The sequence below is a fragment of the Pteronotus mesoamericanus genome, unplaced genomic scaffold (genome assembly GCF_021234165.1).
Source record: "Pteronotus mesoamericanus isolate MK-2021 breed Mesoamerican mustached bat unplaced genomic scaffold, CSHL_Meso_final scaffold_167, whole genome shotgun sequence".
Taxonomy (NCBI): Eukaryota; Metazoa; Chordata; class Mammalia; order Chiroptera; family Mormoopidae; genus Pteronotus; species Pteronotus mesoamericanus.
The window spans coordinates 30821272-30965450 of record NW_026555308.1 but is presented as its reverse complement, the minus strand read 5'-3'; the positions used below and the strand labels follow the sequence as shown (position 1 = coordinate 30965450).

The following is a 144179-nucleotide window of genomic DNA, read 5'->3' as shown; positions in this document are numbered from 1 at the left end:
AGGTTAAGAATAGCGTAGGAAATGGAGAAGCCAAAGAATGTATATGTGCAATTCATGGACATGAACTAAGGAGGGAGGAGATGCTGGGGGGCGGGGCATGCAGAGCGGAGGGGAATAAAGGGGAGGGAAAACATGGGACACCTGTAATAGCATAATCACTAGTTATATTTTTTTAAAAAGAATTTATTGTATACCTGTTATGTCTTTATAAATTTCAATCTCAGGTCAAGTACAATGTGTATTTTTCCTCCCTACCACCATGTACAGTGGGCTCTAGCCAGAAAGCCTTGACAATAAACCCTTGCCAAGGATAAAGAAATAAAGTGCTTTTCAAGCTAAATTCTGGTTTGCTGCAATAGAAAATAAGGTTTCAAAATAGTTTGTATTTTAATTCCTTTTTGACCACTTCTGGTTAGTTGATGAAAATTATGGATCACCTTTACTAATGTTCACTGGTGCATCTACCCTACTCTCCAAGGAAGTAGTAAGAAACCACCCGAATAACTCGTTGTGTGACCTTGGGCAAGTTATCCATCCTTTCTATAACCCATTTCCTCATTTGCACAATAGAGATAATGACAATAATAGCTTTTCGATAGCTAAACGAGGTAATATGGAGAGAGCTTTGAATAAATACCTGGTACTTGAAAAGCTCTTCGCAAGTGTTTGCTATCATTATTTCTTTATTTGAGCTGCCATAATGAGGAATAATTAAATGATTATAAGAACTGCAGATAAAGGTTAAGACCCCATTTTTTAAAACACAGCTGAATATTTGAAATGAGGGGCATTATTCTGCTAAAGGTGAACCATTTCCTTATTTCCCTGGGCAATAGTTCGACGGAAATGTGCCCATTTACTGTTTTGGGATCCAATTATTTTTTTCATGAATTCAAACACATAAACATTGACTGAACACCTTCAATGTTGCAGAGAAGATTGAGTGTGGTGGGAAGGTTCAGAGATGAATAAGGCAGAGGTTCTGCCCTCAAACGGTTAATGGTCTAAAAGGAAATTGATATTTGCTCAGTACCAAATTACACAAAAAATTGCTTTAACCCACTACCTTATTCTTAGACCTACTCTAAAATGTGTTAGTGAACAGCCCATAGTCAATAATCTTGCAGAGAAAAAAAAAGAACTAGAGGATTGTATTCTCCATGTTTTTGTGTTAAGAACTCTCTTTGTGAGGAGAAATGTTGCTGTAGATATGGGGAAATTATTCCAAGCTTCTTACGTGGGTTCGCAACACACACACACACACACACACACACTACACAGAAGGCGTTCAATGTTTCAATATTAATCTCACAAAATGTTCAACAAAATACTCAGCAGTGTATTACTGCAATCTGGCCTCCGGTGTAATAGGTAATGAAAATCAGTCCCAGTAGAGAAAAGACCAAACAAAGAACTGAAACTGTGAGCAGTACATTTCGAACACTCTTGCCATTGGCTTGTTTTCCCACAGGAGTGTGATGGAGGCTTGGCCTGCAAACACTCTGTGCATTTACAGTCCTAACTAGCTTCTGTGATGCTCCTAGGCTTTGTCTGCTATGAAATGTCCAAAGGAATAGCATTGTGCAGAGGTGAAAATGACAAAGTAGAGCTCTGTGCAGAAGGTTAGGAACTTGAAAGTTAACTAAAAGAACAAACAAAAACGTCAACGTGCAATTGCCCTCTTATACTATTGCTTGGGGAAATATTTCTACCTGAAGCATTCAAAGCATTGTCCTTACATGTGTCATATCCATGATAATAATAGCAATAAAGCTGTATGGCTTGTGAAGAAAAGATAGAAACAATGTGGTATGTCACTGATGAATAGTTATGGAGTGCCCACATTTTGATGTCATTTGGTTCTATAATAGGGAATCAGTTATAACCTCTCGTATGTGTCAGTAACTATGCAGGGTTTGATTCTTCCCCTCCTTACGAGCCTACAAGTTAGCCTGGCACAGTTTCACGGGCATAGTTTCAAGACAGTATACACCTGAGTCAGAAACAGGGTCTAATTCTTTCCCCACAGGACGAGCAGTAGCCAGGGTACCATCATTTTTGCTGTACTTCTCTAAGTCCCAGTTCCCATGGGTCGCTGCAAAGAGAACTACGTGACACCTGGGCATATTACAAGAAAGGAACTCTTGACTTTAGGAAGCCCGAATCTTTTGCAACGGGCAGTAAGCCCGCTTGAACTTTGCCCCAGGCAGATGTAATCTTTATTACAGTAAAGCTACCTGCCCTTTGCTCTGGAGCTAGACATTGTCCTTCTCTTCCAACGCTGTTTGCTATGCCATCATCCTTAAACGGATAGTTTAAGACGGGCCATGTCTTGTTCCTAAAAAATGTAGAAGTGCAAGAGACACATGGAAAATTGTTGAATTGAGAAATCAAAACCCAAAATGAGTAAAGTTATGAATATAACTTCTGTTCTTTGGGGTCAATTCAACCGCTGGACTAAGTTCACATAAGACTATCATCTGATTTCTCAAAAGAAACCTTGCAGGCAAGCAAGGGCTGGAAAGAAGAATTCTTAGTCATGAAAGACAAGAACCAACATCCAAGATTATTCTATCCAGCAAAGCTCTCATTTAGAATGGAAGGGCAGATAAAGTGCTCCCCAGGTTAAGTAAATTTAATGGAGCTCATCATCACTAAACCCTTACTATATGAAATGTTTAAGGGATTTATCTAAGAAAAACGACTTAAACTATGAACAGTAAAATGACAACAAACTCAACTATCAACAACTGAAACTAAAACAAAGACAAACTAAGCGAACAAGAACAGGAACAGAATCGTAGAAATGGAGATCACATGGAGGGATATCAGTGGCGAGGGGAGAGGAGAGAACGGGGGAAAAGTTACAAGGAATAAGAAGCATAGTTGGTAGGTACAAAATAGACAGGGGGAGGTTAAGAATAGTATAGGAAATGGAGAAAGCCAAGAACTTATATGTGTGACCCTTGGACATGAACTAAGGAGGGAAGTGCTGGAAGGAATGGGGGTACTGGGCAGAGGGGGATAAAGGGGAGAGAAAAGAATGGGACAACTGTGATAGCATAATCATTAAAATATACTTAAAATATTTGAATTTTATTAAAATACATTCTTGTAGAAAATATCTTTTTATTATTTCTTTCATGGGCATTAATTTGTATATTAAAATATACAAAAGCATAAATAATATTTATTCTGTTAAAATATGCATGAATTTATAATAAATATCTGCTTTGAATAATGCTATTTTAAATACTGAATAAGTGTTCAAAATGTAGCAAAACAGAATTGTGTTGTAAATTATTTAGGTATATGAAAAGAACTATAAAATGAGCATTATGAAATCCTTTCACTGCTGAAGTCTTTGAAACATTGTCTGAGATATGCTTATATTTGCCAATGCGGTGTTCACAGAAAAGAGTCAGATACTTTAGCCAATAATTGAAATTAGCATTGTTTGATTTTACTTGGTGGTTGCCCACTAAAAGAATGTATCAGATGTAATTTAAATAAATCTATAAGATATTTAATGATGAAATAAATATATATTCAATAAACCAATGAAATAATTTAATAGAAAGGAATAAAAATCAGTTCTCACTTTATTTTTAATCTTCCATAGACTCATTATATATTCAGCATCTTTTCAAAATATACAAAAGGAAAAATTTCTGAGGATATCATAAAAATTTAATCAGATCACCTGCAGGGACATTTAGAGATAATTGTGTGCTGTAATCACTTCAGTCCTGATCCTGTAGGTGTGTATGAGGTAACATTATTAATGTTTTTATCTTTCTGGAGGTATGTGTAATTACTCTGTACCTCACTCGTCTATGACTATATGCTCAACACTTCAATGAGAATTGCCCTTGCCTGTCTGCACAATGCACTAAAAGAAAACCAAATCCCTTTTCTGAACTTCAGAGACCCTATCCTTGCCATGTATTATTCATTTTAAGTAAGTTAATGTCATTGGGAGACAAGAGTTGCTAACTTGCATGATAAAAGATTTTAAGTGTGGTGCAGTTAATTACCTATTGCTCATGCCCTCGTGTGCTTTTCCATATGGTTTTCTTTTTCTTTAACCATATGAGTGACAAGAATTCATCAGGGCAAAGTCATAAGCAAAACTTTTTAATATTAAAACTTTCATATATCAGTGCCTGGGGCACTAGCTAATTCCAGTTCTTTAGTCAGAACCTGAGCGAATAGTTTAGCATCTGGTGTTTCTCAACATGCTTATTTTAGTTCTTTTGTTTCTTAAACCAAATGCAGAATTATGTATTCTCAAGTGCTTCAATTGCATGTGTCAGTGACCTTGAAATGAAGGCTTTATTAGCAGGAACACCTGTGTTCTCATGGGACACATACTAAAACTTTTAAACCATCACTGCCAGTCTAGTTTTAAAGTGATGAAAATCCAAAATGTATCTAATGGAAAGGACATTATAACATTTCTTTTAATTGTCTTGAATTATACAAAAGAAGACAAAATGCTTCCTTTACGTTTTTCTAATATTGAAGGTAGGCTTTAAAATGGTCCTGAATGGACAAGTACTTGTTCTGATACAAGCTGTGTAAATCAACACAAGTAATGATTATTGGAACTGAAGAATAAAAAGTTGAGCAGCTCAGCTCTAGAATGTCTACATCAGGGAAGGCTGGGGCCAGCAGTCTCGATGGGCGGGTTGCCTATGACTTCGCAAGCCTCACTTGAATCGTAGCCCACTGTTTATACATCATTGGTCTGTGGTGTTGAGTGCTTTTGGAAACTTGATCTAAATCTTCTCTATATTAGGCATCAGTATGGCCACTGCATGTTAAAATAATAGAAATAGAACAGACTGCAAAATTATTTTAGAATATCTTATTCTATAGTTGAGAGAACTGAGTGCTAGAAGTTAGAATGATTCACTTAGGGTTAGTTTAATTCTTTATGCTTCAATGCCATTAAATATCTCTTAATATTAAAATAAATGGTAAACATGTACCTATCATTTGCTATTCTTAAATAGGTTTCAAAAACAATCATAACACAATTTTTTAAAATTTATTTTTATTGTTGGCATTTTTATTTTTCCTTATTAAACTGTTGGAAATAGTTTCCTCTACACTGCACGTAAGAATATGATTATCAAGGAAGTTGGCAACAACATAATGTGTTTGTAGAGCACAAATGTGTTATAATTTAAACACAAATGTAAGAAATATTTTAGTTTTATAATTTATGAATTATGTATTAGTGAGGTGGATTTGCCATGCAAAAGGGAATTTGTACTTGGAAAAATATTTTCACCAATATTATACTTGTCTTATGATTTTATGATGCTTAATGATACCATTATTTTTCTTAAATAAAAAAGGATACTTATCTATAATCTTATTTTCCCTATACTGCAGTTATAATTTTATTAAAAAAACAACACTTCACATGCTGTTATTTTAGAAAGAGAAATTTGGAAGAAGGTAGAAAAAAGAGAAATTCAGTACCTTATTAATGAAATAAAACTGATCAAGACATTAAGGCCAAGTCCAATTTAGTAATGATTAAATAGCCATTATAACTTTAGAACATTAAGACAGCAGTGTGAACTGATTTGGTTTCAATTCAGTCCCATGGAGGAGTAGGTGCACGTTGTGTTGACAGATGCAGTCACTCCACTAAATTAGGCTCTTGAGTGGAAATCAGGAAAGTGAGTCTGTTCAGCTTTACAAGTAATTTTGCAAAACCCCTTTTTTTGTATCACCAATTTTTATCGATGGCTGTTGCAGTTCTTGCCCTTTTCTTGTAGAGTTACTTTGATGGTCAATGAATTCTGTAAGAGGGTGCTTGGTAAATTAGACAATGCTTTGTGTGGTTTTTAAATTTAAGTATAGCTGGCATACATTATTAGCTATATCAGTTTCAGGTCTACAATATAGTGATTTAACGTTTTTATATCTTACAATGTGATCACCCCACTAATTCTAGTAATCATTTGTCACTGTGGAAATTTATCAGCCTTCTTCAGCATATTCCCTTTCCTTCCCAGATCTCTGGTAACTCCTTTGGCTTCTGTTTCTGAATCTTTTGTTTGTTCATTTTTTTTTCTAGATTCCACATTAAAGTAAAACCATATGGTACTTGTCTGTCTCTGACTTATTTCAGTTAGCAAAATACCCTCTAGGTTCATCCATATTGTCACAGTCATAAATGGCAAGATTACATTCTTTTTAATGTTTGATAATATTCATGTATATACATATATTCATATGCCTAAGTATATATAGAGCATTATGACCAAGGATACAAAAATACATAATGAAACACACACAGTCTATATATTTGTATATATACATAGTATCCTATATACATATGGATATACAATATTCTTATATTATGTGTGTATATATATCCATAAATTAGGTATATACATATATACATAATATCCATATATATGGATATACATAAAATGGATATTATATATACATGTGTGTATATGTATGTATATAGACACGCATATATGTATGTGTATATATGTATATGTGTGTATATACATGCATATATACATATAACACGTCATTATCCATTCATCTATTGATGAACAGCTAGGTTACTTCCATCTTTGATATTGTAAATAATGTTGCAATGAATTTGGAACTGCAAGCTGGTGAGAAATGCCATTGGTATTTTGATAGGGATTGCATTGAGTCTATAGATTTCTTTGGATAGTATGGACATTTAACCATGTAGTTTCTTTCTGTCCACGAGCATGGTGTGTGCATTCATTTATTTGTATCTTCTTCAATTGCTTTCCTCAGTGTCTTATAATTTTCTGAGTAGAGATCGTTTCCCTCCTTCGTTGAATTTATTCCTAGGTATTTTTTGATGTAATTGTAATGGCAGTATTTTCTTAGTTTCTCTTTCTGATAACTTATTATTGGTGTATAAAAATGCAACCAAATTCTGAATATTAATTTTGTGTCCTGATATTTTGGTGAGTTCATTTATCTGTTCTAGTACTTTTTTTGGTGGAATCTTTAGGATTTTCTGTACAACTATCATGTCATTTACAAATAATGACTGTTTTACTTTATCCTTTATAATTTAAATAACTTTTATTTCTTTTTCTTATTTGATTGCTGTGGCTAGGACTTCCAATTCAATGTTGAATAAAAGTGGTGAAAGTGGACAGCTCTGTCTTTTTACTGTTCTTAAGGAAAATGCTTTTAACTTTTCCCCATGAAGTATAACGTTGGCTGTGGGATTGGCATGTATGTTTTTCCTTCAATTTTAAATAATAGAATTGCTGGGTAAAGTAGTCTTGGTAGTGGGTTGTTGCTTTTCATCAGTTTGAATTTTTTTGCCAATCTTTCTGGCCTGAAAGTATCTATTTAGAAACACTTTATGGGAGCTCTCTTGTAGGTAACTGTCTTTCTCTTTCTGCTTTTAAGATTTTTTTCTTTAATGGAAAAATTAGAATAAAAATTTAAAAATAAAGAAAAATTATTTTAAAAAGAAAGATTTTTTTCTTTGTCTTTAACCTTTACCATTTTAATTATGTTCCTTGATGTGAGCCTCCTCGGGTTCATCTTGTTTAAGACTCTCTGAGCTTCCTGGACTGGTAGGTCTTTTTCCTTCTCCAGTTTAGGGAAGTTTTCAGTCATTTATTTCTTCAAATAGTTTCTCCATTCTTTGCTTGCTTTCTTCTCCACCTGAGGCCCTGCGATACAAATGTTGTTATCCTTGATGTTGTCTCAGAAGTCCCTTAATGTATGATCATTTTTTAAAATTCTTCTTTCTTTTTGCTGTTCAATTTGGTGTTTTCTGTTATCTTGTCTCCCAAATTGCTGATTTGACCCCCTGCTTTATCTAATTTGATGTTGATTACCTTCTAATGTATTCTTCATTTCAGTTATTGTATCCTTTATTTCTGACTGTTTTTATGGTTTCTATGTCCTTATTTGTGCTTACTATCTCTTTTTTGAAGTTCTCACTGAATCCATCCATTCTTTCCCTAAGTTTCTTGAGCATCCTTATGAGCATTGCTTGGAACTCTGTATCTGGTAGGTAGATTGCTTGCCTTCAGTATCTTTAACAAAAGCATTCTTTTATTCCTTCATATGTCCCTCTATGCAAATTTCTCTTTCCTTATTCTCAACTCTACCTCTATGCTTGAAATCTTATAAGTCTTTTTGCAGACTAACCTCTCTGCTAAGTTCAAGCTCTATTTCTATTTCTCAATTGGATCTTTCCAAATGGATGTGCCCCAGGTATTTCAAACCCACCAAATCTTCAAACCTACCTTGTTATCCTTCTCATCAAACACCCAGAAGCTCATTACTCTTGCTAAGAAATTTAGATTGCTTTTGTCATTTTTCATTTTTCACATACATAGTCCATGGTCAAGACCTGTGTAAGTCTCAAATATCAAATGTTTTCAGAATTAACCATATACTTTTCATTTACATTGCTGACACCCTTGTTTAGGTCTTTATTGTTGTGACTGTTAAATTAATGCCATAAAAGAGATTGAGGAAGTTGTGGGAAAAAAGGAGGGCTTTGGCACCCAAGAGACAGGGATGTTTGAGTTCCGTATCTGGTAGATGAATTGCATGCCTTCAATATCTTTCACAAAAGCTATTCTTTTTTTCCCTCTTATTTCTTTACATGTTCCTCTATGCAAACCTCTCTTTCCTTATTCTCAACTATACCTCAGTGCTTGATATCCCATATGTCTTTTTGTAGGCAAACCTCTCTGCTAAGTGTTTGAATACTCAGCTATGACTCTTACCAGCTATTTTCTTTTGGGAAGATTATTTAAACGTGGCAATTCTTTGGTGTATTCAGTGTATAATGGCAAATCATTATTTTGCAAGGTTACTTTAAAGGTACAGTTTCTGGCACAGTAGCTGCTATAGCATTGGATTTAAATAACTTGTTCTGGTAGCGTTAGGTTGTACAGTCACAGACTTTAAGTGAATCTGGCTGCAACAGTTATCTCACCTTTAGCCTTTGAGTAGCATTTATAATGCTGCCCAAGTTTTCTAGCACTTATGTCTATCTGAGCCCCTTTAAAGCTTAAGAACCTTCAAAATCTCTGATTGCCTAAAGTTTTGTGGAATCTGAGATCCTTACTAATCTGCATTTCAACCTCCAAGGTTCTGTGTTCACTTCCCACCACTTTTGGAAGACAAGTTTACTCCCCGCCTTTAGGTAACACCAGTACCTCATTGTCCCTCAGTCTTGCTTGTTTTGTTTTTCCCTGGCAGAATTGCCCTTTCTTCGTTTCCCTTCATAACAAAACTTCAGGCCCACCCATAGTCCCTGCTTTGAAGGCTCCCTGGACTCCCATCCCTTCTCATACACAGACGTAATTGGAAAGCCTTTATCATTTGTCCTTAGAGCTAATTATAATAGTTAACTTTAGTTGAATTGTATTATATTCTTGACACTCTTACAGGCGTCTTACATGTATGAATTTATATTTTGGAGGAAGGCACCATTATTATCCACATTTTACAGATAAGAAACTCAGGCACAGAGTGCTTAAGGAACTTTGCCTAAGATCAGTTGGTGGTGAAGTCAGGCTTTGACCCAGGCAGGCTGGCTCCTGTGTCTATGCAATTACCCACATACTCCTTACTGTCTCCTGATACTATTTAACACTGGATGGACTGTCATATGCCCCAGTCATATCCTTGAATTAGTGAAGACCCAGACCCATGTTGTACATAGATTAGTTTGCCAGTAACAAGTGCAATTACAGGCAATTAGGATGTAAGCCCTCTAGGACTATGTAAATGACAGAAGTTTGCAAATGAGCTTCACTGTTAAAGTGCTTTTGAAAGGGTAACTATCCATAATGCTGCACAGTCAACTTATATTACCTACAGAGTGATTATTCATTTTTGTGACTTGCTTTTTTGTCATTTACTGACTTCACCTCTGGCCTATCATTCCTGATTTTTGCTATTTCTCTGCTCATTACCGTGTCCAATAGAAGAAGAGAGAGGAGATGAATTCTAATCATTCAATTTTTCCTCCTTGTTGGCTGCTAGAGTAAGGAAAGTTTAAACTGTTGGAAAATATAATGTTTAGGGTTATAGTGTGAAATCGTATGCACACATACTTATTTTTCATTTTTATCAATAACCAAAACTTACAATTTAAGAACCATGTGTTATGTACTATGTGCTAAGCTTTGTAAACTGAATTAATTACGCTTTGAAGAAGTATAAGCTTTATCTTATATTTTCAACCTTTTAATATAAGTCCAATCTGAGAAAGCTCATAAAATAATTTTGACAGTGTGCATTAACTTAGCAGTATACATAAATGCAACCACTATACAAATTCTAGCTTTAGGAAACATTGTTCATTTCTCATGGGCTGAATATGAGCCTCCTCCTATCTTATTTCTACATTGTGCTTCAACTGCAAGTCCCAGGATCTTCCCCAAGAGCATCCTTTTGGACACACTGAGGTGGTTCCCAAATGCACCATATGCACATACCCTATGACCTTTGTCACCTAGTGTACTCTCTATATCTCAATTCTATTGTGTACTTTCTTCTGCCTTTGAAGCCCAACCAAGAAGCAAAATCTCAAGGAAAGCATCTCTGGGAAATGACTTGTTCCTGGTTTGTCCTCTTGCTATAAACTCCGCAATGCCTGTTACCTCTATTGGTGACACTTATTCTCGATATTTATTCATCTCCTTTTCGGCCTGTCCTGTCTCACTTACTGGTTTCACATAATAATGATAATACAAACTGCCATTTATTAAACATTTTCATAAAATCAGGATGTTTGAAGACTCAGCTCTGTCTCTTGCTAGTTATTTTTGTAGTATAGGCATCGTACTAAGGTTGAACAAACTTTCTCTCATTGACTGTTCACAACAACCCTAGGAGGTAAGCATTGTAAAGGAAGTAACAGAGGTTCAGAGAGGTTAACACACTTGCCCTAAATTACACAGCTTGTGAATGGTGGAGACACTGCTTTTTTATCATGATTCTCTTTGAGACCAGAGATAATGTATCATGTCTTTCTCTGAGGATTATTGTGAAGCATTGTAGCACCTAAATGCACAAAAGGGACGTTAATTATCTGTGGATAAACATACTATTTCTTAAGGTACAAATAAAAAGTATATAAATAAATAAAAATAACACCAAGTCACTATTTCTTTATTTGCATAAATTAAAATATCTTTTTATTTATATAGCTCAGTAAATAGTAATTTATTGATGAAGAAATGATATGAGAATACGATAACTTTGTAACTTATTGATAATCATGTATTGGTATCATTAACAATAAATTTTCCAACATTAGATGGTCACTTAGATTATTACATATTACAGAAAGAATAGTTTTAGAAAATTTTAAATGATCAAATTAATTTTATTATTTCTCAGTTTCTTATGTCATCAATGAATCATTTTGTAATGCACTATTATCCCTGTTGTATTCCAGGTCTTGAGAATGTCCAACTTGAAAGATGTTATTTTCCAGTTTTTATTAATATCTTCAGTAATCTACAGCGTCTCAACTAATAGCGAGTAACTTTTAAAATATTGGCTATTAATAGAACTGTCCCTGAATTTAAATATACACTCTAAATATATATTTGCATATGTATTTAGATTTTCTTTGCCTGTCATGCTTCCAGATTTTTCAATTGATTAGTCACTTTTTAAGGTAAAGATAAGCAACAGTAATAGTAAAATCTAGTTATCATGTATGGGCTTTCCAGCTGATTTTAAAGTGATAGCCATTTTTAAAGTGTCTACTGAAATAACATATTTCACTCTTGTAACATAATGATTTATGACACCTTTCCTTTCTTTGACAACCTAGAATATTTTCAGTTTATCTAATATATGTCTAATAAAAATCGATTTATGTCTCTGTGGGTGTGCACAGTCAAAACATGAAATAGTGCTGAGTGTTGGCAATTCTTCTGTTAATAAGGATCCTGGAGAAAAATTTGACTCAAACAGCAGGGGCTGGAGTTCTCTTTCTAGCCTCTTTTGAAATCTATCAAGCCATTTTTATTGCTACATTTTAAAATCTTGCCAAGGTAGTTATCTTAACATGGATTATGAATAATCTTTTCACTGTATGAAGTTCTCTATGGTTGTTATTAAATTTAAAGCCTTTCAACTTCATGCATTTGATCCAGGAGATGTCTTTTTCTTGTGTTTGCTTAAAAAAGTGTATCTTTCATTATTTAATCGACTATAAAAATACAAGTAAACTTTATTGGCATTTTGAGGGAAGTTGTTTTTAAATAGTAATTATCTTAAACTATATTTTATTTAGAGGAATTAAATTATTTTTCAGTTTGGTTTTAGGTTGTGCGGTGCTGCGGCCCATGTCACCCAGTCACATGATGCTTACGCCCCTCTGTGCCATCCTCTCCCCCTCCTCTAGGAGGCTCCTCCACCTTCAGGAAAAATTCAGGCAGTGAAAACAAGACTTTCCTCTTCATTCCATCCACTGCCTTCATTTGGCTTCATCAGCATGACCTTTGCAAAACCCTAGCATTGTGGTCCTTTGACATTCTCCAACCCAAAAATCTTATTGAAAATATCTGTTCAATTTCAGCAATCCCCATTCAACATTTAAAACTTGACATTACCTGGAGCTGCTCAGTTTCATAGATCTCATGTCTTTGATTTCAAACTTTTTGGGGTTTTTTTAATTTCTGTCATGAAACCTATTCTTTTCCTTCACTTAACCATCAGTTGCTTCATGGCTTTACTGTTTTCCCAGCTGTCCAGCCACTTCTAAATCTCACTTGTCTCTCTAGGCAACTTAGATTTTTCTAGTCACTACATCATGTTCTCTCACCCTTAAACTTTTGATGTTCTTTCTTCGTTATCACTCAACCCTAGAGCCATCCACATGTCTAATTTGCTTGTACTTGCTTTTTAGTTTCATTTTGAGACACAGAGTCGGGTAACTTGTTAAATGATCTCTAGTATAAGCCCCATGGCTTCCAAATAGAAAGAGGTGTTGGAAATTGAAGAGAGAATTTAAAGTGTTTGTTTGTTTGTTTGTTTGTTTGTTTGTTTCGGGGAAGGATGAGTAGTTCAGCTTGATGGATGTGGTGAGGGATGAAGAAGAATGCAGCTGGAAAGGTGTATTAGGCTTAGGTCATACTAAGTGTGACATATCATGCTAAGGAGTTTAAATTCATCATATAGGTAGAAGGGAAGAGTTGAGAAAAATTGAAGTGAATAAATACTCTTATAGCTCCATTTTTAAAAATAAAATTTTGACAACATTTGTGGAAATGTGGAAGGTAACTGGCATATGAAAAATAATTGAAGGCCATCAGACTGATTTACAGGTTATTGAGGTTGTGCAGTTATGAAGCATGATGGACTAACTGGGGCAGCTGGGTAGGAGTAAAAAGCTGATTCTCCTTCCCTGTGTTCTCCAGTGAATTGGTATCTTCCATAGCATTCATGGTGGTCTGTGGTGCTAGAGGAGACTTTCAGAAAAATCTCTGTGGCCTTTACCTGGATGACATGTCAATTCGTCTTTCTCATAGCAAACAAATTAAATTACCCAGCTGACTGTTTTTTGTAGGTAAAGCTTGTTGTATATCTTTATACAGATGGAATTATTATACATGCTGCAACTAGGGGCTGTAATATGCAATGTTTGCAATGTTTCTTTGAGAAATATTTCTTTATGTAGAAATTATACAAGCATGTTGTTTAATTTCCATCAAAGAACAGAGATGGTTTTTCTCCTCAGTGCTCTAAATGAAGACCACTGACCCTGCCTAAAATGATTTAAGAAGGCTATAATTGAATTGTCACCAAGGTGATACAGTCTCTGCCAGGGAAATAATAAAAATGTCTGGAAATACTTTCTAATTTTAAAGCAGCCACTAAGCTTGGCCACAGACCCTGGCTAAGAGTTGGCAGACCTCTCTGGGTTGGCCTTATGACCCCAGTGAACTATGCGAGTGGAAGGTCCTCGATAACTCTGGCTGACAACTTGGATCTTTGGAAGAAGGATGGAGGCAGCAAGAATAAAATCTAAATATCCCTTGGCATTGCCTTGGATAAGAAACAAAAGCATAGTACAAATTTCTTTTGACTCTTCTCTTTATCTTTTGTTACCCTGAAATTTCCAGCTTATTTTAAAAATAGATTTTAAGGTCTGGACTGAAAAAAAGAGAAGTTTTGCCAGCTACTGCAGCATTTCTTACAGTTAAATGTCCCCCCACCCCCCACACCCAATTTAAGATGACTTGTGGTCTGGGTTGGTACAAGTAGCAACAACCTTTCAAATGGCAGCTTCTCTTGAAAAGATTAACAGGAAATCAAAACTACATTCTGACTACTGTGACTCAAGTTGCCTGCTACATAACCTTAATGTCATATTTCTCTGTTGCTTTGAAGATTGTAGGAGGATGTGTAAGTAAGGTCTCCTTTTGTTCTGTTAGTCATTATGGAGTAGAAATTCAATTATCAGTCTTTAACAAAGTCTATTAAGCAGACATTTACTAATTTAGCCAGCCTTAATTAGAATGAAATTAGTGTTTTACCTAAAACCTTATCATTTAGAGTTCTCCTTTTCTGCTTTGTATTCAGGTTGGTGTACACTTGCTTTATTCTTCTCAGCTTCCCACTATGTAAACTTTTGGAAGTCAAGGAATGACTATTGCCCTATTGGTCTCACTTAACAGGATCAAAATAAGTTTGTGTGAAATTTAGCAACTGTTAGCTCAGTTGATACCTTAAGTCACTTGAACTTATGTCAACGTGGTCATGTAAATATCAATAGGGCATTTTTCAAGTTTTGTATTATTCAACAAAACTGCATTAAGTGCTTATACTTCAAAAAAAATTAGGTGCTTTAAAGTACAGAGAGAGAGAGAAAATGAAGTCCTGGTTGTCTACTGGGAGCAGTATTTAATTAGGATTTAGAAATACATTTAATTTTTCTAAAAAAGAATCTTCAATTATTCACTTGAGTAGCTCCATATTATGTGACACTAGGTGTTTACTATATAGGAGACTTCAGCATGATAGAAATATAATATTTAATTCTTGCCTTGTGAGTTGTGTAGAGAGAAAAGTGGTTCAACTGAGCAAGGAAGAGAAATGAATTCTGATAGTTTTTGATATTCCAGAGCTTTCACTTCCTCTCTCACAGACACACACAAAAACACCAAAATGGCTCGCTTGCGTGCACGTTCTCTCTCTCTCTCTCCATACACACACACAGACACAGGGATGGGCAAAAGTAGGTTTACATTTGTGAGCATGGGAAACACAGAGATCATTATTGTATTATTATTTATTATTGTATTATTTTCCATTCCACCAACTGTAAGCCTGCTGTACTTCTTAATTTTTATTTTAGATTTTATTTATTTGTTTATAGCGAGAGAGAAAGGGAGGGAGAAAGAGAGGGAGAGAAACATCAATATGTGGTTGCCTCTTGCATGCCCCCTACCGTTCACCTGGCCTGCAACCCAGGCATGTGCCCTGAGGGGAATCTAACAGGTGATCCTTTGGTTCACAGGCCGGCGTTCAATCCACTGAGCTACACCAGCCAGGGCTGTAAGCCCACCTTATTTCCAACATAAACACACACACAAACATACAAATATACACATGCTTTTACATATATATGCATACATATATGCACATATTTATGTATATATACACATACATGTGTGTGTACATATATGTGTGTATATATGCACACTTTTGGACAAAGCTATTTCCATTCTAACATTATCATTAGGAGAGGAAGGGATATTAGAAGAATATCTGTTTCCATTACCAACAATAAATCCAGAGCTATATAAAATCCTTGGTACTGAAGAGGTCAAGGTAAGAAGTCCTGAGGGAAAAAAGAAAATATCTGTTGAAATTTTTCTATATTTCAGTTAATAAAAGAGTGGGAGTCAACTTTGTCCAGCGGTTGAATTGACCCCAAAGAACAGAAGTTATATTCATAACTTTACTCATTTTGGGTTTTGATTTCTCAATTCAACAATTTTCCATGTGTCTCTTGCACTTCTACATTTTTTAGGAACAAGACATGGCCCGTCTTAAACTATCCGTTTAAGGATGATGGCATAGCAAACAGCGTTGGAAGAGAAGGACAATGTCTAGCTCCAGAGCAAAGGGCAGGTAGCTTTACTGTAATAAAGATTACATCTGCCTGGGGCAAAGTTCAAGCGGGCTTACTGCCCGTTGCAAAAGATTCGGGCTTCCTAAAGTCAAGAGTTCCTTTCTTGTAATATGCCCAGGTGTCACGTAGTTCTCTTTGCAGCGACCCATGGGAACTGGGACTTAGAGAAGTACAGCAAAAATGATGGTACCCTGGCTACTGCTCGTCCTGTGGGGAAAGAATTAGACCCTGTTTCTGACTCAGGTGTATACTGTCTTGAAACTATGCCCGTGAAACTGTGCCAGGCTAACTTGTAGGCTCGTAAGGAGGGGAAGAATCAAACCCTGCATAGTTACTGACACATACGAGAGGTTATAACTGATTCCCTATTATAGAACCAAATGACATCAAAATGTGGGCACTCCATAACTATTCATCAGTGACATACCACATTGTTTCTATCTTTTCTTCACAAGCCATACAGCTTTATTGCTATTATTATCATGGATATGACACATGTAAGGACAATGCTTTGAATGCTTCAGGTAGAAATATTTCCCCAAGCAATAGTATAAGAGGGCAATTGCACGTTGACGTTTTTGTTTGTTCTTTTAGTTAACTTTCAAGTTCCTAACCTTCTGCACAGAGCTCTACTTTGTCATTTTCACCTCTGCACAATGCTATTCCTTTGGACATTTCATAGCAGACAAAGCCTAGGAGCATCACAGAAGCTAGTTAGGACTGTAAATGCACAGAGTGTTTGCAGGCCAAGCCTCCATCACACTCCTGTGGGAAAACAAGCCAATGGCAAGAGTGTTCGAAATGTACTGCTCACAGTTTCAGTTCTTTGTTTGGTCTTTTCTCTACTGGGACTGATTTTCATTACCTATTACACCGGAGGCCAGATTGCAGTAATACACTGCTGAGTATTTTGTTGAACATTTTGTGAGATTAATATTGAAACATTGAACGCCTTCTGTGTAGTGTGTGTGTGTGTGTGTGTGTGTGTGTGTGTGTGTGTGTTGCGAACCCACATAAGAAGCTTGGAATAATTTCCCCATATCTACAGCAACATTTCTCCTCACAAAGAGAGTTCTTAACACAAAAACATGGAGAATACAATCCTCTAGTTCTTTTTTTTTCTCTGCAAGATTATTGACTATGGGGTGTTCACTAACACATTTTAGAGTAGGTCTAAGAATAAGGTAGTGGGTTAAAGCAATTTTTTGTGTAATTTGGTACTGAGCAAATATCAATTTCCTTTTAGACCATTAACCGTTTGAGGGCAGAACCTCTGCCTTATTCATCTCTGAACCTTCCCACCACACTCAATCTTCTCTGCAACATTGAAGGTGTTCAGTCAATGTTTATGTGTTTGAATTCATGAAAAAAATAATTGGATCCCAAAACAGTAAATGGGCACATTTCCGTCGAACTATTGCCCAGGGAAATAAGGAAATGGTTCACCTTTAGCAGAATAATGCCCCTCATTTCAAATATTCAGCTGTGTTTTAAAAAATGGGGTCTTAACCTTTATCTGCAGTTCTTATAATCATTTAATTATTCCTCATTATGGCAGCTCAAATAAAGAACTAATGATAGCAAACACTTGCGAAGAGCTTTTCAAGTACCAGGTATTTATTCAAAGCTCTCTCCATATTACCTCGTTTAGCTATCGAAAAGCTATTATTGTCATTATCTCTATTGTGCAAATGAGGAAATGGGTTATAGAAAGGATGGATAACTTGCCCAAGGTCACACAACGAGTTATTCGGGTGGTTTCTTACTACTTCCTTGGAGAGTAGGGTAGATGCACCAGTGAACATTAGTAAAGGTGATCCATAATTTTCATCAACTAACCAGAAGTGGTCAAAAAGGAATTAAAATACAAACTATTTTGAAACCTTATTTTCTATTGCAGCAAACCAGAATTTAGCTTGAAAAGCACTTTATTTCTTTATCCTTGGCAAGGGTTTATTGTCAAGGCTTTCTGGCTAGAGCCCACTGTACATGGTGGTAGGGAGGAAAAATACACATTGTACTTGACCTGAGATTGAAATTTATAAAGACATAACAGGTATACAATAAATTCTTTTTAAAAAAATATAACTAGTGATTATGCTATTACAGTTGTCCCATGTTTTCCCTCCCCTTTATTCCCCTCTGCTCTGCATGCCCCCCCCCAGCATCCCCTCCCTCCTTAGTTCATGTCCATGAATTGCACATATACATTCTTTGGCTTCTCCATTTCCTATGCTATTCTTAACCTCCTCCTGTCTATTTTGTACCTACCATTTATCCCCTTCTTATCCCCTGTACCTTTTCCCTCATTTACCCCTCACCCCCTCCCCGCTGATAACCCTCCATGTGATCTGCATTTCCGTGATTCTGTTCCTGTTTTGGTTGTTTGCTTAGTTTGTTTTTGTTTTAGTTTCAGTTGTTGATAGTTGTGAGTTTGTTGTCATTTTACTCTTCATAGTTTTGATCTTCTTTTTCTTAGATAAGTCCTTTTAACGTTTCATGTAATAAAGCCTTAGTGATGATGATCTCCTTTAAGTGGACCTCATCTGGGAAGCGCTTTATCTGTCCTTCCGCTCTAAATGAGAGCTTTGCTGGATAGACTAATCTTGGATGTAGGTCCTTGTTTTTCATGACTTTGAATACTTCTTTCCAGCCCCTGCTTGCCTGCAAGGCTTTTTTTGAGAAACCAGCTGGTAGTCTTATGGGAACTGCTTTGTAGGTAACTCTTTTCTCTTGCTGCTTTTAAGACTTTTTCGTTATCTTTAATGTTTGGCAGTGCAATCATTATATGTCTTGGTGTGTTCCTCTTTGGGTGCAACCTCTTTGGGGTTCTCTGAGTTTCCTGGACTTGTATGTCTATTTCCTTCATTAGATTATGGAAACTTTCATTATTATTTCAAATAAGTTTTCAACTTCTTGTTCTTTCTTTTTCTTCTTCTGGCCCCCCTATGATTCAGATGTTGGAACATTTAAAGTTGTCCCAGAGGTTCCTAAGCCTCTCCTCATTTTTTTTGAACTCTTGTTTCTTTATTATGTTCTGTTGAATGTTTATTTATTCTTTTTGTTTCATATCATTGATTTGAGTCCTAGTTTCCTTCCCTTCACTGTTGGTCCTGTATATTTTTCTTTATTTCACTTTTTATAGCCTTCACTTCCTCCTTTATTTTGTGGCTGTACCCAATCATTTCTGTGAGCTTCCTGATGACCAGTGTTTTCAATCTGACAGGTTGGCTATCTCCTCGTCACTTAGTTGTTTTAATGGAGTTTTGATATGTTCTTCATTTGGGCCATATTTCTTTTTCTAGGTGCACCTGTAATGTTGTAAGGGGTGGAGCCTTAGGTATTTTTCAGGGCAGGGCAACCACTTTGCTATGTTGTGGCACTGTATATGGGGGAGGGGTGAGAGAGGGAACAGAGAGCACTGTTCCCTCTCTCACCCTGCTCTTAAGAGACTGACAGTTTCTGTCCTGGCTGGTGTGGCTCAGTGGATTGAGTACTGGACTGGGAAGCAAAATGTCACCAGTCCAATTTTCAGTTCGGGCACATGCCTTCGTTGTAGGCTAGGTCCCCCATAGGGAGCGCACTAGAGGCAACCACACATTCATGTTTCTCTCCTTCTCTTTCTCCCTCTCTTCCCCTCTCTCTAAAAATAAATAAATAACATCTTTTTAAAAAAAGAGAGACAGTCAGTTCTCCTGCCACCACAACCCCCACAGGTTTTTACAGCCAGAGGTTCTAAGGCTCTATTTTCCTTGCACTGGAACCCTGGATTTCAGGGTCTGTCTCACTTCCCAATTGCTCCTCCAGGTTTATCCACACACAAATATGGGACTATCAGTCACCATCTTGCCTGCCGGTTACACCAGCTGCTGCCTTTCCACATGTCTTCTCTGCCCCAGGTGCCTGTCTCTGACCCTCCCAGCAGTCTGGATGAATGTTTCTTCTTTAATCCTTGGTTGTCAGACTTTCATACAGTTCCATTTTCTGGCAGTTCTGGTTGTATTTTGTTTTTTAAATGATTGTTTCCCTCTTTTGTTTGTGTGGCAAGTTGAAGCATATCTACCCACACTTTCATCTTGTCCAGCAATAAAATTCAAATATTATTTTAATAAAATGGTTCTTAAGTATTCTTTGTTGTTTACTCTCTTTATTTTTTAAAGCAGATCATCTGAAATTTATAATAACAGTAATATATTTTTTATTCAATGATCTTAATGAGATATCTAAATCTTCAAAATATAACTTCATTATTTTCCTATGAAAGCAATGAAGGCATGAATTTCTCATGCAATTTCTTCAGGGCAAAGATTCTGATACACTGTTTTGTCCCAGAGAATGGTTATCTTAGCATAAGACATGAGACAGCCAAGAGTGAACCCAGATATGTGTTCATAAATAGAATTTTACTGATAATAGCTATTAGTTCCTCCTTATCAACGCCTATCATACTATCATCAGGCATTCTAATATTTACTTAGAAAACTGTTTTTTTAATTTCAAAAGCAAAACAGAAGGAATGGTTGTGCTCTTATATTATCAGGTAAATTACTGTTTGAATGTAAAAATATGAAATATTTGTAGACAACTCCTTAAGCACCTGTGATATGAAAGGAATCCTTGGTTAGTTATTAGAAAGAGATATACAAAACATGTATGTGTAATCATATTCACCCATTTCAAGTTGGCATCGTTTTAGTGGAAACTGGGAAATGACAAATGATCACTGTTTCCTTTTGAACATCTGGACACCTATTGCATCCAGCTTTGATTCACAATAGCTGAGTTTATTACAACTAGCTAGTTCATTTTCTCCTTTATCTGAAAATAAAAGGTACAAAATGAAACTTTAGTCAACCAAATGAACAGTTTTGGGGGTGGAAAAAATAATTTAAATTTTAAATTAGATCAGTGAAATGCCTAAATATCATTCTTATAACCTCAATTGTACCGATATCTATATTAGTGCTGAAATACTTATTTTTCTCTAGGGATATCTAGCCTACATCTAAAGTGAGATACTCTCTTTTCTCAATACAGGAAGCATCTCAAGTGAATGCCACAGCTTTGAACATTAGTTAAAGTCAGTCTTCTCAATTACCAACAAGAAGTTTACCTAAAGAAGTAGTTCTCCAGTGTTAACAGCTAGACAGCTGGTTATAAGGCTAGTTTTCTGGATTTTATCCTGAAAGATTTTTGATTCAGTAGAGGAGGGGTTGGTTCCAGGAAACTGCTTTGAGTAAGTCCTCAAGTTGCTGGTGGTTTGAGTGGCATACTTGAGAAGTACACCTGGGTGACTTTTACGATATTAATCTCTTTATGTTGTTCACACAATTGCTTAGATTGAGTTGTTGAAGTATAGTAAAATTTTGAAAAACTTTTGTAGAAATCATGATAACCTGTCCAGTGTTTATTCTTACATGGATTAGTCTGTCAGAACCTTCATGCTTGCTTTCTTTTTTTTTCCTCTTTCCTCTTATATGCACATGCACACAATTTAAAATCATAAATCACAGTGTTCAAAATTATTGATATGAGGCTTTGTAGTGTAAGAGGTATTTGAGTAACTAACTTCCCTTCTATTAATCCTAACTGAAATTACCCATAAAATCTAAAATGTAAAAATATGCATTGGAAACTTGGAAACAGTACTCACCAAATCTGAAAACTTCAAGAAGCGATTATTAGATAAAGGTAAGATGAATAAAATATTTTATGTAAAAATATGACAACTTAAATGAAATGAATAAATTCATGGAAACAGAATTTACAAAAACTGGCTTAATAAAAAGTAGAAAATCTGAATAGTCCTAATAATTAAAGGTATAATTAAATACTTTTTAACAAAGAAAATTTCAGGCACAAAAGTCATTGCCAATTAATTCTAAAATATATGTAAGAAAATGTTAGGTATATCTTATACAATCACTTTCAGAAGAGAAAATGAAACCACTTGGATTTACAAGTTGCATCAAGTAAGGAAATTTACAGGCAAATCCCTCCAAAGAACAGAGATACAAACACCTTAAACAGTGTATTAGCAAACTGAATCCAGCAAAATATAAAATGGAAAGAAATAATGACAATTTTGCATTTATTTCCGAAATGCAAGGTTATTTTAACATTTGAAAATTAATATATCTTATAATATTAATATACTAAAAGAAAAAAGTCATGGTTATCTCAATTCAATAATTAATAAAATTAAGAAAAGAACGACAATCATTAAAATAGTAAGGATAATCTTTTAAAATCTACATTGCACTGAAAGGAATATTAAAGACTTTACCACAGGAAACTGGGAATGAGTGTTGTTATAGCTCTTTCTAAATTGTAGTGAAGATTCTAGACAATGCAATAAGATAAGAAAAGTGAATGATTAAAAATGAGTAATAAATCTGTATTTATTCATAAATAAATCCGATAGATGATTTTGCACATAGAAAATCTAAAAGAATGCACAGAACAACTATTATAAGTAATATATAAATTTATTCATGGCTTGGGTTAAAAAGGTCAATGTTCAAAACTTTGCATTTCTGAAAACAGCAACAAACAATGAAAAAAATTTTTTAAATATTACTTTTACAATAGCATCAAAAATAATAAGTACATAGGAAAATATATATATATATACATAAGAACAAATCTAATAAAAATGTGCCAGATAACTACAATACACCAGTGAGAGAAATTAAAGAAGACCTATGTAAATAGAGCAATATATCATATTTGTGTATTTGAACTTAATATCACAAATTTTGATTTTATACAAATCGAGGTAGAGATTAAGTGCTGTCCCCACAAAACTTCTGTTAAAATAATTGTGGCAATTGACAAGCTTATTTTAAATTTTTTATCAATATACAGGGAAACATAAGTAGCTCCACAATTTCTCAGAGTTCCATGAAAGGCTTATTGGAACTCTTCTAATTCTAGTGCTAATGCTCTAGAACTTAATTAGAACTTAATTCCTAATTAAGTTCTAGTGCTCTAATGCTCTAATTCTCTAAATTCTAATGCTCTAATGCTCTAAACTCAATTTCATGAGTTAACTTCTCTCCTATGCATCTAAAATGGTATCATACTTGATAGAATTGAGAAAAGTACCACTCAAGTAATTTTTTATGTTCTCTGTTAAAATAAAAAAATCATCAGTTGAAAAAGGCTAGTATAAAATTTTGAAGAAACAAAACAAACAATGGATATCACCAGTCAATAAGATTAGCTCTGAAACTGTGATAATTAAGTCAGAGGGGCATTGCAGCAAGAGATGAACAGACTAATGGAATAGAAAAGAATATTCTGAAATAAGCCTACATATTTATAGACCCTTAATGTAATGCAAAGACACCACTGCAGAACAATAGAGAAGGATAATCTTTCAATAGATGTTTCTGGATTAATTAGATATCTGCCTATGTTTATGTCTATGTCTGTATTACTTTTTATAGATATAAACAGATAGATGATAGGTAAATAAATAGATATACAATTCCACCCCTACTTTTTTTCTAATGACCAAAATTAATTCCATATAGTGTGTAGATATAAACATAAAATATAAAACAGTAACACTTCTAATAAGTACCATTAAGAAAATATCTTCATTAACTTAGGATGGACAAAATGTTTTTAACAGAACTCAGAAGTAATATGGATGAAAAATTTAATAAAGTAAGCAATATTAAAATTAGGAATATATGCTCATCAAAAATGTCATTAAAAGTTTGAAAATATAAATCACTCAGTGGGAAAGGTAGTGAGCAATACATATAATTGCAGAAGGATTCTGTAATGTGCAGAGATGTGTATCCCTTTCAAGAAAGTATTCACCCAGTTACTAAGAGTATGGTCAGCTGGGAGCCTCGAGCAATGAACATTTTCAGAGCCTCCTTCAGCTTTTGAGCCAAGGTCACACTATTTTCAGGGTAATACCAATCAAAAAGTAGCCCAAGTTGCATTCTTCTTGGCAAGGCCCATGTCTAGTGACTTTACAAAATGTTACTCTTGAATAAGCCTTTTGCACTTTTTAACTCTTTCTCAGCATCTGCTTCCCTAGGACACAAACAGATTTGTGTAAAAACTACACAAAAATCTTATAAAAATCAAAAAGAAAAGGACAACTACTTTTAATGGGAAAAATATGAATAGGCACTTCACAAAATATAATATCCAATAAAGATACTCAGTCTCACTACTCTTCAGGTGAATGCAAGTTAAAACCACAATGATTAGTCATTGCAATAGCCACCAGAATGGTTAAAATTTAAAACACTGACATACCAAGTGTCAATGGTAATCACTTTGGAAAATCCTTTGGCAACACAGAATAAAACAGAAAATAGACACATACTACGACTTTACAACTCTACTCTTAGACATGTGTACAAAAGATGTGAAGTGTGTATATATATGTATGTGTGCATGTATTAAAAGATGTATAAAATTGCACATATAGAAGTGTTCTTAATAAGAATAAAAGCCTATAAATGAACCATAAAACAATCAAGATTTGAATAAATAAAAATGTGTAGTACACTCACCTAATACAGCAATTTTCAACCCTTTTCATCTCATGGCATACAAAAACTAATTACTAAAATCCTACAGCACACCAAAAATATATATATTTTCTGATATGACAAAAATAGTCATAATTTTGATTCATTCACACTAGACAGTTACTGTTATGTTGGCTGTTGTAATTTTTTAATTTGTGAATCTAAAAGAGGTCAGTTCCCCTGTCTAAATAGTCAGGTATTGCATGTTTTAAAAACTTTTGTGGCACACGAGTTGAAAATTGTTGATCTAATGAAATACTTAAAAACAATGAAAATAAACAAACTACTTTCACTTACAACAATATGGGTGAATCTCACAATGTTAAACAAAAGGAGTCAGACATAAAATAATTGTTCTTTGTGATCTCTATGTAAAGTATTAAATTAGGAAAAAATAATCAATGTGTTATAGGTCAAGGCAGTGACTACCTTTAGAAAAGTATAGGAATGAGGATGAAAACTTCTAGGGTGTTAGCTTTCTTTTGCTTAATATGGCTGTTAGCTAAATAGGTATATTTACTTTTAAACATCCTTACTATACACTAATAAATTGTATACTTTTTGAATAAATTATATACTTCAATTTATGTTTATTGTAAAAGATTATAAAGTTTTTACATTTTTTAAAATTTTGAATCTAGTTTAAATTTGTATCCAATTAATTCAGTCTTCTTTTGTGTGAATTTTGCAGCCAATATGAATAAGCATTATCATGACTGTGAAGTAATTATACTCATAAGTATTGACCATGGAAATCAGTTTAATTGCTTTAACGTCATATACCATACAACGGGGAGGATAAATAATATAGTAGTGTAAGCAAGTGGTCAAAGAAACCCCACAATAATGGAGATATGTCAGAGACATAGAAGCAATCTGAAAGAGCTCCTAATGAACAAAGTCAAAGCACTTTGACTTGAACAATAAAAGAAACAAAGTAATATTGCATTATATCCCAAAGTATAAAATAAATATCCTTGAATCCATACTGATATAAATGCATGATTTTTAAAAATAAATAAATGGGAAAGAGTAAACATTTATACAAAAAATTCTAAATAATTTGTATAAATACTCTGACCTCAAGGAGATGGAAGACAACTTTCCACTCCTTAAATGTTTGCTATACATAGTAACTTGCTCTCGTCGTGTACTCCAAGGAATACAGTATGTAAAAGGGTAGGAGGAGGGGAGTAACTTTACAGTGGAGATACTTAAAAATCACTATGTCAGCCAGGTGTTCACAAATGATGTCAAAAGTGATAAATCATGTTGATAGTATGTATCCTTGATATGATTTAATGAGAATGACACTTTACCTTTGTGGTTTTCTACCCAAAAAACCATAACCCCAGTCTAATGAGAAGAAGAAAAAAACAAATATCAAACAAATCTAAATTGGGGGATATTGTATTAAAAATCTGGCCAGTAATTCTCAAAACTGTCAAGGTCATGAAAGAAAGAAAGAAAGACAGGGAGGGAGGGAGGCAGGGAGAGAGAGTGGGGAAGGAAGAAAGAAAGGAAGGAAGGAAGAAAAGAGGGAACAAGGAAGGAAGGAAGGAAGGAAGGAAGGAAGGAAGGAAGGAAGGAAGGAAGGAAGGAAGGAAGGGACTGTCCTTGTCAAGAGGAGCCTAAGAATACATGATGACAATGGAATATGGTATCCTGGAAGGTAACCTGAATCTGCAAAAGGATAGTAGGTAAAATTTTAAAAACCTGAATAAAATATGGAATTTAGTTAATAATGTATAAATACTAGTTCATGAATTATGACAAGTGTACCACATTAATGTAAAATTCTAGTAGGGGAAACTTGGTGTTGGACCTATGGAAACTCTCTGTACTGTCTGCAGTTTTTCTCTAAATAAAAAATACTCTACAATAAAAGTTTATTTAAAAAGAGAAAATGTGATTGAAAACTATTTTGACTATGTAAAACTATTTTAAAGCAAAAAAATGGAAACTTATACATGTAATTTTTTTCATATTTTCAGTAGTTTTAACCAATTCTCCATGCTTCCAGATATTGCTTATTCACTCTTGTTCACCCTCCTCATACTCACCCACAGAGTTATTTTCTTTTCTTTTAAAGAATTTTGATCAGCATAAGTAGTAGAAAAAAGCCTTATTATTATAAAAAATCAAAAAGATCAAAATTTCAGTGCCATCATTGACACTAACAAAAAAAAAATGTGGCCTCAGGCAAGTCAGTAGCCTCCTGTGTATTCATATTTCTCATCTTTAAAATGTGACGTAAAAAATAAAAATGAATAAAACATGATGTAAACTACATTTTATTAAAGGCTTAAATGTCTAGGTGTTAAAATACTCTGTTATAGGCCCTGGCCACGTAGCTCAGTTGGTTAGAGCATCGTACCTATATGCCAAAGTTATGTGTTTGATCCTTGGTCAGGACACAAACAAGAATCAACCAATGAATGCTTAAATAAGTGAAACAACAGAAAGTGATGTTTCTCTCTCTCTCTCTCTCCCCCCCTCTCCCTCTACCTTCGTCCATTCCATTCTCTTTCTAAAATCAATAAATTAAAAGAAAACAAAGAAACAACAGAATAAAATACTATATTGTAATCATTAGTAATGACTAATGAAATCACATTTTATCTAGGGAATTTTATACTGTCTGTAGGAGGCATAACAAGCTAGTAACAATCTCTGATAGTGGAGAACCAGAAGGGAAATAAATGGAATAGATATTATGATAAAATGAGTCTACTGCTTAATAGATTTGTTTGAACCTCTCAGAAGTTTAATTGTTGCCAAATTATTTAAACATTCTATAAATAACTAAAAAACTCCAGGTACAATTTCCTTATTTATACCATTTGTTGATACACTACTTATTCTGATATATCCTATATAGCAAAGCTGTAGAGATTTTTAACATGGCTTGCAAACACTGTGTGCCCCAATCTCGTTTTACAGCTTTTTAAACCAGAGTTTTATAAATATTGGGTAATAAATATTTTTTATGAGACTTTTGTCTTCATTAATACTATGCTGTACATTTTCATATTGCACAAAATTAAGTTAAAGGACTTTTTTTCCTTCCAACTAGTTAGTAATAATTTGACATTAACAATAAAATTGAAAGAAAGTATGAACGTATGCATTTCTAAAGCTGGCAGTCATATTTCGCTAGGCCATTTGAAACGTTTCAATTCCTTAGAGATGAAGGAGAAAGAATTCTGACAAGATATAAATGCAAACATTGAACATTGTATTTGAAGGATTCTTCAACATTCTCCAACTACAGCAACCCTCCTCCCAAAAATTCTGTAATGGATAGATGATATAGACAGACAGACTGACTGACAGATAAATAGACATATAGATAGAGATACTGTTTATAGCTACATATCTCTTCCATTAGCATCAATTAAACTCCCAGGCTTTTTAGCTAACAACCTAGAAATGTCAGACTGGTTCAAAATATGAAACCCAGGAAAAATAAATTGTGAATATCAGTAAGCCTCACTATATAAATATCTAGGTGTCCTAGGCCAGGAGAAAGGGGTATTAAATTATGGAATTTTCCTGGTTCTGAGCCTGGGTTAACATGTCATTATTCAATAAAGATATAATCAGAAATATGATGTTTAAGAGACCAGGATTTTCCAAAGAGACAAGGAGAGGCTGGCATTCTAGACCAAGGAAAAATATGTGCATATATATGGTATACTCCGGAAAATCTATGCAGTCCCAGATGGCTGGGTTAAGTCTGGGATGGTGTTCTTTAAATCTTTTAGGAGTAGTAAAGATAGCTCTGGTGAAACTGTTCATATTGTTAATGTGTATGCCAGGTCGACTAGAAAAAGAATGAACATCAGAATATAGTTGTTGAAGTGTGAGATAACTGAATTTGAGAGTTAACATATGAGGTTTAGTTTTGGCTGAATTTGAGGGAATAATACTGGCTAAAACAAAATAGGGCCTTTTTTCTTTCTGTCATGTAAAATAAGTCTAGAAGTTGATAGTCCAGGGCTGTTAGAGCACTTCTCAGAATCAGCAAACCAGTCTCCTTTTATCCTGTCTTTCAATCATATTGAACTCTTGCTTTCCTCCTCCTGCTCCAAAACAGCTGCCAAAGTGCAAACCATCACATATGCTGTCAAAATAGAATATAGGAAGCAATGCAATCTCTTTCCCCAACTCCCATTAACGACAATTTTACACAAACTTTTTCTTATATCTTTTTGACAAGAACTTAGTCATTTGGATAAGACCAATTATAAGAGAAGCTGGAAAACATTATTTTTTCCGAGTCATGCTTACTACAAATCCTGAGTTCTATCCTTATGGCGAAGAGGTAAAGAATGTTTGAGATAGGTAACTAGAATTCCTCTGCCATGGTTCTGTTAGTATTTAACATTTCAGAGATAGAGCAGTTCTGGATGATAATGATGTCTAACAGTGTTAGTTTGCTACAGTGTAGGAAACAAAAAATATTGATGTCGAGGAGCTTGGAAATACTTGAGGAAGGAAGTTGGATGGACCCGAAATCACTCAGGTTAATAGTAGGATTTTCAAAGAATAGATGCTGAACCCAATCCAAAATTGTGGGAGAAAATTAAAAGTCAATAACTGGATAATCAAAGGGTGTGAGTTTTCATAGGTAAGTATTCTGTAATAGGATAAGAGAATCATGGTATAGAGTTAGTAGACTTTTAGCTCCATTCTTCCAGGCCAGGAAAGCAGAAGGTAAGGGTAAATGACGAACTTCGAGGAATACTGATGATAAAAGCACGGTTCCACATATTTGGGGTTTAATCACAACGTGGCCATTCACTAGTTTTGGCAAAGTACAAATCCATCTTATTTCCTTGTTTATGAATTGGGAATAATTCCTATGTCAAAGTATATGGTAAAGATTAAATGAAATAATATTAAAATATTGCTAAAATTACAGTAGATTCTCCAAAAAATCAGTCACATGCGCTGCTCCATCCTGCAGTCCTCAGCCCTTCCATAACAGTTTATTTTTTTATTTTTGAGATTATAGTACTTTCTAGAAAAATTTAGGACAGACAGAGGACACCAATACCATGAATTAAAATGCATCATATAAACTTCACTTACAAAGGTTCATATTAGACACAATTTATGATGAATGTATAAATCTTTGTTAGGTCATAAATTCAGCTACTTGTTTTTCTTAGTACCCTCTATTACATACACATTACGAGAGAAAGGGTGTTGTGAGTCTTAATGCCATGTACAAGGAATAAGCAGATATCCTCCTAGGGTGGCACTTTGCTAAAAGCCTGCCATATGTCCACAATGCACTGAAGCATTAACAGCACATCTTATTTTATATCCCCAGTTGACAAGCTCAACTTAAGCCAAGGATGAACTGCATGGCATGTGCTTGTCTAATTCCCATCCCTGCTAATTATATGGACACAGCAGGAAGACCACATCTCTCCAGAATAAACTCCTTTTCAAGACAGAGATTATAAAAGTCAACTAACTTTCAAAGTAGCAGTGATCTCTTACATTTATTAGCATGTTATATACCTGTGGATATTTTACTTTATAACCTCAACTGTTATTCAGTTGTGGCCACATACCCCATATAAGCTTTTAAAAATAGCATCATCTTAAATCTATTGCCCAGCAGGACCTAACGGCAATTTGTCTTCGTAAAGAGCCCCGGCCATGTCATTTTCTGAATGGCAGAGTAGAAAAGTTGCTTCAAGGCTAAGACGCACCAGGGAAAGAAATGAAATACCTAAAAATATTTTTATTTGAATTCCACTAACCTAGATCATGCCATTTTTACAGAGATAAGAAAATGTAAACCAGTTTTATAGGTGACATTCTATTTTGATCTTTCTGAATATTCAAGGGAGCATTTATGAAATGTTTGGACAATAACAACAAAATACATGATATTATAGGACACACTACAAACACATTTCTCTATGAAGTTTCCCCAGGGATAATTATAATGAAAACAAAAGTTAAAATCTAATAATATTTTCACTCTTTCATTCTGGATTACTTATTTTCAAACTGTTTAAGACTGTACAACATCAGAGAGAAAGTATATTTTGATAAGATATGAAAACATATTGTCAAAGCTGCAGAGCTTCACCTTGTTGCTATGGTAAACCAAATAGAGCACATTTTTTCACCAGGAACTGCCTACATTTTAGAGAAACTCATTTGGTTATGGAATATCTAGTAGTAAAATGAAATTCCTACCCACACCACAATGCAGAGAGCAAAAGAAGTCAAAACCTGATGCTGGGAGACAGATAGAGTTTACATTTATCTTCTTTATCACTAGTTCACTGACGACATCATTTTATTTCTATCCAAGTCCCAATTCAACCCTCAATCTCTGAAAATTCCTTAAAGCTACTGTGCTTTTTGCCAAATGATCTTTGAGCAGATCCAGTCTATGAAAATTCTGAGGTTTTACATTTTGAGCCTTTCCTTTTTAAATTTTATCATCAGGAGTGTTTAAACACCTTTTTTAGGGAGGAAAACTCTATGTCTGCCACGTGTTGATTTTAAAGTAAATTTTCATAAAAGTCTGTCCTCTGTCAAGTGAAACATGTTTATTACTCTAAGTTCACGGAGAAGGTAAGTGCCACAGGGGGAAGAGGACAGATAGTTCAAGTTCATGCACAGAAAGGATTAAACAAATTTTATTTTTAACCTGGTCCTATTTGTTTCAAATCATACCCAATTTTTCTGTGTTATCTTCAAAATGGAAAAATAGCAAAGAAAAAACACATGGTTTGTATTATTTAGCTGGTTAAGACTTTCTACTACATGATAGTATGGAAATCTCAATTCAAAAGCAGGGTTTTTTATCAGTATAAAACTGACTCAAAAACTTCAATCAATTATAGCGGTTGTACCTTTTCTTTGAAAGGTTCAAAAGATGCACTCCTTAGTAATGAGAGGGCATCTCTGATTATTTGGTCCCTCATGTACTCCCCAAGTGTGTTCCAGAAGCTGCTAGATCTAGGGTTATTTATTCTTCTAGGGATAGAAAACATAGCTGTATAATGGAAATGAGAAAAAAAAAATCTACCTTTCCTCTACTTTAAACTATTCATTCTTCCCAACCCCAAAAGACCAGAATCAAGTCTATATTCTGGACAAGCTTTAGGACTAGGCTTAGAGCTCTGGCAAAGCACACTCCCATCCAATAACTGAGAGTCAGTTCACTAAGCAGCATTCACAGTTGAAGATAAAATGTGGATGCAGTTTGAGAGCAAATAAAAAGCAATTGTGGACTAGCAAGACATTCTTCTTAAACTATGTAAGTGCAATTTAATGGTTTAAAGAGACCTAAAATTGGTTCAACCTGGTTATTCTAGGCAGAAGTGGGATTAGTTGATCCTTTCTTCTTTTTAAATAAATTACATATACACTCAGAAATTGATTGGACTTACAAATCAAGCTTCTGGAAAGAAAATAAACAAGTCACTACGAAGGTGTCTCATTAGAGGGACAGTTACCTGGCTCCAGTCTGGCCCTTCAGCTCACACCGTAGACCAGCTGCAAAACTCCTCCCTAGAGGGAAGCCATTAGGCTGCTGGCTAAATGGCAGGAATTACAATGTAAACAGCCTTCCCTATATGTTTCTTCCTTATATCTTTAGCAACTTTAAAGTGCTAACATTACTGAGAAACAAAAAGATAAAAGTAAAAAAGAAAAAGTTTAAAAATTAATGTGATTTCTAGTAAAATATAATTGAAATTTCATTCAAATAAGCACATTTGCATGAAAAAAACCTAGATATTTTTCTACATTATATTAAATAAAATTTGTCACACAAATTTCTACTGTTATTGTTTTCTTTAAAAACAAATATTTACTAGCTGCAGTTCATAAACCATATTCCTATCTAGGCAAAAATTTATTCTTTTGTGTGTGTCCCATAATTCTGACAGTGGCACCAAACAACCATTTAAATTCAAAGCTTTGAAGTTACTTTTTTTTGTTGTTGGGTATTTTTTTATTATCATTTATTTGTAATCATAGTTGACTTATAATATTATGTTACTTTCAGATATACAACATAGTGATTAGATATTTACATACCAAACATGTTTTGCTTTTTTCTTTTAAATTAAATTTCTTAAGGTGACATTGGTTGGTAAGATTACATACGTTTTAGGCGCACCATCCTGTAATACTGTTGCCACACCACCCACCTTTCCATGCAACCCCAGCCCTCCTTCCATTACCACAGGAGTCATTCTCATTCAAACTGCTCTCAGGTCTAGTAACAGCCTGCACTGCAACTTTGCTGACTCTGATACCTCCCTGTGGAAATGCGTTGCACTCCTTCCTGAGAGCAATCCTTCCATGTCCTGCTTCTGGTTATAGCCTCTCCTCAAATGGCTTCAACAGTTCCTTAAAGCCTGTAAAATAAAGTCCAAGCATCTTGGTAAGTATTCAAGGAAGGCATTTAAGTTCACGCTCTGATCTTAAGTCAATATCTCCCATAGGTTTTCCCACTGCTCCCTTTCAAATCATGCTATGATTCAAAGGATTAGAGAGCTCTCTTGGATCTGTGCTGCAAACCCGTCTTTCCCCTGCCACATCTACTGTATCCACTGCCTGAGAAGCTTCTCTTCATATGGTCAGCTTCCTCAACAACGCCATGAACAAATTCCTTTGCCGCTTGGCCTCCCTCAGGTCTCTGCTCAGATTCCATCTCCTCAGGAAAGTCTTTGCTGAAAACCAGAATAGGTTAGCTACAGTGTGTCATACTCTCCTGACATCCACATTTCTACTCTGTAGCGTTGGCAGCATGTATAATTACTTAAATACTTGCATAATTACTTGTCTCATTCTATTTATGCTACAAGATAGCAAGCACCATGAAGGCAAAATCTGATCTATTTATTCTCTGTATTCCCAGTTCTTGGGGTTACAGCAATCATTTCTGCTTCTTATCTCAATGTGCAATTTTTCTGTTCATATACTAGAGTAGCGCTCAAACAAAACACGCACTGCAGTAACGTGTCATTATGATGTGTGTATGCACCTTATTTGCATCTGTCTTCCTTCATTCACCTTTGTCTCCCTGACAGCACCTTGCATAAATCTATGCAACTCATGTTCAGTAAATGTTTGCTTAATCTAGTGGAAAAATCAATGAAATGAATGCTGGTTTGTTTTTTTTCACACTGTAAAATCCAAGCATTGAATCTGACCTTTCGCAGATTGGGATTATTATCTCTGACCTCAGATAATCAGTACAAATTCTTGTCTAAGTGAGAAGAAATGAAGTTTATATTTTATGCCATTTCACTAAAGTGAAGGTCTTAAACCCTGAATCTTCCTAGTCACTTCAGAATAAACTGATTTTTATGTTTATTGTGTTCACCCTGTAAATTGAGTTTATTTTCCATTTGTATAATTCAAATTCCTCTCAAAGCCTATTAAACTCCCTTTTCCCCATTTATGTGTACTAGACTTCTTCACATAGAAATATTTTACTCTGCTAAAAGACCAAATTTTTTCAGTAACATGAAATATTTGCTAGATCTGTGGGTTTCTCCATGTCAAGTCCATTGAATCAGTTTTTTCTTGAGGGTCAACAATGTGTCAGAAGCTCATAATTTTCATAGAAGCTCCAGAATTTCTAAATAGAAATAGACCAAAATGGTCGAATATAGCTAGGGACCTGTCTTGAAGGTACAATTTCATATTTATCTAAACTCTATGTACATTTGGAGTGGCACCACAGGCAAGATCAAGAAAAACCTAACATTATTGTAGAGACAATTTTTTCGTGTTGCTTTAAAAGCAAAAATTAGGAAACCATTTTTCTTCCCTCCCAACTTTGTTGAGGAATAATTGACAAGTACAATTGTGTATATTTAAAGTGGGCAAAGTGATAATTCTATATATATTGAAATGATTACCAAGGTCAAGATAATTAATACATCCATTACCTCACATATTTCACCTTTTTTGTGGTAAAAATGCTTAAGATCTACTCTCACCAACTTTCTTTTTTTTTATTTTTATTCATTGAATTTAGAGAGAGACAAGAGGGGAAAGAAAGAGAGACATGGATTTTTGTTGTTCCACTTACTACGCACTCATTGCTTGATTCTCGTATGTGCTCTGACCAGGGATTAAACTCACAACCTTGGCATATCAGGGATGCTCCACCCAACTGAGCTACCCAACCAGGACCACAGCAACTTTCATATATACAATACTGTATAATGAATTATAGTCAACATGAGATCCTCAGAATTTATTCTTCTTATAACTGAAAGTTTGTACCCTTTGACCTACATCTTTTCCCTTCTTTCCCACCCTCTGGCATCCACCATTCTATTCTCCATTTCTATGGAACAAACTTTTTTTTTAGATGACACATATAAGTAATAACATACAGTATTCATCTTTGTCTTATTTCATTTAGAATAATGCCTTCCATGTGTCACAAATGATGGAAGGATTTTCTCCATTTTATAGCCTAATAATATTCATACACACACACACACACACACACACACAGTTCCCTTTTATCCACAAGGGATATGTTTGCAGATCACCCCCAGTGGATGCCTGAAACCAAGCATAGTACCAAATCCTATATACAACATTTTTCCCCCTATATATATGTACCTATAGTAAAGTCTAATTTATAAATTAGGCACCAAAAGAGATTAACACCAATTATAAAATAGAACAATTATAACAATGCACTAATAAAAATGATGTGAACGTGGTCTTTCTCTCTCTCTGATAACCGTTATGATAACCAGCAGGTAATGGATACAGCTGCGGATACACTGGACAAAGGAAGTGGGATGGCTGAAGATTTCATCCTGCTCCTCAGAACCATGTACAATTTAAAATGCATGAATTGTTTAGTTCTTGAACTTTTCATTTAATATTTTCAGACTGTGGTTGACTGCAGGTAACTGGAACCACAGAAAGTGAAACCACAGATAAGGATGACCACTGTCCTACAGTTTCTTTATCCATTCATTCATTGAAGGACATTTAGGCTGTATTCATATTTTGACTATTGTAAACACAGCCAAAGAGCTATATTAAACTATGTTAAATGACTATATAGTCAATGAGCTATTGTGAATCCTACAATAAACATGGGTATTCGGTATCTTTGTCAAGATATAAATTCATTTCCTTGAGACACAACTCATTCATTTTTCCCCAATCAACAACCCTGTGAAGGCATAGTATATTTACTATTAAGGAACTGGATACTATATTACCATGGTGAAAATACTGATTTATACGAAGTTCAAATTTAAAATAATTTTCATTAATAATGTTGTAGTACCATCCAAGTGTGAAACAATCTACTGAAGGTAAAATATCATAACTTTCTTCTCTGACAAATGAATGAAAGCCGAGTTCATTAATTGGGAGAAGCAGCGCTGTCCTGATCTGCATCAGTAAGTGTTATATAGTAAATCATCTTGTAAAATATACAATTTTTTCTCTTTCCTGGACACCTAACTAAAACCTTTGTAAGAGAAAAAGAATTTTTTTGTTTGCATTCACTATGATTGCTGAACCAAATTAAGTGAGGGCGATGGGGGAGAGCAGCGCAGAGATGTAACTCATGTCCTGCCCTCAGTGATTATCTTTTTCCTCCTTCCATCCTCCACCTTCTTCTACAACCAGACGCCTGAATAATGTTTCTCAAGTAGGGTATGTGAGTTTTATTCAAGATAATTTTTAAGTGATGTTTTTATTTTGATAATAATCTAAAGTTTTATATGTAAGCATATTCTGTATATCTGCCTTATACTTGGAGTGCAGTTTCATCATTTCAGCACCTGTTGCATTTGTCTTTACTATCACATTGAAACCAAATGGTTCACTTTATTTGTTGAGGCTGATACAAAGCACAGATGTGGACTTAATATACAAATAATAGTTTCATGCCAAACGAAGATTAGATGGATATCACTGAACACTCTCAAAGCAATGCTTATGAATCTGTTTAAACAAAGAAAAGTGAAGGGAATTTTCAGTTGTCCCTGAGCATATGGTGGTACAGGCATGCCAAATTTAAAAGAACCTGCTTTGCAGCAGCTGGTTTTGTATTTATATTTTGAGCAATGATTCAATTTCAGCAAGCAACATCATCTGTCACGGTAAAACAATGTTTTAAAATAAAATTTTATGTTCTCTTTTAGTTTTGTTTGCATTTAATTGGTAAAATTATTTTGGAGATTATGGCAGGGGAGGGTTGTACGATGATTAGTGTGTTTCTGTTGTTCTCCCCAGTGGTGCTACCAGTTGACAGCACCACTGAGCAAATCACACTATTACAGAAACGCACTATTACTTTACTAGTATGGGTAACTTTTCATGTTTTAAACCAAGAAACAAAAGTTAGTCATCATTTTTTCATTCTTCCCCATTCAACAACCTTAGAAGAGGAGGTAGTATATTTATAAATTAAGCACAAAATGCTTGAACTTCAAAAACATTGAAAATGATAAACAAAAACCATTTTAAACTACATTGACGAGGGGTGTGATTATTCTTTTTCATTTGAAAGAAGGCCATGCACTTCTCAACTTTGAGAAGCACTGGCCTTAGCTGCCTAGCATCCCTTATCCTAACAGCATCCCAGTCTTCCTTTGGAAAACCACTCCTCTATTCCATATGGTTCTAACAGAACTATACATCATGCTGCTCCTTCTTCCTTTCTCCAAGTTATCAGTACCTGACTCACATTAGAAAAATCAGATTGTCTGTCCCAGGAATTTGAATATTGGGTGGAGACACATAACGATAGAAAATAGACAGAATTGAGATATTTCCCAGGAAAATGCCTGAGTCTTCACTGCTGAGATCCCTGAAGCTAGAGTGGATTTCTTTTCTTTCCTGAATCCTTGCTGAACCTTCAGGAGTAATGCATTATCCTTTCTATAAATTCTTTTTTCTTTTTTCTTAAGTTAATCAAAGTCAGTTTCTGTTGGTCATCATCAAGAATCCTAACTGATGCATTAATCTAAACAAAACTAATCCAAAGTCACACGAATATCAAAAAAGACCAAAAAAAGCACTCAAGAGTTCAGAAGAGGTCCGAGAATAGGAAAAGAAAACTGTAAATAACTTTTTTTCCTTTCTCTGGCTGACATTGGATTCACTTATTAATACATTTTAAAACTGTCATTTATTCCGTCCTATAATGTAGTACTAGAACACATGACTAAACATTTCTTGAAAGCAAATATTCAGTCTTATTCATGTGGTACCTCTAGCACCTCACAAAATGCTTGGCATACATAGTAGGTAGTCAATAAATATATTTTCAACTAACAAAAGGTTCACAAACATAACAATATGTCAATAAAGTTTTTTAAAATTCATGAAGTTTCTTGTACAGTGAGACAGATGAGTTTTCCACTTATTGGAGAATGATCTTTAGAAAGGTCATTATTATTGTTATGAACATCCTTTACTCTACAGTAAGCTCTTTTAAATCAGAAAACAGTTTTTACCTTTGTATCTCCAGAGCTTTAAGTATGTGGTATTGATTGGTAGCATGACACTCTCAGGAGCACTGCCATTATTAACATCTTTATTAAGATATTCTAGGTCCTCTTTGCTGAAGCATCTAATACAGAAATCACTTGAAGACATGCATTGTATATTGTCCATATTGGTGGTTATTTATTTCCATCTTTTCACATTTATTTCTTAAAATGCATCTGAAAAATGAGTTGTGTGAAAAGTGAGGGATGAAATATATTTTTCTCTAAAATTTGAAATAACTCAGGACAACTGTAAATTTGAAATGTTTTAAAGCAGTAAGTCTGTTTGCACATGTTATGCAAAAAGTAAAGGTCAAGAATGAATAAGTGAGGGTACTGTGAGTCATCACTTTATAGCACAATTTAATTGACCATTGCAGCTCAAACTCTGTCACTGGGTTGTCACCTAAAGAAACTCATGGCCATCAGTTTGGGAACATGCATAAAGGACCCATGGACAAAGACAAAGGGGTGGGGGGGGGGTCAGGGAGGATTAAATGTGGGAGGTGGTGGAAGGGCAGGGGAGAGTAACAGTGTTGGGGGGGAATGGGGACAAGTGTAATTGAATGACAATTTTTAAAAAAGAAAAGAAAAAGCTCATTTTTACCTCTTCTCCACAATCATCAAAGGATGTTGATGGCTTACAAAAATTCTGAGAGCTATCCTCTTGGCTCCCAGAGGGAGAGCTTGTTTACATGATAATTGAATGTTTTAGACCCACTGCTAATGAATTATTTTCAACTGGTAATAATAATATTAACAAGAAATACTGCTTCAATTACTTATATACAAATTTTATATCACTTAAAATCATGTCATCAGTTTTAGTTTATTTCATTTTCACTATTTATTATCATATTACTATTTAAAATAATAGCTTTTTGTGGCATGCTTACTATGTCCCCAGCACTATACTGAGAACTTTGTGGAAATTATCTCATTTAATCCCCACAACAATCAAATCAAAAAGGTGCTTTTTTATCTTCATTTTAAAGATAAAACTGAGGCTTAAAAAGAAATCCTTAGTGACTGAACCTGAGCTGTCTGATCCATGAACTCACACTGTTGGCCACAAATTGCATTGCTATAATAAAGAATGTGACCATACCATTCACAACATCATTTTAATGACTATTATTGTTCATAAAAATTTTCATTTTATCTTATTGTAAGTTAGGCTATAACAGGGAAATGAAATTCCTGAAATGCAGGAAGACAACAGCTTTATTGAGCAAAACTGCTGTAAAAATTTTGATCTTTTTTTAGACTATTATCATTAGCAATTTACATAATAAAATCTCGTACCAAATATCAAATTACATCGCAAAATACTACCAAAGATCAGAGCAAGTTTTCCTATTCAACTGAGCTTGTTCTATAGGAATAAATGCCTTATTAAAACATACATGTAAATAATTACTGAACATTAATTTCTAATATATTATTTATAGCAGAAGAGAAAATCTCATACCTATCAGATCAAATCTCAGCAAAAACTTTAACTAGTTTCAAACATTACATGGTTCAGCACAGTACTAATTTTGATGATGTCTAGTATATCCTAAATCTCTTAAATCAAAATCAGTATTTCCAACGGGCATCCCTCAAGTCTCCAATTTACAGATTTTTTTTAGACTACTTTACATCAAAAGCATTTTCAATTATCTTCCCTAGCACTTTTGAATTCTATCTGGCTACATATTTAGAACTCAAGAAAATACAGCCTCTACTATTGTACAGTATCTACACTTACTCTTCTCACATCTACAGAAATGGAAAATGAGGAAGCACCATGAAAATCTAGCTTTCATAAAAATTCCATGATGGTCTATTGTTTATTTATCCATATCCTAAATGGTCATTTTTCCTATTTTGAGAAGCTTTATCTACTTTTTTTCTGACTATTATATCTGCCCACAAATAGTTAAGTATGCCAACACTGTTGGCAGGCAAGATTTTGCAGTCAGAATTTCCACAAAGGGAGTGACCAGCGAGGGTTGGCGAGCGTCTGTGTGACCGGCGCGGGCTGGCAAACGCTTGCACCGGCCGGCAAGGCCTCGCACAGATTAGCACCGATATGGCCTGTGAGGGAGTGCACAGAGCGGCAAGGGCAGGCGTAAATTGACCTGCCTGCCCGCGATTGCAGAGCGGCCCACAAAATTAGTAGATCCCCGGCCGAAGGGGTCACAGAGCTGCCCAGAGTCCCTGGAGGAGAGACCAGAGACAGGATTAACTGGAGAGTCCTGGAGCTGACTTCCTCCCATTTCCGTAGTCCCCAATTGGCAAGGGCAAGCAACGCACCCAAAGAGCCAAAAGCGGGGAAAACACACAATAGAAGACCCTAAACTGACCAGTGCATGGGAACTCGCAGGCCAGGGGGGCCAGATGAGTATGTGAAGTCGCGGATAAGCCCCCTGGTCTGGGGCAAGCACATGCGAGCCCAGGCAGGCAGGGGATCCCGCCCCGCTGGGGAGCGCGCTCAAGGAGCCAGCGTGAGAGTGCAGAGTGATTCCAAAAAATAGCCCAGCCCTGACTGAAGGGGTCACAGAGCTGCCCCAAGCAGGAGTCAGACACAGACAGTAGACTCCTGGAAGGCTCAAACGAACAACCCAAGGTCATATAGGGTCAACAACTGACATCATCAGAGGCAGGCGCAGAAAGAAAAGTAAAGGACAAAAATAAATAAATAAAAAGACCCACCTACTACCATAGAAGTTTAATCCACAAAGTCAGGAAATCTAGACAGCCCAATTGAAGCAGAAGCAAAAATAAATAAAAAAAAATAAGTAAATTACTTAACAGACTCTCACAAAAATGGGAAGAAAAAGAAGTTCCCCCCAAATGAGTGGAAAAGGGGACTCCCCACAGACAGAGCTAAATGAAATAGAGGCAAGGGAACTATCAGATATGGAATTCAAAACAATGGTTCTAAGGAAGCTCAATGAGCTCAGCCAGCTCAAAGAGAACTATGAGAAACTGCAGAGAAACTATTAGGATCTTACAACAAACTATATCAGCCTGGAAAAGGACATAGAAACTATCAAGAAGACACAAGAGGATATGAAGAATACCATTTCTGAATTGAAGAACACAGTAGAAGGAATCCAAAGCAGGCCGGATGAAGCCGAGGATCGAATCAGTGAGATGGAGGATAAGGTAGAAAAAAGCTCCCAGAAAGAACAAGAAATGGAAAAAAGACTCAAAAAGAATGAAGAAGCATTTAGGGAAATGCAGGACAACCTGAAACACAATAATATCCATATAATAGGGATACCAGAAGGAGAAGAAGAGGAGCAAGGGATAGAGAACCTCCTCAAAAAAGTAATGATGGAAAATGTCCCTAATTTGAGGAGAGAAAGGCTCTCAAGGATCCAGGAGGCACAGAGAACCCCACTCAAGAGGGACTCAAAGAGGTCCACTCCAAGACACATCATCATTAAAATGGCAACTATCAAAGACAAAGAGAGAATCCTCAAGGCAGCAAGGGAGAAGGAGAAAGTAACATACAAGGGGGCCCTGATACGCCTAGGAGCTGACTTCTCAACGGAAAAACTACAAGCCAGAAGGGAATGGCAACAAATATTCCAAGTCATGAAGAGCAAGGGCCTACAGCCAAGGCTGCTCTACCCAGCAAGGCTCTCAATTAAAATAGAAGGGAAAATATGGAGTTTCCCAAACAAGAGAAAGCTAAAAGAATACATCTCTACCAAACCAGCACTCCAAGATATGCTAAGGGGACTGGTTTAAGCAGATGAAGGAAAAGAATGAGAGAGAGAGGAACACAGGTACAAAGAGAAAAGATGAGTAAGTTTCTATCAGTAATATCTCTCAATGAAAATGGACTAAATGCCCCAATAAAAAGACACAGGGTAGCTGAATGGATAAGAAAACATGACCCACACATGTGCTGCCTACAAGAGACCCACCTCAGAGCAAGAGACCTACACAGATTGAAAGTAAAGGGATGGAAAAAAATATTCCAAGCGAATGGGCATGAGAAAAAGGCCGGAGTTGCGATACTTGTATCAGACAAAGTAGATTTCAAAACAAAGGTCATAAAAAGAGACCCAGAGGGGCACTTTATCATACTTAAAGGAACAATCTATCAAGAAGATATCAACACTGTAAACTTATATGCTCCCAATATAGGAGCCCCCAAGTTTATAAGGAAATTGTTGGATGATTTCAAAAAAGATATAGACAGCAACACACTGATAGTAGGGGATTTCAACACCCCACTATAAAAAATGGACAGATCTTCCAAACAAAACATTAATAAACATATTGTGGCACTGAATGACACACTGAATCAAAGAGACTTAACTGATATATATAGATCCTTACATCCCAAAGAAGAAAAATATACATTCTTTTCAAAAGCTCATGGCAGTTTTTCAAAGATAGACCACATGATAGGACACAAAGCAAATTCAGGAAAATTGAAATAATACCAAACTTTTTCTCGGACCACAAGGCATTGAAACTGGAAATCAACCTCAGTGAGAAACTTCAAAAACTTGCAAACTCATGGAGACTGAACAGTAGACTATTAAACAATGAATGGGTCAATAATGAGATAAGAGAAGACATCAAAAAATTTCTGGAAACAAATGAAAATGAGCACACAATAGTCCAAAACCTATGGGACACAGCAAAGGCGGTCCTGAGAGGGAAGTTCAGAGCAATACAGGGTTACCTAGAAAAGACAGAAACATTTCAAATCAAAGACCTAACACTACAACTTCAAGAACTGGAGAAACAACAACAAATAAATCCCAGAGCAAGTAGAAGGAAGGAAATAGTCAAGATTAGAGCAGAACTGAATGACATAGAGACGAAAAGAACAATTCAGAGGATCAACCAATCCAGAAGCTGGTTTTTTGAAAAGATAAATAAAATTGACAAGCCTTTAAGCAGACTCATCAAGAATGAAAGGGAGAGGACCCAAATTAATAATATCAGAAACCGAAGAGGAGAAATAACAACTGATACTATAGAAATACAAAGGATCGTCAGAAACTACTATGAACAATTATATGCCAAGAAATTTGAAAATCTTGATGAAATGGACAAATTTTTAGAAAAGTATAATCTTCCAACACTGAAGGAGGAAGAAACAGAAAGCTTGAACAGACCGATAACAGTTGGGGAAATTGAAGCAGTAATCAAGAAATGCTCGGCACACAAAAGCCCAGGGTCGGACGGTTTCACAGGAGAATTTTACAAAACATTTAAGGAAGAGCTAACCCCTGTCCTTCTCAGACTATTCCAAAAAATCCAAGAGGAGGGAAGACTCCCAGACTCCTTCTATGAGGCCAGCATCACCCTGATCCCAAAACCAGATAAAGACCCTACCAAGAAAGAAAACTACAAGCCAATATCGCTGATGAACATAGATGCCAAAATCCTCAACAAAATATTGGCAAACCGCATCCAGCAATACATTCAAAAGATTATCCACCACGATCAAGTGGGATTCATCCCAGGGATGCAGGGATGGTTCAATATACGCAATTCAGTAAACGTGATACATCACATAAATAAAAGAAAAGACAAAAACCACATGATCATCTCGATAGATGCAGAAGAAGCATTTGACAAGGTACAGCACCCATTTATGATCAAAACACTCAGCAAAATGGGAATAAATGGGGCATTCCTCAACGTAATAAAGGCCCTATATGAAAAACCTACAGACAACATCATACTCAACGGGCAAAAACTGAAAGCTTTCCTGCTAAGATCGGGGACACGACAAAGATGTCTGTTCTCACCGCTTCTTTTCAACATCGTATTGGAAGTCCTAGCCACAGCGGTCAGACAAGAGAAAGAGATAAAAGGCATCCAATTAGGAAAGGAGGAAGTAAAGCTATCATTGTTTGCAGATGACATGATAGTGTACATAGAGAACCCTGTAAACTCTACCAAAAAACTCCTCAACCTAATAAGTGAATTTGGCAAAACAGCAGGACACAAAGTCAATATTCAGAAATCAAAGGCATTTTTGTACACCAGCAATGCAATAGAAGAAGAAGAAATCAGAAAAAAATACCATTCAATATAGCAAGAAGAAAAATAAAGTACCTAGGAATAAATTTAACCTGTACCAGAAAACTATACAACATTGAAGAAAGAAATTAAGGAAGACACAAATAAATGGAAGCATATACCGTGCTCATGGATTGGAAGAATTAATATCATCAAAATGTCCATACTACCCAAAGCAATTTATAGATTCAACGCAATCTCTATTAAGATACCAATGACATATTTCACAGAAATAGAACAGACATTTCAAAAATTTATATGGAACCATAAACGACCCCGAATGGCCGCAGCAATTTTGAGAAAGAAAAACAAAGTAGGAGGGATCACAATACCGGACATCAAACTATACTACAAAGCCACTATACTCAAACAATCTGGTACTGGCACAAGAACAGATCCATAGACCAGTGGAACAGAATAGAAAGCCCAGAAATAAGCCCAGGTCTATATGGGCATCTAATATTTGACAAAGGGGGCAGAACCATAAAATGGAGCAATAATAGCCTCTTCAACAAATGGTGTTGGGAGAGCTGGATGGCTACATGCAAAAATTGAAATTGGATCATCAGCTGACATCATACACAAAAATAAACTCAAGATGGATAAAAGACTTAAATGTAAGTCGCAACACCATCAAAGTCCTAGAGGAGAACATTGGCAGGAAACTCTCGGATGTCCCACGCAGCAATTTTTTCACTGATATGTCTCCTAAAGCAAGGGACATAAAGGAAAGAATAAACAAGTGGGACCTAATCAAAATAAGCTTCTGCACGGCGAAAGAAAACATCAGCAAAATGAAAAGGGAGCCAACCATATGGGAAAATATATTTGCTAATGATACATCAGATAGAGGTTTGATCTCCAAGATATATAAAGAACTCACTCGACTCCACTCCAAGAAGACAAATGATCCAATCAAAAAATGGGCAAAGGACCTGGGCAGATGCTTTTCCTAGGAAGAGATACAGAGGGCCCAGAGGCATTTGAAAGAATGCTCAGCATCACTAGCCATCAGAGAAATGCAGATCAAAACCACCATGAGGTACTACCTCACACCGGTCAGAATGGCCATCATAAACAGATCAACAAACAACAGGTGCTGACGAGGCTGTGGAGAAAAAGGAACCCTAGTACAGTGTTGGTGGGAATGCAAACTGGTGCAGCCACTGTGGAAAGCAGTGTGGAATTTCCTCAAAAAGCTGAAAATGGAACTGCCTTTTGATCCAGCGATTCCCCTGCTGGGACTATACCCTGAGAACACCAAAACGCCAATAGAAAAGAACCTATGCACCCCAATGTTCATAGCAGCACAATTTACAATAGCCAAGTGTTGGAAGCAACCTAAATGTCCATCAGTAGGTGATTGGATCAGAAAGTTATGGTACATATACACAATGGAATACTATGCAGCAGAAAGAAAAAAAGAACTACTAAACTTCGCAACAGAATGGATGGAACTGGAGAGCATTATGCTAAGCACAATAAGCCAGGGGCAAAAGACAAATACCATATGATCTCACCTACAAGTGGAACCTAACCAACAATACAAAGATGCAAGGAAAAAGGACCAGCAACACTGAAAGGAAAAGAAATCAACAGAGACAAGAGGGAAGGAGGGAGGTGGGGCAGGGAAAAGGAAGGGAAGGAGAAAGTCAAGGAACATATAGCAAGGACTCATGGACAAAACCAAAGGGGAAGAGCTGAGGGAGGGAAGGAGGGAGGGTGCAAGGGAAAGTGGTGGGAGGTAGGCAGAGACAAATGTACTTGAAAAAATAAATTAAAATAAATAAAAAGAAAATCACCAAGAAGAATGTAAATTGGTATACCAGCAGTAAATTGAATGAATCCATGGAATTCCATCTCTAAATCTCAATTAAGCACAGCAAATAGGAGGATCAGAATTCTGCTAACAGTAATTCAGAAGAGGGAGGATAATGTCACACAAATGGTGAAATATGAAAGAAAAAGGTCTTTTATTTCATTTCCCTTAACCACTAAGTACCTCTCCTATCAGTATCATTTTCTTTCCTTCTTTAGGCAAACTGACCACCTACAATGCCAAAATGAATACTGCAATCTTTATTCCAACAATTACAATAGAGATCTGAATCAACTCTAGCTTAAAATTTAATTTTCTCCATGATTTATATATGAATAAATAATATGAATAAAAGTATGTATTATTTAAAGTACCTCTAAGTAAAATCACACTTACTGTTGATCTTAAACCGTTTTCAATAAGTGATTTATTCAAAAATAAATTCTTTAAAAATGCAAAAAAAAAGAATTTCCACAAAGATAACATACATTTTTGGGGGACCATTTATCTATACTATAGTATTTTAACTTATATTTTAATCTAATATACCATTTTTAAACAGAAATTAAAAGTTTATCTATATTTGTTTAAGACTTCTATACACTGAAACCTATGATTCTGCCTGGTTGATTCTTTTACCAGGTTTTAGTAGCCCCTTGATTACCAGACATTGAAGCTATAGACCTGGATGGCACTTCACTTGGTGGCTAGAGATGTGCCCACACAACCTCATTTCCTCATAACATAACTCATAACTTAACAGTCATTCCCAAAATGTGGTACATTTAACAACAAACAATTGATACAGTTTAGTTACTACACAGATAAACACTTTAAATTTAAAGATACTGTTATTAAATAAACATATTACTAATACATAAAAACTGATATTATTATAAAGGCTAAAACAGTATTTGTTTTGTTGTCTTTTTAAGAATCATCTCAACAGAAAATATCATGTAAATAATAGGAGGGGTGGTGCACAAACATCAGAATTCTACAAGAATGGCTTAAATTTGCAAAACAGAGATATACATTTTTTTGTTTTAAAGTTAAAGTAGGTTTAACATGAATTTTCTTTTTTTAATTGTATGTATGTATGTGTGTGTGTATGTATGTATATATGTATGTATTGTTCGATTGCAGTTGTCCCACATTTTTCACCATTGCTCACCCCTCCCCCCTGCCCCCACCCCCGCAATCAATCCCCCTCATTGTCTGTGCCCATGAGTCCTCTATTCGTGTTCCTTTGCTTGCCCCTTCCCCTTCTTTCCCCAATTATTTCCCTCCTCTCTCTCCTTTGTTTGCTGTCAGTTTGTTCTTTATTTCTTAATCTCTGATTCTATTTTACTCATTTCTTCATTTTGTCAATTAGATCTCACTTATAGGTGAGATCATATGGTATTTATCTTTCACCACCTGGTTTATTTCACTTAGCTTAATGCTTTCCAGTTCAATCCATGCTGTCACAAAAGAAAGGAGTTCCTTCTTTCTTTCTGCTCTGTAGTATTCCATTGTGTAAAGGCACCAGTTTTTTGATCCACTCATTTACTGATGGGCACTTGGGCTGTTTCCAGTACTTGGCGATTGTAAATAATGCTGCTATGAACACAGGGGTGCATAGGTTCTTTTGAATTGGTGATTCAGGACTTTTAGGGTATAGTCCCAGCAGTGGGATTACTGGATTTAAAGGCAGTTCTATTTTTAGTTTTTTGAGGAAATGCCATACTGTTTTCCACAGTGGCTGCATCAGTCTGTATTCCCACGAACAGTGCGCTAGGGTTCCCTTTTCTTCACAACCTCTCCAGCATTTGTTGTTTATTGTTTTATTAAAGATGGCTATTCTGACCAGTGTGAAGTTGTATCTCATTGTGGTTTTAATTTGTGTCTTTCTAATGGCTAGTGATGTTGAGCATTTTTTCATTTGTCTATGGGCCCTCTGTATGTCCTCCTTGGAGACGTGTCTGCTCAGGTCCTTTGCCTGTTTTTTAATTGGATTGCTTGTCTTCCTGGTGTGGAGTCATGTGAGTTCTTTATATATTTTGAACATCAAACCCTTGTCTGAAATATTGGCAAATATGTTTTACCATATGGTCCTTTCACTTTACATTTTGTTCATGTTTTTTTTTAGCCATGCAGAAGTTTTTAGTTTGATGTAGTCCCATTTGTTTATTCTTTCCTTTATATCCCTTGCCCTAAAGGGTGTATTGGTGAAAATATTGCTGCGTGGGATATCTGAAATTTTCCTGCCTATGTTTTCCCTCTAGGATTTTTATAGTGTCATGACTTAGAGTAATATAATTTTAAAATAATTTAAAGTTGACTATAGTCTCAAAATAAGCATCTAAATTAGGCCTACCTAAATTACTATAACTAATTCATAGTTGTTACTGAACTTTAAAAAAGAATAATTATGTTCCATATTAGAGGATAATATCTTCAGGCATTATCTCAATGCTAATGTTTTATACAATGTGACATTAGAAGCATTAACTTTTACAAATGAAGCCAAGAAATAAATTATGCTACATTTTAAATAATGTATAATATGTATAGATTTTTTTCCCACTCAAGTATGTGCTTTCCTCTGTAATGATAATAAATACCAAGGACCTGAAAGAATTTGTAAGTGCTTCTTAAAAGGTTTTCTGGAAATTTATTTAAGCCAGAAATATTAGGAACCATGTAAAATAAAGCAAAACTGAAAGTAAAGTAGATTTCACCCCTAATGTTGTATAGTAATAATGTGAGAGAAAGTAGGTTCCATTAACAGATGCAAAATTAAACATGATTGGATATCTGTAGTCAGAGTAGGTAAAGTTCTGAATTTTGTCCATCCTTAGCTTTCTCAAACTGTGTGAATTTGTGGCTTTTTTATTTACTAATGGGACATTAAATTAATTCTTCAAAATGTGAATTATTTATTTTGATTTTATTTCAGACATAAGCTTTCAGTTTAAGCTATTATTTTTTAAAAAATTATAAATACTATAAATATAAATTAAACACAGACTACAACAGAGTATTTTAGATGTAAGTGCTTCTATACCAAAGGTCAATAATATAGTAAGTGAGAAGCAAATAACATACATGATTCTACACGTAAAATTTGTATAATTTATTGTATAAAATGATGCTTCAATAAGCACAACTCAGAAAAAGTACGAGAAGACGTAGTTAAACTGGTGGAAGAATGACAGGAGTAGCCAACTCCTGGTAATGGTGAGTGCTGACTAAGAATTATTTCATGGAAGTAATCCAAAAATAACAAATTATACTTTAAAAGGTTTTGTCATAAAAATTGTGACAGACAGTAACTGGGAGGCAATTAGAGCTGAGCCTCAGGCACCTTAGTCAGCTTGCAAGATTAATCAGGTGTATGTCTGGTAAAACTAAAATATACAGTTGCAGTACAGGAAAGGGACTGGCAAAGTAAAAGAGGCTGATTGTTAAAGATACACAACATGTACACACAACAATAGTCATCATCAGAAATCTATCATCTTGATCTCCCTCTCCACTATAAGCGGGAGGGACTGAAGACAAAATTTGTGTTAAGCCTTCCATTTATGAAAGTAGGGTTTGGATTGACTCATTATTAACACTATGATATTTTATTGATAAATATTTATTCCTCTTTCTCACATGTTTTAGTTGGCCTTTTCCATCCTTCCCTCCCTCCCTTTCTTCCTTCCTCCTTTCCTTGTCTCCCCCGCTCCTTTCCTCCTCTTTCTCTCCCTTCCTCCGTTTTATCTCCCCTACTCTTTCTTTTTTCTTCCCTTTTCTTTTTTCCCTCCTTCCTTCCTTCCTTCCTTTCTTCCATCTTTTCTTCTCTTTTTCTGTTTCTTTCTGACTAAATTCAGTTGTTATAGGATACTGCTCATAACTATCATCATCACCAGTCCTTATAAGGCCTCTTTGGTGTTATACTTCTTGTTATACCATATCTGCTCCATCAGTTATTCCAAGCCCCATTCATTTATTCCCTTCAGTCAAACATCCAGATGTCAGTTCATACAGGTTTTTTCCATAAAAATTAATAATATTACATGTGACCATAGCCTATCATTTAAAATGATGGTGGTTCAATGAATCTTCCATTTCTTACTCTGTCTGTTCAAATTATTGTATTATCTTGATTTCTATGTGGCTATACAATCTAAGTTCATTCCTTCTGTTCTCTACATAGTAATCTAAAATATGCGCATTGCACATTTGTGGTATTCAGTACCCCTAGCAGCAATCAGTCTTCTCGGGAGATTAAAAATATGAGGTCGTTGCTGTGGTATGACCATATAACCTGCTTATTCTGAAATAATTTATTCTTTCTAACTCTTCTAACCCTTAAACCCATATCAAATTAAAGTACTTTGGTTTTTAAAAGTGAGAAAGATATGCATAATGGATAAAGCATGTAGTTAATCTTTCCCAACTAACCTTTACCAGAAAAAAAGACTGTCAACTATCTTCTTCCCATACACTTTTGCACTTGTCCTTTATCTTCTCAAAAAGTGGAGAGATATCTTTGATACAGACAGCTTCACAGGATATATTTCATGAGCTCTTAAGGATATATATGAGATGCCAAACAAATATTGCTACTGGACACTTAAGTACCTTAATGAGGTACTTTTATTTTCCTTTTTCCTGCTCTTTTATCTTTCTCTTATGGTCTCCAATGGCTTATTACTTTGTCAATGATAGAAGATATTGATGTGACTATCAAATTTCTAGACTAAAATTGAAGTTCTTTAGCTTGATGATAAAAGTATCAAAAACTGATTTTAACAAAGATGTTTAGTCTTTTCTCCCATTTCTTTGTGCTACAGATTCTCTATTACAGTCCAATCATACCATCACCAAGCCCTAATCAGGAATTTGATTTTACAAGAAAAAGAAAACAGTATGTACTCAGAAAACATATGCACTGAGCTGACCTGCCTTATCAACTGTTGTGAGGGTTAAATACGATATGTGTGGATAGTGACTAGCATAGTGTTTGGTAAAAAGAACTCACTATTGCCCTGGCTGCTGTGGCTCAGTTGGTTGGAGCATCATTCTGTAATCCAACTGCTGGCAGGTTTGATTCCCAGTTGGGATACCACACCCAGGTTGCGGGGTCAGTCCCAGTCAGGGCATGTACCATAAGGCAACCAATTGATGTTTCTCTCTCATATCGATGTTTCTCTCACTCTCTCTCTCTCTCTCTCTAAAGGCAATAAAATAAAATGTCCTCAGGTGGGGATAAAGAAATGCTTTTTAAAAGTACTCAATATTAATTTGTTTCATGTTTCATCTTGTTTGAAATCCACTTTTGCGTCTTTTTATGTTCTCTACATTACGGATCTCCTTGAAAACTTAAAGTGTCAAAAATATTAGCCAACTGACATTTCATTTAATGAAACCTCCTTAAATCACTATTCATTTTTTTTGAGCTTCAAAAGGGTCCCTTCACTGTGAAGTTTATTAATAAATAATAAAATCTGTCTTTGTGGGTATCACAGGCTTTTTTTTTAAATTGAATTCATTGGGGTAACATTGGTTCACATAACCATACAGGTTTCAAATGCACAACTCGACAAAATGTCGCCTGTGCATTACATCGTGAGCCCATTGCCTAAAGCAAAGTCTGTTTCCCTCCCCATTTATTCCCTCCTTTGCCCATCTCCACCTAAAAACAGATATATGGCTTAACCCCCCTCACCTTCTTTCATCCAGCCCCCCAACTCCCCTTTCCCCTGAGAGCTGTCAGACTGTTCCATGTGTCAAATCACTATTCCTAAAGAATTTTAGTTCTTCGGTTCTTTGAGAGTAGTGACATTAACTCCTGTCAAAATTTCTAAAAGAGTGAATGACTTAAATACAGTGGAAACTCAAATATTTTTTGAATGAACAATTTAAAAATGTTGAGTGTGGACATGAGGTCAGAAATAAAGATCCCCAATTGATTTGTAGAGATCCAATTTATGCTGGATATGATTCAAACAGGCTGTAGAAAAGCAAACCAAGGTTCTAAAGTCAGAGGGGGCAAGTGCATAATAAACACAAAATTTTCTGACTACTTGCTGGGACTTCTCAATTTGGCCTTTTAAAGTTTGAAAGAAAAACAAATACAGGGAGTTAGTCTTCAAAATTAAGAGCACAAGGCCCCCGTATTGTGATTCTGCTCTTTCTCCAAAGCCTTTCTGTTGTTCTACAGCTTGAAGCTATTTATTGAGACTGGGAAATATCATTGATATTTACTGACCTCCAGCCTGAATGGCCTGCTAGCATTCGGAACTCCATAGTCACATGATTGTGGTAGCCTTTCATCTCATTTTGCCTAAGACAGTCTTGATTTACAACACTTTGCTACAGACAAACTGCAACGCAGGACTAAGAATTTCATCATATTCTATTAATAAAATATCCTCACAACAGAGTGTTACTAATTTTTACTATATTTTTCTTTTAGTGTTTATTTTTAACTTAATATTTAATTGTGAAAGCAAACAAGAAAGACAACCTACGGTAATTTTTTAAAATTACAGGTAAGACCTCTGCTTTTGTCTTACTGATTGAACTACCTATAGACTTACCTGCAGTGTTTAAAATTTGAGCACCAATCACAATCCTAGTTCCTTTCCTATTCCAGAATAACCACTATTTTTAGTTTAGCATGAAAACATCAGATAATTTTTTAGTATCATATTTACCTGCATATATATATATACACACACATAGCAGTATAAAAAGAACATTATCTTTTAGAGAGAATGTTTACATAGATAGCATTATACTGTTGAACTAATATCTCAACTTCATTTTTCCACTCAACATTGTCTCAGTGGTTATTGTTGAGTAAAGAAGAGTAATTAATTTTTGTGTGTTGTCCTCACATTTTTCCAATTTGATGAACTCCCCAATACACTAACATTTCATTTGTCTACTCATTTTAACTTTTTCTAGGGTAATTTAGTTCATATATATGGCCTCAGATATTTGACATTTCACCCCTTGGTTGGTATAGCTCAGTGGATTAAGCCCCAGCCTGGAAACCAAAGGGCTGTTGGTTCAATTTCCAATCTAGGGCACATGCCTGGGTTGCAAGCCAGGTCCCCAGTAAGGGGTGTGTGAGAGGCAACCACACATTGATATTTCTCTCCTTCTCTTTCTCCATCCCTTCCTCTCTTTAAAAATAAATAAATAAAATCTTAAAATAAAAAGAAATTTGACATTTCCTTTAGTTCTAATTTATTTCTATAAAGTTTGTCATTACCTTTGTACTGCTACCTGATAGCAATAACGATGATAACGACTTGAAGTTATTTCTGCTTTCATCTTGATAGTATTTACCAAATGTTCTTTTTATTGTTATTTTCAAAAATATAATATTACAGTGACTGATAAAAATCTTTTGAAATTTTATATTAAATTGTATTAAGGTATATTTGGTTTTTATTTTTAATCTCTTAAAGTTTATTTGTTTTCAATATTTAACTAGTTTTTATAATGAATTAAGCCATACATATTTTAGTCTACTGCTTTAACCATAACCAAAAGTTTTGATATATGATGCACTTATTCTTGTTCAGTTATGAGCAGCTCATAATGACCATTTGAATTTCCTCTTGAACACAAATATTATTTAGAGGTGTCTTTTAATTTTCTAGTTGTGTACTTTTCTGACTGTTGACATTTAATTATACTGTACTGAGATCGGGAAATATGACCTCCAGTAAAACAAGTTTTGTTGTTGGTTAAGATTCATCCAAGATCTAAACATAAATAATTTTGGAAAAGACATTGGTTGTTTGAAAGAAATGAGTATTCTATATTTTGGTAAAAGAAAATTCATACAATTCTATTGAACCAACCGTAGTATTTAAGGTTGTAATTTTCAGTAATCTTACCTATTTTAATCTTTTGTTATTTCTGATGTATGAATATTAAAATGTCCCACTATGATTGTAGATTTTGTATTTCTCAGATCAAATAATAAATTTTAAGCAAATTTGTTTGGTGTGTAAACTTTCCACCTACTACATCTTCTTGCTGTTTATGATGAATTGTTCATCTTGCCAAGAAACACTCCTCCATTTTCCTTTGCATATTCAGTGCTGTAATGAACATATATGCAATGTCTCTTATAATAAGCATTTATCTGGATTTAGGGGCTTTTTTAGTTAATTTGAGCACCTATTTCTTTAATAGCTACACTTAACATTCACATTTACTGTGGTTATTGAAATGTCTGTATTTCTTACTGCTATTTCATTTTGTTTTTTTCACTATGCTTTCTGTTTCTTCTTGTTTTGTATCTATTTTCCATTTGTCTTTTGGTTCTTATATACTTACTGGCTTTAAAGTAGATGTCCTATTTTTTTCTTCTAGTCATTAGTAAATTTTTAACATTTGTGCTTTTTAAAAATAACATCTAGAGTTCTTCACTATTGATACAAACTCCTCTCTAATAGGACAACATTAATATGCTATTTCTATCTATTTCTTTCTGCTTGCTCCTGTCCCTCAACATTCCATGTTGATATCATTGAAATTTTCAGTTCAGACTTTTAAGCATTTTAAAGATTCTATACTTAGAATTTGCAATAAGTTTCTTAATTTATTTTCCCTCTGCTGACTTTTTAAGTTTAACTATTACCTCATTAATTTTTATTTTCCTGGAGTAATTCTTTAGTATTTGTCTCTGAGATTGCTTTATTTTTGGAAGCAGGTGATTTTATGTGTTTTTCATAATTTAGAATATATAAAAAGTGAATATCTTTTTATGCTAATAATTCAGAAGTTTCTCCTCTATTTTAGTTACATATTTATAAATAGAACTTTATAAAATACATTCAATCCCATACCTTAGAAAGTAGCCATTTGCTACCACTTGCACTCAACTAAGAACAAATAGGAAATTTTAATACTTTCGATTTTTCCTTTCTTCATTTTCTTCTCGGTCATCCCCTATGGGTTGGTTATATAGATATTCTTAGTTTTTTCTAGTGTTTATCTTAAATGGTTTTGAAATAATAATTTATTACTTTATCTATGAATATAGACATTACTGAAAATTAAAAGTAGAAGTCATTATCTTCATATCACCAAACTCCATTCTGACTTTTAAAAGCTCTAATGCTAATTGTGTTTACTCCATATTTGTCCTTCCATAACTATAGAATGCTTGTGTGTGGAGTTACAGATGTCAAGGCCTCTGCTGTCTGCTGAGTAAATGTGAAAGAGGTGGTGACTTCAATCAGAATTTCCTTATGGATAAGAAGTATACATGTTGCTTAAATCCTGCACTATTTTATTATTTCAAAATATTTCAGGTCTATTAGCCTTTTTAAAAAATGGATGGTCCTCCAATATTGGCTGTATTATTAAGCTAATGACATTTAAGGACTAATTCTACATTTTTTCCCAGCAAAGACTTCTAGGACAAAAGAAGGGTGGGTGGGAAGCCTAGGTTGTACTGGATTAGCTACATGGCAGAAATGACAAAAATAAGCCCACCAAAACCATGTCTGTTGATTCTATGCAGGAAACAAATTGTCCTGGATCCAAAATAAATTTTCCAAAAACATGTACAATGTAAACTACAGGAAAAATGATAACCTTAAAGAAGTTCAATTACATAGAATATCACACTGGCATCGAAAAGGTAACAGCTACGTAATGGGAAGGATTGGATTTTAAAATAACAAAAGATGGTAAAGATTTCAAGAGTAGTATGATATGCTAAGATGAACAGTTTTTGTATGTAAGGAAAAGGGATAAGGGAATTAAAAATTACTCCAAGTATCTACTACAACCATTGAAATGGTTCATTATCTTTATTAATTGTCAGTTTACTAGAGTAATGCTTGCTGGTTGTAAAATATTTAAGTATAGCAGAACTATATAATAACATAAAAAGAAGTCTTTCAGGATCCAAACCAAAAATAAGAAAACAAATTAGATTTTAAAAAGCATAAGACACACTTTAACAGTGCTTTATATTTGTTTTTAGTCATTTATTGTGTTTATAGTTGGGTTCCTTTTAACAGAAAGATGAGCTTAGATAGGAAATAATATATTTAATTTGTCCCTTATTGGGCAACAATTTTCTTGGTTTCAATATTTTACAATTTGTAAATGAGAGTATAATTAATACTTTCAATGAATTTGAATATATTGTAAATATCTGTGTACATTTGCAAAGTGTACCTGTTTCTCAAAATAGATTTCTGAGAGAGAGTATAAACATTTTACATTTTAATATATATTACCAAATTTCTCTAAAAATTATTAAAGTATTACACACCTACCAAAATAATTGGCCTTTTACCCATGTTGTTGTCAACATTGGTTAAGAAATTAAATATTTTTAAATATTGATTTTAAGAGGTGTTAAAAATGAAAACATCCTAATGGAAACATTTGTTCCTCTTCGCCAGAATAGCAAAAGGAACAGGATTATACTGAAAAAAGCAGCATTGACAGGAGAAAAAAAAATGCAAATGTAAATCCTAAAATCCTAAGAGTTCAAACTCTCAGAGGAGAAGGGTTGTGATAAAAAAGAGTAGTTTAGTTTGATATAGCCCCATTAATTTAATTTTGCCTTTACTTCCCTTGACTTTTGTGTCAAATTCATAAAATTCTCTCTAAGACCAAGGTCCATAAGTTTAGTAGCTATGTTTTCTTCTATGTAATTTATTGTTTCAGGTCTTATATTTAGTTGTTTAATCCATTTTGAGTTGATTTTTATATATGGGGACAAATGATAGGTTAGTTTCATTCTTTTGCATGTGGCTTTGAAATTTTCCAGCGCTATTTACTGAAGATGCTTTGTTTTCCCCACTGTATGTTTTTGGCTCCTTTGTCAAAATTACTTGCCCATATATATATAGGTTTATTTCTGGGCTTTCGATTCTGTTTCTTTGGGTTGTATATCTGTTTTTCTGCCAATAGCACGCTGTTTTGATTATTGTCACTTTGTAGTATAATTTGAAGTCAGGGAGTGTTATACCTCTGGCTTTATTCTTTTTTCTCCCAGAATTGTCTGGGTTCTTTGGGCTCCTTTGCAGTTTCATACAAATTTGGGGAATTTTTGTTCTATTTATTTAAAAAATGTGATTGGGATTTTGATAGGGATTGCATGAAATCTGTATATTATTGCTTTGGGTAATACAGACATTTTAACTATGTTGATTCTTCTAATCTATGAACATGAATATCTTTCCATTTATTGAGTCCTTTTAAATCTCTTTTAATAATGCTTTGTTGTTTTTAGTAGATAAGTCTTTGGCATCCTTTGGTAAGTTTATGCCTAGGTATTGTATTCTTTTTGTTGCAATTGCAAAATAAATTTTTTAAATTTATTTTTCTGAAATTTCATTGTTAGTATATAGAAATGCAGTGAATTTCTGTACATTGATTTTACTTCCTGCAATTTTACTGTATTTATTGTTTCTAATGGTTCTTTGGTGGAGTTTGTAGGGTTTTCCATATAAAGAGTCATGCCATCTGCAAAAAGTGACAATTTTACTCCTTTATTCTCAATTCAGATGCCTTTTATTTATTTCTTTCTCTTGCCTAATTGCTAAAAACCTTCTTCAGGGCAAAAGAAACTACCAACAAAACAAAAAGGCAGCCAACTGGATGGGAGAACATATTTGCAAAAGGGGTTAATATCCAAAATAAAAAAATAATTCATACAACTTACCACCAAACAAACGAACAATCCAAAGAGGACCTAAACAGACACTTCTCCCAAGAAGACATACTAATGGCCAACAAGTATATGAAAAGATGCTCAACTTCACTAGCTATTAGGGTGATGCAAGTCAAAACTACAATGAGGTACCATTGACTGTTATCAACAAGACAAGTGAGCAAGTGTTGGAGAGGTTGTGGAGAAAAAGGAACCCTCATTCACTGCCGGTGGGGATGTAAACTGGTACAGCCACTATGGAAAACAGTATGAAGGCTCTGCCAAAAAATTAAGAATACCATTAAGTTACCATATGACCCAGCAATCCTCCTTCTGGGGATCTACCCCAAAATTTTGAAAACATTTATTTGCAAAGATACATGCACCACTATGTTCACTGTGAACCTTATTCACAGTGACCAAGACATAGAGACAACCAAAGTGTCCTTCAATAGATGATTGGATAAGGAGAATGTGGTACATATATACAATGGAATACCACTCAGCCCTAAGAAAAGATAAAATACTTCCATTTGCAACAACATGGACGGATCTTGAAAATATCATGCTAAGCAAAATAAGTCAGACAAAGTTGACAACAATATGATTCACTCATATGTGGGATATAATACTGAAAGCAATGAATGAATAAACAAGAAAAACAGATAAAAATTCATAGGCATAGACAACAGTATGATGGTTATGAGAGGGAAGGGGGTTGGGGAGGGCAGGAAAGAATAAAGGGGGTCAATTATTTGGTGATGGAAAAAGATTTGACATTGGATGGTGGGCACACAATGCAATATACTGATGAGGTATCATGGAATTGTATGCTTGAAACCTATGTAATCTAATTAACCTATGTCATCCCAATAAATTTAAGAAAAGACCTAAAAAAAGAGTAGTTCACATGATAATTAAAATAATCTAATGCCCATAAATTCTTTGCAGTTTTTTGTCAACTAGTATAAAGAAAACTTTCCTGTGAAATATTGATCAACTTGATAATAATTATTTTTAAATCAAATGTTACTCTTCTAAAGATAGAATTACAAATTCTCTGAGGTCAATGATAATAAAAGGTTAAGGGTGTCTTCTGAGTTTAGACAAAGAAATTAACTGTCTTTTTAAATCTGTTTCAAGTCAGAACCCATTGTCTGCTCTATGTTAATTTACCACTTTAAGCTTTGCCATTTCTTCTAACAATATAGTCATATTGTACTTTATAGTACAATTGAAAGACTCTAGTGATGTTGTATTTTCTGTTATTTTAATAGGAAGGAATAATTAAATAGAAATGAAGTTATACTCAGCTTACACAACTAACTTGAAGCAACCAGTTACCTGACTGTCCTTCAAACACTCATTTAATCAGTATGTGTTTTTAATAGTAACAGTTACATGCTTACAGAGAGAGCATAATTAAGAAATACGATGAAATTAGTGAAGGTACTAAAGGAAGCCATATGGACATTTATTCTCTCAGCCCATAGACTATCTATATTCACTTTGTGTTTTAATGTGCATTTAGGAAATACTTCGTGAGCCAATATAGCAATACCAGATGTACATCGCAAGCTGACTATGAAACAGATGGTTTTATGATCACGCTTGTGTTTAAAAAAATAAATAAATAAAAGGTGTTGTTCTATCATTTAAGGTTCGCATTTATGTCACATGCCTCTTGTTGAGTATTATTAGTGGTGTTATCCTGTTAGAGCATATCATATCTTTTTTTTTCTTTGCATCTGTTCAGTAAGTATGCTGACTGATTCTCTTTGCAGGAAGGATAAATTATCCAATTACATTGTTGTGAATATGATATATTACATAGTCTTAATTTTCTTATTAACATGATGACATTAGCGTAACATATACTATAGGCAACCATGAAAAATCAACACATATATCTAAAAGCCATGTCGGGTTGCATTCAGTTTATTAAATGTCTTATCCATGTAACCTAACAGATTTGATATAAACATTTTATTACTTATTGGTGTATTTATGCTGTATATGATATAGTTTTGTTTAAGTTCAAAGGTAAAATGCACTCTGGAAGTAATTCTTTATTGAGAGGCTATAATTATTTTAGACATAGTAAACTAATAAAAACATTAGTGTACACTTAGCCATAATAGAAAATAAAAGTGACTACAGCAATAAATGCACATTTCTGAAGAAAGCACTTAAGCATCATACCTTTTGCTCATGCAATACATTTCAATTTCACTTCTTTAGAACGTAATGAAAGGAAATGGTTTCAAGAAAAAGCCTGACCTGTCTATAAACCCAGTCTGTGTCCTGACATCCTGGTACTGTTCACTGCCTGATCTGTCAAGGTAACCTAAATCTGATTTTCAGTTATCCAGTGGGATTTATCCTATCATCTTAACTGACTAGTTAACTGACTAGATTGTAAGGAGAGGTCTTCATTTATTGAACTATCATTTTTACCAATTACTAAATGACTAAATGCTCTTATGCTAGCCACAAGGGATACTAATATAAATGGATCATTGTGCATGCCCTCAAGATCACCATCCAGTAGTAAAGCAGGATGCAAATAAATGCATGGGTGTGTGGGTGTGTGGGGGTGTGGGGGTGTGTATGTGTGTGTGAGAGAGAGAGAGAGGAGAGAGGTAGAAGGGGGGAGAGAGAGAATTACTATTATTGTAAACAAATAATTAAACCGTAGTTAATTATATTCATTCTAAAGCATTAAAGGGGAAGTTTATTGATGCCTGCCATTTACTTTGGCATGCACTTAAAATAAAATGGATTAAGGATGGAGAGAGGGTGGGATGGATGGATGGATAGGTAGGTAGGTAGATAATACAGTAAGATATTAATGACAGAATCTAAGTGCTATATATACAAGTTTTTACTGTAAATTTCTTTTAAATTTTTCCTATGTTTGAAAACTTTTTATAATAAAATGCTGGGAAGGAAAAGAAAACTGGATGTTTACAATTGAAATTATGGAGGAAAGAGGGCTGTTGTTGATTATGGCTAGTTTAGAGTAAGAACATGCAAGCAGTTGGCCATTTTAGGATGAAAATAGAGTTAATAAAGGAAAGTCAAAAAAATTGAGAAGCCAGAGCAGGGAACTGGAAGGTTCGTCTATTTGAATCTATATGAATACTGCAATCATCAGAGTTCTGTATTTGTTGTTCCAGAGAAAGTGATACTGAACCAATACTCAAATATTCAAGGAATAAGAGAGACTGACCTGTGTATAACAGTAGAAACAATAATAGCAAGTGACATAGTCTGATGGCAGAAGCTTCAATGATGGAAGCTTTTTATAAGAAGGAATGAACAGTGCTCTTGATACAATAGAGAGAAATGAAATGGGCATTTATTCCAGTTTCAGGCTCAGAGACACAGGGCCATAGGAGAAAAAATAGCCACTGCCTGAGAAAGCTGTATGAAAAATGGCATGGGAGCCCTAAATGACTTGCTCAGTTGGTTAGGACGTTGTACTGACACACTATGGTTGTGGATTTGATCCCCAGTCAGGGCGCATACAAGAATAAACCAATGAATGCGTAAATAAGTGGAACAACAAATCCTTCTCTCTCTCCCCTTGCCCTCCCTCTCTCCCTCCCCCTCTCTCAAATCTGTTTTAAAAAAATAGCGCGGTAATGATGCAATCAAGTCGTGATTAGAACATGAAGGTAAAGGAAATGTTTAACAAAGATGTTAAAGATACAGATTTTCATAAGGAAGAATCACAAGATGCAGGTAGTACACCAACAGAGTTTAGGGAATGAAATTAGGAATAGGGGTAGGACTTGGAGTCAGATAAGATTAAACACAAGCCAAATGGGGATGAGAGTCTGGGACTTCTGGTGGGAAACAAAATACACAGAATTCACAGGTATGATGAGAATAGTCCTGGTGGTCTCAGAGACCAATAGAGTGATAAAGTTCTGAATGATAGAAGGGGAGAAGGATGTGGGTATCTTTCCACAAGTATGCAGAAAGAACAGATATTTATCAAGCAGACAGGTGGGGAAGGTATTTCCAAGCACTGGAAACAGCCTGAGCAAAGGCTCAGAGGTTCGTAACAATAGAACGTTCCAGGGGTCACAAGTATAGCAGTTGAGTATTTGTGGTATATAAAGTGCAAGGATGTGAGTTCTAATTGTTGAAGCTTCAGGGTATTACATGACAAATGGAGAGGGTTTAAAATTATCCTAAAAGCAGTGGGGAGCCAATGAAGAATTGTACAGAGAGAAGTAAATTAATCACATATCTCAGTTACAAAGAATACTCTGGATGCAGTATAAGGCTTGGACTGGATGTTATCTTGCTAGAAGCAAAGAGGCCATTTAAGAGGATTGATCCAAGGGCAGATGACAAATAGCTAATGCCTGAACTAGAAATATGGCAGTGGAGATGAACAAGTATGGAGAGATACAAGCTGCAGCAATTGATGCAAAAAGCAAGACAAAGGGGGAAATTCATGACAACCTCACAATTCTGGGATGATTATGAAGCCAGTAACTATACAGGAAGTAATAGGAGCCGGGGGGATTTAAAAGTTGAGAGGGCTTGAATTAGGGAGAATATAATGAATTATTCTTGTAACATGTGGTTGAATGCAAATGTATGGTAAAAATTTGGGTTATATAATCAGGGGATGAATGTAGATTGCAAAGTAGCTTTTAGCAATTTTAAATAATTGAACTAAAATCTGATTGCTATTACTGCTAGCCAAAACATTACAACACAAGAATGCAAATTAGGAGGGAACCATGGAAATCGAGAGAAATTAACAAGATTAACATATTACAAGACATTCTAACTTGAAAAAAATATATGTTCAATGATAAGTTAATACATGAAAATAGCTTGAAAAGAGTAGTTCTGATATATTGTCTATTTCTGATTCAGTAATATTTTCAAGAGCTATAAATTGTAATTATGAGCCTATTACTACATATTATGTACCCCAATACTGTACAGAGTCAACAAACCTAGAAGCAGAGTTTTTGCTTTCTTAGAACAGTTGGATCAAACACAACTTAATGTATTCTAAACCACTTGCTCTCATTAAGCTAGGAACTCACATAGTTCCTTTATTCCATAAGCAATAGCCTAAATTTTTTTGACAATGGCACTACAGCAGTACCATTCTGAAAACCACAATATAAAGCCAATAAAGAATACACTTAAACCCTAATAAATATATTAAATATGCATGACCATAAAAGACTCTTGTTAAAGGAAAAATTAAGAATGATTTCATGAATGCAGTTTTATTTTTGGTATTATGAGTCAAAACACTTAGTATATAAACTTTTTTCAATCAGTGTATCCATGGAGAGATCAATTTTCATTAAGAATATACAACCATACATTGCAATTGAATTCTGAAGTTAAAAATATTAATATTATGAAGTTTTCCTAGGTTAAATATAACAATATGAAAATGAAAGTTCACTTTCTTAAAACTGGAAAAAAAATTAACTTATCCCAAAGGGAAAAACCATTCCTTTACTTTGTTTGGAAGCTATCTTGCAAAAACCTTAATTATAAAGTAAAATAGAAATCTAGACTTCTGGCCAGCTGGAGGCACAGGTAGATACCCTTCACCTCATTGCACAACCATAGGAACAAACACAACTCCTTTAAAAATGAAAAACACCCAGAACTACCAGAAAATTACCAAGAAAAATACCCAGAACTGTATGGAAGTCCAACAACCAAGGATTTAAAGAAGCTGTATTCATCCAGAGGGGTAGGAGGGGCTGAGATAATGAGTCAGGGCAGAGAAGAAATGGCTTGGCAGTGACGAGCTGGGGGTGGGGGTGGTCAGTGGAATGGTCAGTCCCACACTCACATGTGGTAGACAAAAATCAGGGGGACACCTATGAGCCAGCGATCCCAGCCCCAGGCCAGACAGTGCAGCACATGGTTCCAGAACCAGGAAAAATAAAATCTCATAACTTCTGACTATAAACCCAGTGAGGTTTGGGGCAGTGGAAGCCACTGCAGGTTTCTCAGGGGAGCCCAGAAGGTACACAAACCCACCCACTTTGGGTACTATAACCAGGATAGCAGCTGGAGGGACACCAGTCACAGATGGGAAATGGGTTAAGTGGCTGGAAACAGGGCAAGTGCCAGGCAAGCCCCCAGAAGTCAGCCCACTGTGGCATTGTCCCCTCTTTGACGCCTACCCCACACATGGAGCCACAAAGCAGCGAACGAGGTTGCCGCACCCTGGCAAATACCCAAGGCTCCACCCCATACAACTTAACAGGTACACTAGGGCAGGAAATCAAAGCAGCTCTACCTGGTACACACAGAGAGGCTGACAAAATGAGGAGACGAAGAAATATGGCCCAGGTGAAGAAAGAGAACAGAATCTCAGGAAAAGAACTAAGTGATACAGAGATAGCCAACCTATATCAGATGTAGAGTTCAAAACACTGGTGGTCAGAATGCTCAAAGAACTCATTGAATATGGCAAAAGCATAGGAGAAGAAATGATGGTTATACCAAGGGAAATTAAAGGAAAATCCACAGGAAACCAACAGTGAGGGGAAAGAAGCCAGGATTCAAATAAATGATTTAGAACATATGGAAGAAATAAATATTCAACCAGAACAAAATGAAGAAACAAGAATTCAAAAAATGAGGATATTTTAAGACTCTGGGACATCTCCAAAAGGGCCAAAATATGAATTACAGGGATGACAGAAGGAGAAGAGGAAGAGCAAGAAATTGTAAACCTATTTGAAAAAATTATGAAAAAGAACTCCCTTAATCTGGTGAAGGAAATAGATATAAAGCACAGAGAGTCCCAAGTAAATTGGACCCAAAGAGGGCCACACAAAGACACATCGTAATTAAAATGCCAAAGGTTAAAGATAAAAAGAGAATCTTAAAAGCAGCAAGAGAAAGGCAGAGAGTTACCTACAAAGGAGTCCCCATAAGACTGTCAGTTGATTTCTCAAAAGAAATTTTGCAGGCTAGAAGGGACTGGCAAGAAGTTATGAAAAGCAAGGACCTGTAATCAACATTACTCTAACCAACAAAGCTATCATTTAGAATGGAGGGGCAGAAAAAGTGCTTCCCAGACAAGGTAATGTTAGAGTTCATCATCACCAAGCCCTTATTATATGAAATATTAAAGGGTGTTATTTTTTAAAAATGATCAAAACTATGAACATTAAAATGACAACAAACTCACAACTATCAATAACTGAATCTAAAACACAAATTAAGCAAACAACTAGAACAGGAATACAATCATAGACATGGAAATCATTTGGAAGGTTATCAGAGGGGAGGGGGAAGGAAGAAAATGGGGGAAAAGGTGGAGGGATTTAGAAGCATAATTGGGTAGGTACAAAATAGACAGGGGTATGTTAAGAACAGTATAGGCAATGGAGAAGTCAAAGAACTTATTGCATGACCCATGGACATGAACTAAGGTTGGGGGGGATCACTGGAGGGAAGGCAGGTACCAGGTGGAGGAGAGCAAAAGGGGAAAAATTGGGACAACTGTAATAGCATAATCAATAAAATATATTTATAAAAAGAAGTCTACAACTACAGCTTTGGGATTCTTCTTTTAACCTAAAATGATCATATATAGGTGATGAATCATTCTGCCATGTTCATGTGTCCATTTTCCCCAGTTCTGTTTAGATACAGTATTCTAGACTAGATGGACATAAACATTTAATGCTAGAACACTGTCAAAATTCTGACCAAAGTTGACATTTGTTAAACTACATCTGTCCATATTTGGACATGACACAATATCAGAGGTAGAGACATATTTAGCATCCTTACATGAAATGAAATTTCTTTTAATACCTTTTTATCATTTCTAATTATCAAGGTTTGTTCTATCTGTTCAATCTTGTGGATATCTCCTCACTAATAGAACATTATTTCTACTATTTTTCCTTGGGTTCTGCTAAATTTGCAATTTTGTGGTTTTTAAATACAGTTAGTTATTAGTGTATCTTGTCTTAATGACTAGACATATGCTGAGTAACATATAATCTTCTAACTATAACCAATATAACGAAACTGAGGCAACTGTAAGAATTCTAACAGCTTAGTTTAATTCGTAGTCTGTAGCATTGCATTAGTACTGCTGAATCTCACTGTTGAAGATAAAGAAGGTAATTTGTAACATGGAAGGCTGATGATATTGTCAAGCAAATGTTATCCTTCCATCTAGGATTTCTGACAAGGGGTCATTGCTCATGGTTGCTTAATTTAACCGCTGTTAGAATTAACAGTGCTTTTATCATCTAAATAGCAAAAGTTAGAGCAACTCCATTTAAAATTTCTATTCTGATAAAAGTATAAACAGCATTTAAATCAGCATATACTCAAACATATATAATCAACCACTTCCCCAAAATCTAAAACAAATTAAATCACCCAAGCATAATTTAAGAACCGAGCACTTCAGCAATTTAAAAAATTTCTTTCTTCCTCATCTTTCTTTTCAAGTCTTGTGTAAATGGCTCAATGAAAATGACCCTTGGAGTTCTCAAATTTTTTTAAACAATTATCTTGGACCCTTTGATTTTACCATCATTAATCTTGATTTTCTCTTCATCCTAGGGCCTATGCAGACTCTAACATATCTCCTTTATGTACAGTTTTCATTCAGATCAGCAATCACTTCTTGAACTTAGTGACAGAACTTTATTTCCTTGTTTTTTACCTTTGATATGTCCTAAAACACAGTAGGTTCTCCCTCTCTGGGTATTTCTATTTTAGATCACTCTGGAAATCAATATTCCTGATCAAACAGCCTTCTAACTACGGCCTCCCCAAACAACCCAATGGGTTTGTGAATTTGTTTCAAAATAATCTGTAGACTTCTTTCTACCCTATTTTTTCTTAGGATTCTTGCTCTTGTCCATTGTTTTCTCCTAAGAAAAAGAGAAAATTGTTAAGGAGTAGTAACATTTCAATTTGTCTGAAATTAATATAGGAAAAGAAAGGAAGCAGTTGAATAGGCACTATGTAAATTCTGTTATCTACAGGATATACTATGATCTACCTTTACTTATTCCCTGACCAACTGATTAACTGAGTAGGATTGAAACCCCAATGGTGTAGATTTTTCTCCTCTAAAGTTGGTATTTATTTTCTAAAACAATCATTTTTTAAAAACTCAGTAACCTTTCAAGCATGCTAGGAAACCAATTCATTTTTAAAACTGATAAAGGCTATCAAGTATTTATTCTGCGTCTCCTATATAACTGTACCCTAACATAACCAAGTAACTGAAACACAAAGTTTCTCTTTAGAACAACTCTCTCTTTTTTTTTTTTTTTGGTCTTTTTGGTTTTTTTTAATGCAGATTGATTTTATTTATTTTTAAATGTTAAAATCAATTATAAAATATTAAAAAATTTAAGTAAATTATAAAGACTCAGCAATTAAAACAACAAAGGCACCCAAAGAGGTCCACTCCAAGACACATCGTAATTAAAATGGCAAATATCAAAACAAACAGAGAATCCTAAAGGAAGCAAGGGAGAAACAAGTAGCAATACACAAGGGGGCCCCGGTACAGTTAGTAGCTGACTTCTGAACAGAAACACTACAAGCCAGAAAGGAATGGGAAGAAATATTCCAACTCATAAAAAGCAAAGGCCTGCAACCAAGACTGCTCTACCCAGCAAGGCTCTCAATTAAAATGGAAGGCAAAATAGGAGTTTCCCAGACAAAAGAAGGCTAAAAGACTACACCTCCACCAAACCATCATTGCAAGATATGCTAAAGGGACTCCTTTAAGAAGATGAAGAAAAAGTCTATGAATATCCAGTTCCTTTCACAGTTACCAATACTTGAAATTACCAATATTTTTAATACTTATTAATCTGATGTGACAATGATGTGTTATTTTAATTGTTGCTTTATTATTTGTTGAAACTAAACCTGTTTTTGTAGATTTCTTGCCTATTTCTATTATTTTTAAAAAGCTTTAAATGACTTTTTGATATTCTTTATCCATTTTTTTAAATGTTTGCAAAATTTTTTCTCTAAAAAAATCCTATTAATCCTTTTTTAGATGTGACGCAAATACTTTCCTATTCTATTTCTTGCCCTTTAACTTTTTTATATGTATATTACTATATAGTCTTAAATGTTTAATAGAGTCTTATTGTCAATATTTTACTTTATAGTTTCTGGGCTTGAAGATTTTACTTCAGGGTAAGAAAGATATTATTTTGCATTTTCTTCTAACACTCCCTACATTTTATATATTGATTTTTAACTCACCTGAATATTTTTTTGTATAATGTGCGAAATGGGGCTCTATATTTGTTTTATTTCAAGTAATAGTGGTCCATGCACTTTGTTGAATAAGCCTTATTTTCCCCATTGATTTGAAATATCAACTTAATCTTATATTACATTGTTAGATTGATATATTGTTTGTTTCTAGGATGCTTATTTTATTTCATTGATCTACTTGATTAGTTCTGTGCTGGTGTCATTTTGTTTTAATTGCTGAGACTTTATAATGGATTCAAATTTTTTAATATTTTATAATGGATTTTGACATTTAAAAAATAAATAAAATTAATCTGCATTTAAAAAAAAAGAAAGAAGGAACTCCTACCTTTTGCGACAACATGGATGGAACTGGAAAATATTTTGTTAAGTGAAATAAGTCAGTTGGTGAAAGACAAATACCATACGATCTCACCTATAAGTGGACTCTATTCAACAAAATAAACTAACAAACAAAATAAACCACAGGCATGAAAACATGGAGCAGATTGCAAGTGACCAGACGGGATGGGGAAGGAGGACAACAGTGGAAAGAAGGGGAAGGGACTAGACAAAGAACATGTATGAATAACCCATGGACATGGACAACAGAGTGGGAATAGACTGTGGGAGAGGGGGCTGGGGAGTGGGATGGGTGCAGGAGGGCAAAGGGGGAAAAATTGAGACAACTGTAATAGAATAAACATGATTTAAAAAAAGATAACTAAACAATGGCAAGCAATTTGAACAACTTACAGCCAGCTGGTGAATTACAAGACATTATCTTCCCTAACCAAGGACACTTAAGAGCAAATGGTTTATATCTCTCCCCCAACCAGAGAATACACAGCTTAAATCGCCCTGGTTGGGAAGACAGAGAAGAGAGTCCCAATTAATGCCATCTGTGCCAGCCAAAGCCAAGGACCAGTGAAGTCAGGGGAACAAATAACCAAGACCCAATTAGAGCCAGACAGACGCAAGATAAAAGTTAAATAGTAGAGCAGACCAAAGAATAACCCCTAACTCCCCTCTACACTCATTTTGATGCATCCTCATAGTTAAAATGTACCTGGAAAGCTAATGAATATCCTGCTGAACCCCGCCCCCAGCAAACTTTCTACTTGTAGAAGGGAGATAAAACTTTTGAGACAAAGGACACCAGTGCAGGCTCTCTGAAGAACACACCCATGTCCCTTCTCAGCCATGAGCTTTTTACTTCCTCATATATTCTAAGGGTCCCCTCAAGACTTGCAACCAGGGGGGCAGCAGACAGAGGCAGCTAATCCCCAATCCTTTCTCCAGGGCCCCCTTTTACTCTGACTCTCTGGTGAGCTAACAGCAGCCCCTCCTTGGCTCACTTTTTTCCTGTTTCTAGGGAGCCAAAGCAGAGCACTGCATAGGCTCTCTCCTGTTGCTTCTTCTACCCTAAGTCATGCCTTTGTTTCACTGTCCCTGGCTTTAAAATAAATATACTCTCAAAATCCCCTGGACTGGTGTTGTGAAATCTTTCCTACACTAAATCAAGAACCCACACAACACAGGCCAGCCTGAGGAAGACCCGCTCCTGGTCGGTCCTGTCTAGTGACAATACAAAGAGTTTCTGTATTTGTAAAGTTCACAACAGTTCTGCTTTGTGTGTAATTTCAAACCGTTTCCATTGGTCTTAAATACATGCCCAGTTTCCTTTCACATTAAAAACCAAATCTCAGTGTTCAACTCCCTCACTTTCTATTTGTTATGGTTTACAATTGCTCTCAGCCATCAGAGAGGGTTGCCTTTAAATGTTGATTAAAATGAATCAAAGCCAACCATTATGTTGAAAATTAATCTGAACTGTGCTTTAATAATGTTTTCTGAATTTAGCTTTCAATTACTATGGCCTTTGTTATATAATCTTGAGTCTATCCTGGGTTAATTGGTAAATAAAGAAATTAGACATGGAGAAATTTATAGTTATAAAACATATTAGCTTATTAATAACACTTTATAAAATACATTTGTTTATTATTGAATATTCATAAATAGATGAATGATAAGAATTAATATGGTTATCATAAATTATTAATATAATTTATACATTCTTATCATAGAGTTGTTGTAAAGTGGCCACCAGTGATTTTCCCCTCTATACCTTTATGACCTCAAGCATATTCGTTATTCACAAGACAGGAATACCTCGTATGTACCATGCCTATCTCACAAAGTTACAGTCAAGAATAAACAAGATAATAGACAATAATAACAGTTTAAGTTATTGAAAGGTAAATAGTCATCAAAAACTTTCTCTACACTGTGCTTTCATTAATCATCAAAAGTATCCTATGTGGATCCTAGAGCCAAAGTTCTTAGCCAAAATGCTAAATTGCCAAGTGTTAGCTCCACCCCTTCAGATTCTGTAAAACTTGGCTACATAACATTAACTAGCTGTTTCAAAAATTTTGAGATCTAAAATTCCAAGAATAGAAACTTTTCTTTAGATTTCCTGGAGATATAAATCAACAAATCTAATCAAAACACTCCATAAAAATTCAAATGTAACTTGGACAAAAATATGTTAGAGAATTGATTTAGCAAACATATTAGCTGAATGACTTGCCAATTACCTGTCTCCTATACAGTAGCTAGTTACACCCTTCAGTATGTTTTGCTTATACATAAACATAGAACATTGAATCTTAAATAAATCCATTAACAGATTAATTAGTGGATTTATTATTATTTAGTGATTCACTTCAAATCAAAAACTGAAACTTGAGAGGCTAATCTTATGTATTAAAGAAATAAAACCTGATAAACCTATTTTTCTGCTAATTCAGAAAATATCATAATCCATTCATTGAGACTGTTTTTGTTTTTTTTTAATATTCCAAGTCTCTGCTGTGCTGTGAAATTTGGAGAACAACACTGCCATCCAGGGGATAGAGGTTTGAAGGTGCAGAGACAGAGTAACTGAGAAAAAATTAATGCAGTTCTCAGGTGGGATTGAAACACTTGGTTGTATTACAATCTGTTGGGAGGTGAGTTATGAATAATAGTTTAAATACTAAAGATTGAAACTGTGCTTTAAAAAAGACAGGACTTCCAATAACTTTTACTGATTCATCCAAGTAAGAGAAAGGTATAAGATTAAAATCACCTTGTTAGTACCAGCTCATAACTTTCTCTTTAAAAAAAAAAAAAGAAACTGTCTGGTCAAGACGGAGGAGTAGGTAAACACTCCTCTACTCCAAGCACGACTTTATCAAGAAATACAACTATACTACAAAACAAGTATCACCCAGAATTGTCAGAAAATGGAGCTGTGTGGAAGTCTGACAACCAAGGATTTAAAGAAACCACATTCATCCAGACAGGTAGGAAAGGTAGAGATGCAGAGAAACATAGAGAAAGCAGACAGGCGGAGGGGCACAGAGACTCAGGGTGGTGTAGAGAGGGGTGGAGACCGGAATGGCTGCCTCACATCCACATGTGGTGGATAAAAAAACAGGAGAGATTCCTCCAGAACAATGGACCCCACCCCCAGGCCAGACCACCCAGCCCAGGGGTTCCAGTGCCAGAAAGGTTAGTCCTCATAACTTCTGGCTGTAAAAACCAGTGGTGTTGGGGGCAATGGAAGAAACTGCGGGATTCTCAAGAGACCCCTGTTAAAGGGCCTGCTATGGACATAGGACTCACACAGACCCACCCACTCTGGGATTCAGCACCAGGGAAACAGCTGGAAAGGCACCACTGGCTTATGGGGAGAAAATGAAGTGCAAGTGCTGGGAGACAGCTTCCTTCTGGACAAAAGTCCAGAGGCCAGGCAGCAGCATTGTTCCCTAGGCAAGCCCACCCACACAGAGGGCCCCAGAGTGGGGTGGTAGATGCAGTTGAGTGAGCATGTGTACTGTGTGGCTGACACATTCAAAATGACTGAGCAAGTAGAGCAATGAATCTGCATCTAAGTTTGCATTAAGCTTGAACATTCCTCCAAGGAAACTGTTAGGATGATTCAGAAGGCTGCAGCTATGGGCGACTGGTCATTGGCAGCTTCATCACAACAACACCCCTGCTCATGTGGTGCATCTCATAAGAGTATTTTGGTGAAACATCAAATTGCCCATGTGACTCAGACCTCCTACATCCCAGATTGGGTGAACTGCAACTGCCGGCTTTTCCCAAAAGTAAAATCACATTTGAAAGGGAAGAGATTTCAGACTGTTGATGAGACTTGGAAAAATACAATGGGGCAGTGAATGGCAATTAGGAGAGCTGGGTGAGGTCCCAAGGTGCCTGCTTTGAAGGGGACTAAACTGTCCTATGTGCAATGTTTTTTGTTTCTTGTATCTTCTTCAATAAGTATCTCTGTTTTTCATATTACATGGCTAATACCTTCTGGACAGACCTTGTGTATTCAGAAGTGGGATTACTGGATTACATAGTTTTATTTTCATTCTTTTAGGAACCATCATACTTTTTTTCCTTAGTATCTCAATGAGGCTTGATATATGTTCCCTGGATGAGCACTTATGTTGACCACTTTTTTATATACACCTGTTGGGTTATTATATGTCTTCTTTGGAAAAATGTCTTTTCAGGTCCCTTGCCCATTTTTTAATTCATTTATTTTGGGTGTTTTTGTTTTTGCTATTTAGTTTTATGGGTTCCTAATATTTTTAAATATTGATTTTTTATCATATGCATAGTTTGGAAATATTTTGTTCCATTGTGTGGTTTCTCTCTTCATTTTGTGATGTTTCCCTTGCTGTGCCAAAGTGTTTTACTTTGATGTTATACTACTTACTTATTTTTGCCTTTTTGCCTGAGCTTTTGATGTCATATCCAAGAAATTATTGCCAAGACCAATGTCAAGAAGCTTTTTGTTCTCTTCTAAAAGTTTTATAGCTTTGGGTCTTACATTTAAATATTTAATACACTTTGTGTTGATTTTTGTGTATGGTGTAAGGGTCCAATATCATTTTTTGCATGTAGATATCCAGTTTCCACAGCACCGTTTATTAAAAACACTATCGTTTCCCCAAGGTATATCCTTGGCATCCTTGTGGAAAATCAGTTGACCTAACATATGTGGGTTTATTTCTGGATTATTTATTCTATTCTGTTGGTATACCTGTTTTTGTGATATTATCACACTATCGCAATTACTGTAGCTTTGTATTATATTTTGAAGTTAGTAAGTGTGTGATGCCTTCAACTTTATTCTTCTTATTCAAAATTGTTTTGGTTACTCAGATCTTTTATGGTGTCATATGTATTACAGAATTTTTTTTCTATTTCTGTTTATAATGCCTTTGGGATTTTGATAGGAAACACATTGAACTTGTATATTGCTTTGGGTACCATGAACATCTTAATAATATTAATTTTTTTCCACCCATGAACATAGAATTTATGTGTTTCTGCTTAATTTTTCATCAGCATTTTATAGATTTTAGTGTATAAGTAAGTCTTTGAACTCATTGTTTACATTTACTTGTAAATATTTTATTCTTTCTGATGCTATTATAAAGGTAAATGGGATTGTTTTCTTATTTTCCTTTTGGATAGTTCACTGTAATGGTATAGAAACACAGTTGACTTTTGTTTGTCAATTTTTTTTATCTGCAACTTACCAAATGAGTTTATTAGGTCAAACAGCTTTTGTGTGTATGTGTCTTTATAGAGTTTTCTACATACAAGATCATGTCATCTGCAAACAGACATAATTTTACTTCTTTTCCAATTTGAATGCCTTTTATTTCCCTTTCTTGCCAAATTGTTGTGGTTATGACCTTCAATAATATATTTAATAGGAATGGTGAGAGTGGGCATCCTTGTCTTATTCCTGACATTAGAGGAAAAGCTTTCAGTCTTTCACCACTGAGTAAGTTAACTGTCAGGTTATCGTATATGGTCTTTATTATATTGAGGTACACTCCTTGTACACACTCTTTGTTTGGAGTTTTTATCATGAAAGGAAACTGAATTTCTCATTTTGTTCATTTGTTGTTTTCATGATTCTATTTGGTTTTATATCTCTCTTCTCATTTGGATTTCTTTAATATTGTTTTGAAATCTTTATCAGGCAGTTCATTCATCTCCACTTCTTCAGGATTGGTTACTGGAGCTTTATTTTGTTACTTTGGGGGTCTCATGTTTTCCTGGCTTATTGTGATCCTAGTAGCCTTACAATGTCTGTTGGCTGCACATGTGAAGAGGCACTCACCTCTAGTAGAATTTACAAACTGGAGTCAGCAGGGAAAGTCATTCACCAGTCAGCCTAGCCAGAGATTCTGGGAGAGCCAAATGATAGGGTCCACAGGTAGGATGGCTGGTGGGATCTGTCAGCAGGGACAGGCCAGCTGGCAGGGTCCACAGATGACCAGGCCCATTGCTGGGATCCATAGACAGGCAACTTTGATGCCAGGGTCTACACCCATAACTTTCTAATAGCTACAATAAAATTAGAACATACATGGGGAAAATGCTTGGGAAAAACAATATGATCAAAGCAATGAAAATTGAAAAGGCAATTGATAAAATTCAGCAACCATTTCTACCCATAAAAAAATGAAACCTGCTAGAAAAATAAAACTACCTGAATTTTATTAAATTACTCACCATAACAAACACCAAATATCATTTCAAATGGTGAACTGTTGAAGCCATTCCCATTAAAATCAGGAAAAAGCTGGGATTCTACCATCACTGTTACTACTTACTGTTTTATAAGTTCTAGAAAATGTAATAATACACTAAGATAAAATATCTGGTGTAAATATCAAGTAATAGATGTAATTCTCTTTCTGAAAATATAATGATATACTTAGAAAATTCTCCTCCCTAAAAAAAAAACAAAACAAAACACAGACTTGAATAGGTGATTGCGTAACAAATATACTCAAAATAAAAATTTGTGGCTTATATCTATACTGGTACTACCAGCTAACATAGACAGAAATGAGAGAATGTATACTATGCATAATTGTAACAACGTGAGAATGTATTTCAAATTTTTAAAAAAAGTTTATAACAGCACATGGTACAAAATATAAAAGATACAGCAGGGAACAAGGTAGGAGGACTTACGTTTCCCAGACACTGACTTCTCCTTCAAGGAGTGAAAATGCTATATAATCAAGTAAAAGTGATGTGTGTCTGTACATATCCTTCCACCAAACACACACAAATGATAGCATACTATAATGGATTACCCCTGATTTATTCATTAAAGAATATATTAATATAGCCATTTATTTAATCAGCTGTGTTGATGGACAAGTTTCCTCCAAACTTTTCTTATTACAAACACTTGTGTAATGAGTATTCTTGCACATGCATCAATTTTTACCAATATAACTATAGTATATTTTTCTGGAAATAGAATTTCAAGTTCAATGGTAAGGGGATTTATTTAACAGCTATACTAAGGTATAATTAACACAAAGTAAACCACACATAATTAAAGGGTACAAGTTTGACATATGTATACAATGTGATTCCATGACCAAAATGAAGATAATGAACATATCGTCACTCCCAAAAGTTTCTTCCTGATCTTTTGTGATTTGTCCCTCCCATCAACCATCCTTCTTCCCCTGTGTCCTTAGGCAAAGCCACCAACCTATTTTTAGTCACCACACATTAGTTTGCATTTCCTAGAATTTTACATAGTTTGAATCATATAATATGTGTGTTTTATTCTAGAAGTTTTTAGTTTTAAGTTTACATTTAGCTGTATGATCCATTTTAAGTTGTATTAGTATTTAGCATGCGATATGGGTCAACATTACTCTCTTTCATATGGATATCCAATTATTTCAGCACAATTTTTGAAAAGATTGGATATCTCCCACTGAACTGTCTTTGCAACTCTGCTGAAAATCAGTTGTCCATATATGTGTCAACTCTTTTCTGATTGCTAAACATCAGTAAGTATAGTAGTAACCTAGAAATGTACAGCATAATTCTTAAAAGTGCAAAATGATAGAAATGGCAGTGATCAGGCATGTTAGATAAGGAAAAGATTACTTTTGAGATAATTTTCTTTTCCCAAAGAAAGTGGGTGTTATGGACTGAATTGCATCCTGCCAAAATCCAAATATGGAGGCTCTGACCCATAATGTCATGGTATTTGGAGATAAAACATTCAGGGAGAAAAACAAGATGAAATGAGATCATAAGGATGGGGCCCTAATTCATTGGGAAGAGGAAGCATACACCAGGGAAGTGTCTCTCCGGGGTGCAATATAGAAAGGACACATGAGGATACAGCAAGAAGTTTGCCTCTGCAAGTCAGGAAGAGAATGCTCACCAGAAACATCTCTGATGGTACCTTGATGTTGGCCTTCTAGCCTTTAGAACTGTTAGAAAATTGATTCCTGTTGCTTAAAACACCCAGTATGTAGTATTTTGTTATGACAGCCAGAGTAGAAAAATACAGTGGGATTTGAGTCAAATCTGAAATTGGGAAACTTGAGTCCCCATTAAACATTCCTTAGATCCTCACTTCCACTGATTGGATCACTGCAATAAAGAGGAAAAAGGTCTGACACTAGCTTCTTTAATGATAATAGATTTGTTGTTTCATATACCTGACAACATTTAACTGATCCAGGTTAGCTCTTCAGGAATAAAAGGGGAGGTGGTTGTGTTGCTTTTTAGAGAAACTTGTAACCTGATTAATACAAATACTTTATTATTACTAGAGGAAATGTGCATAGCTTAATGAGAGCAAGTTAGTAGAATCACCTCTGTAGAGAGCCAAAATAATTTTTGAGATCGTAGCACTGAAAGGGGAAGATGGATTGATTTGGAAGAGATATATCAGGGACAATGAAAAGCTACCAGTCACTTTAAACATGGGCATCTAAGGTTTCTGAGCGATTATCCTGTAAAGGAATTGACAGGACACAAGAAATTTCAAGTTAGATTATTGTGAATAATATAAGAATAAACTGATGATGGGAAAAATTCACTTTTGTTGGGGTCTATCGGAAGGATTTTTTAAAAGGATATATGGAACTTGATCTATTCTTGTAAAGTACTGCTTGAGAAAGCATGTTCAGCAGGGACAGCATCATAGGCAGAGGAGAAAGAGCGTGGACTAAGAAAAGGTAGAAAGCAAATGCTGAGCCTAAGGAAACTGTAGTTGCTAGAAATATGAGGTATTAGAGAATAAGAGGCATGGTCAAGAGTAACCACTACAGCCTTTAAGAGCTATAAACGAACTATTAAGAATACATTTTCTGAAGCATTGTGGAATCATAACATCTTTCTCCAAAATAAGAAAACACATCTCCCATAATGTGCTACATTTACATTTAAAATGTTCTCCCCTATGTATTTATGTATGGAGTGTCTACTACCCACGAGCTAAAAGTCCCTACACTCCAGGAGCTCAGCTTTAATGAGACGAAGCGGATGGATAAGTAGACAATTTCAATATATCGTTTATTAATGGCAAAATAAAAAGCTACCTTTAAAATGTGACACTAGTCAAAGAGGAAGTCAGCCATTAACTAATCTGTGCTCAAATCATACATTAAACTAAAGGAATCCTAATCCAAATACAAGTCCAATTTACTGTAAACTGAATACAGAATCACCAGCTAAGAGCATGGGCTCTGAACCATCCTGTGTCTTGGACCGAGTACAGAAATGGGCCTGGGTTCAGTGTTCTTTCATCAGACTCTTGAAATTCTTAATAAATTGATCTGTGAACTTGAGTTTTGTGAGTGCAGTGGGACAATGGAAGATACACCTCAAGGGCTCAGTCTCAGGTCATGTGTGGTCCTGCCTCGCATGTCCTCCCATTTGGCTTCTCTGGATTCCTACACCCCTGCCTATGCCCAGCACCTGCTGGGTTCTTGCTCCAGCACATATCATCCTCCCTGAGTCCTGGGGAAGGGGTCGCAAGCACCAGTGAGGGTCTGCATGAGCCCCACCCCTATTCCTGTGATTGAGGGAGTACCAGATTTAGCACCAAATAAAAAACATATGACAGGCCAATAAACACCATGAAATGAACTTTTTCCTACGTTTTGAATGAGGGGTTCTGTCTGCATTTTCATTTCGTACTGGGGCCTGCAGATTACAGCCAGCCCTGGAGTCCTGAAGCAGCGGTTGGCTCCGCCTGGGCAACTCTGGGCAAGAAATTTAGCTCCTTGTTAAGTCAGATTCCACGTCTGTAAAATAAGAATAGTAGTTTCTATCTCATTTGATTTCTTTTTGGGGGATAATGCAAGCAAAGCATTTGTCCCAGCACTTGATTCATGTTATCACTTAGTAGTATAGCTGTTAAGTATTAATTAATATATTATCTAAATCAGGCTCACTCTCTCACGTCTCCTCTGCCTGCAAGCTAACACTTCAAAATATCTAGTCCCACAGGAGTCAGTAAATGTGCACTCTGGTTTTGCTTTAAACGTTTATTATCAAATTAAACTTTATTACAGTGTGCAGGAAAATATGTTCATGCCCGCGTTATAATGTTAAGTTGAAACAAAAAAGTTGTTGGAACCGTATAAATCTTCACTTACGCTAAATATTTGGAACAAAAACTGGCAATACAAGTCATGCTTTCACAGAACCTACCTCCACTAGGACATAAAAACCAAGGTCTTTACAACGCGAGCCCAGTTTACAGTGCATATATTTAAACTAGAAAATTCAGCATGCCCAAAAACTCCTATACACAGCTACGAACAGCTCCGAGAGCCTCCAGCGGACCACCCGCCCGCGCCTGATCTCCATAGGAACGCGCAATTCCGGCGCGTAGCATTCTGCTCCGGAAGTTGTTGTCCCACACTTCCGTACTTCCCTCCAGAGTCTTTGTTTCTGTTATATGTGCATTGGTTACCTCTTCCGTCTGATGAGTTTTGGGCTGAAGAGGCCGCCGTTGAGGGGGCGTTGCGACGCAGATGCCGTACAGGAGACACAGTTCACGTGCCGGCGGCGGCGGGTCCTCTTCCTGCGTCTGCCATGGCCGAATCCGGGACTCTGAACCTCAATAACGAGGTGAGCAAGGAGGTCTGGGATCCTGTGGGGGTGACATGTAGGGCCCTCAGAAGAGAACATCTGCATCTGAAGGGTTCGTGGTCTGGCCGGGGGTGAGGATAGGGGAGGGCGGCGGAAGGAGCTTGTTGGTGGGCCCAGGCTGGTTTTCCAGGACACGCAGCATGGCAGCGGTAACACCCCTTTTCGATTTCTGGGTGACAAGCAAGAGACATGGCTCTGGACGTCAGGCCTCGGGAATTTGTATCTGTGGGGCTCTGGGAAGGTTATTTTATATCTGTAATCAGCGTCCTCGTCTGTAAAACGAAACTCGTGATAGTATAGTACCTATTTCACAAGGTTGTGAGAATTAACTGGAATATGTGAAATGTTTGCACAGTGTCCAACAATTAATAAAGTCTCCATGTTACCTGCCTTACGTAGCTTCTATGAAACTTCTGATTTTGAAAGAGATCGTGTATCTTAGGAGAATGTACGCCCCCAGTATCTCCTGTCTTCTTCCACCTACTGCGGCACTTCTTTGCTTCTGTTTACAGCCAAGCTTTGAGTTGTTTATACTTGCTGTCCTCAGTTCCTTTTGTTTTCCAGAATCCAGTCTTATCAAACATTTGCCCTCATCACCTCCCCATAACGTGCTGATATCACCAGGCTACCATTTATGCTCCTATTCTATTCCCACTTTCTGCTTCTATTCAAGGGAGTCATAAGTCATCTGAAGGCTACAATTAAGCTGGAAAAGCAAAGATCAAATGAGGATTTCACAGTTACAGCGAAAGAAGTTCTTTACCTCTTTATTCATTGACTATATGTGTTTGCTATAAGCAACTCACTATTTATATTACACAGTTGTGTAAGACATATTTTCTATTTTCAAGCAACCTGTATTTAAGTAAGGTAAGCAGCACTCACCTATGATGCAAAATAATGCCCAGAAAACTAGTAATGCAGAAAAGTTTGCAAAGAAGACAAAATGAAGTTAGCGTGGTATTTGTTCTTTGTGTTTAAAGGTATTATGCAGGGATTTCAGTCAGTGGATTCATTGGAGGGGAAGAAGGCATCCCACGCAGGTGGACCAGTATAAGCCTGAAAAGGGAAGTAGTAAACCACTGGTTGGTATAGGAATAGATAATTCTTCATTGATGAGAGCCTGTGGTATGAAGAAAGAAAGGAAAATGAAATTTATTACTTCCTGCTGGGTTAGTAAGTCTGTATTCCACTTGGCAGTGGAATGCAGGATTTATTTGAGAGGGAAGTTCCAAAGGTGTTTAGTATATATTCATGTCGAGCTTGTGCTAGCTCCAGGAAGCAGGTTTTCTGGCTTTTATGCATTAGGTTAGTGATGTGGTATAAAACACCTTAATTGGAGTGATATCTCTGGGAGTTCACTGGAAATACTAGTGAGTTCCTGCTCAATTTAGTAATTACTCTGAAAGTAGTAATGACATATACCACTCCTTATTTAACTCTCTTTCTTTTACCACTTAGCTAATTTCCAGGCCTCGTCAAAACAGTTAAAGTTTGACCTTTAGAAGCCTTCACTAATTCACTTAAGTGTCTGTCTATTCTTTATGCAACCAGAGTGCTTTCTACTCTGAAAATACTTGTTTATCTGTTTCTCTCTTCTGTGTACATCTTTCACCTACAGCATGTGTGCTCTGTAAATGTTTGCTGGATGACTAAATGAACTTACCGAATTAGGAAGTTTACATATCCCATGCTAAAGTAAATCTTTTATGTTCTAATGTGAAGGTGGGAAAGAAAGTGGAATGATGGAAGGTATTATAATTTTAAATTAAGAAGAGAAAAATTGCAAAGGTAAAAACAGATGTAGATTTGTCTACATAAAATTTGAAAAACATTCCAAAAGGGAAAAAGAGACAAAATCAATTTCGGAAAGAACTAAGGCAAATATGGCAGATAAGTGCCTAACATCATTACTGTAAAATAATTCATGGAAACTGAGAGAATCCATCTTATAGGAAAATGGTAAAAGAAATGAATTAACATCTCCAAGGATGAGATGTATCTGAAAAAGAGTTCAAATTCCCTGTTACCTTTCAGACTTTTTTTTTTTTAATTTTTCGTCACCACCTGAGGTTATATCTCCCTCCAGCACCACTGCACTAGTCTCCCAGCTACCTCAGTGTGACTCTCCTCTCCCTCTAGCCTCCTGTCCACAGTACAGCTGTGCAGCGTAGCTCAGAACATAAATCTAATCATGTGACTGCTTTGCTTAAAACCTATTTAGTGGCTCTTCATTGCTTTTTGGTAAGGACCTAAATAAGGCCTATCTCCCCATCTTCTATTCTACCACTCCCCACCCGTACACCCTACCTCTGTCTCTGTGCTTCAGCTACACTGGTCTTCCTCTATCTAAGCACAACATTGCAGATCCTTTGCATGTGCTATTCCCTTTATCAGTTTCTCTCATTAGGACATTTTATATATCTCCTTGTCACTTTCCCAGAGAAAACATTCTTGACTTTCATTTACCCCTTTTATAAGCTCTTGTAGAACCATTTACTTATTTTTAGCGCTTGTAATAGTTGCTTAGTGTGTATATGAGAATGTGTGAGAGAGAGATTTCTTATTCCCTCCACCTGACTGAAGTTTTTGTTTACTGTCATATCCTTAGTACCTATCTGTTGAATGAGTAGTTTGAGGCATTATTTTTATAATAAATTAGTCCCTCCTTAACTGAGATCCAAGAATGTATTTCAGGGATCCTAAAACTGCCTGGATTTATATGTAACATGGTGTTCGTATGTATTTCTATGGAGAAAGGAGTCCTTAGGTGTTCATCAGATTCCCAAACATCTATGTATCTGTGGTATTATCTTTGGGATGTCAGTACTCATATCTGTGATTTGTTTGATTTGATTACTTGTGTTGTAATTTTCTATTACAGTTTTTCTTTTTAAAATTCCAGTATATTTAATTATCCAAAAAGTCATTTGTGAAAATAAAAGCCAGCCTCCAGAGGCACCTGTTCTGCTAACTTTTAAAAGTCTTCTACCCTTAATAATTCCATTCTTTAAAAAAATTTCCAAGGATAAACTTAGGCTTAGTTTTGGAATACTTCCTCACTCTGGGTCCTTAAAATATATTTATTCTTCTGAAGTAATGTAAAGTTTTACATATTTAAAATATATAAATTATCACTTTTTACTTCATCTCATGATTATTTAATGCATGCTTTATATAATAAGTACCAGTATGTTATGTGTACTTAAAAGGGAGAATATTTAACTGACTTATTAGAGCAACTTCCCTAACCTCTAGCATAGCACTTTGTCTCCAGGTAGTAACAAATAAATACTTATTGGACAGAGGAAAGTATGGATAGATCAACTTGAATCTAACATTCAAATGAAGGGGAAGGATCTCCTAAATGTAGCCTTTTTTCCTCCCTTTTCATCAGAACTACAGAAAGGATGCAAAACTGAAAACAAGTTATGTTGTTTTTCCAATGAGTAATGAATTAGCAAAACCAGAGCTGATTTTGTTCCAGTCATCTATTTCTTTAGGTAGCAATGATGTATAAAATCAGAATTAGGAGGTGAAACAATCTGATTTGGTACTTTAATGCCATAAGAAGGCCAAGGGCTTTATATAAAAATGAGATTATGTTTTTCTTGATAGCAGATTACCAACAAGCTAATTAGAAAGGGGGAAAAATTGGGACAACTGTAATAGCATAATCAATAAAAGATTTTTTTTTAAAATTGCTTTTCATTTCCTGTAATATAGTAAATGTAGAAGCTAATGTTATAGAGAACAAAATGATTTGCCTCCACATACTGTAAAAGATAAGAATGCCAAAAACAGTATTTATGCTTTTGAAGTTGCAGAGCTCCTATTTCATACTTGAGTATGTAATTCTTTTTAATAATTTTTATTGAAGTAGTAAATCAGGGTCCGTCCATAGCAAGAGAACTACTTTTGTTGTTGTTGTTGTTGTTGTTAAACTATTCTGTGAAGTTTTGCTAGGTGGCAGCATATTCTCAGTAATGATTAAGTTGTAGATAATTACCAAGCACTGTAGAATTTTTAAATTTTTGTTCATTGGAAATAAAAAAGTATATTTAAACAATAATGACCAAATAAGTCCTCTGTGTAAAAACCATAATTAATTTTAACTATGAAATAGTTCAAATATATGGAAAAGGATCTAACAAATGTCCTTGTAATCTATTTCCTGTATTTGGCAAATGTCATTATTTTGCCATATTAAACTGCTTAATTCCACCAACTGTATTTTCAACCTCAGAAGTAATTATTACTCTTTTTGTGTGTTATTTTCTCATCCATAGTTTTCATAATTTTAGTAACATATATACCCAGTGTTGTATATTTTTAAACTTTGCATGTTATATCCTATGCATGATCACTTTAACAGCAACTTTTGTCACCAAACATTTTTAAGATTTATCCATGATGATATATGCAGCTCTGTCACATTGATTTAAAATACTGTGTGTAGACTTTATATAGTATTTTATCTCCTATGCAGCATTTTGTAAGGACACCACAATGAATGGTCACGGGGTGTGTCTTCTACCTAGATTCCTCGAGGCAGGATTTTGTTAGGTATTGCTGAAGTTACCTCTGGAAGGAGCAGGCCAGCTTGCATTCCTAGCAGTGATGAGAGTGCCTGTTTCCTCACAGCGTCACCAACAGAATGTGTTGTCACAGGTTTTTGTTTTTGCCAGTCTGATAGATGAGGAATGAATAACCAGAAGTTTTAATGTATTATAAGAAACACAGATACACTCAGATTTTTCTTAGCACTATAAGCTCCCCTGCAACAATACAAGCTTTTGAAGTAGTTGTTTTCTGCTAACTGAATTTTTGTTACTGGATAATTCAAATGAATGGTAAAGTCAGTGCATTATCAAAAGAAGCTGGCTAATTGACTAGCTAGCAGGTAGTCAACTAAGAGTCAATTCAGCCACCCCCCAGACCCCATCCAAATTGCCAGTTATGGAAATAATCACAGGGATGTAAAGTACAGCATAGAGAATATAATCAATAATATTGTAATCACTGTATGTATGATGTTAGATGTGTACTAGACTTACTGGGATGATACTTCATAAAGTATATAAATCTCTAAAACACTTGTACAGTTGTATGTCAACTGTAATTGGAAAAATAATTTAAAAAAATGGAAATATCATCATTTAAACACCAATTTTAAACTTTTATAAAACTCCTTAAATGCAAAAAAATCACTTCAAAGTAGTATTTACTTTGTCAACCAAAGTTTACTATCAGCTTTGTAGATCAGAAACTTGCTATCATTATCATCCCAAAAGTATAGCTTATTCTCTCAAAAGCAAATTCACATTAACCATAAGCTTATGAGACTATGTTAAGGAGAAAGCCTGTTTATTAAGAAATATATCTAACATAGACAGTGATGCTCACATTGTAAGTCGTCCCCCCCCTCCCCCCGGTCTACTGATCTACATTGTCTGCTTGGAATATAGAACCACAGAAAAGGTTTTAATTACATGATGCAGTGTTGGGCTGTGATACATCTATCCCTATAATTGAGTTATTCTAGTACAATTTGGAATCTCCTAGAGTTGGACCTGCCAGCTTTTGCTGTTGTGGTTCCCTTTCTTGTGTTTATGTTGTCTCTTCCCTATATGCTTACATGGTCTTTTTCCAAGTAGGTGTATTAGCTTTCCTCTTAGTTTAGGTCATATTTCTGTACTGTCTATCCAAAGGGAGATTCGTGTTACATTACTATGTTCAGATTTTACCAGATTAACTGAGAGTATCTGCATGTCTAGGTTCACTTAAGAGTGTGGTGGGTGGGGGCGTGTGTGTGTGTGTGAACTCTTTCCTCTGCTCTTGGAGATTATATTAAATGCATTCCTTTGCTACTGGGAAGCCCTTAGCTTAGGCTTCTCAATCTGGTGATCGTGATCTTCCAATTTGTTCTTTAATTTCTATCTCCAAATGCCTTTCTTCCACTTCTCTGTCAGCACATTTGCTTTCCATTATTATGTCTCTGCTCACATTTCTATCCTTCTGTCCCTCCCAAATACCATACTCTTATTCTATTTCTAACAATGGTAGTTCTGTTTGCTTTTGATTGGACAATTCACCAAAGTGTATTTTATGGTTTTCTGATGGTATTAGTAGTTTTAGTCCTCTATTTGTTGACTTCTGGGTCATCTGTCAACCAGCATCATAATTCACCAGCCCTTTTAGTCCTAGTTCAAAGGCTATTGGTAGCTGTTTGTCAGTTTTGCAAAAATAAATATAAACACTTGAAGAAAGCTTGGGATAAGCAGTTGTGAGAAAAATAAAAGTATAATTCAATTTTTACACAGTGAACATACTTATTTTTTAAATATACTACACTTACTAAATTTTTCTCCTGCTTGTACACAAATACTGAGAAAGTTAATAACCTAGAAAAGCATTTTTTGACATTGGCATGAAAGTAAGTACGTGAAGCATTCCCTTTGCTTTTAGATTCCCTTATGCAGTAATGACAAACATAGTAATTCTTAAATTGGAATTTTAAAATTGGAATCTAGCTTTCCCATGATTGGAATGTAACCGAGGACCAACTCTGCCCACTGCTTATTAGTTAAGTTTGGTTAACAGTGGTTAAGCAAATGGTGTATAATCTCATGCACCTGCATGCTACAGCAGTTAGAAACATTTGTTAATATATTTTAAGAAAAATTTATCACTTGTTATTTATTTTATGAATGACTTTCAAAAAACATAAACCTCATGCTGCTTACGAAATGTAGCAGTTCTTTTTTTTTTTTCCACTTAAACCTACACTAAGTGCCTTTTCATTTATGGAAGATTCATTTTTTTCAAAATAACTCTAACTTTGAAACAGATTCCAACATGATTAACATATTTAGTGGAAAAGAAATCTGATTATTCTGTTACTATAATATTAATTTGAAACTGACTGAACGCCCTGCCTGGCTGGCTCAGTTGGTTGGAGCATCATCTCATAACCCAATGGTTGCTGATTTGATTCCAGGTCAGGTCACATGTCTAGGTTGCCAGTTCAATTCCCAGTCACATGCTGGAAGCTGATGGACATCTCTCTCTCCCTCCCTTCCCCTCTGTCTCTAATGAAAAAAATCAAAGAAACCTTTTAAAAAAAACAACCAGTGAATGAACAAGTGAATATTGCTACTGTTCTGGTCATCTATTTAGCAGATGTTTATTTAACACACTTAACTGTATGTTGTCCACTATGTCAGGTGTTAAGATACAGTGTTGAGTAAAACAAGATACTTGACCTTCATTGAATGTATAACCTACTGGAAGAAAGACACATGTAATATAATCAGATTAAAAGTAAAGTATTAAAATAATGTTTATGATAAGTTCTGTAAGCACTCTTAAGTGGTAATAGATTTATTGTGAGGGATTTAGAAATGAGAAGTGTTTATAATGAGCCTTAAGTTTGTAACTGAAAATCATTCCATTCCATGAAACATGAAATACCAAAAAAGGGATCCAGTTGGAGGTGAAGGACATGGGTTCAAATGTGACATGGGAGTGACTCTAAGCAAAGGAACTCTCAAGTGGGCAGTTGCATATTTGGCTGTGGAACTGAAAGATCTCAGCTGAAGGTAGAAATTTTTGACTCATCTTTGTTTAGGTGGCAGATTGAAACAGTGTACAGAAATGTGATCACTTAAGGCTAGGAAGTAGAGCTGGCCTAGGACTGTCCTTTGAACTCTAACATTTCATGGCTGATTACATGTGGATGAGCCCTTCAGAGAAGAGCATAATGGAGCGGTTAGAGAGGCAGAAGGAAAACCAGGAGAGTATTCTGCCATGTGTCATGGAAACCAAAGAACAAGTGTTTTAAGCAGGGAGTGGTCAACAGTGCCACTGACATTTCAAGTAAAATGAAGTCTGAAAAATTCAGATTCAGGGATGTTTAGAAATCATAGGTGTCTTGCACACCACAAACTAATTCCACAAAGTGAAATTATGTGGCATGTAAAAATGAATATAGTGAGTTTGAACATCTCTAAAAGCAGGGCTCTGTGGCAGGTGAAGACAGAGGGTGCTCCTGGTGGACTTTGCAGGGAGGATGTTTTGTTCGTTTTGTCCTTAATGAAAATGACTCAAGTATAATAAAATCAATGAGAAGCATTCATTTAAGAGATTGGCAATGCTAGGGTAAAGGGATAATGTATAGTAAGGGTTCTAGGGTGGCAGAAAGGATTGATCCAAAACAGTTAAAAGATTAATGTCAGATACATGTAGGATTGTTACTTGTATTGCAACTTTATTAGTAGAAGAAGGCGGGTGATGCAAGTAAATTGGTATTAATGGTACTAGAAAAATGGTGGTTTCCATCTGATGTTTATCTTCTCAATGAAATTAAAAGAGATCAAGAGGAATATTAGATATTTTTAAGAAGCCAAAGGTTTAAAATAGTTATTGTAGAGTAGATTGACAAAAAAAAAATGTAGGATTGCTAGGAAGTGTAGGAGCCCATTTGAGGTTAGTTATGATGAATTTATAGTGGATAGCATGAATTGACTATTTGGCTATTGGGATGCTGTGATAAAGAACTAAGAATGTTATTTTCATTCAGGATGAATTAGAGGGATTGCTAAATATTGGATTGTTAAAGATATTGACAAATGTTGATCAGGTACCTAAACCGAGTAAGAGGAGGAAAATTAAAAGCAAAAGACTATTTAAGACAAAGTAGTGGGGTCAGTGAATTGTTGATCCCAGTGAAGTCAGAGATGACTGTGGTGGGTGGAGCTGATAGAAGTTGTAATCTAGTGGAATATTTAACTGATCATTTTAGAAATGGAATAGTTATGTGATGATAAGGACTACAGTGTGACCATGTAAGTGCCTGACTGAGATGAAATGGATTAGTTCACTAGAAAAGAGGAAGTCGGGAAGTGAGGATACATTGGAGTGGGTTATCAAGTGGGCATCTGTGCCACCAAGAATGATAGCAAAACTTAGGGTGGAGGGAAACTGTAACTTGATTATCAGTATTTTCAGTGGAATAGAGGGGTGAATGATACTCATGAAAGGTAAGACAAATGTATTTAAAAAGTAAATAAATTAATTAAAAAAAAAATAAAATCCCCCCCCCAAAAAAAGAAAGAAAGAAAGGTAAGAGAAGGTACAGCCAAATGCAAGAGCCTTAGAAATAGGATGATCTTGTTATTGTTACTTTGGCAAAAAGAATTTGCAGGATTGTGTATGCCAGACACTCTTGCAAGGCACAGAAAACACTATGGAAATATTGCAAGTCCCCTGTCCTCTAGGAGCTCATAAACCACAGAAAAAGACAGCCACAGTGATTAATGACAGTGAGTGAAATAGATTCTAACTATAAAATATATTGGGAATCCCAAGGATGGAGCAGTATTCTCTGACTGAAGAAATCATTGAAGGTTTCACAGGAAAGATTGTATCTAAACTAAATTTTATATAGTCCCTAAAGTGGAGGAGGGGGAAAAAAGACTTTACAGGAGGAATTAACAAGATGGGTGGCTCCTAATAATGATAGACAAAACATGAACTCAAAATGATAGCATCCCATTGTACTGAGTACTATTATAACATGTAGTTCTTTATCATTAGAATATTGTCATCTCGTGGCCTATTTATTTATATTTTTGTTCTTAGAATTTAATATTCTCGAATGGAATGATTTCAAGCATGTATCTCCATGTGCACACACGATGTGCCCCTGTGGTTTGGCTTTTTTTTTAAAGTTATGCCTCAAGTAATTTATTGATAAAAAACATGGAAGGAGTATTCTATTAATAAGTAAATACCACTTTTATGCATTTGCTTTTGTTAATACACTCATTCAGTAAATTAAATTTCCACCATCATGGGTGAAGCTCTGCTTTAAGCCCAGGGATAGAAAGATTAATATGATCTCTGATCTTAGTTTATTATTTTCCAAGCCTAACAAGATGTAATAAGTATAATATTAAAATACTAATCACTGAGAATGCTGTGCCTTTTTTTTTAAGATAACTTGTTTCTCTTAAGTCCTCAGACACATTTTAAAAATGCTGATGTATTCCTTTATTCCTTCAGTGTTTGTGGAAGAAGTGTGATTTCATCAAACTATGAATATAGTTAAATAGAAATGTGGTTAAACTGGCAGACTTAGTCTATAATATTAGACTAAAATTAAAGTATGTTTCTTCTTGAATTAATTTTGGCTTTATTCTTTAAAGGTTGTGAAGATGAGAAAAGAAGTGAAGAGAATCCGAGTTTTGGTTATCCGAAAACTTGTCAGGAGTGTTGGCAGACTCAAGTCAAAAAAGTTAGTCATTTAAAGTAATGGCCCTATGACTAATAAAATGTCAAAAGTTGTTTTTATTCAGTATTTACAAAATTTGAGGGTGGAACATAGAGGAATAATTAAATATCTTACTCATACAGCACTTTTTTAAAATATTTAGAGAGGACCTGAATGAGATAAAATGCGCTGTGTCAGCATATCCTTACATGGTTTGGACCATATTCGCTTAAAATACATCATGAATTCTTTTGCTGTTTTTTCAGAAGTCTCTTTTTGGCTTTTTCAGACTGAAGAACCTTTGGGATTATGCATGTGTTTTATGTTATTAGAACTTACTTTAAGATGTTATAGTTTAGCAAATCTAGTAATACCGTGAATCACTTACAAAGATTTTAAATCATTTTATTTCTTGAATTACTAATTACTTTGAAATCTTCAATACCTTGTGGAAGTGTTTATCAAAGCATTGTGTTCCATCTAATATTTTGAAAAAATAGTATTTTGTATTTTCAGTGACACTGGTATTAGAGGAAAAAGTATGTCGTTTATAGTCCTTAAACTTTAAGTATGAACTTACAAAGTTTTCAGATGTACTTTGTTCCTGATTAATTTCTTGTGCTTCCTTTCATAGATGTTTCAGAAGATGACCTTCCTCTCTTTATGTTTTCTGATTTCAGAGAACAAATTTTTTCATTTAATAAAATTATATCCAGCCTTTAATTGTAGTTTATGGAGCTTATGTTAAATACAATGTGTTATTAAATGATTAATTAAAAACTATTATTTAGCCTTCCCATTAAGGAATCAGAAGGCAAGCTATCAGTGGTAATAATATTATGCCAGGATAGAGCTTAATTTGCCAAAAACTTGGGTTCGTTGATAGAACTGGGGTATGTGTTGGAAGGGGGAAGGGCAATGCAGAATGACTTTGCTTGTCATTTAGAGATTTATTATGCCTTTCTAAAAGAAATTAAAAGGTTTTTCATTATGATATGAGTTTATAATAAATGCTTTATCTGGCTACATACTGTAATGTGTTTTTTGCAGGGGTACCGAAGATGCACTGTTAAAAAACCAAAGACGGGCACAACGATTACTTGAAGAAATTCATGCCATGAAGGTAAGGATTTGTGTGGATGTGTACATACCTGTGTTTCTGTGTTTTATCTCAGCCTACATTTTCTGTGTGTGTTGTGTTACTTTTTGAGAATTACTGCAAGTTGACTAAGACTAATTTTATGGGTCTGTTTGGTGAAGAATGTAGCACGTTTAGAACACTGTAATATGTTTAAGCTTGCATTTCTTTCTTTTTTTTTTTTTAACTGAATTTGTTAAAGTGCTAGACTAATTTGAGTCAACACTATGCCAAACTAAACTCATCTATGTTTAATAGTGCCTCATGCCTTAGGCTTTTATTTTTACTGTAACTTTAGGCATGCAGTCTAAGTTTAAGAATTAGTGTCCATGCTATTCGGTAATGTGGACAGGGATATTGCATGGTGGCTGACATCATGCTTTGCCTTTTGCCAACTCAATAAATTTTTGTGTGGTGGTGTCAGCATTTTATTCAGCTCTGTAGTAACTTGAAATAAAATTAGTGTTGGATCAAAATGATCCATATCTTTATTTCTTTCAGCCAGACTCTTCACTAGCATAATTTTTAGGTCTTCTCACTGCTCTTACTTTGTGGAAACTTTCATTTACCAAATGACATACTATTAAATGTCTGGGAGACTGTTTTATGGCAGAACTTAAAAACAACATTTGGTACTAGCAATTATCTTAATTGCAGGGTCATTTTGCATGTATGTTTGACTATTATATTTTGATGTAGCTTCTAAGTTTTGAGATAGATAAAAGAATGATTGAATTCTCTTAAAATATTTTAATTGAGTTACATTATCAAAGCCTGTCACTATTATTTCCTTTTGAAGGGACGGTAAAATCTTTTATAGGTCAAAGTTATTTACTACAGTTAATCTGAGTAGAAACAGATGTAGGGCATGGTTTTTCTTTGGTGTGAGGTGTTTTTATGTATTTACTTTTTTGTGGGGTTATTTTTATCACAGGAGTGCAAAATTTATGAACTCCATTTAATGTATCTTTTCTAAAGTTTTAATCTCCCTTTATTCCCCCATTCAGTCAAAACAGTCTATATTTGCCTCCTAATTGACATTGTGTCACTTTGGATCACGTATCATTTAGGCTTTTTCATATACCTTTTTTTCCTCATGAAACTCCTATGAGAAACGAAATCTTCAGAGATTTTTGTTTGGAGGATAACTCAAGATAGGAAGTTACTGCATATCTCTTTGTGTCTTTCACTTTCTCTTAACCATGGTTCTTACTAAATTATTACATTCTTTATGTAAATTTTTCCCTGTAATTTCTTCTGAATAGTCATTTTTCTAGTCCTAAATTATTCAGAGGCTTTGAGCAACTATATAACAGCTGATTTTATTTTTCTATGGAAAGGATACATTATATATAATAGGCCTGTGTGCACTGTATGAAGACTATGAAAACAAACTCATTAATTTTTAGAATACTTCCCTTTTGTAGCTCTTAATAATGGATTTCATTTAAAGTTAGAGAAAATTGTCCTATTTGATCTGTATGTGAAACTTATTTCCTTTTACTCTTAAACCTGACCAGCAAGAACAAATTGAACTCAGTGATAAAGTTCATAGGTTTACAAGATTACTGTGTCACATCTATAGTGTTTTTTTGTTTGTGTGTGATTATATAAGACCACAGTGGAATTGTTGCCTCATAGAAAGCTGAAATGCATAGCATATATAATCCTAGAATTCATAAAATTTTATTTATATATATTATGTATATATATTCCTTGAATTCATGGCAGTGGTTAAGATGGTATGAACTGGATGCTGTGAATTTATCTTTTTTTATAATGCTGTTTAAAAGCTGGATTAAATTTAAATATAAAAACCAGAAAAAAAGAGTAAGACTAAGTGTGCTTTCCTTACATGTCACATTTTAATCCTTGTTTATGATTCTTTTATGAAATTGGTCTACTTTTGTAAAATAATCAAATACATAGATCATTTTTTTAAAGTGAAAGGTCATTTGTAATTTCTTAAAGAACTGTTGATCATGTCCCTGGGAGTATCAAAGAAATAGTCACAGAACAGAAAACTCACAGTCCCAATTAAATTTGAAGAAAAACCTGTACTTATTCATTTCTCCAGATGAATTTTTTCCTTGGCTCATATACCACTACATTTTTATAGTCTTGTTCATGACATACTGTCCTATACTTGCTTTCTATGATCATAGGGTATTTTGTTGCAAGATGACTTCCTTAAGGAAAAAACCTGAGATATTTTTAGAAATGGGAGTTTTTGTCTGGTCAAGAAAAGAGGGGGGGCGCTGATCTTTATGATACTATAAAATCATGGGTTCTAATTTTATAGACTGTAATATATGAATACCAACTCTGGTGCCTTTTCTAATAGTACTCCTACTTTGAACTCTGATACTAGTATAAATTCTGGCTTCTGAAACAGTTCCTTTTTCTTTGGAAATTAAAATATTTCATCAGCTTTTACAAATCCCTAAGTTATTTAGCTGGAGAAGGAGATAGTAAAATTAAGGCAGACAAGTGAAATTAATCTAAATATACAAGAAATCTCTTCCTCAGTAATAAAGGTAATATAACTAGCTTTTCTGAGTATTTGCTATGTGCCTTTTTTTTTTAATTTATTAGTATTTTTGTATGAGGGCTTAAAAAGAAATTTGCCGTAAGGTAAAAGGTGCCTTATTTATCCTGAGTTTCATATTCACTCCCTCATGAGGTAGATACTATTTCTGTCTTACAGAGTAGGAAACCAGTGCTTAGAGAAGTTAAGCAACTTACCCATGGTCAAATAGTTCTTAGGCTTCATAACTTATTATAAAGCTGATGGCCTTGGCCATTTTACTTTACTGCTTCAGTACAACCAGAACTTCTGAACTATAGAACTTCTGAACTATATCTCTACTCTCCTAGAGATTGGGTGAGGTAATATAATAAACACAATATGTGTCCTCTGTGAAAAAAAGGCCCAAAGGAGGTGTGCAGCATGTTTTCAGATTCTTTAATGCCTCGTAGCTAAATACATATACCCAGTTAATTCCCTATTTTCTGTTAACTTCCTTCCCTCTGAGGCCACTGCTTTTCCCTCTACTGAGTGTCCCTATACAGTGAGAACGTGAATATTATTCTGTGAGACCTTGGTCTGCCTTCTGCTCGTTTATTTTAAAACTTTGCTTTTGTTTTATTCTTTTCCAGTATACATTCTCAAGTCTTTATTATTAAAAGCATCCTTTACGCTTTCATCACCTGTTAGGATCGTTTTATCTCGTGCTCCTTCCTGGCCTCTTTTAAGTGGTTATTGATGGATCAGAAATAGGAGAAGTGGTGTGGAGGTGTTGTATAAAATTAGGTAAAATATTACATCATCAAAATAACATAATAACTATATCAAATCTTTTGAATTTCATTTCACCACAACTCTGTAAAATGGGCACAATCTCACTTAAGTGGACTTCTTTAGAAGGGTTCTAGGCTGCACACCCATTGGATTATAGGCTTACCATATAAGAGGGGGAACCCCCGAAAAACCGGAATTATCTTCTGAAAGGCTGGCCCCTTGTAGAACAGGCTTCCCCCGCTGAGTGAGTGTTCTGGGAAGCCATCTGTGTCAGTGTACCAGCTGGCATTGTTGTGAGAGGCTGCATTCAGCTTAAGTGAATTTTTTTTGAAGACTTTCAGTGCATTTGCCCATTTCATGATGGGTGATTTAGGAGCACACCTGCTCACACTGTGCTGAGTGTTCAATTTTTTACCAAAAATGGCATGACCCTGTGCCCTACCCTCCCTAATCACCTGATCTTGATCCAAATGATTTGTTTGTTTGTTTGTTTCCGTGGATGAAAAAAGTTCTAAAAGAAAAATGTTCTGCCGGTGTGGAAGAAGTAAAACAAAAACTGCCAGAAGCACTAAAAAACATGAAAATCAAGTTCAAAAACTTTTGAGCAGTAGAAAAAAAAAATCTCAATAAACATCTCCATCTCAAGCATCAGATGGACAGTACTTTGTAGGTGACTGAAGTTTAAACACATTAAACTAAATAAACAACTTTTTATAAATAAATTCTTGGTGTTTTTTTGAGTCCCCTCTTGTATATCATGTATTACAGTTTTGTGATATTTCTGGTTTTATATGCTTTTAAAAAAACTGTTGAGTTTTTCTCTGTAATTTTATATACCATGATTTTGTTAGTTCCTTTTTCATACAAGTACTTAAAAAGAAGTTCGCCATATTGGTAAAACATGCCTCATTTATCTCATAAGTATACTGTATCAATTGTGTTGAATTAACATTTGATTCAGTTATACTACTAAAGTCATAATATCAGTAATACTGTTAATCTAAGGTTATAATTACTTTTGAGTTTCATCTTTTTATTTGTAAGCTAACCCAGAGATTTATATATCAGCCCTGGCTGGTGTGACTCTGTATTGAGCACCGGCCTGTGAACTAAGCGGTCGCTGGTTTGAGTCCCAGTCAGGGCACATGCCTATTGCAGTGCACGTCCCCAGTGGTGGTGTGTGAGAAGCAACCACAGGTTGAGGTTTGTCTCCCTGTCTTTCGCCCTCCCTTCCCCTCCGTCTAAAAATAAGTAAATACGTAAATCTTTTTAAAAAAAGAATTCTGTTATTGAATCAAGCTCACATGTTAGAGATACTACCTAGAATCCACTTTTTGATAGTTTCAAGCTCAGGTGAAGCAAGTAGAGATATGGGACTCTGATTCCACAGGTCCTTCCTTTTTACATCAGACATGGACTTTCTGGCCCCGGGTAGATAAGATCTCTAAATCGGAAGTTTAGTTATTACCTCATAGCAGAGAGCATTTAGAATTTGAAACTTTCCCATTCTGTACCCCAAGGTCCTGTAGGTTACATAATACTCTCCAGTGTGCCCTGCCTTAGAAATCCTTGGATTCTGATTTGTTTACTGTAAACTTCCTTAACAAGGGGACATTCTGCCAAGAGCATTCTTCAGATAAAGACTTTACTCCTAATAAAAATCCTTAGTCTGTTTACCAGGAGGACTAGTTATCAGTATATTAGCAGGTAGATTAAACTCCATCACCTACCTCTCCCTGAGTTTTCTCCTGGTAAAGGAAGTGATTGCATCCCAGGACAGCTGTTTTAATTTTTCCTTCTCTGACTTGTAATAGCCTTCCTTGGGCTTTTCTGCCCTCTTTTGTTTGTGTATCCCTCCAATGTTTTAGAAAATATTTTAAACTTAGAGAAAAATAATAATGCTACAATATAGTGATAATGCATTATAATACATCAAATTTGTCCCTTTATTAGTGATGATGCTGAGTTCTAATTTCTTGGTTTAGGTGTCTGTTGGATTTCTCCATTTTAAAGGCGCTTTTCTGTTTGCAATTATAAAATGATACGTGAGGTGACCGTAGGATAATTTTGAGATGACCGTAGTCTTTCATCCAGTGACTGATGCTCTATGGTTTAATCAGTTGTTTATGCTTCTCTGCTGGGATTATTTTTTATTTCTCTGATAAGATTTTAATTCATTGAGAGGTTGTGGTTTGTTTATTGAGGATAGTGCTAGTAGCCATTTTTGCTTGTGGAGAGGAAAAATGTTTCTGTTTCTTGGTTTTCCATATGCTGGGTAATTTTGTATAGTATTTGGGACATTATTCTGAGTTGGTTATTTTTCTCCAATGAGCATTTATTTCAGCAGTTAATTTTTGTGGCTGGCTTTAACTTCAAACTAGATAGAGAACAGACTGACAGTTGTCAGGGGAGACGGTTATAGGGCTGGGTGAAAAAGGTGAAAGAAGTAAGCAAAAAAAGAAAAAACTCATTGACATAGTCAACAGTATGGTGATTACCAGAGCGAAGGGGGTGGGGGAGGTTTAAAAGGGTAAAAGGGGGGCATAAACTGATGGAGGGAGATGGTGGTGGTGAATGCACAACATAATGTACAGATGATTTACTATAGAGCTGTACACCTGAAATAAGTATTATTTTATTAACCATTATCATCACAATAAATTCAATTAAGAAAAAAATAACATATTTTTGGACTCCAGCCCTCGATTCAGATCTTTCGCCTTTTAGTGAGCTGCTTTCAATCTGTTTCTTACACAAGTGGTTCAGGTTTAGGGATTCCTTGTATGGTTCTTTCCCCTACTCTTTCAGTAGATAAGTACTCCTGAAGTGCGTTTTTATATTGTAAGGGTATTGGAAATGTGAATAGGTGTTGCTCTTTAATTTTTTACAATAGTATTATTTTATCCTCACCTGAGGATGTGCTTACTGATTTTTAGACAGAGGGGAAGGGAGGGAGAAAGGGAGCAAGAGGCTTCCCTCTTCAGTAGGTTCTGCAACCACTGCTCCTGAACTCTGCAGGCTGCAGTTAGCTTTAGCCTACATACACTCTGAAGAGTTGGTGGCGTATTTTATAGCTTTGCATCTTTTTCTTAAGCTTAGATTCCCTGTCAGAGTCTGTCTTCCATTTTCTCTCCTTTATCTTCAAGTGGGCTTCTTTCAGTACGTCCAGGTTTTATGATTTGGTTGTTTTGGGGGGTAGAGTGGGGAAGAACCTAAAATCTATTAGTGTTTCAGTCTGTCATACCCAGAAATGGAGGTAGCCAGTGTTCAAGTAATTATAAGTATCTAAGAAAGATGCTGAGCACCTCAAGGCACTGTAAATTTAGGTCTTAGAGACTTGGAATAGGTAAATGAGGAAATACTGCCAGTAAAGGTGAAAAAAAACCAAGAGTGTATGGCATCTAGGAAATCAAGTGAAAAGACTTTCCAGAAAGGAATGATGAACTAGGTGATTTTGTTAATGTTGTTCTTGTTTTAAAATTAGCAATATTATTTTCGAAGTGTAAACTCATTAGGTCATAATTATTGATAAATTTTTCAAATTGTAGTTCCTTTGTGGTCTAGCCTACTTGACAAAACTGTGCTGTTAAAACCAAAAATGTTTCTGTTCTTACTCATGTGATTTTAAGTATGCCTTCTCTCCTTTTCCCTCTTCCCCATCCTGTTTCTTGTCTGTAAAAAGATGTGTAAATCTCAAAAGTCCGAAATTGTTGTCACAGTCATACTTTATTCCTTAGGGCTGAAACTAGAATCCATAAACTGTGGTCCAGGGATGGAAGAGGCATAATGTTTATCTTTCTTATTTATGTTCTGTACTCCTTGAACATTGTGGTTTTTTATGGTTACAGGATCTGCAATAATGAATACTATAACCTATGAATTTTCTCTTATTAATCTGCAGTTTAGATTATTTTCCTCTAATGCATTACAAAAACCAAGTAATAAATAATTTAGTAGCCTTAAAGATCCCCAATAAAAAGCTTTCAACTTAGGATAGTATTTTTACTAAGAGTGAGCTAAATAACAGACTTCTCTAGAAGAGTGTAGGTAGTGCAGGTATCAGTGAGAATGGTGTCTGTGTGACTGTTTAATTTTTTTTTTTCCTACCTGTCCCATCACATTTTTTCTCTCTTTGCTTGCTTTGCTCTTACTATAGTTGCTGGAAATATCTCTCCTGGTGGACACTATTAAATAGGTAACTCATAAGTAATTTTATAGACTGAGCAATGTAAAAAAAAAATATTGAAATTTTAGAGATAAGAAGGGGAGGGAGGGAGGGAGGAAGGCAAGGGAAGAGAGAAACATCCATTTCTCGTTGCAGTTATTTATGCATTCATTGGTTGATTCTTGTATGTGTCCTGACCAGGGATCAAATCCTCAACCTTGGTGTGTAGGACAACGTTCTAACCAACTGAGCTACCTGGTCAGGGCCGAACAATGTAAAATTTAATGGCTACATACTAAATGAGATCAGAAGAATATCTTGTGGAAAGGATATTGCTATATGGTAAGGCTCTCTCACTATTGGTGGGCATAGAAATTGGTATACCCTTTTTACACAGACGTTTGGCAACATGTTAAAATTCACTGAGTATTTCTACTTTTAAGAATGTATTTTATAAAAAATGTATAAGGATAGATGAGAATATTTATAGACACATATAATATTGAAAAATTACACACTGCTTAATGTTATCCTTTAAAAAATTTTTTTAGAAATCACTAAATTTTAGGTCACAAAATTAAATGTAGAGAAAATGAAATAAGACAGGAAACTATGTATGTACTTTAGAGTTCTTTTCATTTTACATATTTAATGTTTTTACATACAGAGTACATATGTACTTATTTAAAGAATTTAAATGTAAAGAATTTTATAGCAACATGGATTAGAAAGTTTCCTTCTTAACATAATATTCATTGTACAGCAAAAATGCTATAGAAAGAAATTCTGTGTGCATCATGGCAGAGGGTGTGCATGTGACCATGTGTGTGATTGTGAGTAGTGCGTTTTTATATTGTAAGGGTCTTGAAAATCTTAATGGGCATTGCTCTTTAATTTTTTACAGTAATTTCATTTTATCCTCACCTAAGGATGTGTGTATGGATTTTTAGACAGAGGGGAAGGGAGGGAGAAAGGGAGCAAGAGAAACAGTGATATGAGCGAAAAACATTGATCAGTTGCCTCTCACATGTGCGCCTACCAGGGACCCAACCCACAACTCAGGCCTGTGCCCTCATTTGGAATTGAACCTGTGACACTTCGGTCCATGTAACAACACTCCAACTAATGGAGCCACACCAACCAGGGCTACGCTAATTTTTAATAATATTAATATTTTTAAGTACATTTCTGGAGGATTAGAATGTAGTTGAATATGAAAATGAGAGAAAACTTTGGATAGCATTTGTCACTAACTTGTGCTTTCTGAATACTGTGAGAGGCGTGAATGACACTGTTAATCCACAAAGTTGGCAAGAAATTTGCTTATAGTTCAAAATTGAATAAAGCTCTTAGTACTTGTAGTTTAAAATTTTCAGCAGTGTGGCTGTAATGATGAACTGTGTTAATCGTTTGTAAAAGTCTTTAGAGCAGTGAGGTGGAAGAAGGTATAAGGAGGATACATTGTAATGGAAAAATATACAACGAAAAATGAAATGAGTATGAATTAAAAAACTACAAAACCGCGTTCTAAGTCTTAAAATTCAGGTATAATTAAGGTTAAGAACTTTTACCTCTTCAGGCTGTAGTTTCTTCATAAAATGAAGATGATTCAGTAGATTATCTTTTAAAAAGTCATTTACTCCCAGGTCCTATTTTTTAATCTCAGTTATTTGGAGTTTACTACCTTTGCTGTCTTGTTCTTTCAATCATGAGCAAAAATACAAAATAGTATTTTTGTTTTGGAATTTATTTTTATAAAGCAGTAGTTGACGTGTTTTTACATATCATTGTAATAATACTTATACCACTTAAGTACTAATTTACTAAATTAGCAATTCTTATTTATTTATGCCTTTGATAGGGTAAGGACCTTTCTAGATGTTTACCTTTAAACATCTAACCTTTTATAATGATGGTGATTTTCTTTAGATAATGATAATCTTCTTTGTGTTAATAAAGAGACAGATACATTTTGGTATTTAAAAAATGACATATAGTGAAACTTTGTAAAAATTTTTATAGGTCTGTGTTTCTTTACAAAGTCACCCCAGACTGACAGTTTGTTCTCTTCGGTCCCAGAAGAAAAGTACTTGCTGCTTTTCCTATTCAGGACCAATCCCTGTTAATGTGCTATATCCCTTTCTTTTTCCTCCTTTATTACTTATGCCTTATTTCACGTATAGCTTCACAGTCTGCCCATACCTGGATGTCTGTCAGCTAACAAACTTCAGGGAAACACCTTAACACCCCTCATCATCCCTTAACTGCCTCCCAGTTTCCTTTGCCCTTCTTATTAGTATAACATCTTTACCTTTACTAGCACGGCCACTGTTACCTCCGCCTCCTCACTTCCCATGCCCTCAGCAACCCCCGCAATTTATCTCTGCCTGTTTATCAGTTTACTTGAATAAGATTGACACTGACTCTTATATGCTCGTATTCCCCCTAAATTCTTTTATTCTTGCTTTACACTCTCTAACATGGCTACTTGCATTCTGGACACTTTATAGTCTCTCTCTGATAGAAAAAAATCTTTGCTGTAAGATCTACAGTCTTATATTCAACTCCACTTAGGGTTTCTAGGTGCACACAGAACTCAGTGTTTTACATGATTCACTGAGATAAATCAGTAAGTGTGGGTTAAGATTGTGGGGTCTCTTATGAAGCCTTAGGGTAAGCACTGAATTTTAACCTCAGCAGGGAGGAATCAGGATGGGGAATCTCAGAAACGCAGCTAGTTCTGTATGTTTCTTTCCTGCCCCCTTTCTCTCCATTTTGTACTTGATCTCTTCCTCATCATCTCCCTATCCTGCCCACTCTGCTCTCTCTCACACCCCTTCTCTCTGGCTCTCCAAACGGTTTTCATTCTTACATATTTCCAGGGACCAGTCAGTGGCAACCTCAGCTCCAGAAACTTCCTGACTTCTGCTCATGGGAAGAACCCATACTGACTCAAATTCTGGGCCATCTGGGGTTAGGTGTCCACCGCTAATCTGAGTCTAGTCAGTTACGGCATTGGAGTAAGAGGGGACAGGGTGATGTGTTCTAAGGTTAGGAAAAGAAGGTGGATGAGTAGACATTACAAAAGATGTCAGTATCTGAATATATAGATTCTAACATTTTTGTGCCTTACCATCCACACTCTACTCACATGTTCTTTGGTTTTAACACTATGCTTCATCTAGTTTCCTAAGCCAGAAGTCTAGGAATCATTTTGAATTCCCTTCTCCCTTATCTACTCTAGTTACTTTCTATTCCCTTACCTTGTCCTTCACAAAAATCTATAATTTCTATCTTGTAAATATGTAACCACTTCTTAGTTCAGGTTCTTATTATTTCTCATTCTGATCTCACTACACTTCAAATCATATTCTGCACGGTAACCAGTGACCTTTCTAAAATGCAGATTTGATCAGGATTCGGTCTTAATATAGTACACAAGGCCTTTGTAGTCTGTATTCCAGCTACCTTTCTTTTTCAACTATGATACTTACCTATCCCGTACTTTTGTACCAACTATACTGAAGTTCAAACATACCAATCTATTTCATGCCTACTGCCTTTGATCGGTCTTTTTATATATGGCATGTCTCTCATCTGAATGAAGACTTACATGTTACCTCAACACCTTTGTTTCAAAACTTATGTTACTTGTTCTAGGAAGGTTTTCCCTGACACCACCAGTTTGACTCCAGAAGAATTATTCACCACGTCTTCTATACAGCCCCTTTACCTTCATTATTTCTACTCCCATATTTTATGAATTAGCTTTCATGCCATTCCCACTACTTACAGAGTTTTTCTTTAGAAAATAGATTGTTGTACTCAATTCCTTGTCCCCAACACCTAGTAGCATGTCAGGTATGTAGGGAATGATGCTTCTTGGCTAGCTGGTTGAGTGACATTTAATACAAAATTCCTTTCTTTTATTGGCATATGTAGAATATTGAGGTTACTCTCAGTGTCAATAGAGAAGTAGACTGTTAATGAACTATTACTAGTAAGAGTCTATAACCAGAATCATTTTGGGGTTGTTTTTTTCTCTTTAGTTTGTTTTTAATGTTAACTGTCAGAAATAAAAGAATGGGTAGGCTTATTTTATAGTCACCTTTGCCAGTTCTCTAAGGCCACTTAACTTGTAATCCAGTTTTTAAAAAGGGACAACTTTTATTCCTTCTTAAGACAGAGCGAGATGCCTTGATTTAATATCCTTTTGTACTCAGCTTGTGACATTTGAAATGATAAACAGTAAGTCAGTAGTGGTATTTTAAGAGCTCATTATAGTATGTACTGCTTCTCTCACACACGCACAACAGTATTTAAAAGTAGATCATTGTGCCAGGACCAGGAATTCTAGTTTGCTTCCTGGCACGTGGATTCGACAGCTTTAAGTCCATATTTTAAATATATGTAACCTTTAGCATTATTGTATTTTTAATATATAGTGATCATGATTTTCACTGTAGCCGTGCTTATATAAAGATGTTATATCAAATCTATGGTGGTCTTAAAATGTTTTTATCTTTTAAAAACATTTAGCAAAAACATGTGGCAAATAAAAGTGATACACATCCCCTGTTTTTAAACCTGCTTGGTTCTATGTGAAAACAAAGGACCAAAGGAAAAGTTACAGGTCCTTGTTGACAAAAGTGATGGAAATGCTATTACCATTTACTGAGTCATTATACCCACCTAATTTTAAAATAAAAACTGATTTTGAAATTGCTTCCATTCAGATAAGCCTACTTCAGAGGCTACTGAGTGTGTAAACAGGATTTAGGAGTAGGAAATAAGAAAGGATTATCACATTAACTTTTGGTCAGAAATGTTTTTATTTCTTTTTGTTTTATTTTGATTTGATTTTTTTTAAGTTTTGTAATTCTGCAAATTGAACTTACAACCTTGGCAGAAAGTCCCTACTAATTATGCAAGTATCCAAAACCCTTTTCAACTGTTAATTTAAAAAATTTGGACAACCAATACAGCTATCATAATGTCAGTATGAGATAATGTAGTGATTGAGAAAAAAGGCAAATATTACAACATAGTTTGTTTGAAACACACAATGGGAGACATAGAGTCCTAGAGATAAACAGTCCTAGAGATAAACAGATAACCAATGAGAACGATAAATAACTGGTCTAGAAAATGAGATTTTCTTTTTTATTTAACTGCAAAGTCCCCTGAATTTTGGGTTAAACAGTCACATTATTTTTGAATACTTATACTCATTAACATGCCCACCCATTTTACATTGTTAGATTCCTGTTGTAGTGGAAACAAGCTATTTTTTTCTTATATATTAGAATAACTAATGTTAGTATTTTGCTACTTAAAGTATTAATATTTTGTGACAAGAGAAAATCAATAGTTTTTTATTTTTTCTTAAATATGAAGAATTTTATTCTGTTTTCTCTGTATGCCATTAAATTATAAAAATGATTCTATAATCAAAATGTATGTTGCACTTATATCCTCCCCTCTCTTCTTTATAAAACTAATCAAATCCTTTAAAAGGTATATTAAAGTAAGACCATAAGGAGAGAAATCTTCACTTTTTTAATTCTTAATTTCTGGTGAAACTCAGTATATTAAAGTAGAACTTGTGGGTTTGGGTTGTGGTTAATAATTCTGTTTTTACAATCTAAGATAGCATCCCAGATTATTAATGAACATATACCTTCTTTTTTATTATATTTTATATATTATGCTATTACAGTTGTCCTGACTTTTCCCCCTTCTCTCCACCCAGCACCCCCTACTCCCTCAGGCAGTCCCCCCACCATTATTCATGTCCCGGGGTCATGCGTATAAGTTCTTCGGCTATTCTATTTCCTGTGCTGCACTTTACATTCCCATGGCTATTCTGTAACTACCTATTTGTACTTCCGAATCCCCTGGCTTCTTCACCCATTCTCCCCCTCTCTCCTCCCATCTGGCAACCTTCTGGTAGCTAACTTGTTTTCTCTTGCTTTTAAGAGTCTCTCTTCATCTTTAACCTTTGGCCCTTTAACAATGATGTGTTTTGGAGTGAGCCTCTTTGCATCCATCATAATTGGGACTCTGTGCTTCCTGGACTTGCATATCTGGTTCCTTCATCAAATTAGGAAGGTTTTCTTCCACTATTTTTTCAGATAGATTTCCAGTTTCTTACTTTCCCTTCTCTTCTGGCATCACAATAAGGCAAATGTTGGACTTCTTGACGTTGTCCCAGAGGTTGTTTATACTGTCCTCATTTTTTTGGATTCTTTTTTCTTCTTGTTGTTCTGATTGGGTGTTGTTTTATTCTTCCTTATGTTCCAAATCATTGATTTGATTCTCAGCTTCATCCATTCCACTGTTGGTTTCCTTTAAATTGTTCTTTATTTCAATTAGTATATCCTTCATCTCTGACGGGGTCTTTTTTATACTGCTGAGGTCCTCACTAAGTTCCTTGAGGATCCTTATAACCAGTATTTTGAACTCTACATCTGATAGATTGCTGTGTCCATTCGTTTAGCTTTTTCTGAAGTTTTGATATGTTACTTCATTTGGGCCAGGTTTTTTTGTCTCCTTGTTTTAACAGCCTCCCTGTGTTTGTTTCTATGTATTAGGTAGAGCTGCTTTGATTTGACTCCATGTCTTAGTAGTGCAGTCTAATGTAGTAGGTGTCCTGCAGGGTCCAGTGGCACAGCCTCTCCTATACTCAAGCTGGGTACTCGAGGTGTGCCCTCGGTGTGGGCTGAGTACACCTTCCTCTTGTAGTGGAGTCTTGGTTGCTGTTGGCAGATCAATGGAAGGGATTTACCCAGGCCACTCACTGACCATTAACCTCCACCCTCTATAGGATCAGCTGTGCAGGGGCAGGGTGGTGGTGCTCTGACATAGTCTGTAGCTGCCTACTGGGTGCACTGGCCCTGGGGTTTCCTGGGTGGTGCAGACGAAGGTCAGTCCCCACCTTTGTGTTTGCTAGGTGCAGCCTGCCTGAGCTGTAAAGCAGTCTGAGACGGCTGCTACTTGTGCTGGACTTGGAGATTCCCAGGTGAATATGAGCTGTGACTCTAATCTGGCTGCTGCCAGGGCTCACTGAAGCCAGCTGTTGCTTGTTTAATAGGATTTAGAAGCCAAGCCCAGCCATTCTTATGGAAAAGCAGCTTGAGTGAACTCAAAATTTGGGTGGGGTAGAGCCTCTGCGGATCTACAAAGTGGGTCACACAGTGTTAGTTAGGTTGATAGAGTCTCAAATATGGCACCAGCCTACCTACTGGCTCCGTGGGCAGCGGCGGTGGGGGGGCGCTCAGCAAAGGGACAATGGCCTCTGCTTACCCCAATACCAGATACTTGTCTCTCCCAGTATACCACTGGTGCCCTTCAAGCTGCTGCCCCAGTGCTGGAGCTCAGAGGGAGTGAGTCTGAGTAGGTGAGTTGTACGTGAGCTCCCGAAGAGGAACTGCTTAGGGCTCCAGCAGCCTCCTCCAGTGACTCAGTCCCTGCTGGTTTTTGCAGCCAGAAGCTGTGGGGACTTCCTGGCACTGGACTCCTTAGGCTGGGGGGCCTGGTGTGGGGCCAGCCAGTTCTTCGTCCACACACTCCTCCTACCAGTTTGGATGGATGTGGTTTCTTCAGTTCTGTACTTGTCAGACTTCCATTCAACTTCATTTCTGTTGCTCCTGAGTAATGATCTATATTTTAGTTGTAATTTTGATGTGGTTGTGAGAAGAGGTGAGCTATGCCTGCCTTCATCACCATCTTGTCCGGAAGCTCCTATCATATCAAGACCCAAAAAATTTGCAAGCAGAAAAAATTACAAATGAAACAAAGAGTAGACATTGCAAGAATAGCTATTATAAGTCCCATATTGTATGTTCCTATTAGTTAAGTAAATTCTAATTTAGAACTTACTATATATGTAGACGAAGAGATTTCTACTGTCAAGGAACATATTGTTCTGTGGGACAGAATGTGAGCATATGAGTCTGTCTGTGATATACTATACCAGTATTATAATCAGTTTCAGGAACCTAGAGAAGGGATCAATTAATTTAACTAATTAAAGGATTTAGGGAAGACTTTACAGAATGGGAAGCATTGAGTTGGAACTTGAAGAATAAATATGATTCTGCTTTGGAAAAGGCAGTCTAGATAAATAGAGCACACCAAGAAAAAAGCATGCAGGTCTGAAACTACGCGGTGTGACTTGGAAAGGCTGCTTAATGTTGTTTCTTTTGTAATATTTAACACATTGAAGTATAATTTTTATGTGTCTTTTTTTGTGATGATAGGATATCAAGGATACTGTTTATGCAACAGCTTCACATCCTAGACTTGTATTTTATTTATAGCACTAGGAAGCTCAACTTCAGGTGTAAGAGCACTGCTAATAAACAATTTAATAATTTTAGTTATTAATTATTGAGTTCCTACTCTGTGCCAGGCACTCTGCTGCAGCATGCATATACAGGTGTTGGCAAAAGGAGGTTTACAATTTGCATGGAAAATAATACAAAATAATAAATAATACAAGAATAAACTATGTTTTGTGCACTTACTACTGTAAACCTACTTTTGCCTATCCTTTATTATCATCTGTAACCTCTCTTCACAGAGGCTCTTCAGGGCTCCTGTTCAGCCTCACTTTACTGATGTGGAAACTGGGGATTTATGGATTAATTGCTTTGCCCAAAGTTACTCTACTAAAGCTTGGCAAATCCAGGATTCGGTACAAATCTATCTGAATCAGTAGCCCATGTTCTTAACACTACTAATGTAACCTTTCTTACTTAAGTATTAAATACACCATATTATCAAAAATAATTAGGTATTATAAAGAAATGTGCTTTTGCATTATAATTTTAATGATCACTATTAACTGAAAAGTGAAAATTATTATGAAATGATTTATCATCATTGCCTCTTGGTGGCAAAATTGGATTTGTTTATTGACATAATTAGTAGAGTTGGGTCTTCGTAAAGTACCTGGAGAGTACCTGGTTATCCATAAAGAATTTTTACATGCATTTAACACACTTAGAAATAATATCTGGAAGTTAAAAATAATCAATTCCCTAGGCACCATGACTTAGTAGCAGTGATTAGGTTTCTAAATACTTATTCCTTGCTAAATTTGCTGTAATATTTTAAACAAATTTGAAAATAACACGATTCTTATTAATTGATATAGGCTCTTTAAGCTATTAACACATTGGGAAAATAAATAAGAAACAAGCATAGGTTTTACTATTATATGTGTCCTTGAGAAAGGTTACTGGAAACTTGAAGTTCTAGAGAAAATACTGTACTTTAAAGGAATTAGACATTGTAATAAGTAGTTTGACTCCCTAGAGATTTTGAAAGATTGTCCTTCATTTTTATAGTTAAAAACTATTCTCTTTTAACACATCCCTGTCTCTTGTAGCACATCCCTAAATCTTAGGCATAATTCCAGTATTATAGGGAAAGACTGCGTCAGTCACCTCATATAATTTTCCTAATGGCTTTTAATGAATTTCCTAGGTAACATTGAAGGGAAAAAAATGTTCTATGGGCTTATGTAATTGTTTATTAAGTTTGAGGTTTTGAGGGTTGGGTTTTTTTTGTTTGTTTGTTAAACTCATTTTGGTTGGGCAAGGAAAACTAAACTTGCAAATATGTAGATAAAAATATATAAGTAAAATAAATATACTACATTCATATAAAGCTGTAATTTTGTCTTTTTATTTGATATACTGAATGATAAAAAACTATATGTCACTTCATCTCATTGTTTTCTTCTTAACATGTTATTGAGAAGACAAAAATAAGTTTTAAGTATTTTATTTACTCTATATATTCACAAAATTATGCACTTTTAAACAAACATTTAGATTACATTTTAAAAATAGTAAACTTCTCTTCAAGGCCAGGCAGTTTGTTAGAAGAGAATCTCTAAAATGAAAAAAATCTGTATACTTTGACTTACTCCTCAGAACTGCAGAAGTGCGCTAATAGAATCTTCAGGCTGATGTAATTGCTGCAACTCATTTTCTCCGCTTGTGCCCTTGAATATTGAGAAGTGGGTAATTCATGTTCCAAGAGCAATTTAGATATTTTTATTTGGCATTTAAAAATGGAATTGTGTTTAATCACTTGAGTTAAACTATTTTTGTTTTTTATTTTTTAAATGGTATTTCTACTGTGAGAGATAGGAGTATATAATGCCAAGAAGGTTTTGCAGCTTCATTTGACTAAATCATTTGATAATGTTTATGCTTAGTTAATATCTACTTTTAAATGTAAGGCACATCTTTTTAGCTTTTGTATTTAGCTTTGCTCACTGAAATTGTAATTATTTTCATAGCAATAATTGTTCTCATATCTTGGTGAAAATAATTTATAGATAAAAGGTGCATTTCAGTTTAGTTTTTATAAAACGAAGATTCAACTTTAAACATGAAAGTCAACTTGGAACTAAAGTGAGACAGTACTATTTGTAGACATTTAGTAATTCTTTAACTGGCTGCCAGCAAAACCTGACACTAGTAAAATTTCCTAATAGTAAACCTACTTTGTTTTATATATTACTCTTTTGTTTAAGAACCTAAGTTAACTTCCTATTATGTACCAGACAGGGTCTCCTCATGGATATTAAAAGCTGTTTCATCAGTTGGTTTCTCTCATCCTGACCAACTTTATCGCTCATCCCCATTTCTACCTACATACTACAGTCAACTTCATGTTCCCCACACATAATTTATGCATTCCTGTTTTTAAATTTCTCTAGTTTTCTCTGATAACAACATGGCTTTCATCATCAGCTCACACATACTCTTACAAAGCCAGAATGAATCATTGTTAAAGCCTTTATCAGCCTCTAAAACAATGTTTTTGTGGGGTGAGGGCAGGGAGAGATGCATGAGGATTCATGTCTGGTGACAGTTACCACACGGGTGGGAGATTTGTGCAGACTGAGAAAGGACCTCAGTATTTGGGGTATCTATTTTTTATTCCCACTATTGAGAAGTACAGCACTAAATAACCATGCTTCTTCCATCTTACTGTATTTTTTTTGTTATGAAGTGAGGTCATTTGCATGTTACAAACTCTACTCTTTTTGGTTGTTTGTCTTTTTTATTCAGTGGCTGGTGGTCTGCACTGTAGAAGGCTCTTTCGTAACATGTTTCACATATTAAAATATATTATAAGTAGATTTTTAAAGAGGTTATAGAACAGTACTGTTAAGTGTTGCTAATCAAAGTGAAGATAAATTTCTGTCATTTGTGAGTTGTTTTTTTTTTAAATCTTCATCCGAGGACAGGGTCCTCAGCCTCCCTCCTCGCTGTCTGGGATACAGCTTACATTACCACCTAGCTGTGCCTCCTGTTTCCCACCCCATCCCGAGCCTGAACTTCGCTTCCTCTCTCCCCCTCATCCCCATCTGTTGAAAAATTGTCTTCCATGAAACCAGTCCCTGGTGCCAAAAATGTTGGGGGCCAACTCCTGAAGATATGTTTATTGATTTTAGAGAGAGAAAAGGGGATGAGAGAGAAAAGGGGATGGTGGGGCGGGGGGCATCAGTAGGTTGCTTCCCAACCAGGGATCAAACGCATAAGCTTTTGCTATACAGGACTACGGTCCAACCAACTGAGCCACCCAGCCAGGACAGTTGTTTTTCCTTATCCACCATTTAATAATAATGCTTGAGACTTTGTTTTTTAGTTTTCATTTCAGGTTCAAGAATTTGAATTTTAAGAATGGACTCTTTTACAACATGGGGGTTAAGGGCTCTAACTCTTGACTCAGTTGAAAAGTCTGGGTATAATGTATAACTGTCCCAAAAACTTAACTACAGCTGTCACTCAGGTTGGTTCTAGGACCCCCCCCCCCCACCATGGATAACAGAATCTGTGGATGCTTAAGTTTGATGTATAAAATGGTGCAGAGAAGTGCAAACAGTTGTTCCTCTACATTTGGGGATTCCAAGCTGTGAATCTATTTTGATACATGGTTGGTTGAATCCATGGATGCAGAACCCTGGGATATGGAGGGCTGCCTGTATGGGGGGGAACCCCCCAAAATCCTGAATTACCTCCTGGGCCCCTTATATTACAGGCTTACCCCACTAGGTAAGTGTCCTAGCAGTCCCTCTGTGATCAGTGTACCAGCTGGCGTTGTTGTAAGAGACTGTGTTCAGCTTCAGTGAACTTTTTTGGAAGACTCAGTGCATTTGCCCATTTCATGGTGGGTGATTTATGAGGGCACCTGCTCATACCACCACGCTGAGTGTTAAGCACTTTTTGACCAAAAATGGTATGACCTTCATTCCTCATCCTCCCTTTTCACCCTCCATTCCCCACCCTCCCTATTCACCCGATCTCGCCCTAAGTGACTTTTTGTTGTTGTTGTTGTTGTTTCCGTGGATGAAAAAAGTCCTCAAAGAAAAACGTTTTGCCAGTGTGAAAGAGGTGAAACAAAAACAGCAGAAACACTAAAAGGCATCAAAATCAACGAGTCTGAACACTGCTTTGAGCAGTGGGAAAAAAATGTCTCACTGGGGACATTGCATCAATTGGAGAGTACTTTGAAGGTGATTGAAGTTTAAACATGTAAGAATAAATACACAATTTTTAATAAATAAATTCTGGGGTTTTTTGGGTCCCCCCTCATATATTTATTGAAAATAATTGCTTATAGGTGGACCCATGCAGTTCAAACTGTATGGGTCAACTGTAATGAATTTTTTCAAGGAAAATTAGCAATGTGTTGTGACTTTTAAGGTGTAGAAAGGTATAATTATAAAAGCAAAGAAGAAAAAAGCTACTTCTATCATTTCCTAAAAATTTTAAGAAGTTGGGTTGATACTATTTTTGTACCACTGAATGTGAAATATCATTGTTCTTAACATAGTAGTTTTTTAATAATTTTTAGAAAGATTTTGAGTCTCTGTAGTCTTCTACCCCACGTAAATAACATAGGTGAAGTATGAAGATAGCCATAGCCTTCAATACCATTTTGAAAAATTATGCCAAAACTGTTCAGTAGAGAGAAATCTTGAACACAGGTCTTTTGGAGGTCTACACCGCCCCCCTCCCGCTCCCCCCAGCCCATCATCATTGTCTGTGTTACATTGTATTTTAGTTCTATTTTAGTTAGTACTGTAGGATTCACAAAACAGAACTTTTACCCAATGGTATTTAGTCCTGTACTTTGCCAAAAAAGTTCACGTACTTTCATTATGTTGTCTCAGAGCCATTCTTGCAACAAACGCACTTTATGTCAGCTCAGCACAAATATATTAGGTCTGTACTTTGTTTACCAAATATTCTGCTAGTTTATAGAAATTAGTATGATGTTTTTATTGAGAAGCTTAGAGTCTAATGAATGAGATGGACATGTGGACAGAGATTTTTAGGACAGTGTATAAAACGCTGATAAATATATATTATTGGGGGAGGGTTCCTGGAAGGCCTCCTGTAGAATGAAGCTGACTCTTAAAAGGGGAATATAACTTCACAAGTTGTAGGATGGGAGACTTAAGTATATATTACTTTATTGTTTTTGTTTTAGTAAAGTAAAGAAATTACTTGTAGAATTTAAAAATACAGAAATAATTCAGATTATTTTACTGGTTTTCACTACATGAAGTTCTGTAGTAGGTGTGACAGTGATTTAGAGTCATATTTCAAAATGGGCAAGATTAAAGATTTTCTTTTTTAACTCAGATAATTAAAAATAATAAATCTGAATGAAAGACATAGTTGTTAAATGCACTCTCTATAATAGTTTCTGAACAGGGGCAGTGTTACTGGTAGGTCTGACTTATACAATACCCAATATTGAGATAACTGAGATATTCAGTTTAACAATTTGTAATACCTAACAAGTAAAAAACAACTTCAGTATTCATTCTTTCAACAAGTACTTTTTAAAGCATATTTTATTTTTAAAGCATATTTTAAAGCATATGCTATTATAGTTGTCCTGTTTTTCCCCCTACCCTTTATCCCCCTCCACTCTGCACCCCCTCTCCCACCAGCATTCCCCCTCCCGCCCACCCCTTAGTTCATGTCCATGGGTCATACGTATAAGTTCTTTGGCTTCTCCATTTCCTATACTATTCTTAACCTCCCCTTGTCTATTTTGTACCTACAAGTTATGCTTCTTATTTCCTGTATCTTTACCCTCATTCCCCCTTCCCCCTCCCCAATACCCGCAAAAAATAATTACAGAAGGTCAGAACACTTTGTCAGTTTTGTTTCACAGTGTATTTCAAGTGCCTAGAAAAGTTCATGGCATTTTGTAAATGCTCAAAAATTGAGCTACAGATTAGAGATTTTGGGGAGTTGTTGCTTGTATGTAGTATTTAAAGTCATGAGACAAGATGAAATCACTAAGGTAATATAAAATAAAGATGGTGAAGAGTACCAAGGACAGAATCCTGGTTCACTCTTAAGCTAGAAAGAAGAGGAAGAACTAGCAAAGGAGGATAAGGAAGAAAAACCAAGAGTATGGATCCTCAGGAAAGTCACGCAAAGAAAGTATATCAAAGAGAAAGAAGGAATTAACTTGTAGAAAGGTGATGATAGGCCAAGGAATTATCTCTCCTGGAGGGCCAGTCCCTTGTAGTGCAGGCTTCAGATGCTGCTGCTATGTTGGGTAAGGGGAGTACTGAGATTTAGCAACATGGAAATTGTTAGTGACCTTTACAAGAATGACATTGGTTGGAGTAATTGGAACAGGAGCCTGCTTGAAGCAGGTTTAAGAAAAAATAAAGACCATTAGGAGATGTGAGGAATTGACAAGTGTCATAATTAGGGTGACCCTATGCCCACATTTTCCTGTTATTCTACTGGAATTCACAACTTAGTCCCAGCATAATTTTTGTAGTGCCTCATTTCATTCTGCGATGGGGCCTCATTTGAATAACAGACTATATGGTCATTGTCATTATTCTTTTATCACACCCAAATTTGACCAGTTTTTTGTATCCCTTCAAAGTGGTTTATGTGATTTTGAGAGATCCTCATTAGTCCTTCCTTTTCTGTCATAACAAAATATTGCAGGGCTTATATATTTCCTTCCTCAGATTTGTAATTGGCCAGTGTTGTTGTTTTTTGTTTTTTTTCCCCTAAGATGTTCTCTCTCATTTTAGTGGTATTTAGGAAGCAAGAGTTGAAATTTTGATAGATTTTGATTGGGGAGGGGGAAGGGAGTGAGAAAGGTAGGTGGCCAGTTAGAGAAAGGCATTTCACAAATAAAATTCCTTCAAGCAATCAGTTGACCAAACATACTGAGGTAGGAAAATAGAAAATTTACTCAGAGAACTCTATGTAAAACTGAATGGATGGCAAATGAGAACCCCCAAAATAAGAGTATTATAATTTTAGAGCAAAAAGATGCGTTGAAACCAGGTAATGAAAGGATTTTAACGTCAGACAGAAAGTGTTTGATTTCATTATTTAGGACAGTGACATATATTAGGCCTTATATATGGTTACTGGTCCTGGAGGCAGGAAAACTGGTTAGGCTTTTATAATCCACACAATCCATAATGAAGTCCTGAGCCTCTGGGCAGGATAATGGTAATCCAAGGGAGGGAACCAAATTCACCAGACACTGCTGCAGAGAAAGCAGAAGGGGGTTAGGAGCATAAGGGAAGCAGGACCGAGACCTGCAGTGTCCGAGGCCTGAGCTGTCTAACCTGAGCAGCTAAGGTTGCACATGCCATTAATTGCAATAGAGAGCACGGGAATAGGTGAAGGAGGAAGACCAAGATTTTTTTTTTTTCCTTAAATTCCTTGGCAATATGATGACAGAGTATAACCTATTGAATTCCATCTGGTAAAAGTGTATTTAAGAAACAGTAGAACAATATTTAGGAAATAAGGTTTTTATTGTCACTGAAGGAAACCATAATGAGATTCCCATCTGTGGAAAAACATGAAGATTTGGATGTCAATGACTTTCTCATAAGTTATTTCAGAGAAGTGCATTTCTTGCCTCATTTTTAAATAACCCCCCCCAAAAACAAACAAACAAACAAAAAAAATACTTCCAAGAATCCAGACTTTCCCTGACATCTTACAATTCTTTGTATTGGGAATTAACTCCTCATAATACAAACATCGTATTTGAGTTTTAATCACATTTTGGAAAATACAAATAGGTTTTATATTTTATTAAGTAAAAGCCCAACATTGATGAGAACCTCTTAGAACTTAAAATGTCTGCATGGTTACTGCCTCCAACTTACTTTTTGTCTTGATACAGTGTCTCCCCATAGCCTGATGTAAAATAGTTTGGTTGCAAACATACTTTATCCCCCCCGCAAGCAGAGACAGCACTGCCGTGATACAGTTATGAGCCAGTATACAGTAGTCTTCCCTTACCCATTTTCTCTGTGGCATCTGTTATGTGCGGTCAGTTGCATTCTGAAAACGTTACGTGGAAAATTCCAGAAATGAACAATTCATAAGTTTTAAGCTGTGCATTATTATGAATAGCATGGTGAAATCCCACATTGTCCCATTGTGTCCCACCCATGAGGTGAATCATCTCTCTGTCCAGTGTATTTATACTGTATGTGCCACCTGCCTGCTAGTCTCTTAATAGCCATCTTCATTATCATATCTACTGTCATGGTATCACAGTGCTTGTGTTGGAGTCACCCTTATTTTACTTAATAATGACCCCAAAGTGTAAGAGTAGTGATGCTGGCAATTCAGACATGCCAAAGAGAAAACATAAAGCACTTCTTTTAGGTGAAAAGATGAGTAAAGTACAGTAAGGTATTTTGAGAGGGGGAGAGACCATATTTACATAACTTTTATTACAGTATATTGTTATAGTTGTTCTATTTTATCAGTGTTGTACTCCAGTTGTTAATCTCCTGCTGTTCCTTACATATAAATTAACCCATATCATAGGTATCTATGTATAGGAAAAAACATAGTTTATATGTAGGATTCGGTACTATCCATGGTTTTAGGTAATCACAGATCTTTCATTTGAAACATATCTTCATTGGAGAAGGAGGACTACTGTATTTGTTCACACAAAAGCCTCTGGAGAGATGAAAGAGCAGGAGATGGCCAAATAGGCAAAATTGGGATTACATAATTTCAATTAAATATGTGCTCTTTTGAATACAAACAAAGCATTAGAATCTGGCAGTGTAGAATAAATGAGATGGAGGGTTCTGATGGATCTGTTTATTTGTGGATGACTACTTTTAATGTAGGAAATTTGAACAATGTTTTCTTAATGTGATTAGGAGGAAATTAAAACAATTTGTAATTTATCTCCACTGCTAACAACAGGATATGGCAAAAAAGCAAAATGTGGGGATTCTAGTCCTAGCCCTTTTGTAGTACTTTGAATGAGTCTCAAACACTTTCTTGTGTTATCATTTTCCATTCCAAAACTGAACGAGTCAAGGGTTCCTAAGATTACCCTGAAGTTCACTAGAAGGATTCACAGCACTAAAAAGAAATGTTTTTCTTTTATACATACAATAAGAGTTTATTACTGTTGAAGGATAGAAATTAAAATCAGCAAAAGGAAAAGGCACATGGGGAAGCCCAGAAGAAGCCAGGCATAAGCTTGTAGGTGTCCTCTCCCACTGCAAGGTGTTGCCAACCAGGAAAGCACACTTGAACCTTGGTTTCCACAGTTTTTATTGGGAGCCAGTCCCAATAAAATGCAGGTGTGAATCATCTGCGTGACTGACCTCAACTGCTCATTCCCCAGCCTCCCAGAAAAAAGAAATGGTCAGCATAAATCACACTGTAAGTATAAGCTATCTGATTAAATTAGAACCCTCTGGCCCAAGGGCCCAGAGCCCATTTCCCAGAAGCTGGCCAAAGACCAGTCCTGAAGAAAGGCCTTTTCGGGTATGTGCAGAGTTTGAGCAACACAGGGCTGCTGAGTTAACTTTCTGCACAAGTGCAGAATTACATGACACTGAGATTCCTTATAATTATAATGTTTTGCGAAATGGATTAGTAACTTCTTCATATATATTGTAAAGACTTGAGTGCTTTTGTCTGTTTAAGATGGTTTGGATATATCTGTTTGAAAGGCTAAATTTAAAAAAAAAATTAATACCTATGCTAGAAAATAAGAACTGAATTGAATGTGTAAAAATAAAAGAATGTGTCTTACACAAGTCAACCCAGAACTCTTAATGAGTAAGCTCCCAAGTGGAAAGATTAAGAATTTTCAGACTTGAGTCATTTTAAGGAAATCTTAAGTAAACTACCTAATTAAACCCAGTTTCAGAAGCTAAGTTCAGTTAACATTTGATTAGCAATCACTGATATTTTTAATTTCCTTTGCATTGGTGGTAAATTTAACAGTATTAAATGAAAAACCTTTGCACCTTTTGATTCAGTTGAGTAAAATGCTTGTTTTACTTTCCTAATTTACTATGAGTCTCTCTTACACTCATTTTAAAGTTATTTAGTGCAGTATTCCATATTTAGTTCCTGTTAAATAACTAGTACATTCATCTTCCCATTATTTATCCATGATCCATGGTTTTCCAATTGAGAATGGTTTTATTTGTGTTTTTACTATGTCTTTTTGTGTGTGTGTGTTTTTTTTTTTATGGTCACTTAATATGTTTGGGTCATATTTAAAATTAATTTTAAAATGTTCAGAAAATTTTTTTTATAAATTGAAGTATATCTGGGTGGGTTTTTTCCCTCCCAAGTCCATAATTTATAACTTTGGTATAAAATTTGCAAAATTACCATATAGAATAGTGCATTTCCTTCTACATTTGAAATTACAGAATATTCGAAATCGGTATATTCAATTTAAAGTAGGGGAAAACCTTTCTAAAATTTGACATACTTCACCTGAAAAAAAAGCATTGGAATTACTTTGGTATAAAAGAAACTTAATGTTCCTGTCTGGTTAGTCATTTTACTTAGAATTAACCCCATACACTAGAAATGGCACAGTATAAAATTACCATATTAAGTACTGAACTCTTTTTTTCACATTTCTAATTGATATTTTCTTAACTGTGTTTAAGTGTGGTACAGGAGGGGACCAAATGACTTTTCAACACTGAGTACATATAAATGTCCCTGGGGTAGTTACATAACTGTTATCTTAAAATGTTTATTGCTGGGTCTAGAAGTGGATCTTAGTTTTCCAGTTGGCATGAACTACTTTTTCAGAAGGAGCAAAAGTGTTATTTTTTAGCTGGCACTGCCTGGCTTTTTAGCTAATGTGGTTTCCCAGCCATTCACAATATAATATCTGTGGTTCAGTGAGATTTTAAGTAGTGTTTTACCTTTTCCTATTATAAATAAAAGTTACAGTAGTATAGAATACTTTAGAGCCACAAGTGCTGTACTTTGCAACACTCTAGTAATCCTCCTGGCCGTTTTTTTCCAGTATTTGTTTTATTCAATGTGCTACTCTAAAGCAAAAGCCCACATTGGCAATTAAAAATTCTTTGGCAAATCTGAATTTGACTTTTCTATTGAAAAGAGACTCTACTGCTTTAGATTTTCTCTTTTCTCACTCAGAAATAGGCATTTAAAATTTTTTTCACTTTTTTCACATTTTTTTGTTCAACAAATGTGACATTGTAATAGGAACTCATAGTCAAAGCTAAATAAGACGCCATTCTTACCATTGAAAAACTTACACTCTAGGCTCTTCATTCCATTTTTCTATCAAGAAAATGGAAGATAAAGATTAGTAAAAGCATAAATTATTCCCTGGTTGTTTTTATGTAGTTCCTTGGGCCATTTTCTTTTGACTGGATGGTTTATTGCCAGACCTCGTTCAAGCTTGCTTCCTTCTCAGGCACTTGAAGGCGAACTGGTCCAGCAAGCTGGTTAGAGTGTACTACGACACCTAAATAGCCAGAAAGCTGGAATTGTTAAAACTCTTTAGTGTTCAAGCTTCCAAATACCATTTCTCTTTCAGAGTTATCTACTTTACCTAAATTAGGGCTTTTTGGAATTTCATCCACAAAGCCTGCAATCTTTTTTCTTTTTTAATTGCCATTTTGTTTATTGTTTTCTGGCTGTTTTGGAGTTCCTCCTCTTCTTTTTTTTTTTTTTTTTAATTGTTCAAATGCATTTGTCTCCATTTTCCCGCCACCACTTTCCCCTGTGCCATCCACCCCCACCTCCCACCCTCAATCCTTCCCCACTTTGACTTTGTCCATGGGTCCTTTATACATGTTCCTTGACTTGGCCCTTCCCCTTCTTTACACCAATACCCACCTCCGTCCTTCCCTCTCATTACTGTCGGTTTGTTTTTTCTTTCAATGTTACTGGTTATATTTACACAATGAAATACTACTTAGCAGGAAAAAAGAGCTACTACCCTTCGCAACAACATTGATGGAACTGGAGAGCATTATGCTAAGTGAAATAAGCCAGGGGGTGAAAGACAAATACCATATGATCTCACCTATAAGTGGAACCTAATCAACAAAACAAGCAAGAAAAATATAAAAAGCCTGCAATCTTACTTGCTTTTCAAAGCTCTTGTGGGAAACCTTCATTTATATGTATTGTCAGGTAAGGTACCACAGCCACAAATCCAGGAAATTACCCACCATCCCAAGCATCCTTTGAAAATTGTGAATTATTTAAGATCTTAAAAAAATCGTTTCCCAGTATCTTCTACAGTTTAAATTGCCAATCTAGTTAAACCCTGGTGAGTTTTGCTATAGAGTGAACATAATCACTTTGAGGGATAATTAATATATTCTTCAAATATGAGTAATTTAAATTTTGTATTTAAATTATAACCTATTTAAACTATTAAATTCAGTCCAAGAATAATTAAAACAGTTGTTTAAAATTTATTTTAAAAATATATTAGACATTCTGAATTAGAATATATATAAATCTAGAATTTAGAGCATTTAAGAGATGATTTGTAAATCTCGGCAGTTTAGTATGAACCTCCCAAAAAGATTCTGTAGCAAACTCTTGAAAGGATTTAGAAAGGTTGTGGATTAAATTTTTTCTTACCTTCTGGGGGGAATACCAGTATTTGTGGCATCTGTTCATTTGTGATAACACATCAAAAAGCATCTTATCCTGAAAGGCAATACATGACCTCTTCTAAATAAAAGTGTAGAGAGTGAAGAATAAATTAATAGTATATTATTTATTGCAGTTTTGCATTGTCTAAAAACCCATTTGATATATGAGTTCCTTAGTATCTACTATGATAACATCAGACAGAAATGTCTGTTATGGCACAACATTTCTATCAGTGTAATTTTGCTTCTGAAACGCCATTTAAAAATTTTATTAAGAACAATATTTTAGGAAGTAATGTTCCCTTTTAATTGCACGTGTTGATATTTAAAACTAAGGCATTAGACAGATTGTCCCCAAAATACTGAAGTATGAGTGTTGTGATAAAGAAAGTTTAAGCCACCTAAGTGCGTGTAAATTTCACTTTGATAGTTTTAAGGTAAATATTTAATTCTAGGCATTATTTATGGCACATGGTACTTGTTCAAATAGTATGGTGTAATGAATTATTTTAAAATGTGAAGATTGGTAGGAAATAGAAAATGTAGTAGTCTCCTAATGCTTCTGTAACAAATTACCACAGATTTAGTGTTTTAAAACAACAGATTTATTATCTTAACAGCTCCAGAGATCAGAAATTTTAAAATCAAGATATTGGCAGGGCTCTTATTCCTCCGGAGATTTGGCAAGGGAGCAGGGGGCAGGGGGTGGATTAATCAATTTCTTGCCTTTTTTCAGCTTTTAGAGGCCTCTGCATTGCTCGACTCATAGACCCTTGCTCTATCTTCAAACCAGCAGCATACGTTTTCATTTTCTCTCTCTATTTCTATTGATGAACATTAAAATAACCTGATAATTATTAATAGAGAAAATTAATATAAATTTTCATTCTCATATGATCTTAAAGTCATCCATCATAACCTTAGTGGAATGCATATCAAACTAAAATTCTCTTCAACATGAAGAAGGGTATGTGATGAAATTATAATCATGTAAACATGGTAATTTTACTTTTCTCTGCTGTGTGTGTGTGTGTGTGTGTGTGTGTGTGTGTGTGTGTGTTAATTTTCTAAAATAAATCTGGATTAACTCCTGGAATAATATAAAAATATTTTATTACTGATTTTTTTCAATTAAGAATTAAAATTAGGAATTTTTCAGTAGATCTCTACATTTCTCTCTAAATTGATGAGATTGCCAGTGTTCTATGTCATTAAAATAAGTAAAAATTTAAACTTAAGAGTTCTTAAATTAACATTTTGAATTATTTTAATCTTATTTTTATTAAGGAAATGTTTTTATCCAGGAGATCTTATGGCACACTTGATTTTCTGGCTTTTATAGAATCTGAATATAGTTGTTTTAGGGAGAGTAGTTCTTAAGTTCATTTTGTATGGCTGTTTTTCAGAGCATGCTTATTTCTTACCGTGTATAATAGGAGTTATTCTTGTCTAAAAGTTAAGAATTTATTTAATATCAGATTTCTTAAAAGCAAAATATAAGAAGGAATTTAACTCAGTAATGACAGTTTAAAATTAGATTTATAACTAAACTTATTTTGTGTGCATGTGTGTGTGTTTTTTTTGTTTTACAGGAATTGAAACCTGATATAGTAACAAAATCTGCTCTTGGTGATGATATCAATTTTGAAAAAATCTGCAAAAAGGTATATCGGCAATGGATTTTATTTTTATTTTTTAGGAAAAGTTTATTATTTATATTTTTGGCTTTTTCCTTGATGAGAAAACTTACCAAGAAGCCAGGCATTATAAGTATGTAATGAATTTTCCTCACTTGAACTCCAGTATTGCCACCAAAAAATATATTTTGTGGTAATTTATGAATTTTGTTGTTATCACACCTTCAGGGTCTTTAAAGGTTTGTTGAACTAACTTAATATGATATTAACATGTTAGATACTAGGTTGTTGATCTTAATTATTCAAATAAAGAATCATTATTTTTTTTCTTTCCAAATCATTTCCATGAATATTTCTTTTAACCCTTGCATTCACCCTGTGAACCATTTTACTTAATTCCTTTTTACAAATGAGAAAAACAGAAAGATTGTAGTGAGGTGATTAAGGCTATTCCACGATTACGTGGCAATTAGGACTTTTACCCAGATCATCTGGTTCTTGGATTTACCAGTCCTGCTTCTTCTTATTTGCCTTTTTATATTTCTACACACTTTGCTAATGCCTTCATAAGAGGGTTTCACCTAAGAACAGATTTTGGGCTGATAGATTTTTCTATACTGCTTTTCTCTTTTCACTTTGATTGACATTTGCTCTACTCTGTATTATTTGTTTCTTTTTGCATTTGTGCTTACACTTTTTTCTAGTTTTCTTAATGGGGAAATTTAAATCACTCATTTTAGACCTCCTTTTCCAATGTAAGCATTTTAATGCTATAAATTTCCCTCCAGGAACTACTTTAGCTACATCCCATATATTTAATGTTATGATTTGATTTGAGTTTAAAATGTTTTGAATTTCCTTGAAACTTTATTTTTGACACATGCTGCTTAGAAATACATTCTTTAATTTCTGAGCAACTAGGGGATTTTTCTGGGTTTATTTTACTACTATGTTTTTATGATACATGAACATACTTTTTTCGATTTTTATTCTTTTTATTATTTGTTATGGTTCAGACTATGGCTTATCTTGGTGACTCTTTTATGTGCCTTTTAAAACAATGTATATTCTATTAGGATCACTGTCCTATAAATGTCATTAGGTCAAATTGGTTGATGATGATGTTCAGGTGATTTATATCTTTACTGATTTTCTGCCAGCTTGTTTTATTGATTACTGAGAGAGGTATGTTGGAATCACCAACTGTAAATGTCAGGCTGTCTATTCCAGCCTTAAGCAAAAGAAATATTCTCTATTTATACAGACTAGCACTGACTTCTCTACTACTAACTGATATTAGACATGGTAAAAGTTAAAGTATTTCATTGTGAGAAGGCCAGAATTTAAGAGTTTTGCCTGTTGAGGGTCATGAGGATTTGTTGTTGCCATCATTGTTCTTGTCAGAAGCAATATCAAAATCATGAGCGTGATTTTACAATAGCCTCTTTATTTTCTACTACTTTGATTTTACAGTAAATATTTCATAGGATTCATTCATAAAAAAGCGGGATATTTTTAGTTTTGAAATAGTTTTAAACTTGTTGTATGGTCTGTATCTCACACAAAATAATGACACCTTAAATTGAAGAGTGGTAATGGTATAAAGATTTGGCTGAATATATTTTCTTTTTCTCTTGAGAGTTTAAAAAAAAAAAGTTTAAGATTTTTACCAGAATAAATTTTTTGAATTTTTGGTTGCTAGGTCTGAAGGTATTTTATTAATGTTTAATTTGTAGTGAGAATAAAATACAATTTATTTTTAGTTCTTTAATAATATTATGTTTTCATCTAAACTCTTAACAGTAACACTTGGCAACATTTAGTACTTCACTTGAACTTGGAAATACCCAAAATAAAATATCCTGTGTCTTTTTTTTTTAAGCTGCTCAGCCAGATTATTTTCACTTTGGAAGTTTAGTAGCAGTTAATGTGTGTGTAATATATGTAAAAAGAGTTTTTTAGGGTATGGTCTGTCTTCCATTTACAGCCCTTTGTTCAACCTTCCATTGTTTGAAATACCATTTAAATTGAAAGTGGGGAAACAAACATCTATAATAGCTTATTATTTTGTAATATTACTAAAATATGACTAGATTTGTGGGCATGTGAAGAATAATAGTAATTCAGATAAAACATTTAGGATCTATCTGACTGAAATGTTGTGAAATGAAACCTGATGACATTTCCGCTCTTCTATACCTTCCTCCAAAAAAGAGAAAGGCAGAGAAGTTGAAAGGGAGGAAGGGAAAACAGTTCTGTTTCATGAAAGTTCTTCATAGATCCTTGAGGGATTTAAAGCCAAGGGAGATTGCCCTGCTTAAGATTTATTTCCATTTTCCTCCTGAGCTATTTGATTTCAGCAATTTTGTTACTATTTTATTTCATTTGTGATATTCTTTCATTGGATTCAAATTCTTCCATACCAAAATCTGTTAATAAATTAAACCTCTATAACAAAAATGAAGCAGGCAGCAGATGTCTGGGAGGGAGGACTGATTAATAATTCATTTGCCATCGGAAGGGATCGCAGTGGAAGATGACCAAATAAGAAATAATACTTACATAGAACTCTGCACAGAAGCTTAGAGCAGAGTAGAGCAGAGTAGACCACTTTGTCTACTCTGAGTAGAGAAGAGCAGAACAGACCAATTTGTGTAACATTTTACATCTTACACAACTCTTTATGCATTCGTACCTCAGTTGGTCATAAAAAAGTATAAAGCAGTAATTGCATACAGAAAATATTCATGTGTGTGTGCGCCTCATGCATGTGTATGTGTGGTAATAGTGGTAGTGTCTTTATTTTTCAGATAAAGGGGGTAGAAAGGTTAAGTAGCCAGTTAATATGTGTATAATGAGAGTTTAAAGCTAGAGAGTGTAGGGACTGGAATGCTGACATTTCTAGAGAGCTGTTGCCAGATTTTCAGGAGCATCTCAGTTCAAAATATCTGTTGCTTGCTTAGCAGTTGGCTAAACACTGTAGAAGATACGAAGGGAATAGATGACAGTATTTTCCAGAGGACTGTGTAAATCCAGTAGAAAATAAAAGACAGTTATTAAACAATTTTAGGATAAGGGGAGGCAAATTGATATTTGTTAACATGTACCAGTTGACTGACTGATTAGGTGCTTTATGTATGTTAGCTTTCTCAGAGAAGATGATGATAACCCCATTTAACTGCTAAGACAATGGGCCCAGAAAGGTCAAAAATATACATATAGTCAGGCGGTAAGAAATGGTAGGTCCAAGGTCTAAACCCAAGTTCCTTGTCTCAGCCAATAAAACAGAAATTTAGGACAAAAGGATAGAGTAAGTTTCCATATATGTAAAACTATATTTTAGAGTCATGGTGTCATAGGGATTATGAGTTCAACAAATGCAAAAAGGTCTCCTGTTCCCTTAAATGTGAGCTCTAAACCTTAGCTTAATTTGCCACAGTTCTTCGAATCTAATCGAATGAAATATTTCTTATTTTCTCCCTAAATGTTTTTCAGTAAGTACAAATACTAATGTGTTGATTTGTATCTTTAGGTAAAACCGAGAATTGAGATTAAGTCCAATTAATATTAAAAGTACTGCTTCTAGCCTTCTACCTCTACCAATTTGTGTAGAGTCAGTTTGTTTCAGGCAACATTTCAAAGGAATGAACATTGGGTGTAAGAGAGCTTTTTCATTTTTAGACTGTTGTTTATATTTACATGTACATTCTCAAAATTCTCTTCAAAATTGAACACCAAATGCTTTGTGCTCACAGTAAATCCCATAGGCCAAAATAAAAATTTTCCATTAAAAAATTAGAGGTTTTCCATTTTTTATTTAATTTATTTGAAATGGAAGAAACTAGAGGTGTGTTAAACCACAGTTTCCTGAGAGTTTTCCATGGCAGACATTGTGTCAACTTTAAATAAGGAAAGCTGTGGTTTCTTTCATACCCCCAATATTGTGAAGACTTTCATGCAGGTGTAAAAACTTTTTATTCACAGAGACTACTTAGCCTTCTAAGCTTCAAAATAAATTTATTTAAGATGTATGACAGTATTTGAAATTTTTCTGTATACCTCCAATCCATTTTCTGTCTCCTATGAAGTTTATCACATTCTACCTTAGAATAGTTATTTGTGCATTAGACTTAACCTTTTAAATTACAACAAGGTCATGAACCTCAAAAGACGGTGTTTGTCTTCATGTATAATACCATACCTTCCCATAACAAATCATGTTTATATAAGTACAAATATTAATATGACTATAAAGAGGGTGAAAGTAAGTGAGGAGGGAAGATGGACAGGAGAGGAATTAAGGAGAGAGAGAGAAGTCTCTCTTGGCAGAGGCCACCTGCCTGTTCTTGAGTTCCTACTCTTAGCCCAGTGCCTTACGTGAATTGCAACAGAGACCCAAAGCACTGCCAAAGGTGTGAACCTGAGCCCACTTCCTTCACAAGGCTCTTTGTTTTGTTTGTTTTGTTTTGTTTATGTTTATATTTGATTTCTTTCCACAAAGGTTTGAGAGGGGCTTGGAGCAGGGTTACAAAATGAAAGTAAGTTATCTCAGTTTGAAAGAAAACTTGTGTTTCAGTAACTGTTCTCAGACTGAAATCAGAAACCTTTGATACATGTAGTTCTTAAAATATTTGATTTAAAGAAAGTTAGTTAAAAATATCAAATTTTATAAATTCTAGTAATCATTTAAACTTATTTCTCCTAGGTAAAAAATGTCAAATTTAGCACTTCAAGTTTTCTTTAATTTTATTCTTCATAGAGCAATTAAAAATCATTCAATTTTTCAATTTAAATTTTAAGAGGTAAAGGAAACACAGACCAAATATTTTATTTAACAGTTATATTAACAATTTTAACTCGATTTCAAGGTGCTAACAATTTTAACTCGATTTCAAGGTGCACGTCCGGTTCCCTAACACAAGCTTTTATTCTTTGCGCGCCCCACTGTTCTGTCAGGCTGCCTTAGCTGTGCGCTGTGCCCCCTCCGTTGTGACAGCTCCCGTGGAGTGGCAGCTCTGGGATTATGCGATGCGGTGACTTTTTTTTAATCACTCTCACTTCTTATTAACCTGGTATTTTCTCCCCAAATTCTCCACAAAGTTTGCAACATAGCAGTTACAGAGAAAGACCTAACAAATAACACCTTTATTTATTAGATTAATGAATAATTGTAAAACTTTAAATTTATCCTAGAGCCTTTAAAGAAAAAAATACAGCATTTACTGAAATTGGATCATTAAGTCATTCTGTGATATCTTCCAGGGCAGGGAAGTAACATTGGTAAATAAACTCAATGATAAAATGATTCTTAACAAAACAGTATTTACTTCAAGTCAACATTAGACATGCAAGTATTACCACTGCTCTTCTGAAACTTTTTATAACTCAGATGGAAAGTTGTAGCTAACTCTGGAAAGGAAAATACCCAATTCATCACAGCTTTTAGCAAGTTGTCAAAGCAGGGATTTGGGAACAGTAGTAGATATGTTTTGGGCAATTTTACATGAATACATTGTCAGAACCTACTAGGATTCCTAGAACATTCTATCTAAAAATGTGAAATTAACCCCTGTGATGAGAATAGTTACTTTCTAATTTATCTGTTTCACAAATACAGATGTTCATATATTGGGGATTATCTTTGAAGCACATTTTTAGTTGCTTCCGGAAATATTCTGGAAAAAGCAGTTTAATAGCTGCTGCTGGAGTGTCTTCCCTGGTAACTTGAAGAAGGGCGGGTTCCTGGAGTGTGTGTAACGGTTGGCTGTCAGGGCTACTTGTTTTTGTTGTCATTGTTGCTCTATTTACATTACCCGTGAATGTTCTGAGAATTGTCCTGAGGATTAAAAGGATCACCACTGCATTGAATAACAGATTGTTTCCACTAAGCCAGAATCTTGAATTATGTCACCATTCAGGAAGCACAGTTAGTGCTATAACCTGTTGCCTTGATTTGGCAACAAAAGTGTCTATTGGTGTTGTTTTTGTTTTGAACTTAACTTTTTAACATCATGAACCTGCTGAATTTTTTAAAAAATTGTTTAGTTTACCCCCATGAAGGATTCTGTTTGCATGTATTTTAGAGCAGAGGTAATACCTTTTTCCATAAAGGGACCCTATAGTAAATATTTCAGGCTTTGCAGGTCATATAGTCTCTGTCACAACTACTCAACTCTGCCATTGTCACTTAGTGCAACTGTATATAGTATATGAATAAATGAACTCGGCTATGTTGCCATAAAATTTTATTTTCAAAGACAGGCAGCAGGTGAGAATTGGCCCATGGGCCAGTTTGCCACGCACCTTTTATAAGAATGAAATACTTCTACAAGGGTGTTTTTGTGAAAATGACAGGTCTTTATTAGTTTTTCCCCACTTTCAAATTCAGTAGATTCTTACAGAATTTATCTCCACATCAGTCTGTTTTTATTAACACACTTTAAGCCACAGTTGTTGACATCCTGCTGTGTGTGGTCTGTAAGGATTTAGATTTCATTCCTCCTCCATGTCATATATGTAACTTTTCATCCTCCTAATATATGTAAGTCAAATTTAGGTTAGTTTAACATTTCATGATTGTTTTGACTAGAAGTCACATAGTGATTACTTTTCTTTTTCTACATAATATTTGTTTCCTATAGTCTATCATTGTTAGGTTTGTTAGTTTTCTATCTTCTCTCTAATCCAGACTCCTCCTCAGTTATTGAAATCTCCTCTAAAGTTATTTAATACACCAGGTGTTCTAAATCTAAATTTTCTGTCACCCCCCTGGTGATTACTTTTGTGTGGATCTCCTCTTTATTATAGCCCATGCTTTCCTCATTTTTTGTATCCTTCATTTTAATGGGGCAGTAGCTTCTTGGGAGAAAGGTTCAAGGGATATAAACATCTTAAAACCTTGCATGCCTCAAAGTGTTTTTATTCTTACCTAGTTTGAAAGTCATTTTTCTACAGAGATTTAGAAGCATCGCTCCTTTGTCTTTGACCTCTGATTCTGATTCCTGAATTTTTTTTTGTGGGGGGGGAGGGGTTGTTTTGTTTTGTTCCCCTTCTGAAAGTTTGTAAACCTCAATATTCTGATGTTACTCTACTTTAATATATTGTGTTGAGTCTTTTTAGCCTGAAAAATCATGTGCTTCCTTGGGGGTTCTGTGCTACAGCTTTTATTATGCTTTTTATAAGATTCAAGCAAACATGTTTGACCCATAAACTTCAGCAGCCCAGCTTGTCACTGAGTGACTCAGGCCTTGGCAGGAGATTTGCACCAGGTATAATTTAAAGACATTACTCTGGGTGACATTACCTAGTTCAGTCTTCCAAACAGAATGGATTTCAAACTGCCATCATCTTGCTTTTACTTAGATACTCATGAGTTTGTAATACTGGAAGGGGGGGGGCGGGGAGGAAACCTTATATTGAGCTATTTACCATGAAGGGTAAATTTTAAATTAAAACATTTGAAACTGGTAGTTCTACTTTCACACATCAGTGAAATATATTCACTTTATGGAATGTTTATTGAGTGCCAACCTACTGTTACCCGTTACTGTTCTAGGCACTGGGTCTGTAGCAATGAAGACGACAAAGTCTCTGCTTTACAGATACGCACATATCTTCCCTGGCAGGAGGCACTGTGTGATGTGAAGTAAATGAGGAGTAATGGAAAGTGTTACATTACTCTAATAACATTTTAGCAGAGACATGAATACAGTGAGATGATCAGTCACGTATTTGGAAGTAGAGTGTTCCAGATAGAGAAGATCTTGCAGTGGACCAGCCTGAGCATCAAAAACAGATAGCATGATCTGGCTATATTTAAAAGCTCACTGTGACTTTTAGGGGAAAGTGGCTGTGGGGGAGCAAGATGTTAAGGGGGGTGACCAGGTATGAACTTACTACATTGGTCCAAGTGAGAAGACTATTGGTGAGTTGGTCAAAACAGTAAAAGTAGAAATGGTGAGAAGTGACTGGTTCTGAGTATACTTTGCAGTTAGAACCACAGGATTTGCTGAAGAATTAATTTTGAGATGTGAAGGAAGGAGAAATATAATGGAGGAATCCTTTGAGTTTTAGGCCTACACAACCAGAAAAATTTCTGTACAATAAGATGGAAAAGGCTATTGTAAAATTAGGTTTGAAAAGAAAATCAAAGAATTCTCTTTTAACTCTCAAGTAGATAGTGGATATATGAGTCTGTAGCTACAGTTAGAGCTGGGGGTAGAAATTTGGAAGTATCAGTCTACAGATGATTTTTAAAGCAGTTAACCCAAATTATAAATTTTCTAAATTCATAAATACATTAAATATTAATGTGTAATCTGTTCCTGTTCAGTCATCATCATATATTTATAAAGTGTTCGTTATAAACTAGGCACTGTGGTGAAGGGTTCTAAGAATGCAATAGTAATACTGGACATTCAAAATATAAATATATAGGATTAGATAATTTTAGGTATCTATTAAATGGATGCACAAACATTAAAGTAGTCATAAGTTAAATCATTGAGCTTAATACTACATGTTACTTGATTCTTATTTATTTAGTCTTAACTTGGTCTTTTAAGTTCTTTGAAAGGAGGAGCCATATTATATTTTTTAAATATCACACATGATGCCTATAACAATTTTGGAAAGATATTAAGTACCCAAAAATATTTACTCCTCAATTACACAGTAATTATAATTGTTCAAGGACACTAGTATTTTTGTCAGCATGGATTTTATTGTTTAATTTGCAGCCTGATTCTACTGCAGCTGAAAGAGCAACTGCCAGATTAGCAACACACCCTCTTCTGAAGAAAAAAATAGATGTGCTAAAAGGTATGAATTAAATGACTTTTAAACCATGTACTTAAGTGTATTTATGCCCATTATTTTGACTAAAATGGCTGTTGATTTATTTGTATTTTTGGTTCTTTTTGCTTTCAAGGATCTTTTATATTATAAATACCTCTATTAAATATTTCCATATGTGGAAATGGGCTTGAAAATATGGAAAGTATCTGATATTTGAAGAAAAACTAAATCTGTATTTTTTCTGTAAGTTCTAATATATGAATATATACTACATATTCATAATGTTGAATACAATTGATTTTCTTATTACTGATGTAATATTATTACATTTGATGTTGCCATGACTTGGCCACATAATTTTCATTTATGCCTACTTGTATTATAAAATGTGTTGAAATAATTAAATGCTTTTGTCACAGAAGATACTTATTTTTATGTTTGAAAGCCAATTTATAATGTTCTACAATGAAATCAATATATTATTCCTACAGAAATTAAAGTTGCCATTTTGTTTTATTTATTTGCATTCATTGACAAATACTCTTTTTCAAAACTCCAAGGCATGAAATGATGGTGTGTTTTTGTTTTTTTTTTTTAATTTCATATTTTAAATGGATACTCCTGAGCATTTTTTTAAGTTTGGTTTCTAAAAAGTTAATAGATACCTTTATGAATTCAGACCCATTCATTATATACACAGTCATGCATCACAAAACAACGGGGATACATTCTGAGAAATGCATTGTTAGGGCTTTTCGTACTTATGCAAACATCATAGAGGGTACTTAACACAAATAGGTGGTGTAGCCTGCTACACACCTAGGCTCCATTGTAATCTTATGGGACCACTGTCATATATGCCGTCCATTGTTGATGGAAACATCATTGTGTAGTGCATGATTGTATTTAATATAATGTGTAAATAATATTGTGTTTCTAAATAACTTTAGAAATACTGTACTGAAGCAGTGACATTTTATATTGTTTGTTTCAATGCTGAAACAAGTTGTGTACTATTCCTCTTGCAGCTGCTGTCAAAGCCTTTAAAGATGCAAGACAAAATGATGCTGGAGTTCAGTCATCAAAGAATGCTTCAGAAGAAAATTATTCCAAGGACGCTTCAGGTTCAAATGATGATGCCATTAAGTTACAGCATGAAGGAGCTATTAACAGTGAGCAGAAAGACAAAGAAGCCAAAATGTTGGCAAAGAAACCAGTAAATAGTTCAAAAGTAAAAATAGCCAAGATGGAACATGGACCCCAAACAGGGGACATTCCAAATTCTCCATCAGAGCCTTCTGAAAAGGATTCTCTAGCTCCCTCTGAACCCCAGAAGGTACCAAAAATGACACCGTTACGTCAAAACAAACAAAAAAAAGCATCCAATAGCTCACTTGGTGAAAACAGTGATGGAGAAGAATTGCTTGAAGAAGAGAAAGAGTATTTTGATGACAGCACAGAAGAAAGGTTTTACAATCAGTCTTCCGTGTCTGAGGATAGTGACAGTGGTGATGACTTCTTCATTGGGAAAGTCAGACGGACACGGAAGAAGGACAGTAATTGCCATTCTTCGGCGTTAGCACAAAAATCCCCCCAAAAGATGTCCCCTGAAGAGAATATACTTGAAACCTGTCAGGGTATAAGAAACGACAAAAGCAAGCCAAGTACAGAAGCAAGGAAGTTTGAATCAGTGTTTTTCCATTCCTTATCTGGATCTAAAAACTCTAGAAGGTAATTATATTTTTATGTTCTGAAATAATTATTTGTTTCTAATTTTTAAAAAACATTCAATATTTATACATCCTAATAATGAGAGAAGACATTACCATAATTGTAATTTATACAAAACACATCTTGTGACTTGGACTCTCCGACCTTATATTGGGATGATATATACAAATACACATGTGGCAATGACACATTTATTCAACTTTATAAGAAAATAAGATGTTATAGCCAAATAACTTTTCCAGCTAAATTTATCCCTTCAGTTATCAAAATTTTGAAACTTTGAGTTGGTTTCTGAAGAAAAACTCCTGAAAATATCTCACATGTCCCACCCTTTTAAACAAAGCTTTATGAGTAGAAACATGGTTGGTTTGGGGTGGTTGTTGGTAACCTAGGGCCATTATTGTAAACATCATTTTATTATGTATTCCTACCTCAGTACATAGAGCTGTTTGCCCTAACACTGCATTACTCCAGACTGCTTTATATTTGGTGGTCTGCTGTCTCTATCCCTGCTGTTTAACCATCACTTTTCACAGCTATTCTGTTACGAATCAATATATTTATTTTCATTTGTATTTTTAATCAGATAAGAGGTATCTTCACACATGGTATGCTCATTTCTTCAGTAACAGCTGTTTGCTTCAGTAAACTGTTTTTCTATATATTTATATCCCAGGGGTCATTTTTAATAGGAAACTATGATGTTGATAATTTGTTGAAAGAAATAAGAGTATGGAAAAGACACACAACCGTCTTTGGAGCCTTGAAAATAATTAAAATATTATATCTCCCAAACCTGCCTCAAAAGGCAGCATTTTTTCTCATTTGAAAATAACACATCACTATTTCTTTCCTCTACCACAAAATGTAAATCTTAGTTTTTGTTATATATGACTCATTCTCCCTGTGAGGAGATTTTCGAAATTCTTTGTCAAGCTAGTCCTCAAGAATCGACACAAGGTAAATAGAGGATATTTTATAAGCAGAAGCCCCTATGAAGATAGAGGAAAATTCCCTTATGTTTCTGTAGTAATATTGGGGCTTAACAAACCTTCAGCGAAGCTGAAACCTGGGGTTTTTGTATTTCTATAGATTGCTGGTGGGATGAGAGAGTACTGTAGTCCATTGGCTGCATTTTAGCATCAGTTTTATTACATTATCTTAAATCAGAAGGGTGGGGTTTTTTCTCTTTATAAATTTTATTTTTTAATTACAGTTTACGTTCAACATTATTAGTTCCAGGGGTACAGCATAGTGGTTGGACAGTCATGTACTTTACCAAGTATTCCAGTACCCACCTGGCCCATACATAGTTTTTACAATATATTGACTGTATTCCCTATGCTGTATGTACTTTATACCCCATGACTATTTTGTATACCAATTTATACTTTTTAATCCCTTCGTTTTTTTCACCGAGTCCCTCAAATCTCCTCCCCTCTGGCAACCATCAGTCTGTTCTCTGTATCTATAAGTCTGTTTCTATTTTGTTCATTTATTTTGGTCTTTTGATTCCATATTAAAATGAAATCATATAGTAGTTGTCTTTCTCTGTTAAGTCAGAAGATTTATCTTTTTAAAGTCCTAATAGAGTTTTTCTTCTTTTAGAAGTTACAGAGAACAGGCTCCAAAAAGCAACACCCCAGGTATGTTATTAATGGCTGCTTCATCTCCATATGTAAGTAAGCAATGTTTTGCCAAAGTGGGAGGATGAAAAATGTACACACAGAAATGGAAACAGAACATCTTAAAATTATCAATATAATTTTTAATTTAAATTGTTTTTTTCCGTGTGTCCTGTCAATGGGAAACATAGACAAAAGTTATTGGAAATATTGGGTCTGTTTAATTTATCTTGAACAAGTGCATTCTTTAAGTTGTGTAAGTTATACCTTAGTCAATGTCGTCCTGTTAAACATTCGGTAACAAGTACGTTACTTTTTGGGTTGGGAGTAAAGTCAAAGCATTTTTAAATTAAATTATAACAAGTCAAGTTTAATATATTGGGTAGGCTGACTTATGTGCATATTTCAAATTCTGATTTTAAAAAACTATAAAAGTTTATTTGTCCCTCACATTACAGTCTACTATGAATCAGCAGAGGGTCATTCAAGGATCAAGTTTCTTCTTTTGGCTTCTTCCTCATCCAGTTCTCAGATATTCTCCATTTGGCCAACAGAAAGGAATAAAGTACATGGAGAATTTTGCAGGAGTTATCATGGGCGAGGCCTGAAAGTGGCAGGAATCAGTTCTGCTGACATTTTATTAGCCAGAATTCAAGTACGTGACTCCATCTAGCCACAAGGGAGCAAAGAAATGCAGTCTGGCTCTGTGACTAGGAGGAAAAAGAAAGTAGAATTTCTTGAACACATGATGACCATCCTTTTCATCACCAGATGCCCATTTCACTTTTCCCCTCACACACAGAGCGCACTTACCTCCTACCCAGTGGAGCCAACCCAAAGTCCCATCCAGCTCAAAGCGCAGGATTACTGAGTGATGATAGGATACGGTGCTCTCCATCAGGTCTCTTGGATGTGACTGCTCAAAGTTTGGTGACCTGAGTGTTAAAAAAAACGAACTGCCTGCCCCCACCTCATACCAAATATTTAGTGGCAAAGGAGGGGCAACGTAACTACAATAAAACCTGTCAAATCAGATAAAGGAAAAATGGGAAGGCTCACAACACATTTACTACCTGAGCAAAGAGAACTCCTAGAGGCACAAGATAGAAAAGATTGCAAGGAGCAGATAGACCACGATGAATAAGTATATCGAGATTTGATATTTATTATAGTCTACTATGCATAATACTGAAACCGGTATTCTAAAGTAGGGTGGAGCCATTAAAATAACATAAAAATTTGGCATTGGCTTAGCAGTTCAGTAATAGGTAATAAAAAAAAACAGGTAACTGAAGCTGAGAGTGAGCATCCTGTGTGCTATTGATCGGTAAAATGGTTGGCATGAGAACCTGGGAAGCAGGCTCTGTGACTGGAATTTGTAGCACCAGGGTTAGTGGTTGGAAAGAAGAAAAAAATTACTGTATTGATGGTTCTTTGGGAATGTATGCCGAAAAACAAAAGAGAATAGAAGCTTGAATGTGAGGTTTTTTATGGTCAGGCCTTTTATTCACATTCCATTGGCTATAACTCAGTTACATGGCCTCATCTAACTGTAGCGTGATAGGAAATGCATTGTGGTTGTGCACCTAGGAGGAAAAGAAGACTAGGTTTGGCAACACGTGGCCATCTCCTTCATTTACTTTATTTTTAAAAACATAGGATAATTAAACTAAAGGCATTCCCATGTTTTCCTCGTGAGACCCACATAAAAGAGTTTGTTGTTTTTGCTTAACATATATTTATAGTATTTATCAGTCTCTTTACTTGTGCAAATTTACTTTGCATAACTAAAAAATATTTGTATAGAAATAGTCTTATTCAAATCTTAGTTGTCATGGAAAACTTTCATTGAACATTAATTCTTCATTTTTTCACCACTAGAGCCACTCTTGGAGTATTATAAAATTCTAGAGCACATGTGATTAGTACAAAATATGAGACAGTTGTACAAAGATTGGGACATTTTGAATCTGTACAGTGATATTTTGGAAATGGTATCCCACCCTATGTACACTTATTTATAAAACATGATGCCATCTGCTTTTTAAAAAATATTTTATTGTTCATACTATTACAGTTGTCCCAATTTTCCCCCTTTTGCTTTTTAAGGAGATTTTTAAAAAGCTTTTGACAGAGATATCTTAGGTTGCAGCGGAAAAATTATGTATCCCCAGGACTGCTTAATACTTCTATATTAAACTTTTTGTCTTCCTGTTTGTTTTTTTTTTATTCTGTAAACATGCATTGATTCATGTCTTTTCAAGAAGCTAGTATATCTCCCAAATAGTACTTTGTTGTTCAAAATAATGTATTCAGTAATTGCCATGCCTAATAATATAAGAGGCTGTAGGGACTAGAATGCAAATTGCCACCCTCTTATCTGGTGGATATAAGTTCATAACTAAAATAAAACTTTGTCTTGTGTTTGAGTATATTTACTAATTTACTTTGTAGTTATCACTTTGTTCAGTAACAAAAGAAAGTGAAATCAATTAGTAGACCTTTAAAAGTAATCAACATTTTCAGATTCAGTATCGTAGTAAAGATGCATATCTTCTGGATACATCTACTTCACACACATATATCATAAGCAAATGATTATTTTTTTAAGACAGCACAACGTATATGAGGAGGTATTCAATGTACACCTACTTACACAGATTAGGAAGCATGTGTCCCACAATTGACTGCTTGTGTATATTTCAACTGCACACTGTTCCTTGTTGGATTTAGATCTTAAATTGTGAGGTATTCCATTTCAGTAAAACTAAATTTCTTCTTTACTGTTGATTTGAGAAGATGAAATATATTTCTCTTGTATGTTGTTTGGGTATATAGTTAGTTTTCATTATTTTTGCTTTCCCCTCCAAGGTTTTCAGCAAAATGAACCTCAGCTGAAGAATCAGTTCATTAAGCATGCCCAAAGAGGACCCAAAAATACAGAACAGCAGACACAACTGCCTCTTCATCCTTCATGGGAAGCAAGCAGGAGGCGAAAGGAACAGCAATCTAAAATTGCTGTGTTTCAGGGGAAAAAAATTACATTTGATGATTGATTAGTACCTCTTTTTGTAAACTTTCCATCTCAAAATTTTTGTTGTTGTTGTTGTTTTCCAGCCCACAATTTAAACTCATATTGGAATAAGTCTCTTTGGAGGGGGCATAGAAATAAGTTTATTGTTGTTTTTACTTCTCCTTAAGTGTTCAAGTTATGTTTACATAAACCTTCCACAAATCAACTACATAAATTGGTTTTTAAAAATATGCCCTGACCCCTTTATAAAAGAATTTTGAGTTTATAACTCAGATTTCCTCATTTGTGCTTATCATGAAGTGTACTTCACTGGATTGGGTCTGTGTTTCTTTGCCTTGAAAATAAATGTTGAGATATATTTAAAATAATGGAAAAATATGAGGAAATTGTAGCTATGTAAAATATAGATCACCCTTGCTAAAAGTTATTCTTGTTAGCAAATTAAAGTTAAGATAATGTTTATAATGGATATACAGATTATAAATTATACAAATAAATGCTAATTTTTATTATTTTAATTATTTGTGATCTTGTACTTTTTGACTGTTTTAGTTTTCCAAGACAACCTTGGAATTCTGAATTATATTTCAAATATTTAGGCAACATTCATTGTATAAATACTGCAACACAACCAAAAGATGGTTTTATATTTCACCACATATAAATATTTTTGTTAAATCCAGAATGTACAGCCTCTAATTGCATGGCTCTTACAGAAACTTGTTTTGAGGAATCATAGACTGGAATTGATACGAACAGATTGTGAAGGAAGTATGCCTGGAAGAGCATTTCCACTGAGAGTTGAACAAAGAGGTTATAAAGATGACTCACTGAGGAAGGGACTGCTCTACACATCACAATACTGTTACTAAAAGGAAAACAGGATTTTAAAAATCCTTTCAAAAGTTTCACTTTCATTGCCATGGGAGGAAGTAAAGGTTTTTGGTTAACTAAACAGAAGTAGCTAAATTCTGTATTTTCTCTGCACCGGTCCTGTTGATCGCAGGAATTCATAAACTCTGGATAGTCATTTCTCTCTTTTCCAAGAGCTTAAAAATTTAGATAACTTGAGCAATGGAATTTAAGAGATTATGCAGAGAGAAAATTATGGCTCTATTGAATGGAAACTCTGTTTTTTCTACTTTTTAAAAAAAATACTGACATTAATTATGTTGATTGAAATTAATTTCAATTGAAATTTTAATTATGAAAGTTTATGACAGGAAAAAGTGAAAGAAAAATGTCTCTCTATGCCTACCAAGATTTAGCCAAACTGCAAGGTTTAGAGCACTGTCCTCCAAACTGCCATGCCTGCTCAAAGCCTTTTACCCCAGATTCAAGGAGTTAGGGGCCAGCTACTAAGACAGAAGAACCCACACAAGACCACTCTCACTTCTGGCACCAACACTACAGGTTTGGAGGGGGCGTGTGGGGAGGGGGAATAGGGTTCAGTGTGCCCCATACACTCTCAGGCTCAAAAATTTGCTAGAAAAACTCCCAGAACTCACTGAAACCTATTATAGTCTCAGAGTTTATTAGAGGGAAAATGAACTAGTTATAAACCAAGGAAGAGATACATGGAGTATCATCTAGGAGGGCTCTAAGTGCGAAGCTTCTTGTCCTCAGGACACATTATTATCCTGGCATCAGTATGCAGATTGCCCGTTGAAGGAGCTCACTCAAGCTTTAGTGTCCAGAATTTTTACTATGCCTTCAAAATCTAAGCATGATTGATTAATTGCCCACTTGATGGTTCCAGATGGACTGGTACCACAGGACCCAAAGCCCCTGTCCTGGATCACATGGTTTGTCTTTCAGTGTAGCCAGCTCCTACCCCAAAGATAGTCCTATCAGGCATGGTATGTATTGCCTTAAGGAAGCTGAAGGCAAAGAAGATTCTCTTTGGGCAGGACCAAGTTCTCTACTACACAATATCCTGCACCAAAAATTGGTTTTTACTGCCTTTTCTTTACCCTTGGCTTTCATCCTCCTTCTCCCTCCTTTCCTCTTCATTCTTTCCTATGTACCCTCTCTCTGTGTACTTCCTTTTCTTTCTCTCTCTCCATCTGCTTTCTTGCTCTCACCTTTTTCTCTTCATTTTTCCTTCTCCTTTATAGTCTCTCTCTAAAAATAAAGTCATTCTCTATTCTCTTGTGTTTACCACTATCCAGTTATCTAATACTCAGATTTTTCCAATTGTCCCAGCGTCTTTTTACAACAACAGGAAAACCAGCATCATGCCATACCTTCAGTTGTTATGTCTGGTTGGTTGGGAATAGTTCCCTTCTTAGTATTTCATGACATTGACATTTTTCAACACAGAGGAGTTTATTTTGCATTGTCCCTTTATTTGGGTTTGTAAAGTTCCCATTATTATATTGAAGTTAGGCACTTTAGGCAGAAATATTCCAAAAGGGGTGTTGTATTTATCCCAGTGCCTATCAGAAGGCAGTTGATGATGTTGACGTGGCCTAGTACTGGTGATGTTAACTTTTCTTGTTTCAAGTGGCGTCTGTGAGGTTTCTCTACTGGAAAGCTATTTTTCTCTGTAATAATAATCTTCTAGGGAGATACTTGGAGACTATATGCTATTCTAAAACTTTAATGGACTAGTTCTAACATACATTCATAATTCTTACTAGAAACAATTACTGCTGTAGTAGTTGTAAGTGGTGATTTAAAAAATATATTATTCTTGCTTCTACAATTATTAGCAGGCTTTTTATATTAAGGAAAAGCTTTCCTTTCTCCCCTATTCAACTTTTAAATTATTTCAGTATGATCTCATTAATACCTCATCTTTCTATTTTATATTTTTATTGTGTAATTGTTATTATTTCATTGTTTCTATTATTGGCTTATAAGGTTTACAATATACATCTTTATCACAGTCTGACCTCAAATAGTAGTATACCTCTTTACATTTTAATAAGTACCTTACTACGGTACACTTTAATTTCCTTCCAGTCTTTGTACTGTCTTTTACATACATTTTATTTCTACATGTAACTCTATAATATTGTTTCTGTTGTATCGGCCCATTTGTCTTCTTACATGTTTATGTTTCTATTCCCTTGAACATCTGGAACATTAATAGTTGTTTTAATGATCTTGTCTGCAGTAGTGTTCAACTTGGATCAATTTTTATCCCCAGAAGACATTTGGCAACATCTGGAGATATTTTGGGTGTAACAACTGGGGAGAAGGAATACATCTAGTGGATATAGGCCAGGGACACTGCTAAACATTCTACAATATATACAACAAAAAATTATTAAGCTCAACATGTCAACAACACTAAGGTTGGGAAACCTTGGTCTAGGGTTCATTTGGCCCCATGACTGAAAACTACCTAATACTTTGTTTATTAAGAAATCTTTCTGTTGTGTCTGGTGAGAACACAAGCCACTCCAGGGACTGTGTAAGTTTTGAGATTGTTCCACTAACTCCTTCCTAATGATTTTCCCCCCTGGCCTTGGAGCATTCTTTTTGCAGGTTGCACAGGTCAGTCTTACACCATCAACTTGAGAGGATCCTCCTATAGCTCTATAGAGTGCTTGCTTTCTGTACATCTTCCTCATCTGTATTTTTCCTCACAGATTCTAGTCACATTAGTTTATCTAAATTCTGAACTCTGTCTCTTCACTGAGGCCACTGAGTTATTTTGAGGTTCCTTCCCCCCGGGGCACTAGAGTTTGGAAACTTCAGGCGCCGAGCTAAAGCTCTCAATTGTTTTCTTTCGGTTATTAATATCCTGTACAACTTCTGGTTTGCTGTCTGAAAATCTTTGTTTTATGTTATCAGTTTTCTAGTTGTTTAATATAGTTAGAGGGTAAAGTTTCTGTTACTACATAATGGTCAGCAATAGAGGCCCATTGTTTTAATACTCAATTTGTCCTTAATTTGACCAGTGGGAGCCTTCTCCAGCTATCTCCTGTTTCCCTTTGATAAGTATTATCCACAATATATTTACTTAATTTCTCAACCCTAGAATACACAGAAGTTAGTTTCAGAATTGCTAATGATGCCTCTGCAAGACAGAAGTCTACTAACCAAAGCTTAATATGTGTTTGGAGTTCTTTTTTCTTTACTCTGAGGGCATATGGTCTTAAAACTAAGTTTGAAAGTTGTCTGGGACTTCAGTGAAATGATGGAGTAAGGACACCCAGAAATTCTTGCCATAAAAAACAATGAGGAAACTGTCCATATTGTCAGAATAAACTTTTTTCAGAGCTAAGGAATTAACCAAAGGGAGTATTTTTCAAGCAAAAATGGCTGAATTTTGGTAAGAACAGTGATCTCTGTGACATTGTAACTTGCCCTGTTCTCATCCTCCAGTTCTCATATCCATGGTTACCAACATGAAACCAGCAGCTGACAGCCATTGGGGGTAGCAGAACAGGGTTGAACCTTCAAAGATACATTCTCTTAGAATTGTCACTATTTGACCACTTCGGTATTTCACTGGAAGATTTTTCTTGAAAATCTGTTTTGACTAAGAAGAGCTCAAAAAGCCCTTCTCCTGAGATCACTTTTTTGAAAACAACACTTTGCTTAACATCACAGCTGCCTGAGGCAGTGAATAAGTGTTGGGACAAACAAGAGGTTAATCAAAAAAGCTTAAAAGAAAATTGGGAGAATCCGTTGTCCTTAGGAAATCTGGTAAGTTCTGACACCTCTTGGAACTAAAGAAGTCACATGCATAAAAGGCTGCATGCATGTTCAGGAAAAAACCAAGGATGCCCTAAGCTCACCTCTGGTTGCCCAATATGTTAATATATATCTCACTGATAAAGAACGGACTTTCTTGTCTCAAGGACACAGGAGATACCTTGTACAAGCAAGAAATAAGGCTAAGGTGGAATTGTCAACTTTCTGGCTAAGTGTACAGTGCCCCAACCTACACACGGTACTGTCAAGAAAATCAGGGAAGCATTAATTCCAGGCATTTAAGGAACACTCCAGTTATTAGTGTACTACTAAGCTAATGAAGCAAAAGCTTGAGTGGCCATGCACAACAAAGAATACTGACTTCACAAAAATAGTTCAAAAAAGTCACTACGCAACAAAAACCAGTAACAACAAGACTTGGGGAGAGGGTAATATCTGATTTCTGGAGTTAAAATATATTTAAAGTGTCCAGTTTTCAAGAAAACACTAAGGCATGTGGGAAGAATGACCCATCTACAAAAGGAGAAAAGCAATCAATGGGATCTGTTCTTGAATGAAACCCAGACTTTGGATTTATTCAACAATGACATTAAACTATTTTAAATATGTTCAAAGGACCAAAGGGAACCATGTCTAAAGAACAAAAAGTCTGAGAACACTGTCTCACCAAATACAGAATATCAATAATGAGATAGAAATGATAAGTGACAAAAAATAAGAGCCAAAAAGTATAACAACGGAAACAAAATATTCAACAGAAGGCTCAATAGCAGGCAGAAGGCAAACCAAAACATAGGTCAGTTAAGATTATCCAGTCTGAGGAACAGATACAAAAGAACTGAAATAAACAGATGCACGAAGACTTGTGGGATACCATCAAGTATGCCGACATAGGCAGAATGGGAGTCTCCTGTGACCCCGCATTTCCACTCATAGCTGTACACCTTAAGAGAATTGAAAACATGTTCAAATAAATACTTGAACATGAATGTTCATAATAACATTATTTATAATAGCTAACAAGAGGGAACCACCCAAATACCCAACATGACTGCATAAACAAATGTAAATGCAGTTGCCTCTTGAACAGCCACAGCTTTGAACTGTGTAAGTCCGCTTATATGCAGATATTTTTAATAACTACCTCTACTGTTTTTGATCTCTGATTAGGAATCTGTGGCTGCAGAGGGCCAACTGAATGCATTGATCTATGCCATTTTATATAGGGGACTTAAGCATCTGTGAATTTTGATATTCACGGGGAAGCAGGGGTTCTGGACCCAATCCTCTGTGGATACTGAGGAACAATTAAAATTTTGAGGAGCCAAAAGTTTTACACAGACATTTGACTGTGCAGGGGGTTGGCACCTCTAACCCCCGTGTTGTTTAAAGGTCAACTGTACATACAATGGAGTATTATTCATTCATAAAAAGGATAGTACTGACATACACACAATGGCAGATAAACTTTGAAAACAACATGTTAAGAAAGAAGCCAAAACCAAAATATGGTTCCGCTTAACATGAAATGTTCAGAATAAGCAAGTCCATAGAGACCAAAAGGAGAGACTGATTGCTAGGGGCTGGGAGGCGGAGGGAGGCCTAGTGAGTGAATGGGAATGGGTGTAGGATTTCTTTTTGGAGTGATAAATGTGTTCTGGAGTTGGAAGAACAGTTTTTCAACATATACAAATCTACTGAATTGTGCATTTTAAAATGTGAATATTGTGGTATGTGAAGTGTATCGCGCTTTTTAAAATAATAATGAAAAATTACCAAAGTTAGTGGTTTCCCCCTCCTTCTATGTAGTATGCCATTTGTAATGCAATTTAGGTTATGTTTTATTTTAAAGATTTGTCCTTTCTTGCTAATTTGATTTATAATTTTTCTTTATGTATGTGAAACATTAGCATTCTTCCATGAGTCAAAGCCACACGAAGTGCTGTACTCAGAGAAGTGGCAACTCCCTGCTTTTAACCCCATTCCCGTATATTCCCTGTAGGTAAACAATCTCATTAGTCCCTGGTGCATCTATTCTTGCTGTGTTTCTATTTGCACAGAAGAACAAATGTATGTATATTTTGTTATTTCCCCTTTTTTATACAAAAAGTAGCATTGCCTATGTGAACTTTGCATTTTTCATTAAAAAATGTATCTCAGAAATTATTACAATTCTGTCCATTGAATTCTTCATTTAAAACAAAACAAATAAAAAAAACTTTATAGCACCCCATTTGGGTAATCTAACACTTTATTCAACCAGTCATCAATGTATGGGTATATAGGTTACTTTCCATGTTTTGCAGTTACAGTGTTGCAAAGAAAATATGAAAAGCTAATGCATTTTTATATTATGGGTATGTTCCTAGAGGTAGGAATGTTATGTCAGAAGGTAAATGCATAAACAATTTTGTTTAGAAATTGTTGTACCAATTTGTATTTCCCCCATCAATGTAATGAGAGAGTCATGTTTCCCCACAGCGACTCCAACAGAGGTTTTGGTATTCTACATTTTTATTTTTGCCAGTTGGATAAATGAGAATTTACCTAAGCTCAGTATAGTTTTACTATGTCTTTTTCTTACTATGGATACAGTTGAATACTTTTTAAGAGCTATTTTTAAATCAATTTTCATGAGTTTTTTATGTCTTGCCCATTTTACCTTTGATAAGAATTCTTTGTTTTTGTATTTTTCCTCAATTTTTAAGATTTATTTTTATATTAAGGATACTAGCCCTTTATCTGTTATATATTTTGAAAATATTTTTCCAAATATGTCAGTGTCTTTTGATGTGATGTTGTTTATTTTTCTATCATGTTTGTCTATTACTTATTGTATGTAGTCAGATGTATCAGTTTGTCTTTTAATTTTCTTCTGTTTCATTTTTGCGTATGAATTTGGAATCATAGTCAGAAAATCTTTCCCTACCATTGTTTGCCTTTTATTTTATTTGATCTCATTGTTGCTGCCTCTGTTTTCTTAGTGTGTCCATTTCCCTGGAATACCTTTGACTATCCTTTTATTTTTAGCCTTTTTTAGGCACGTCTCTTGAATAAAACATGTAGTTAGGTTTTTCCAAGTTGGAAATCTTTCCTTTTAATAAGCAAATTGAACTCCTCCACAGTTGTTGATAATAGCGATATGTTTGCTTTCAGTTGTCGGATTTATGCTGTAACTATTATATTTACTGTTTCTCTTTATAATGTGTTTGCTGTGTTATTTTTTAAAAATTCCTAAATTTGGTATTTAGAGAGGTTAATATTTCTGTTCTCATGGCAATCTTTGTGTTTACACATTTTTAGTGCTCTCAGTTCCTTATTTATTTTATTCACAATTTGTAATGTTCATTTATGATAACATTTCTTAATTTTTACTTGTCCAAGTCAGAGCTAATAAGTTTATTCTGCTTTTCTCATTCTGTCTCCATCCTCCTCCCACTTTTAGTTGCATTGTACTTATTTCATTGGAACATACAGCACAAAACATAGACCATTATTACAGAACATTATTCTGCTGTCCTTGTTCTGACCTTAATTTTAATCTTATTTTTACAATTTTTAATTAAGTTATATTAAAGCTAAATTGCAAAACTTTTCCCAGTCATCTTTTCTTTGTATGAAGTTCAGTTTCTAGTAGATTCCTCCTTAGAAACGGACTCATGGAAAGAATTCTTTGAGCCCTTGGTATTTAAAACATTTTCCATGGTTTTCATACTTAGGCTGTGGCTGGATCTTAAGCTT

The 144179-nt window shown here is 35.1% G+C and overlaps 1 protein-coding gene across 1 annotated transcript; it reads left to right on the top strand.

Moving 5' to 3' along the window:
- The first annotated feature begins 61476 nt into the window (after positions 1–61476).
- On the top strand, positions 61477–136249 carry SRFBP1 (serum response factor binding protein 1). Its single transcript, XM_054589348.1, has 10 exons — positions 61477–61549; positions 78143–78239; positions 78751–79069; positions 89299–89387; positions 90414–90486; positions 120537–120608; positions 129320–129401; positions 130406–131108; positions 132717–132754; positions 135605–136249. The coding sequence occupies exons 1-10, from the start codon at positions 61477–61479 to the stop codon at positions 135787–135789; spliced, it is 1731 nt and encodes a 576-aa protein (XP_054445323.1). The 3' UTR covers positions 135790–136249.
- The last annotated feature ends 7930 nt before the right edge of the window (positions 136250–144179 follow it).

Coding starts and splice junctions, on each gene's coding strand:
- SRFBP1 (XM_054589348.1), top strand. CDS start 61,477: ATGAAGGTAAAGGAAATGTTTAACAAAGATGTTAAAGATACAGATTTT. Junction 79,070..89,298: donor CTCTGAACCTCAATAACGAG/GTGAGCAAGGAG, acceptor TATTCTTTAAAG/GTTGTGAAGATGAGAAAAGA. Junction 132,755..135,604: donor TCCAAAAAGCAACACCCCAG/GTATGTTATTAA, acceptor TTCCCCTCCAAG/GTTTTCAGCAAAATGAACCT.